Here is a 128844-nt window from a genome sequence, read left to right on the forward strand (position 1 = left end):
TGGTTGATGCAATACGGGCTAACATCAGCACTCAGATTGCCTTTGTCCTAGGTATTTCAATGAAGCAGCTCTTCTAGAAGCAGAAAAAGCCTCTGAAGTGCCACCTTGGAAGAACAGCAGGTCCCTTGGAATGTTTTTCTTCTCTTCTCCCTCTTCCTCCTGTTCCCCAAAGCACTTCCAAGTATTGCTTTTAGGGCCAAAGCACTTGCTGCACAATAATGTAGCCAGACACATCTTTAAACTCTTTCTTTTTGTCTTTATAGAGGTTAGTTGGAGTGAACTTTTTTTGTTTTCTGGTGTTTTTAAAACTTCTCCCTGTGGAGCCTAACTGTATGGGCACTGGCTAAGGTTGAAAAAGTTATCCTGAGTCTATCACTATGTATTTCATCTCTTTGCCACTGAAATTCAGTCTTTGTATCTCTTGCTGAGGCCTGAGAGAGTTGTAGTCATTGTGTCTCTTCAGGATGCGTGCAGCTCGCACGTACAGCTCTCCATGGCTGGCAAATGGCATTCCATAACCAAACGCCTCCGTCTCAAAGACACTGGCAGCACAATCGTGCTAGATACTTACTTATATCAGATATTCTCTAGCAAATTAGACCCACTTTTGACAGCATGGTGCCTAGATTTTGGAGCCTATAAAGTTGAAAGAGAAAAAATTCATCTGCTGATTGGTTAAATAAATGTATGCATTTACTGAAATATGCATGAAATGGAAAAAGCTGGTAAAACAATATTTCTTATACATGCATGCAATTTGGTTTACAAGTCCTCTAGGCTTTTGAAATCCCAGTGTGATGCAGAACTGTGGGTTGAAAACATGAAACAGTATTGCAGAATTATCAAGAGGAGATAGAGCTGGAATGAGGACAGCTGCTTCTTTAAGCAGCTGTGAAGGAATGGGAGGCAGTATCAGGTGAGGATAATAAACAACTTGGTTCTTTTTCCTAAAAACTGCAAATATTTCATTGTCATCACAAGGCACTGACACTCATATTCTGTTAAGGTGAGTGGCACAGTTTTATGTGCTATTTTTCAGCTAGCAAATACCACTGCATCAGCTTGTGTTTGTTTTCTTGTAGTCACAGTGGTTGGAAAGCTAATTTTGTAATAAATGAAAGCAAATTTCTGGAACATAATTTGCTGTTCTCTGGAATAGCTGGAGTTTCATTTTATCGTCCTAAAGAAGCTCAGGAGAGTTCAACTAGATTCTAAGTTACAACTGACCTAAAAATGTGATGTCATCTGTCATATATTAAAGTGTGTTAAATATTATGTGAATCATCAAGAACCACAGTGGCTCTGGTTCTAAGTTTGGATTTCAGTGGCTGCAAAAATAAGAGTAAACTAAGGCCTTGAAACTATACTAAGACCTTGATATATTTTCAGGGTACATTGAAAGGGAAGAGGAGAAGAAAGAAAGAAATGCATTAGTTGATTACAGAATGAACAGGAACGAGCAATACAATATGTTTTTCCTTGGTGAATTTCTTGTAGAGAAAAGGGAGGTTTTATTTGATAAGGCTATGGCGAGATTTAATCTGTAAAAAGCATCTCTTAATTCTAGCTACTCATTTTCACACGGGGGTGAGACAGAGAAAGGCAAACAGGCCAGTTTAGGAGAAGATAAAGGACCTCAGTTTGTTTAGTCTAGCAAAATAAGGACAAATATAGTTAGTGAAGAGAGGATACAACCACTGCCAGTAAATACAACAGGAAAGGAAGAGAATACTTAAGCTAAAGGACAACAGAGTAAAAATAGGTAAGAACTAGTCAAGAATAAATTTATGCTGGAAATGAGAAGGTTTCCAAGCCATAGAGAAATGAGAATCCGGAACAGCGTTCCTATAAGGGTAATAGGGCAAAATCTCTAACTAATTTTAAATAGGAACTGGGTCTATTTGTAGAAAAGGTACCTGAGACACCCAGGCAATGTGCCTGATTGCCCAAGAGGTAGTCTCTGCTCTCACATTTTTATTTTCAGCCCCTCCTTTTGGATGCAGAATGAAAAAATCTCAGAAGGTACATAGGTCAGAAATACACCTTGCGATGTCACCACCATACAATTACAGGGCAGTATGCATACATCACTTGCACATCTGTCAGTGTTCTTTAAGCACGGTCTTTGGCAAGCTCAGAGGGCTGAAGCCATTTTTCTGCATTTTCAGTGCACTGAGTGTTAGTTCAGATGTGGCATCAATAGCCTCTCCTTTCTGGATGTTCTCATTCAAACTAAGCAAAACCAAATCTCCGGCAAGTGAAAAAAGTTGCTGGTTTCCCTCCATGCTGTATTTTGTCCCAAAAGAGAGGAATCAGGAATGCACTCCCACAGTAGGAAGGATAAAGGGACGAACCTTTATCACTTTGAAAAATGACCTTGCTGAGTTCCTCCAGGACAGCATTGTTTTACACCTATCAGTTGGAAAGATTAAGTTGCTAATGCATGTTTATAGCAGCAGAAGCTATCCTCCCTAGCGTGCCTGGGCAGCAACAAGAGAGAGGAAGCAAAATATATAATTTAATGGGAAGTAGTGAATCTGAAGGGCAAAAGAGTTGACTAGGAATGAGGCCTGCCAAACGTTTGCTACATCTGACTATTGAGGAAAACTCCCTCTTGCGTTTTTCTGCTACTAATGTGATTTCTCAGGCATCAGCTCCAGTGAGATCACAAGCCTGAGCAAGGTACCACTCTCAGCGGGATTAAGTCACAGTCTCCAAACATTCAGAAGTCATGAGTCAGGCCTCATTTCTCTCTGCAAGGCCTGAGATTTGTTAAGTACGTGTGTGTCTAATCTGATAAAACTTTAAATGCTAGTTTGCCACTTTTGCATGAAAGAACAGAATAGATTAGGCTATGTCTAATTCTTAGCATGAAATTCTGACAGTGCTGCAGACAGTGGGAGTTCTGCTAGTGACTTCAATAGACCAGATGCCTCCCTTGCTTTCCTCTTGGTGACTCTTGCTACTGGTGAATAAAAGCCTAGTTTACGAATTATAAAGGAAAAATAATTCTCTTCCTTTGTTAATTGAAGAAAGTGGTGACTAAAGGGCTACATTTAGGACATTTGAAATAAATTGTTGCTTTATGCAAAACATAAAAAAAGAACTTTGCAGTTTTCCCAGACATTATTAAAATTAAATTCAATTACCTAAGACATCATTTGTTAGATCTTATGGAGGCAGGATACATTCAGACCTTATGACAGACAAGCAAACTAGCAATCCTGGAGATGTTTCTTTGATAAATATGATAACATTTTGATTTATATGTCTAGTGGACTACCTCACTATGTAATTCTTTGGCCAGCAGGCTACCTATCCCCTTAAGGCTTTGGCAATTAATTCAAGCTCGCCAAAAGCCCTAGATCTTTCCTGCAGTGAAGCATCATGGTAACATGAACATCCACATCCCAAAAGAAGAGTTTCTCCACTGCTTTGTCAGTGCTGCAGAGGAACCACTAACAAAGAAATATCCTGATGCAGTAGGTTCTTGAGAGACCCATCTTTGAAAAGGGTTGGAGACTACAAGCTGGAGATAGTGATCAAGGTGAAGAGGTTTTTTTTAAGTAGCTGATCACTATTGGCCCATGGTGGTAGGGAGTGTGTGTCCCTTTCTCAGTGTTCCTGAAGGTCTGCATAAGTAAGAGGAAGACATGGTCTTTTGAGTGACTGGCTCAAGTGTCAGATACTAATATTTTTAGTTCAGAGGGACAATCACTTCTACAGGGCACAAGGACTGTAATGGGTTGATTTTGGTACTTGTTCAGTTCCATACATTCCTTATGATCTGGAGATGGAAAACCAATGACAGAAAAGAAACAGCTTTTGAAGCTGATGCCAAGGTGTGAGCTCTTGAGGTATATGGTCTTCCTTTGAGCCACCAGGGCATTACAGAGTTCAGGGACAAAGTCACATAGGAATGGTGTCTGTGATGCAAAGTTAAACATTATGGCTCTGGCAAAGCATGTCTGAAAGACCAATATCTGTCACTGTAAGGATTTCTGAAGTTTCAGAGGAAGGCGAGGGAATGCAGCAGATTTGCACTAAGTGCCAGTAAGATGAGGTGAAGTTCTGGCCACCTCTCTCACCATGAATTTGGGTCACAGTCTGAAAGATGGAAAGGGTTGGTGAGTCCAGTGTTACTGCACTATCAGAGGCTAATGGATCAGATCGTTTCCATATAAGTGCTTGTACTGCAGTTAAAAGCAATAGTAGCCTTAAGTAGGACAAAGACATCCTCCCAAGCCAAGAAGAGAAACAAGAAGTTGATTTAGTGCTGGGACAGGATCAAATGGCACCTTTGAGTCTCTCGCTCTCTGGCTCAGGATGATATAGGCCGGAATAGTGGCTTCTGCTAGCAAAAGCTAAAGCTGAAAGCTCCTTGTACAGATCCTGCTACCTCTGTGATGTTGAGAGGTTTGAAGATACTCTTGAGCTTTGGAGATCGGCTTGTTGTTGCAAAAAAAGCAGAAGTAGCAGAGAAGAGTGGGAGGGGAAGTTCATCCTAAGTGCGAAGCATGGTCCAAATGGGTTGCAGGAAAACACACTAGTAGCTGCCCGAGCAAAACTGAGGAATGGAGAGTTTGCACTATATCTTGTCTGTTTTCAGGGCATAAAGAGGATATAGCACCAATGGCACTTCCATACAGATACTGTTAAGACAAAAAATCTGAGCTTGGCATATGGTATACCTATGCATCTACAATAATGTGCACATTGACAATGTCTCAAAGACTAATCCAGGTTTTTGACTTGCTACTTTAAGCTGCGATTGAAATCAGTTGTTTTCATAGCTTTGATTTAAACATATGTAGCTAAAGTGTATAACTGGCTTCAAAAATTTTGATCTATAGCTGCCACTTGAACATTTCTTTTAAGATAAAACAATTGCTGTTCTCTGTTTAAGCAAGTTGTGCCATTACTGGAGATGTCCTTCCTTAGTTATTATTGACATGCAGACAGAGGGACAAGAACCATGACAAACATTTTCTAAAAATTATTACTCATACGTAATTCTGTATTTAATTCTGATACAATATTTTAAAAATTAAAAAAAAATATGGTCACTAACAGTGGCTTACTTAGAATTATCTGCCTAACTGCTGCAAACTACTTTATATTAACAAACTCTCCTGTGAGTCTTTTCATAGATAGACCTGATATAAAAGATCCTTCCAAACCTTGCAAGGCAGGAATAGATCAGTCCAAACATCAAAACTGTGATCTAGATTTTCAGAAGTGTTGGTGTGCTGACTCCATTTATCCAGTAGTCTGCTGCCAAGCTAAAGTGTCTACATATTTTCAAGATGCGCTTTCCACTTTGACCCAAATGTCTACATACCATTAATCAGCTGCTGCATCCCACCCTAAAGCAAGCTTTCTATCCAGTTTCGATGCAAAGCTTTGATGCAATGTTTCAATGCAAGCCCGTACTCTGTCCAAGCACCATGTGGTCCTTCAGGATGAAATGTGCCATCTAATTGTCAGTAGATCAGCAGATTATCAGTCTGCTCTCACATCCATGCTAACCATTCAGGTCATTTTCCCAGACCACTCTTGCTTTTATTCACCCAGCTGGCAAACAAGGAGGGGTGCAGTGCACACAGAGACAAAAGAAAGAAAGAGCATGAACAATAACTGGCAGAACTGCTTCGCACTTGGTACATTGATGTGGTCATAAATAACCTGAAATCAGGCTAGTCCAAAAGAATGACAGATTTTTTTCCTTGCAAACATCCGGATGGAGCAGGGCAAGGGGGTGCTGTGCCTGGTGCCAGACCAGGCCGCTTTGGCTTGTGGAGCTGGTGGAGGCTTTTGTGCGAGGTTGCTGTTGCCACCCAAAAGCATGCCCAGCCACTGCACACATGCAGGCCGGCTGTGTCCCCTCTTCCTGCTGGCGGTTTGACAGCTGAAGGGATGGAGCCACCGCCTGAGGTGCTCCTGTATTTCTACAGGGTGCCGGTAGAGGGCAAAGAGGACTGTGGGCCTGGGAGAAACCAGGCAAGTTGCCCTGCAGAGCAGAAACATTTCACGAGAGAGGGGAAAAAATGCGAAAATGAGGGGGAGTTTGGGAAAAAAGAGCTGTCCCAGGACCACTTCCGTAATGCTTTCTCCTGCCTTTACCCACAAGTTTCCACATGTCGCCAGGAAGTGCCCCAGTGCCTGGGCTCAAGCGTTGTTGGTGGATCATGGCGGGCCATCGCAGTATCATGAGCTACCTGCAAGGATTTAAGGACCCAAGGCGGGGTCTGAGTCTTGTCCGTGCTTGGTGGGCCCAGGCGGACATGGCCCCTGCCTGCCTGAGGTGCTCTCGGGCAGGGGCTGCCTGCGAAGGGCACTCGCTGGGCTGCTGCCTCTGCTGGAGGCAGTGGTGGTCCCATGCACCGGCCCAAGCCTCACCTCTTCATCAGCTTCCCATCTGCTTTTCCTGAACTGGCTGCTTAAAATGGGCTACAAGCAGGGCTCTTCCATCACTTTTTTGGTAGTTTGTGGCAGCTGAATACAATACTCCTTTTTTTTTTTTTAATGGGAAGACTTAAAGGCAAGAGTAAAAAAGCTTTTTGGCTCTAGTCTGGGCAAATGTAATTTGCTGTAATATAAATAATCTTTAAAGGCATTGTAATCCAAGTAACCCAAGAAATTAAGACTCAGGAATGTAGAAGCTATTTGACTGCTGATCTTAGATTTAACTCTTTTCCCTGAGCTGAATAAAAGATAATTTAAGTCAGTAAGTATTTCAGGTTGTCTCTAATATACCTTGGTAAAGTAATTTTTTCTCTCTTTTCATTGCAATTTGGACTCACATGTCTGGCTGCTTTATCAGTTCTAAGATGCAGAAAAGCTTCTATTATATACAAGCAAAACCTAGGTCTCTGAGACCTGAGATCTCTGTTTATTCTTCTACTCCAGAAACAGAAATAGCTTAACATTTTGTTAAATTGTAGGAGGCTGTCTCAGGAGCTGATGTAAAACCTTTCACACAAAAATTCAGGGGTAAAATTGGATGTGAATTGGAAATAAGCTTCTTGTTCCATTTCCTGAGAAAACTGTTTTTATAAAACTTCCCAATAGTCAGAGGTTTTGCCAGTTCTCTCACCCACAAAGAGAATGAGATTCATTTGAGAAGCCAGTGGCTGTGTTTTAGCTGTGGCTGTACAAGGCATCCATGCTCCTCGAGAAGGCAGAGCCTTCTGCAAGGTTTCTTTCCTCTCTTTCAGCTCCTTTTATTAAACAGTGGGGTAAATGAGCAGGGGCCTGCTACATGGCAGCAAAAGGCTACCAAATTCAGAATCCAGAGGACTATAATCTAGAGATAAATTTCATAACTGGTACATAAAAGCCAATGTATAGTACAGCCACTTCAAGTCACTAAAATACATAGAAAATACATAGGTTGAGAAGCAGTGGAAGGTGACTAAGGAGTGGGAGGAAGAGTTAGACGGGGAAGACATTGCTCAAGGAGAAGCTGCTTGAAAAGAGAAAAATCTGTTTCTCTCCAAGAAGAAAAGCAGCTGGAATACACTGCCTCAGCATAGCACAAACTTTTACCTCAACGCTATCATATCCAAACACCCAGCAGTGGAAAGGAGAGCCAGACAAGAACCAGAAAATCCCATACATCATCATTTTCCAATGGCCTCAACAACAAAGGAAGCTCAGGAACAAGACTTGTAATCATATGAAGTTTCCTCATCTTTTTATTACTTGTGAGATTTCTTTTTCTTTTTTTTTTTTAAGTTAGCACATTTGAACCACGTTAGGGCAGCCAGGTAATCCTAGTTAGTAGAAGAGAGTATTTTACTTGCACATGAAATACTGCATCTGATTTCTAGCAAACACTCAGTATACTGTGTAACCCCAATTATGCAATATAGTAATTAATATTACAAAGAGATAAAAGTATATCAGCCCTCTTAGAAATGGATGCAAAACACAGAAATGATGGATATGTAAAATTGAAAGGGGCCTCAAGAGTTTACTGAATCTGTCCTGCTGTTTTGGGGCTCAGTAAATACAGCAAGACCATCCCTGACAGATGCTTGCCTGAACTGCTCACAGATCCTCCAGTAATTTGAATTCTACATCTAGAAAAATTTATTTATAAATTTTTCTCTTACAGTTAGAGAGCATTTTGTAGTACCCAGCCTCTCTTTGTTGCAATGTGAACTGATTTCCTTTTTGATCTTCCCTAGGGTCTAGAAGAAACAACGTAGCTCCCCCTTAGCATGCTTCAGCAGTCTTTTGTCTGTCAGAAAACTTATGTATACTGACAATATTTCTCTTTGCTAGTCTAAAAAAACGCTGAAAAACAGGGTTTATTTGATAGTTTTCTCAAAGCACATGCTTTCTTAAAACACTGTTCTTGTTGTCACATGAACTTCTCTCAGTTCATCTACACCTCCCTTAAAATGTGGTGGTCTGAACCCATAGCAGGTCCTCCCTGTCCTAGAAAGTGGAACAGTTACCTCCCCGTCCCTTCATGTGCCTTTTTTGCTTATGCATCCCAGGATAATCCTCATACTTACTGCAAGCCATCACACTTGGCTAGTGTGGGAGCTCATATCCCCAGATCTCTCCTGCAGTAGTACTTCCTAGCCAGTTATTCTTTTATTTGATTTTAATTATCTTTAAAGACTTTGAGATGACTTGTCTGAGGTGGAAGGATGAAGGATGGGATTTTAAGGATTCCTGATCTGGGTTCTATAATGATTCATGCTGTTTTTTTCTAATGAATTCTGTTTTTAGTTTCTTCCTATTGTGCTGCCCAGAGGCCTCCACACCCAAGATAGCCAAAAATTAAAGTTACGATGAGAACAGGAACTAATTATTTCTGCTTGCTAATGAGAATAGAAAATTATCATGAAATTAAACTTCAGAGAGTTGCATATTACACATGAGAATAATTAAGCTATCTGAAAAAGATCTGCCAAGGGAGGTGGTGGAAACATCAGTAGGAGATGTCTTCAAGGCTAAGGCTAGCTGGCAACTCATTGTCGGCCCACAGTTGTACAGGACCACATCCTGAAAAGAATCATAAGTTAGGGAGAAAAGAGGTTTGCCCATGTGCTCTGGCCCTCCAGAGCTACAAGCGATCTCGAATGGGTGAGAGAAAATTCAACGCGAGGTAGGGACCTTACTGAGGAGACCTGCCTGGGTTCTGGTCTGACCCCAGGGGAACCTGTACCCCTGCCTCCCCTGTGAGAAGGTGGGTTAATGAAGAAGCAGCAACAAGCCATGAGACTCCTGATAGTTTGGTGTGGGGAGCAATGAGGAACAAGGTTATCACCTTGGTAATTCTCAGCTGCCCTCCGGGGGGGGGGGGGGGGGCGGGGGGGCGGGGGGGTTCTTCTCCACAACTAAGGATTGCTCACTCTTATGAAGAATACACACATCAGCTTTTATTTAAAGCTTGTGCAGTGCAGACCTTCAGTACAAAGGTGTAGGTTTAGCTCCATTTTACCCTTGAAGAACACAGTGCTGATTCAGTGGGAGAAAGTGAACGCCTTGCGCTACTGTCTGCTCCTTATGGGTGGATGCTGATTTTTGCTTCCCCAAAATCCTTCCCTGCCAGCTAGCATATGGCAGCACAAGCTCTGCCCTCCTCCCTTACAGAGTAGTTCTTAGGGAACATGCAATATCCTAGAGCCACAGTGCAGTGATGTCTGAAGATATGGCCCTCAGCTCCACTGCTTCCAGAAAGACAAAGCTTCCTAGAGCTGTTATATTCACCCTAACTCCTGTTCTTCCTCTTCTCCCTTCAAGCACCGACCAGGCCTAAACGTAAGTCAAAGAAAAGGTTTATTTAGCAGGACAGGTAGGTCTCTGGTAGGCATATAAAAACTGAATATGAAAAACAACCTTCTTCATCTGCAGTTAACAAGGCTTCTTCAAGTACCCCTCATGTAGAATACCTACAGGGTGCAGATGCCCATAGGCAGCTCTGGAGTGAGGGGGATCCTGAGGTCACCCCACAATTCCCCTCCCTCCCAGAGGTCTACATGACCATCTAGCCCTGCTTCTAGGTCCCAGGGTTAGGTTTTTGTGTACAAATACAAATGACTGATGATGCTAGATGTTCCCTATGCTAAAAGATGATGCCTCTTCCTCAGTTCGTGGCTAGCCAGCCAAGAAGTATGCAGACTGTGCAAATGCCATCGATACCTCTTCCTGCAGCCTGATCCCCTAGCTATTTTGGGTCTACTCTTCCGTATCTGTAGTCGGTCTACCGGCCCCATTTGGAATGTGCTGCATATGCTCTCTCGCATGACAGTACACTCAAGTTAAACTGTGGTGGAAGATATCAGCTACAGCCATGCTATAAGCCCATGCTATCACACGTTACTAGCTTTCCGTAGACTCCTCAGTAACACAAATGACAAATCTAGTGAGGAGAGGTCCTGCTTGGATGGTGGTGCAAGGGCAGGCTCCTGCTCTTTCTCTCCCTGCCAGGGTCCTCTGTCAGCTGCATTTATGTGCTATGAATTACATAAGCAGTTCCTGACATTGATCTATGACATTTCTGCAGTCACAATCACTTTAACATTTATTCGGGAATAAATGTAATTGGAAAAGTAGCACGTATGGATTTCACTGCTGTTTAAAAAAATCCTACCGTGGGAGTTTTCTGTAGCCTAAAGACTCGATGTGTAGGCTGTCTGGATTATATTGGTTGCCATCTGGCTCTCAGTCCTACTCTTTGTTTTCAGTCTCTAGGCCATTATGTCTTTAGTAAATAATCAAACATATTTTGTTCTATTCAGTTTCTTTTCTTCTGTTGAATTGTTGATTAGGAGCCAAAGTTTTATTTAAACAGGTGATAACTTTGCTGCTTACTGGGTGCTGTTGGAACATAGTTTTAGGTCACATCTCCATGACAAATGCAGTCATGTCAAGCAATCTGAACACACAGCAACAAAGTATAGTGTTTCTAAGGTTTGGAGGTGTTCTGGAGAGCTCTAGAGAACAGAGAGCTCTGCACGAGCCGTGCGCAGGCTCCCCAGTCAGAGGGCTGAAGCGGTTGGGACAACTGCTGTCTCAAAGAGGGGCTGGGGAGTTTAGGTGTAGTGGGGAAAGGGACCTGGGGTGGGAAGAAGGGGGGATATGGTCCTGAAGAGGGTGCAACTACAACAACTCACAGTAGGCATAACCTTTTCAAAGACTGTTTTGAATCCCAGCATCATTACAAGTCTCTACAAGGCTTCAGACAGGCTTCCCTAGTTCCCCCCATGGCCTGTTGGGGTCCCCGTAGCGAAGCCCTGTCCTTGCTCATGTTGAACCACTTCACTGCAAGATCAAATCCACAGCGGATATAAACAGCGCATGGCTGAAAATGTGCAAAAGCGTGAACGTTCACCTTGAACCAGGCCATGAGCACTCAGCTAGGTGCTGTGGCTGCTCGGTCGCTAACCGCCTCCTTCAGCTGAGGCAGTAGGGGCCAGGCTGGCGCTGGAGAGCAGGGGAAGTGATATCTGTCCTGCGTTTGTCCACCTGAAATGCCAAGTGGCCATCGTGGTGTCCTGGCTGCCGGCAGCTGTGACATGCCTAGGGGGCCACAGGAATCGCCACCGGACAGATGCAACACAGCAGAGGAAAGGGAAAATTAAGGCACATAAGCAAGGAGAAAAGCAGCGGGAGCCAGAAGAGCCAGACAAAAGGGGTGGAAGTTGGATTCTTCCGTAAAAATGAGTTGGGCGACTGCTGTATAGGTCCGAGTAGAATAGTGTTTGAAATCAGTCATTGCTCTCCTCATCCTGAATCTTGTTGTTGTTGCTTTAAAGAACGGTCATTTTACAGTAAATAAACTGTGATAACCCCAAAACCTTTTCCTCCCTCTCTGTGCCAGAAGAAGCTAAGTTTATCCCAAGCATTTCCAAAACCATTTGCATTTGAAGACACAGTAACATATGGGGTCAGAAGCTTATAAATAAAAGCCAGTTTAAGCTTCAATCCATTTCCACCTTATTTTTTATTTTTAATTGCATACTCTGAAAGAAAAAGCCTCTCTCAAGCCTACGCATTTTAACAGGCTGCCAGTTCTTTCCTGCAGCTTTTGCAGCTTTCAACTATTCATGCCCCCAAAACTTTATCCTTTTTAGTTACTGATAAACATTGCAGAATTAAACTCCCTCAGAAAAGTCAACGCCATTTGGCCAGACAACATCTTCAGAAGACTGCTATAAATTATTTATCAGAAAACTTACATCCTGGTGTTTTGGATCGAATTTCCCCACAGATAATGGGTGCCTCAACTACTATAGTTTTGGGTCTCTGATTTCTTCCTGTAATTGATGCAAATTGTGTCTCTCGCCCTAAAACAAACAAACAAACAAAAAAACAGTTCCCAGTTCAGCAAGAACCCCCCACACTTACTTTATTTTTGCTTGGATGACATGTGGTGGGGTTGTCAGAGTGATACTAGACGTCAGACTCTCTCCTCAGTTTAAGCTGTTATAAAAGAGTGAAGAACTTGCACCACCAAACTTTAGAGAACTTTGAGCTTGAAGTTTAAATATAGGTATTCATGCTATCTTCTTGCCTTTAGCTGATTCCTATCGTACATCTCGGATTCTAGTTTGATATTTTAAAATTAAAGACACAGGAGCCTCACTTTCTGAAGAAACAGCACAGAGGAAAAAGAATCTTACAACCTGCATCTTCTTCCTTGTGCAGAAGTCCTCCTTATAAGTCTTTCTCATTTCGAGTTAAGTCACCGATTTTCTATCATTTATTAAAAATTGACAGTCAAAGAAGGCAGCATCCCCCCCTCGAATGTCTGAGGCATACTGCTTATTTCTGCTTTTAAATTCATTTCCCATTCTAATCAGCAATTAAAATACAGACCAATTAGCTGACTATTTTTCCTTCCTTTCCAGCCGTGCCAGAGATGGAGTTGGCAAAAGTCCCAGGCTGAGAGGAATAGAAAATATCAAAAGAGTTTGCCTGTGCCTCAAGTCTTGATTTGCTCCTTTACTTTGCACTAACCGCCAATGTACAACAGATAAGCAGCAAAGATGAAGCTTGCCAGAGAGGGACAGCACAGCTTTATGAAAAAATGTTTATCCTCTAGCTTGTGACTTCTATTTCAACCTGACTATAGATTTACTTCACATTTGTGGACACAGACATTTTTAAGCTGTGCCCAGCAGCTAGGATTGTGAAGGAATGGTTGCTTCTCTGCACCCAGTTTATGTTGACCAGTGTAAGCAGGAGCCAACCCACAAATAAGCACACAAGAGGAATTTTGTCTCTGATCTTAATGACATTAGGAATTAATTATGATACTTCCTTATACACCCAGAAACTTAACTAGATAAACAAATATGTGATCAACAACTGCCCTAAGCTGTAAGTCCACAGAAAGTACAAAGCTGTTGACAGGCCTCAAGCAGGATCTTTTCTACTCAGAGTAGGACTATGTTCATTCATAATTCTTCTTACAATTAAAAAGTATACCATGGTGCCACCCACTACTCTTGTATTTAGAGAAGATGACAAATGAGCAGAAATACTTGTTTTTTTCTTGAATACATAATGCGTAGAACTAACTTGAAAACGCAAGTTTTTCTGTTTAGGATATTTGAGAAGGTATCCAAAAGAATTTTCTTAAAGTTTAATGTTGAAAATTAAAAAAAAAAGTAAATGGGAAAAAGGTTAACTTTAACTTCAGATATCTTTTATTTTAGTGCCCCCCCAATTCAGAATACATATTTTCAGATTTTTTGTTTCACTTTCTCTGTCATTCACAGTTCTATGCAAACAAGGAGAAAAGGGGGGAAACATCATATTTTCCACAGCTTCCTCCATTAAGAAAACTCTGCAGCCAGCAAAATATGACAAGTGAGTTGTCATCATCTTTCTATTCTTCTTTATGAGCAGCAAGGAGAGACAGTAGGGAGGTAACTTCTGGTTACCCCACAAAAAGAAATTCTAAAACCAAGAAACAAATTGTTTTATTTGCAATTGTTTTGGTTCAACTTGTAAATTCAAAGTGATTTTTTAAATAGTCCCATCAGAATATTTCTCATATATCAAAACTGGCTGTTTTTCCAACAGCTATTCTGGCCACAGTCTCTATCTGGAAACTTGGACATCAGAGAAGCGCTCTAACTGGAATATGTTAGCTGCCTTTCAAAGACACTTTTTGCGGGATAATGCCTCTAGCCTCCCATGCCACCTCAACTCTCCTTTTTCAGATTATCCCCTCTGATTTGAAATGGCAGATTTCTTTGGGCAGTGAGCCCAGTCTTTGTAAACATTCCTTTCTGGACCTCTGTGCTCACACCAGTCCCAGTGCTGCTCCCTACATTAGGATGGCTGCATAAGCCAAGATAATCACTGCATGACTTTGTTTTCATTCCGTGTCATAGAACACCTGCTTATGACACCTGTCTGTGTTCCCATGAAACATCAAAAAAAAAAAAAAAAGAAAAAAGAAAAAAAAAATCAACCTCCATGCTTTCTTCAGGGAACCCATCAGTTCGATTTCCCTGGGAGCCAGGGCAGAACTCAAGGCAAGGGTGGTGTGCAGCGGTGCAGGAGCACAGCCCTTTCACCTGGGACTGTACCTGCGTGTGAGTCAGAAGAAATCTCATGAGCTGCCTCATGAAAGAAGGCGCCTGCCAACATGAAAGTGAAAAGTAATCGCTAAGCAAGCCCTTTAAATTCACCGAGCTGCGTAAGAGCTATAGGTGCTAAATACCTCCAAGCAGAGAGGCAAACACCACAAAAGCCTGCCAGGAAAAGGCACGGCCGAGCGCTGGCTAGCCATGCCATGGCGAGGTGTGAATCCTCCCAGCCACCTGCATGGTCGCAGCCCGGGCAGCGAGGGCAAGCCTCGCTCTGACAGCTCCAGAGCCAGCCTGGTGGGAGGCATGGGGACACCAGCCCTAGCAGAAGCTGCAGCTGAGCCCCCCTGCCTGCTGCAGCCCCCCTTCCTCCACTTATCTCCACTCTGCTCTCTTTTTCCCCACCCTGGGGAGGGACAACAAGTAATAGGGTTCTCCCTTCCTAGGGTGGGGAAAGAGTGTAGCAGAAAGTTTGCGCTGATGCTACCTTCCCACCCAACCCTCCTGGCTGGGATTTGGGGCAGCAAACAGCCCTGGGTGAGCTGGGGAGTCCATGGGGCCATGCGATCTGACAGAGCCAGGGCTGCCCAGGGGCGTGCGCGCAGACCAGCTGCGCAGCCCTGGGCAGGCTTTGCAGCCTTGGGCAGGCTGTGGCTGCGTGCGCTAAAGGCAGGGCTGGGTATGCTTCCACCCACCACTCCCTCCTGTTCCTCGGGCATAGAGTCAGAAGAAAACCACAACCCGCAATAGCGCTATGAAGCCAGGCGTGGTATGCGGATAAGGAAGCTGTAGTCTGTGTGCAGTGCAGGAACTCCCTGTGTGTTTTAAGGAGACAAAAGAGGCCAAAGTCTAATGAACACTGTACTCAGCCCAACATTTTATTCCTTGGTATTACAGTATTAGCTATCTTACGAGTGCGAAGTTGAGGCAAACCGTGCTGAAATGCACAATGTACAAGCCATGAATTTAAAACAAAAACAATGAAAAAGTCCTCCTTCCTGTTCTAACCATAGAGCAAAGTCCTCCACCCCGCTGGCAGAGCCTCACATAAGAGTTATTTTGCTGCTTCTTTAGGATACACATCTAACTACAGAAAAACGCACTGAAGAGACTCAGTCTCTTCATTTTTCTGTCTAAAACCATCCTGAACAGCACCTTAGCCTCCTATTTCACTATTTTCATCTACCAGAATTGAAACTTTGTGTTCTACATTCCCATGAGCTGCAGGTTGCTAGTATCATGTAGCTCTTTGTAACATGTGGTGCAACAATAAGTGTTCTGTGAAAAGACTTCAGTTTTCGTAAAGGTTGGCTGGTCTGTGATTTTATCTGTTAGGCTATTGTGTTCAGAGAGGAACACACAGCCAGGCATGGACCATAAGAACAGATGCTTAACAGATACAGGTTTATCCTGTTTTTCTACTTCTTACTACCATACCGCTCAAAATTACTAAGTCTCTAGTGAAATACTGAGGGCAATAGGTGAACAGTAGTCTGTGGGGTCTAACCTGCTGGGAGCTGATAGAAACGTTATCAGGTGCTTACCAGACTCAGCATTACATCTTGCTCTTGGCTCTGTCAGAGGGTCAGAGGAGGACCTCCCTCTCCTTGGGCTGGTTCGGCATCAGTCACCAGTCCGGCACCTCTTCCTCCTCCACTACTCTGTCCAGGTGACTTCTTGTGCAGCTTGGCTACATTAACCTTACTCAAATCATGATAGCATTCCCTCTCCCTCCTGTGCCTGCCCAGGTCCCCACTTTCCTAGCTCACACGTCAATGACTTCCCCTAGTTGCCAAAAATCTCTTCTCCCTCAGGATGAGGTTGTCCTCATTTCTACAGATGCCTATCATGGGTATCACTCAGTCACATTTTGCTACTCATTAAGGCAGGCAGTTACCTATTTCACAAGGTATTTTAAGGAAATAGTTGGAGATGAAAGAGACTGTAAATGCTGCTAGACCACCTGATATAGTTACACTGTTGCTAGAAGTCTTGTGAAAAATTCATTAACACCTACTCAGATATTTGAGTGTCTCTGGCATTCAGACAGCAACCTTAAAAGCACATTTTATTTTATTGTAGTACTAATCGGTTCTAACACTTCCTGTCTCAGTGCATTCTTTTAATACCCCCCCCAAACTACAACCCCTAGAATAAACTTTCGTTCCTCTTTCAACAGCTGTCCCTAATCCTTGTTGCATAATTCACTATGCTGTAGCCAACTGAAGACCAGATGCTACTGAACTGAAGTCACTGATATTCCATATCGGTGCGGGCATCTGCTTGCATAAAACAACATGCTTTCAGTTCCTTACCTTCAAGCTCTTCAGAACAGAATCAGTGTCATCTGTGAGGTGAATTACAAGTATAGGGAGTTGTAAAAAGAAATATCATTTCTTGATTGTCAATGTCCTCATGACAGACAGGATAAATTGTAATTTTTTATTGCAAAATATTAAAATAAATTACATTTTACAAAGACTTAGCAAATATTTACATACAGTGTGACTCCACTGACAATCAGCAACAAAGAACAAACAGACAGGCATATTATGGAGTGATAGAGTCAGGGTTGTACAAACTTCAAAAGCCATATGAAAGACAAGCAAAGTTTTTAAAAGGTAAATGTATCACAAGTGGAACGAAGCCCACGAGGCACAAAAGTCACAAGTCTACAACAGAGTTCTTAGGTTTCTGTTTAAGTCAACAGACTTGTATATTGCTTTTTGCTCTCCTTATCAGCAAAGCTTGTCTGTCTTTACCTGTGCTCTCCCAGATCAACTGGAGAAAAGATATCTCAACATATACAACTGTGTCACCTTGGACGTGTTATCAGTCTATCATTTTATTTCTGCATGTTTTGTGACATCCATTGCCAGCAACAGATTCACAAATCACTAGCGGAGAAAAACATAAAACAACACTTCTTGTATTTCCTCAGTGATTTCGTACCAGTGTATCAGGTGTGTTAAGACTGCCTGCCATGAGATATGTATCTGCTACTGATGCCCTTCTGGTTACCCTAAAACAGGTTTCAATAGCACAAGACACAAAAGCAAGAAGTGTCACAATGATGTCATGAAGGATAGGGCCACCTAATTTATACCATTTAATTGTAAAAGGGCCTTTGTAGGAACACATTTTTAAAAAAAATTTCAAGATTTTTTTTTGAATTATTGGCTCATCTTGGCAAAATTAAGTTAATATTGTGCAAGTGGACCTATGCTTAATATAATGGCCTAGAAGTGACTAGAAATCAATTTATTTGCATACAATAGCTAGAAAGAAGAATTTTCACTTTTATTCCATCCCTTCTTCATACATCCTTATAGGCTTGCTTTTAAAAAGAAAACAAAAAAACCTCCCTTCTCTCTCTTCCCAGCAAGAGATGTTTCACCTATAAAAATTAATTACATAGAATTAAAAGTTATTCACATTGCTGTTTAGCCAAATGAAATCTTAAATGGCATCCAAAGAAAATGTTTCCACATTGCCCAAATAACTGAAATAATTATGTGACCTTACCAAACAGCATTGGGGAATTCCCCCAAATTAACCACAAGTACTTCTAAGGCTGAATAGCTTAAAACCCAGTCTGGACACTCTTCTAACTCACTACATGTAAATCTGAAGGCAGAAAGAGAGTATTAATTTAGGTTCCCCAGGCAGCTGGCAGCTTCTTTTCTCAAGACGTGGAAGACAAGCAGGCAAAAAGCTGTCTTGCTTAGCACTTCAGCAGTTCAGAGATGGCACCGTAATTCTAAAAACCCTGGGAAATGGTTCGACTTTTTGTAGAGAGCCAGTATGAAAGCTGTGTGCCAACTAAACTCCTCCAAAATACAGAGAACAAGCATGGCTTAACTTGAACATAGCACTTGTGCTGGCCCCTGTGCAAAGAGGTGAATTTTTTCCCCCAGTGTTAAAATTGCATTAAGGCACATGGTGGGTTGTCTTGAAAACAGTTTTGTGAGGTGTAATCATGTTTCCCCCCAAAAGTGGGAATTTTGTACTTTGTTTTAATAAATTTAAACCACTACTTTAAATCCCATGATGCTTGTTATGCAGACTTATAGTCTATGCTGACTGCACTGGGAAAGGCCAAAGAGCCTCATCTAACTTGATAATATGAAACAGATCCCATCCGTCCTCAGCTCTGCCATACAAGTGCACTCCACTATGGAGAGTCTGGGTTCCAGTGTTCAACATCCCCTCCCAATCAAAAAGCCCAGCCAAGTGTCTGGGTTGTATTATTTCTGTATTAAAGAAGATGCCTTTTTGTTAAAAAAAAAAAAAAAAAAAAGATGATGATGAAGATCACACTCTGGCTATGCTTTTCCCAGCTGGCAAGCCTTTTCCGTCCTCACCATCCTGTAGCTTACTAACTGTTGCTAAAACTTTGATCTTTGCATCAATAATGGAAGACAAGTTGGAGGACAACAGAAGCTGTATGGAGTGCTTTTTCATTGTCTTGTAAGCTAATATACTTTTTTTTTTTTTTTTTTTTTTTTAAGAGAAGGTTAGACTTGCTACACAAGCATCCTTTATATCAGGTACATTGTCTTGCTTTACCATTTCCTACAGCTATAAGGTAGAGTTGTCACCCACAACCCTTCATATACAACAAAATAGTTGAAGGGCTGGGAGTCCTTTTAAAATAATGGGGGGGAAATCTAACAGAATTAAATCAGAACCTTCTCAATAGGGCCTCTCCCTCTTTCCTGTCAGCTGGAACTCAAATTAATCCAGCCACCCCCACTCCAAATGGCAATAGTGTAATGCCACTGGACTTCAGATTAGAATCTCCTTTCAGCAATATTATCAAATATGAATTAACTACTGCATCCAGTGATGTTGATTCCACATTTCTGCCAGTGTTACAGAGTTGGCCCTCGCCTTGTGTTAACTTTCAGTTTGAACATCTCATATATGTGGAAGCTTCTAAAAAGAAATTTAAATAAAGACATTCCCTTGTTTCACAGTAGGTGACTTCAAAACTTCTTGTCAACAGGATATCCAGCCAGAGAGCTGGGCTCCCTTGTGGCCTCTTCCTCACATGGAAAGAGAGGCCAACAATTCAAGCAGCAGTCAGTATTTGCAGTTATTAGAAAATTTAGTAATTCAAGATTAGCATTGCAAGATTTCATAAACCCTTCTTACAAAGCTAATGAGTCTGCCAGCACTACACTGAAAATGAGACAACTTTAACTGTTCACTGAACTTTGGAAACTTTAGGGTATACTGGAATGACTTAAGTACTGTAAAACTAAACAAAACAACAGAACTTGCCATGTTAAAGTTCAAAGGTCTTGACAATTTTCTGTTCCAAGAATATCTGATACCACTGAAATCAGTACCTTTTGCCAGCATGTGATCAAGAGCCTCATTTGAAAGAGTTGTCGGGATTAATGCACAGGTATAGAAAAAAGGAAGAAAAATAAAACCCATGCTATAATTTTTTTTTGTAGGCAAAATGATTTGGGCTTAAATGTCATTAAATGATATACTTCCTTATATCAATGAGAAGCCCATCTCCAAGTCAAGTGATAATACTTTGTAGAGCTCAGAGCTGAAGTCTGCTTAAAAAAAGTGCCTTATGGTCTTAAGTCACAAAACCACATCTCAGTTTTATACAAGATCTGACATTACCCAGCCTTCTTGAAGGTGGTACAGAATAACCATTGTGTACCCACACAAGTCAGGCTTAAAAAAAAAAAAAAAAAAAAAAAAAACAAACAAACAAAGTATAACCAACTGTTTCAGAAATCATCTCATTCAAGTCTAGTCTGAAGTACCAAGGCAGGGAGGAACAGCAAACAACAATACTGACAAACACACTGCACAGAGCAGCAGTGCTAAAGGTCCCTTCTGACAGGCTTCAGGGCATTTGGAGAGTATCTGCTCCTCCAAAGCTGATTTTTCTCAGAAGAACAGAGTCACTAAAGCTTCACCTGTACACAGATACTGTATAAGGTCCATTCAAGTATTTCCTCTAGGAAATGGACAGTGGAAGGACACTTTCAACATTAAAAAAAAAAAAAAAAGTTGCAACCTGCTTGTGCTCGTATATGCTTTGATCAATAGTTCTTCCAGTCACCTTCCCCCTAACAGTTCTGGGGCTGATAGGCAGTTTAGCAGCCCGATAGGTGAGCTTCATTCCAGATGAGTTGTTCTTTGTTAGAGGGCTCCTTCTCAATCCATTCCTTTGGAATTTTTAATTTTAATATTTTATTCACAAAAATATTATTTACTATCTTTTGACCAATACTGATTTATTCTAGGCAGATATTTTAGAAGCTTCCTCCCCAGTCTGCCAATGCACCTCAGCTCAGATCTGTGTGTCCTGGTATTCCATCTCAAGTTTCTCCTTAGAACAACTAGCAGTTGTACCATTTTTTTGTGGTAGCAACTTAACAATGGACAGCTAAAAAACCTCACACTCCTTTTTTCCATCTGTCATCAAAGCAGAATTCAAATCCAGGTTTTCAGAGGTGAAGGGCTAGTGGAGTAACCGGACACATTTGATGCCCAAAACAGTCTGTACGCAACAGTATAGTTTCACTCCCAAACTAATTTCTCCATGAAATGCACAAATGCAGAGCAGGTCCAGTGTAATAACTAGTCTTTTCTTTTCTAGTTTGTTGAAGAACTATAAAATACCAGGAAGGAGAAGGACTCCAAATTCAACTGTTATTTTAAAAGCTTTCTTAAAAAACAGAAAAGCAAATCAGATGGGCTCAGAAACCAACTTAGGATGGCAAAAAGACACTGGAGTTTATTAGTTTGGGGCTTGCTTTTGTTTTCAGAGAGATAGAAGAAACTGCAGAGACATGCTCTTCTCCTTGCTCCATTAATTTGTTCAATATGCACTGACCATTTTCAGAAAACCGTCAAACGTGCTTCACGTTGCAGCCTTCACATTGCTTACTGTATTATATTCATTCATCAGTTGTTCATAAGGCACAGAAAGTTCCAGCTCATTGTTAGTAAAGGTAGAGTCATCAGAAGATGGGAATTTTACCAGTTTTTTTGCAGTTTCAGGTTCCTCTACAAGATTATCATCCATGGAGGATTTTGAAGTTTCCTCATCATCTGTGAGATCCTCCTCTTCATCATCATCTTCATTTACAAATGTTATGTTGGCATTCTCAAAGATTAGGGGTCGATAGTCTCTCGAGTCCCACACTTCCCCTTCTTCTTCACTGATCCTGTCTAGCTGGTTTACAAACATTGTTCCTTCTAGAGAGCTGTCTCCAACACGTTTATCATGCAGATGTCTCAGCACATGACCATTCTGAATGTCTAGGGAAGCCTCATCATACTCAAATGACTTGGTCTTTGTGTAAGTCACCTGAGCATCTTTACTGGCATTCTGCATATTTTGCTTGGCATTTTCTACTTTAATCATTTTGTCATTATTTGTCTTCAGGGCCTTCTTCCCAATCTGCTTAATAAGATCATTGTAGGTCTCTTCCTTCTTTGAAAGGAAGCTGAAAATGTTCACATCCTTTGAGGTACCCATTTGAAGGGGTTTTTTAGACCGAGGATGATTGTCAAATGATTCTTTTCTTTTTTTCCTCCGCTTCTTGATTGCTTTGTGGACTTCCACAAACATACTAACCTTCCAGTTGACAAAGAGTGAAAGCCAGGCCAGGCCCAGATAGATCCATAACTCCACAAAGTATCTGTAAAGGGCATGATAATCTGCATCTGGATTTACACCTACAAAGAATTCAAAACAAGAACATTATTCAAAGAGGACTCACAGCTGAAAAGCCTTCAAAGTTATTACCCAGAGAAGTACTCCCTCCCACATTAACAGAGCCTTATTGTTTGGACACTGCTCTGAGAAGTGGTAAGTGGGGACCTGAAACCTCCTGACAGAAGCAGTTGATCCCAGGTCTTCTACTTCTTGCCTGTTTGTGTTCTAACCACTGGACTACAACATAAAATGGCAGCATGTTTGTCCTCCCCTTGTAAGCTCTAAAGTGAACTTCGTTCTCTTTGAAAAATACAAGCACTCTCCCTGCCCCTAACTTTCCCTTGAGAGAGGGTTCAGCCAGATAGCCCTTGCAATTGGAATTATCTCCAAAGCCCTGAACAAGGCAGATTTTAGAGAAAAACAGGATTTAGAAGGGAGAACTACTATGTTCAGCATTTCCTGTAGGCTAGTTCTAGCTGCACAGAGAGCACCACTCCATCTAATGTTCCCTGCTCAGCGTACAGGATCCCATTCCAAGGTGCTTAACTATTAGGGTGGATAGGAAAGTTCCTTGCCTTAAACAGGGACCTGATGCACCTGAGAGTGTTATGAACTCCAGAACTTTCCTCCAGGCTAATGCCGAGGGCTTAGGTATCTAAACCAAGGTAAAAAAGCCAAATCTAGTCCATCAGAGCAGTATTCAGCTTTTGTCAAATCTTTTATTAAGCAAAATACTTTGGAAACACTTAGAAATCACATTTTAGAATTAGAGTTTAAAAATACAATTGCCACACTATCCACGTAGTGTAATAATACGAAAAATACAATTACTGACCAGCAACAAAATCTCCAAATCCTATGGTGGTGATAGTGATGAATGAGAAATAGAGACCTTCAATGTAATCCCAGCCTTCAGTCACCATAAAGACAAAGGGAGGAATAACCAGATGGACCAAGACACCCCAAACAATGAAAATAGCTGTGCATGTAATTTGTGCTTTCCTCTGTGAAGAAAGAAGAAGAAAAATTCAGGGAAAGAACTCTTAATTTGCTGTAACTAAAAGTCACTGAAGTAAAGGTTTTTCCTTTATGCAGAACAGACTATTCTTGCAACTATTTACTCAAAAACGATTATTTGTTTTCAGGGCATTTCCTAATATTTCTCTTTCACACACTCTAAAAGTTTAAGAGTTCCTGATATTTTATAAATAGGCTGGTATACAGACATAGCACTCTGGTCTAAAAAGCACAGTTAGTATCTCTGATTTTTACTTTATTCATTTCAGTACAGAGGATCAGGAGCTGGGTTAGGCACTTCTCTCTTATTTGTCCTCCCTCCCCTATACCACTTTTCTAACCTCTGCACAATTTGCATGCACATGTGCATTTCACCATCATTTTCTGTACTTTCTCAGGTGCTGAACCAAGAAGATTTTTGTTGCATTAACACTTAGGCTCTTCAGGTCTTCAGCTCTATTTGTGAAATTAGAGCCTAAACCAATCCCACCCTCTTCCAGGCCCCTGCATTGCCTCCCATCTCTGTGCACTGAGCTAGAACTGAAATAAACTCACCCAGCAAGGAGGGGAAAGAAAAAAAAAAAACAAAAAACCAAAAAAACACAGAACAAAACATCTTTTCTCCTCTGGTTCACTACATTGCAGGAAATGCTCATGCTGGCATAAAGGCAGTTGGGAACAAAGCAGGACAGCTTATTTCAGTACCAGAGACACTTGAAGGGAATGTTCATGAAACTAGAGCCTCATCTACATTCAACCAACAGTTTCTACTATAGGAAAAATGTATGTCTCCATAGAGCCTACGGTATTTATATTTAGTATCATTCAAAGGTTTCTTCAAGACCTCAATTTGCTAAGATTTCTGGCAGAACTTACCTACAGGACCTAGTGCTGCTGTCAGTTTTATCTATGCAACACCATCTGGGAAATTAATACTTGTGTATGTGTTTGTTTGCTACCAAGCTTAGCAGGTAAGTGAAGAAGTCTAAGCTTAATTTATGCATCAAAAATACACAGCAGGCAGATAAGCAAGCAGAGGACCTTACCAGGCTTACTCCTCTTTTCGTCAGAAACTGGCCCAGCCTCTTGGCACGTCCTCCAAAGAACTTCCCCAGAGCACTGATCCACGTCAAACAGAGAGGAACTCCAAAGAGCCCATAAAATATGCAGAAGAGACGCCCAGAGGGTGTCTTTGGAGAAACATTTCCATAACCTAAAAGAGGTAAGCATGTACATGGTCCACTCCTGTTACAGAGCATTCAATGCAATTCTACCTATACATAAAACAACACTGCGTGGGCTTCTGCTGTATCAGACGCTCCTAATTTCACCATCCATAAGAGCTTTAGTCTACTCCAGCTGCTGATCATCTGAATCTGGATGCCTCCCAAACCTACTCCAGCAAATGTGTATTCCATTAATGCAGACTGAGAGGAATGCTACATTTTGAATGTTTCCTGAATTGTGTGCACCTTTTTCTTTATTAGATAAATACAAGATAAAACTCATCTCAAGGCCTCTGACATGATTTCACTCCCTCCAGCAGCAATGTGAAAAGCCTGAGTTTTAATGTGAACCAAATTTACACAGTAAAAGTTCAAAACTGCCCCCAAAGTTAGCTTCCACTTGCAAGACTCATTACACACATTTACCTCGTGACCTGGTGCCTATCCAGGGAGACAGCTTGTGGGTGAAGGGGAAGATAAGTTGTGACAAAACAAGGTATTTTGACTGAATTTAGCTTTTTGCTGGCCACCGAACCCAATAGGGCATTACAAACACTGGCTCTAAAATCAGTCTACTTTCTAACCTTCTGCCATGGTTTTGTTGTTTAGGTCAGTTCCTAATTTCTTCAACTTTTTGTAATAAGTTATATTATAAGCTGGGTATTATGAATTTCAAATCATACATGAAAAATATGATGCTGTATATGGTTTAATAGTAAGACTTCCATTTCTGCATACCTCAAACTTTCTCTAGTGAGTTTGCCCTCCTGTTTCTCACACAATAGGTGTTGAAAGGGTGTAACAATCTTATAGCAAAGATTTTTCTGTAAAAGCAGAATACAGATGATTTGGAGCTCTTTTGAACGTCAAAGGAAGAAGTCTTTCAGTGCAGAGCGTATTAAATCTCACTGCTGATTTGTGCTTATAAGAGCACACCTGTTCTTTGCTTTCTTAAGGACGGAGGAAAAAAAGTCTAGTCTGTTCTGCAATTGAAGAACACTGCTAATTCAGTAGGTTAAGAGGATGCATGTGAGTGGTAGGACAGCCACATAAAAACGTCATATAAACATGCTTCAAGCATTAGCTTAATGAAATATTTTGTAATAGTTTTTTTCTGGGATTTTATGATCTGGAAATTTAAGCGCACGATTCATTGGAATTGGAATGACACCAGTCATCCCAGACACCAACACCTTGAACCAGTTACTCATCAGAACAGGCAGCATTTCTCTCATGTACATCCATTAACAGAGTGCCAAAGTTTTTCTCTATGAACCTGCCCTTAAAGATAGGTATTCTATGCAGCTCCAGCGACTGGGACTTTATTCAGCAGATATCTTCACACAGAAACAGAAGAGTACAAACCCACCAGAGTGTTACAGCTAGGAAAGTTGTTATAGTAAATACTTACCAATTGTAGTGATTACAGTAGCAGCAAAGATCACAGCATTAGGCCAATTCCAGTTGTTGAAAGTGTTGTTCCCAGTGATGGCAACCCCTTGTCCAGCAGCATTTGACACAACCTGTAAGGAAGCAGTTTACAGTCATTCTTGGAAAATTTCAGCAGCCTGAAAGAGGAATGTGCATGTCCCTCTCAGGTTTTCTGCATTTTGTTCATACTTGCAAAATAATCACACAAGTTTTTTGTGAAGGCTAGCCTTGTATATTCACTGACAATAATTTTATGAAACAATAAAAATTTGCCTCAGCTAGTAAGTAGCAGGACAGGTGCTCTGACATTTAAATAGGGATTTTTAATTAGATAAGCTCTTACTTGATTTACCAGTTTTACCCAAATGGATCTCTTCCAGAGATCAAATGCTGTCTTCCAGGCCCAGCTGGCATTTAATTTCCAGCATAGTTCCTAAATTTGGTTCAATACTAGACAGGGACATCTTCAGAATTACCACCCATTTCAAAACACTGTTATAAGCCTCAGCTTGACTTGGGTATGAACAGGACATCACAGAATCCTTGACAAAGCTAGCGTGATTAATGTTAATTCACCTGCTGTCCCTGGCAAAGCCAGACTATCTAGAAGTCAGCATAAAACTACTTTTAAGCAAAGAAAGACAAACTACACTTTTCCAAGCTAACTAAGCTGTTTCCATGCAACAGGACTCTAATCACTGACCTTGAATTAGGCCCCTTTCTCATCCCCTGCCTTTGAATCTAGTAAGCTATAATGAATGCAAAACGTTTGTTCACAGTGTTGGGGGAGGGGGGAGGGGAAAGTATAGTTATTGGGTGTTTCCACAGATTCAGCAAGTCAATTTTTTGACATCTGTTCAGGTCTTCAGGAACTGAAGAATTATTAACCATTTTCACCTTTTGTAGGAAGGGATTTGGACCCAGCCTACTGTGACTTTCAAAAACTAGACTGTAGAAACTGCAGTTTCTACAAAGCCAATGCCTATTTTGCCAAAACTCGAAGTTTCAAATCAAAATCATGCATCTTACAATTCTGACATGTATTTCTATCTCCCTAAAGTGAAAGAAAAAAGCAGTTTACAATATTCTGTCCTAGAAATTTCTAGTTACTTTAATATTTGCTCTGCTATGTCATGCTGCAGTTAAAGCCTTCTCAAGCTGCATCTGCATTTTCCGCTTCAATGTAAAGTGTGCTGGTCTAAACAAAACTCTAAAGCTACATCCACATACGGAGAGGGACAGGTATCTTCAAAAGGAGACTCATCCCATTATCCCACCTTCTATGCCTCTTCCTCAGAGAATGCTGAACACAAACAGCTAGTTGAGCTAAATGTCTAAAATTACAGATGATACACTTTTTACCTTTTAACACAACAGGTAAGGTTTATCTTAAACTGGTATGAATTAATATAGGAACCTGCAACTGACTCTTCCTTCCTTCATCCCCTCCCTCCTTTCTTCTGTCCTACTTGATTAACATCTGATCTTACACCCAACAGAGACTCAGCATAAAGTTCAATCACCACTAAAAAGGTATACATGTTAACACAGGTTTTAATTATTCTTGAGACTTATTATGTATCACCACCCTCCCACTGTAATAAATTGCCCTCAAAGTGAGTGTATTGTGCATATACAAGATGCAAACGATTTAATTAAAAATGCACTTTCAATGCAGAAGCTATTATAGAAGATAAAAGAAGTAGCACACTGAGTGAATGAAGGTACGGAACTAGACCTTTCTCCTGAGAAGCTCGGTGTGTGTGCAAAGCGGCATGCAGTGTCTTTCCATAGCTTAAGCTCTCTGGATTAAAAAAAAAAAAAAAAAAAAAAAAAAAAAAAAAAAAGATGAAGAGAATGCTCTCACCAAGGCAGTCATTTGTCATAAGAAAGCAGTGTTGAAATCAGAAGTAGCCCTAAAATGGGCAGGCAGATAAACACACACAGTACTACCCCCTTTCAAAAAAGGAGCCTGTTAATATATAAGATAGCTACACTGGATGACAAAAGTTCATCTGAGCAAAGACCAGAGTAACTCCATTCATTTCTGCTATGGTCTGTAAATGAATTGCCTACAGTCTCAAAGAACATCCAAAGCACCTGACAGATACAATCAGTGATCTATGCACTTCTTCCACTGCCTAGCAAAACCGCACAAAACGTTATATCAAACACCAGTTCTCCAGTTACTTTCCATGCTTTAAGCTGACTTAGATTTTCTTCTTTTCCTCACAGAGCAACCGAACTCATAAGAGAGGCACTGAAGTATCTGTTTCCATTGTCACTGGGCCATTATCTCATTGCCTGACTCCACCTTCAGTCTGAGTTAATGAGCTCAGTTTCCCAGAGTGCAGAGGCAATTACTTGCCAGTGGTTGAGGTCTGGAGGTGTGAAGGGGGCCCTGACTCAAGGGGGAGAGAAGCAGCTGGAATGAGTAGCAGCTGCCCTTCACACCCAGTGCATTAACATTTTGGGAGAGGGATGGCCAGCTCTTCCAGAGTTGCATAAACACTTGAAATTCAAAAATCACAGCTACTCTCCAGCCAAAGCTGCGCCACCCTTTTCTTGTCCCTATTAGCACAGTTATCTGCTATTAGCGCATGATTATCTACAAGCTACAGCCTAACCTTTAAGTTACTTTATGCCTGTAATAGGCCTGAATGTGTATTGCTGCACCCAACATATACAATGCAGCTGCCGGAACACAGTCACAAAACAAGCTTAGTTAGCTTTGGTGCGGTGGGAAATACATAGCTGCTTTCCAAGCAGAGTAAGCTTTGACCATATTGAAATAATTAAGTCTTTTGGCTGCAACAAACAAATGGACACTATACAACTGAACAGCAAATATTTTTTGCTTGGTAAATCTGTTAAGCAATGTCAAAGATACCTTTATTTTCATATGCTAGGATACAGAATGCACCAGTTTGCCTGTGTCAGATTTCTCAAACTACAGAAAATTTGCTCTAAAAAGCCTTTGGCTGGGATTATTGGGGGTGAGGAGGTAGAGGTAGAAGAGGTAAGATTTTGTACCTGCTCTTAATTTCCCAAAAGATGCTGTTTCAAAAGTGTCTTTTAAAGTAAGTCCAAATCAACAAGTTGAAAATAGTTAACCTGGAGCACACACGTTGCTTTAGATTCTATCTCATGACTGTCTGTATTGATAAAGTGAAAACTTTTAGGTCAAATGACTTCTGCCTCACAGCAATGAAACCTCTCCTCCCTTTCCTGCCCCACCAACTCTGCACTTTAGCAAGTGAAACAAGCAAAATAAAGTCTCTAGCTCCTGAAGTTACTGCTGAAAGTAAATAGATATTGCAATTGTAGAGGGAAATTTAAAACACATAAAATTAATACACCTTTTGATGACATTAACAGAAGTAGAAACTTTGAGGTAAAGAGGCTGTTTGAACATAATCAAGCATACCACTTGTTCCACTTGCAGGTACTTCCCCACAGACAAACCAACCGCAGCACTGCTCCAATACAGCCCTGTTTTCTGGTTTCAGTGACATCTTTCCTTAATTCTCTGATGATCAGGTTTATGATTTACCAGAGATCAGAAGAACTAGCTGTTAACCTCCATTATGTGTTGTCTTGGGCAAAGAAGAGTTTATCTTAGACAGGATTTGAGATGCTTTTGGGAACATGACAGTTGCATCCTCTATACAAGTAAGGATATGACTGAAGAATTGGGGGGGGGGGGGGGGTCAAAAATGGGAGAAGCCTTGAGCCACATTGGTATTATGGATATTTTCCTACCTCTATTTATTCATCTTCTTCCTCCCCCCACAAGAAGGAAAAGAAGTTCCAGAACAACAGCAATGTCCTCCCAAACTCCCTCCCAAACATACTAGTGTACTTCTTCAAATTGCTATGAATTACAAAACACATTGGCCTGTCAAGGTTTGCTCAGGTGGCTTAAAAGCTTTCAACAGTCAGCAGACCCATCTCAGCTGTTCTTGTCTTCAGAGTAGCAGGACGAATGGTTAAGTCTGACAAATACAAGTACACAGTAAAATGGGACAGAACAGAATTACATTTAAACCCTGTAAAAGTAATGTGAAGGTATAAAACTAAAGGAACAAGCAAACCTGATTCTGTCTACATGACTAGGAGTGAGAAGGATCATAACTAAGTATGCATAATATGCTATTTTACTTTGTATTTTTAGCCTTCAGAAGAAAAAAAAAATGTACAGGACAACCACCTTACATTTCCATAAATATGAACAAGTGAAAGCCATGTCTTTATTTTCTTTTTTCTAGGAAATACGTAATATGAAATAAGTAGCTTCTGTTCAGTAAAAAGTACCTCGTAAAAAGGTGCACCTTTGTTAAAGAGCTGGTTTTACAACTTCATTGCAAAATATTAATTGCAAGCAAATTCGCATTAGAAAAAGTGAATTTGAAATCTCTTTACAGTTGTACGCTTATGAAAAGATGTTCACATATGACAACAAAAGGTTTGAAACAAGGTACTGCATACACTGTTACCTTGTTTAGACACCTGTGATTATTTTTGAACTAGTTCATCATTATCCAAACCCAGGCATGTTTCATAACAGCTGTAATCAAGTTGTTACAGCTATAGCTAGCACAGAATTATCTGAAGATAAGAAGTTTGAATGCATTTGACTTATGTGCCTTGATAAGAGAGAAGAATATGATCAACCATAAGACTACCTTTGCTACAGCAGAAACAGACTTCCCTGGGTAATGGCAGTTACTGCTGCACGCTTTGGCACACAAGCAATTGTGTACCAGTGCAACAATACACACACGGATAGTAATATTATTCTAGGAGTTAAGGGCTGCAAGAAAGTTGTGATCCAGGCTTTGTATATCAAGTAGGAATAATTTCATATTTGGAATGAAATCTGAGGCACTTTAGTAAGGATTGGCTGTGTCTGATAACAATAAGCATTAGGAAGAAGGAGGCCTTCCAAGGTATTGATGGCCAAATGAACTAAAGACACAGGACAACAAACAAGTTATGTAACCAGAGCAACAGATCCTTCCCCACAGGCACCCTATTACCTACAAAAAGAACAATCAGATACCACCCAATCTTAGGTGTCCATTTGAAGACGCTAAAGCCTCCCATCTGTTCTTCAAAGCATTCCCTGGAGATTTGACATAATTTGACAAGTCTAATTGTAGTTTTAAAGTTCTCCCACTGGTATGGACAATTCTCTTTTGCAAATGCAAGTGTTTCTGTTTGATCAGAAAGAACTGAACTTTTAAGCTTGAAATCAGACCCACTGGCTTTAATTCTACACTCCTCAACAGTATTACCATGTATCCCCTGTATAAAGTGCAGCTGCAAGGAGCTGATGCATCCAAAAGCAGAGTCTGTTCGTTAAAGCAATAACTGATGCAACGTTTCAGGACTCCTGAGCTTTGTCCCCACTTCTGACTTCAAAGGAACATGAAATGGCTTTACTTCTTTCCTCAAGATTTTATGCCTACGCTGTAAAACATTTAATGCGCAGAGGAGCATTTAAAATTACAAATTTACACAGTACTTTAGAGACCTTCCCACAAGGCATAAATCCTTTAATCCATCATACTTTGTAAATGGAAATCAATGCAGTACTGTTTTGAGTAAGCAATTGCATCTTGGGACTGCATTGTAATCCTCCTTAAATTAGCTGTGTTTTTTGTTTTTTCTCCTTTCTCTGGATTCTCTGAAACACCAGGATGCAAGGTACACATCTAAAAATTTTTACAAAATCCTCCAATTCCATTTCAAAATAGTCCATTGCTGTTCCACCTTCCATTTCATACATACCGAGAATGTGTCTTTTCTGTGCTGATAGATGACATTTAGAAACCCACATGACCCAAGGAAGATTTTTTTCTTCTCCCAATAGCCTACTTATACTTTTCCCCATTGCTTGCATTACTGAACATTTTATCCAACTGAGATCATTTTTCACATTGACATCCAAATTTTTTCTATAATTTGAAGAAACTAGAAAAGTGTGGAGTAATTATCTAATCACGAGTACGTAGAATACTGACAATTTAGCCAACCATAATATAACTATCCGGGGTCATAGGGCTTGCATTTATAAATATCAGATGAAACTTTACACTGCTGTTCATCTTTCAGCAGTTTTAACTTTAACTGAATCCAGCAGCAACAGGATAAAATAGCAGGAGACAACAGGCCCACAAGCAGTCAGCACTGCAGTCTTGTCTTTGATTTCACCACAAGGCATTTTAGGAGAAGAGAGGCCAAGTCAATAGATATGGAAGAAGATCCAGAGATACAGCTACACGTGCTCATACACAGATGTCACAGCTTCCCCCAGGGATAGAGAGGCTTCTCTACCTGTGGCTCCCAATGCAGAATCCTTAGCATCACTTTTCTTTTTGTAGTTCTTTGCTGGTGAAGTCTCCAGAGAAAAAGCTTTGGGCAGAAAACCTGAAATGTGCAATGCAGAGGAGAGCATAGGCATGGCAAAGCTATCTCTGACAAACAAACGAGAATTTGGAAGAACATCAGCCACCATCCTCCAGATAGCATAGTTGCTACATAACATAGATGGAGATGTTTGCATTCTCAAAAATACATGTGACTCATTCTCATCATGCACAAAGAAGGATGCAACATATGTTGAGATTGCCTCCAGTCACCTGGAGACAAATAGGTCCAGTGGTGCAAGAACTTGCATGGACGTTTTTCATGGCTTATAGAATCAAAAAAGGTAGTCTAAAGGTAGTTTAGGTAGCCTTTGGACTATCTAAACTACTTCAAAGAAAATGCAACTGCATATCTTCTATTTGTCCTCCTTGGTTTTTGCAGTTACTCAGCTTATCTGGCTACAACCTTACAGTTATAGTAGCAATTGAATGTTTACAACAATCCAATTTTAAATGCAATTAGAACATATTCAATTGTTAATGTTTATCTTGGCAATAAGAAAAAAAAATGGACTCAGATATGTTAAGGCTCCCAGGCCAGAGCAGCATTACAGGGTTCTGCTCATCTAGATAACACCGACCCAGGATTACAGGCAAGCAAAGAGAAAAGACACCCTCTCAGTCAGTATCCCTTCTCAAGAAAAAATAATCCTCGTGTGGTCACAGCTATACTGACAGTTATTGTTCCTCAGACTTATCATGCAGGCAAGCAACACAGTCACCATGGCCAGAAATTTCCTGCCCTGTTGGCATATGGCACTTGGACATCTGCTGGCTTATTGACAGCAATAGAAACTGTTCCACAGACACAGCCTGAATTTGTACATCCTTTACAGCCAGATCAAAAGCGATCAAGCTAGGAATATTAGTCCTGGCTGACAGCTGACATTAATTGTCTATAGTAGAAGTTTGTGGCTCTAGTGTTTAAGCAAAGATATTTTTATAATAAAATCTCATAATCTATTGTTTTGAGTTGTAGTAGTTACAAAATAAAGTTTAAAACTGACTGTCTTTTTTCCCTTCTTCGACCTGACTGAATAGAGGATACTGCATATCACAGAAAATATTTTCCTTACTGGAGTGTCTTGGCAGCATGGGGTTTGAGTAAGGAGGAGGAAAGAGAAGCCAACTATGCAACTAATGATCTTACCAATGAGTAAAACTCAGAGAAACTTTTCTCCCCCAATCACTTTTCCTGTCTGGATGGAAGACATGTATATATACACACACGATTCATGAAAATTTTCTGAGTTCTCTGAAAATTTCATATTAACCTATATATGCTTGAGACTAAAATAGTTTGCTTCTCTCCCCAACCTTCACTTCCAAAGACAGCTGCACTACTGCTAAAAAAATCTTCCTATGCCACAATGCTTACTTGGGTAGCCAAAGACTCAAGGTGGCAGAACTGCAGAAAGACAAGTCAGTACAACACAAGGTTAAATTATTTGATCTAAGTAGGAAAAATGGCAGCTATTCTAAAGTCATCTTTAGGAGTGCTGCTGTACATGTGTCTGTGTACAGGGAGATCAAAGCTCACTGCTTCTGGGATACAGAAAAATCCTTCAAGGAAACCAAAACACACGGCCTAGAATACAAATGGCAGCATCCATTTTGGACATGCATATTTTTGCCAGCCTTTTGGCATCTGGCAAATTCTGTAAGTAATCTGCTCAGACCAAGAGTTCTCAGGAAACGAGGGTAGTAACTACACCCCCCCCCCCCCCGAGAACAGCACTAGCTCCCCAGAAAAACACAGACTTGTGGTTCCTGCCCATACTTTTTTCCCCTATCTCCAGTGTAACAACAGCCTTACCCTGATTGCTTACTTAGACTCCTAGTTCCCAGCTGACTGAAACACGCTGGCACATGACCAGGACCAGCACGCAAGGCCAACTGATCAAGCCTTTCAGGCTGCCTCAGGCACTTGACTGTCTCTGTGGGACTATGCTAATCAACAGGACTTAGGATGATTGACCTTTCATTTCCCTCTCTCTCTCAGCATTATCTGAGTTTGGAATATGAATTTGATGTTCGTCAGGACAAGATCCATGCCAGATGTAAAAAAGAAGTCTTTTAGCTGAGTCCTGGATTTCCTACTCCACTTTTGTGGAGAATGGTTTGCGACCTTTTTTGTAGAAAGAAAAATAAGACAAGTGAACCACATTGTCTCAGTGTAACAGGCAACACCCTTGTGTCTTGCTAACCTGTGAAAGTTTTACTGTCCGTTGCTGACCTATGTAGAGAGTAGAGTTAGAAGGTGGTTGGGGCAAGAGATGCAGGATATGAGTCAGCAGCACCTGCATTAGAAAAGGATGGTGGGGATGAATCAAACAAAAAAAATTCCACATTTATTAAAGAGGACACCATATGACTGCGCAAGTCTGATTCCTGATCAACTAAATATATACAAATGGATCCTCAGTTAAGTCAAGTGTTGTGCAAGGCAGTTCTTCCCAGCTGTCTACTAAAAGTTGCTAGGCTCTCCAAAACTCTTGCAACTCCTAGAACTTGTACACACCATTTAAATGAATGTCAGTAGGATTTCAGGCAGAAATAGCATATGTTTCTAGTATATAGTGGGATTAAGGACAGCAGCCACCTATCACAAGTCAGAAGTAGAAACTGAGTCTCAAGAAAATAGGAAGTAGTCATTGAGGGAATAATGTTAACTTTTACTTTTAAAAGAATAATAAAAATACCCCTTACATTTGGTGTTGACAGAAGAAAATGGTAAACCTAACCACAAGCATATATTAACATTGTGTGAAAAGCCAAAGAGATCAATAATATTATACAGGATTCCTCCCCTCTTGCTCATGAATAGAGCTAAAACAAAAATAAAATGAAACCCCAAAGAGCAAGTGTTAGTCCCATTGTTTACATTCCTACATAGAGCATCTACAAATAGCAGGGGATACAATTTTTCCCTTTGCTGTCATACGCTGCATTTATAAAAGGGTTGATTAAGTGTTACTGCAAATAAAAACATATTTGCATTTTTTAATCAATAGTTTTATCTTAAAATAAAGTTCCTATCAAAGGGCAAAATTTTGAAAGTTCCCACTTAGAGGAAAAAAAATATATATATTGCTGGCAACACACAGGTTTATGTACTTTAAGAGAGGCTTTTCTTTCCAGTAACGGCAAGATTTAATCCTGAATGAGAGATATTTTCACATTCCCACTGACCGATCAGATAGAATGTTATTTTCTCAGTTTTCCAAGGTCTTCGGAGAAAGGAGAACTTCTTTAAAAGAAGTCAACACACCAGTGGATTTAAATAAAAAGTTAAAGTTGCTAAAAGGGATTATAAGTGATCCACCAAAATGTTAACATACAAAACAGAAAGGTTAAATGCACATATTATAGGTCAAGCACACTGCAGATAGCAGATTTTGTCCAAAAAGAGGATAAAACAAGACTGAACTTACTCTACAGTAAGTTTAGCCAATCTAGTTGATTTTTCATTTACCCCGACAATTTCTGTGTCTCATGCTATTCAATACTGCTGCTCAATGCACAACTGTATTGCAGATCCAAGCCATTCTACAGTTCTTACTGCTTTCCCTTCATTACACTTAACTTTGGCCTGTCAGCAACTTGGACTTCCATGTAAGCATACCTTTTTTTAACCTAATAGAGCCCCTACTGCATGCCACTTCATAGAAAGCTGTCCCTACATCCAAGCCTAATATTTAAAGCATGCATGTAAATACATGCCTGGTTTTCATTTTGCATATTTTCATTATAACAGGAAAGCAAAGCAGATATTGTTGTGTCTGTTAATTTAGCATTTAGCATGCTGAGAGGTAGGCGGGTTTTTTTTGGTGTACCTTGATCTTGATTTACTAATTGTTCAGTTTTGCCACAATTCAGTGATTTTTATGGAAAAGAAAACCACTGGGGGACTTTTGTTCCTAGATTTCACCAATGTTTTTAGCAGACTCACTAGTTTTATTTGATGAAGAAAGTACAGAGTGGGCTAGTTTGTCCTGCAAAGGACTTTGAAAACAGTCAGATTCCAAGAAAAGTAATTAAGCACATGCCATAAGGAAGGCCAAAAACAGAGCTGCAGATTCCTTAAAATTTACTGATTAGTCAAGAAAGCAGAACAGGCTGTCTAGTAAGAACACCTGAAGACTGGGGTGCTAAACACAGGCATAAAAGATACAACACACAGAAATGGTCTGTAGCAGAGCAAAAATACTCTTGACTAAGTGACTGCATCACTCTGCTGTAAAGATAGCCTGTGTATGTCCACCAAAGAACAAAAATGAGCTAGAAGAGGGACTAGAAACCCCCCAAATCTAATTCCTACATACATACTTTTATGGTGGAAAATGTTCTCTCTTTTCTTTTTCTTTTTTTTTTTTAAGTGTCATTCTGAGGAAGCTTCATCTGAGGTTTATTTAGGTGCACAGAACTGAGGAAGAACACAGAAATATCACAAGACAAACTGGACCTGCTGAACAATGAACTCTTCTAGATCTCTCTGAGAAAGACAGGTTCATCAGATAAGCCAATTTATACCTATTTGCATTTGAAGTTAGGTTAGGTGTTCTGTTTAAAATTCACACTATCTGATCCCAGAATAACCCTTATGTATAGAGAGGATTTAAACATGAGCATCCTCCCAATAGGTTAGTACACTTCTGCACTTTCTTTTTTTAAACCTGGGGTTTGTTTTATATTTTTGTAGAAGGAGGGTGGGAGGTGGGGGTGGGGAAAAATACTTAAACAGCTAAAGTTTGTAACAGGGACCAAGCATCAAGCTTGCTTAATCTTTAACTGCTGGCAACCCAGGTAAGAGTCATTTGTTTAACCTGCAAAGAATATTCTTGCTGAAGGTATTACTACAGGCCCAGCATCTTAAACTGTTCTTTTACTCTATGCACTACCTAATTGGCAGGAAGAACCAGGGTAGAGAACGCACATTTGTAACAAATAGGAACACTTATTATTTCATTCTTTCAACTGTTCATTTATTTCATTGTTCCCAGTTTATAATTTAACCACATTAAGTGATCCCTAAAAAGGTGATCTGTTAATCAACTCATATCGGGCAGAACAAGTCATGCTCTTCAAGCACAACCCTCAACTAATTAACCAGAAATATCTCTAATCATTCAGAGACAAAAAGGGGGGCCAGGTTTTCACCAAATACAATCATGCAGAATTAGAAAATGCACACTTTGCCTTGCTTTTAGCTTGTTGTCTGAAGGCCATGCAATAAATCAAGAATTCAGAGATGTAAAGAACCATCTCCATATAGGCTTGAACCTGAAAGACTCATAAAAATTAATTGTGGCTACTATTTGTAAGTCCAGAGGCCTCAGGACACAGCCCAGTGGAAACAATTTGTGAGCCTACAGCCAATTTAATTCTGTATTATTACCTGGGAATAGAGAATGTAAATAACCATGCCAGCTAGTCTATGCCCTGAAAAATGATCAAAATTAAACTCAAAGCATGACCAGGATGAAACACTCAGAATACATAAGAAGTGAGGATTAATATCTTTGGCACTTTTATAGTGCCAGCATTAGGTACATTGAATATTCCCACTCCCCCACTCCCCAATTAAAGCCAGATATTCACATGCTGACCATTTTAGTAGTTCATATAGATGTGTAATTGATGATCACCTCAATAAGGCCTGCACTAGCTAGAACATGTCCTTAGGGATGCTTCCATTTTGAGGAACAGTCTTAGCATTGCTATAGTGTGTTCCAAGACTACCTGCTCAACAAGCTTTATTCACTGGTCAAACAGCTCCTTTCACTCCCACCCCTGTAACTAGCAATGTATCACCTCTTTGTTCCCACTATGTTGAACATAAGCTTCCCAGAATTTATTGATATTTCTGACTTTTGTATGGAAAGTTACAGCAGAATAATCAACCTAATCAAAAAAGACAGCCTGCCTGAGGACATGATACTTCACCAGATGCAAGTGCACTCTTCTTTTTGTTTTAACTTTTGTCCCTTGGCATGAAGAATGAGGGCTGAGAGTTTTAAAGGAAATGGAAAATATCCTGGGAAATAATCACCATTGACATGACAAGGGAATTCTTTCCTGTGGGACAAACAAGTGGGTGGGGAGTGAATGCATCTCACTCTACCACTCAACCCTACTAGTACTCTCTTCCCAACTTCTGCAGTATCTGAAAATGAATAAAAAAGTCATTCCAGGAAAAGATGCTGATTTAACAACAGATACGTGTATGGTATGATCACCTGCCTGTAGAAGAAAACCACTGCAAACCCATCTGACTTGGCTGAATTATATCCTCTCACAAGAGACAGGAGACTGGCAATATACAGCTTAAAATTAATCTATCTTGTGCAATTTCCTTTTCCAGTCTATGCTATGAACTAAGTCTCTCCTTTGACCAGCCTGAAGTGAGAAAGAGTTCCAGAACTTCTGTATCTTGAAATCAAACCTTATTGCTCTTGAAAGCAATAGAAGTTTTGTCATCAATTTGAAGATAAAGGTCTTAAACAGGTAGCACATGGGTTGTGATAAGCCCCAGCAGTCCTGAAAGCATAAAAGTAATCACACAGCAGTCAGCTGACACACTGACTACATCTTTCAGGGTTATTTACTGGCATTATTTCAATAATTAACAAGGATGGCATTGGACATTTCATTTGTATTACCCATGCATCTGGGCATCCTATAAATCAGGCGACATTGTAGACTTTGACATAACTCCAACATATAAGCACTTTTTTCAAACATTTATTCCTCAGTTGATTTTATCAGCCTACAAACGAGTCATGACTAACAGTACACATGTGAATAGTACGATTGAAAATGGGATATTTTCAAAGCCAGCTTTGAGACATTCTAGTCACCCATGACAACTTATTCTGCCTCTCCTTTCCTGCAACAGGTAAAGTGCTATCACAAACAGCAGCAGTAAATGGAATTTTTTCATTACATTTCATTAGTCCAGTCATACATTTTAGGCATCTCAACAACAGAAGCACATCAATAAAAATGAAGGGGAAGAATTTCAAGGAACAACATCTAGGACACTTGAAATCCCTTTCCTGATGTATTACTGTCATTCTGCAAAGCACTGGTGAAATTCAGCTGTCATAATCCGTACAATTCTAGTAATCTCCATTCAAAAAAAAAAAGAAAAAAAGAAAAAGAAAAGCAGACAAGGGCTAGCAGAACAAGGGGACACTCTTATGGGTACGCCGATGCAGTTTGGACTACCTAATAACAGAGGGAAGGAGTTCTTCAGACAGAAATATCAAAAAATTTCACCCTTTTGTGTGGCACCAAAGACCTGCAGGAATTCTTCCTGAAGGATTGACATGATGCAGAGTAGTCAGGGAGAAAATAAAGGCTGAAGAGTAAAATTAATTACCTAGAAAGAAACAACTATACTAATAAATAGACAACAATAGCACTTTAGCAGCACCAGCCTGAATTATGTTTTTTCTGGGAGACTTCTAACAAGAGTTTTAAAAGTTCTTTCGATAAGGCTTGCGCATCACAAAATACATGTCATTTCCTTTGTTGGGTATACCAGTGGTTCTACAAAATGGACACACTGCCCTACTGATTTTTCAAAGTCTCATCTTAAGACCATATTTAGTGAGAAGTAAAAGTCAAGATTACTGATTCTGTAGCAGTTATTTCCACACTCATTATTTGCATGAAGTGCTGCTTTACTGAAAGCTTATAGACAGCTGTTATGTCTGCAGCTATCAGACACAACACAGGAGCTGTCCTCTTCAGATTAAGCAAGGTTTGCATGAAAATATTCCAGCTGATAATGGAAACAGAACCCTAATCAAGGATTGCAGCGAGAACACCACACAACCTAAGGGGGGGTGGGGAGTGAAGAAGGCAGGTTCTTTGACTATTTGCTTTGGTGAAAAGCAAAGCAAGAATTTCATTTACCTTTGCATCTTCCACTCATAAACCATGGTTTTGTAAAAGTTATTTCAAAATACAGTTTGAGAAATTCAGTCAACACATAGGCATTTTCTAAAAAGTCTTCACATTCACATACATTGGTGTTTGTGGAAACCCGTTCCACAAACGGTGCTTATTGATTTTATTGTCTGCAATAAGTTTTCTAGCTTCCATGTTTCCCATCCTCATGGAAACCCTTGTCGTATTCCCAGACTCCCTGTACTGAAAGGAATGCCAAGTCTGAGACTTTAGTTCTCGCACTGTTAATTCAAGAATGATGCCACAAAATGACATTCAACCCAAACAAGGTTGGGCCTAAGCACATATCCCTTCTGTCTTTCAAAGGCAAGGAAGGCCAAACCAGCATTGCTCATATGCCCTTAGGGAAAAGATAATGGCTTAACAAGGAATTAGCGATCATTACTGCTTTGTTCAGTTTTTTAATAATCTTTTTACAGACCTACAACTCAAAGGAGATACAGGCTGTGAGTAGTCAGGTCTTTGGAAGTATTTGTTGCTATTTCTGCAGCTTAGCGTGTAATAGTGAACTCTTCTTGTGGCTACTGCTGCAGTTTTCATTCTCATTTTACATCATGCATTCAAACCCCTAAGAGAAAGGGCAGAAGAACTGACAGCTACTGTACAATCAGAAATCAGGCAGTCTTAATCCGCTACAAGGTGAGTTCTGAGTTTTTTTTTTTAACAAACTGAACCATTACAGTTGAACAGTTTTTCTAAGTTTCTCCTCACTACCAACTACCCCCTGTCCCCACCCCAGCATAGTAGAAACTCAAGACAGAGTCACATGACTTTTTAAAGATTTAAATGATCCAAATGTCTTCATTTGTCACTCCAATGGAATTGGTAGAGAGGTCAATGTTCATATCTAGAAGTCAGCTGACAGATCTTGGTGGTCTAACACTGAAGCCCTGCTCCTAATATTTTCCTTGCCACAACAACTAGATAGCAGCATGCTTCCCTAGCAACCTCCCAGCCCAGATGTGTAAAAAAGAAGACAAAGAGCAAACTATTGTGACAGAAGAAGTAATGAATTCCCCTGCAATAAGTGCTTAAGTTTTGGAATATTTTCTATTCGTAAGATGAAACATGAAGTCAAGTCATTTTGATACTTAGGTGGTAAGAGTCTATCAAAGAAAAAAAATGATGTGAACAAATTGAGTTCTACTTCCATCTGCAGTACAAATAGGTGTTACTGTTTCCTCTGGAAAAAACTTCTAATTTGTATGGATATTAACCTCTCGGAGGCATGTCAATATTTTTACAGCATGTGCTCTTTAAGACCTGTTTATGTATGATGTATAGCATGAACAGTTAATTTTCCTATAAGTCATAACTCATAGGACAAACAATGTGAGAGATATTAATGGAAAGAGATCAACAAGGTTATTTCCTTTTGCAGCTTTCTGCAGAGTTAAATAATAAGTGAAACTCATAATTCAGCAAGTTAGTTAACTGGAACTATTTTGTCATTGCAGAATCGAGACCTGAAGCTTACCCATTTGTGATACTTGCAAATTCCATGGTTGAGTGAACTAAATGCTGCTTAACTTTATTTCTCCTTTCCATTTACGTGCGATGGACTTGAATACTAATGGTTTTGAAAAGGCAGCTAGCTTCTTTGTTAGATGGTGACTACAAAATTGAACAGTTGATAAAGATTTTTTTTCCCCTATTAATTTCAGGACTAGATTCCAGTTTAATGAACTAGTTAATAAAGTATTTTGATGAAAAGCATATTCACTGCTTTACCAGCATTGCCTTGCTTTTGTGATTAATACAATTATGGAACTGTTTCCTCTTCACTTTCCCAAGTTCCACATAGACATGTTTTGAAGACAAATTAACTAAAGGTTACTGCTGCATGAGAACTGCAGCTGTTCTGCAGATGCTAAGTGCCCCAACTTTTCTTCCTCAGAAGAAAGATTACTCTTATTCAGAAATAAAACATGTCAGAGGATTTCATGGATTCATTAATACAGCTTAATATTGAGAGCTCCTGTGCAGATATGCTTATAATATACCATTTCGTTGAAAAGGAAAGTATTTTAACAACCCTTACGTTGCATCAGCTGAATTAAGAAGTTAGAAAGCAGTAATAGCTGATTCTGTTTCCTTCCTATCTGAATACATACATGGTGACTAACATAGCCAACTCCCCTTTCAAATAGCTTTGGTAAATGCTGTTGTCCCCATTTTACAGATAAGAAAGTGGAAGCAGAAGGGTCAAGTAGTTTAATCAAGCCCTGACACCAGTCGGTGACCTATGTTAGGCAGGGTTAGAACCAGACCATGTTTACATGAGACTACACAACAGTTTACTATAGAGCTGGTACCGACTGCATAAGCAGACGCTAGCCCAAACAGCAGCCCAAGTTTTCAGAATAATAGTTTAGTTTAGCCGAAGTTGATTTCAAGTAGATTTAAATTAAACCAAAACAATCTTAGAGTCAATAGAAACAGTTTACTGAGATTAATTTACTAAATGGGGATGGGCTAGGTCACATCTTTGAAGCACTGTACTTTTTTTTCCCCCTTCCACAACACAAACAAGGCCTCAAGACCTGAAGCAGCAACCCAGCAATCCAGTTCATCTTAGTAGACTTTCACCCACCTATAAAATGCAACTGGAATATAAACAGAAAAGTGTTGATAACACACAAGAGAAGTGAAAGGGTCAGTTGAATATAAAATTAATCCCCCCCCTCAAGCTTTCAGTGTATACAAATAGTTCATTAGGACAAGTCAAAACACAGGAGATCCAAGTTTGACAGCTTTGCTTAGAGAGGCCTAAGAAGCTTTTCCACTCATTGAGTGAATTGTAGCATAAAGTATTATTGCATTGAGAAGTTTATTATGCTCCCTCCCATACATAGCCATGCATAAAAAGATACATTTCAGATTAAAAGAGTTACAGAAAGTCACTTGAAGAGTTAGAAACAAACAAACAATAAACTCCAAACAATTTTTATGGATGTTTGTAGTAGCTAGGACTAAAAATTCCATAGGCTTCTGTTTTGAAAAGTGTTTTTGGATTGCACTCCCAAATCTCAACACAACATTAGAAATCTTGCTTCTCTGAAAACAGACTAGAAGATGCTGCCTGAGGTAGCATCACACCTCTCATCTCCTACTTAACATCCTAGAAATATAGCAAAGGTAGGAGGTACTAGTGCAGCAGCCTGCATTAAACTTACTCTATTTACAAATCTCAAGATGACTTTTTTTTCCTAGCAGCTGGCTGAAAAAAAACTGAGTCAGGATGATCAAGAACATTTTTTCAAGGATTTGGAAACTGAAGATAGGTTGAAAGGAATTTACATCTCTGATAACAATATCTTAAGGAAAAACAAGACAAAACAAAAAAGCTTCTGGACACCTGTTACTTTCTTGAGAATTTATGAGCTTGCACGTGATAGAATAAAAATTCTATGTCTTTCAACTGCACCAAAGCAATGAAATAAAGCTTCAATCAAACAGACTTGAGTGGAGAAGAGTGCTGAGAACAACGGCAGTATTTTTAATCAAGCAGACTTCTGAACCGCAAAACAGGAACAAGGACTACACTGTAGGCTATTAACTCCCCAGGGGTAGAACCTTTACTAACTCACCTTGTTAAGCCAAACAAACAAAAAATTTCCAGTGTAGTTTAAATCAAGTGAAAATTTTATGTAACTTCAACCACACTAGTCTTCTGCCCTGTAGCGTTCCATTAGAGAAGAGGCAGCAGCAAGGCAAGGCAGGCTTCCAATGTCAAGAAGGACAGGATGCTTTGCAAGAATAGCAAGGTGATGGTTTTATGTTAACAGCAGCCTCAAGGAAAAGCCCACCACCACAGAAACACTGCTTACTTTGAGGCTTTTGTTACTGTGCATTTAGCTTTATCCACAGCTTAACTTAAAATTATGTTATCATTCACCATGATCCTCTGATGTACTACAAATCCCTTCAACACAGATCTTGGGGTGGGGACAGCAGGCAAGGAGGGGAGGTTGCTTGGGACAAATATATTCACATACAAATGCAGAGATCTGCCAGCACCGTTAAGGCCCGATATGAAGAAGTGCAATCAGTGATTAAGATAAGCATGCTGGGAAATGATCTGATCTAGATGCTGTCAGATCAGTAACAGCATAACTCGGCTAGTGTGTCTTGTTTCTTGTGGTGCAGGAGTGAATTGACTAGTAATAACATTACTGCTACTAAGAGCTACATATGCATTAAAAGATCTCTTAAACACAGTTAGAGCAGCATAATCAACATATGCACAAAATCCATTTTTGCTGGACTAGTATAACCTTAAAACTCATTCCCCTGCCACACGCACACTGGAACACAATCTTCTGCTACTTTATTATGTTCAACACTATATTACTAAGTACACACACTGTGTTTTATTTTCCAGAGGATTTCCAGTCAATAACTTAGACAAAAACAAAATACCTCCCCCCAAATAACAGAGTTGATATTACATTGAAAAAAAATATTGAAATATCTTTTCAATTCTGTGTCCTATGTAGTTCCTGGGCAGAAACCCATGGTAAACAAGTCATCGCATTTAACTGGGATATATCCTGTAGAAAATGTTCTGAACAAACAAACAAAAAGCAATTTTATCAACTGAAAAACCTTTAAACAAACTTGTTTCACAGCTTGAGTTTAGCTTTAAAGTTCATCCTGGAATTGTTTTTGCTGCAATATTAAACCAGCAGATCTCAGTTTTTAGATTACAGTCTTTAAGTTCAGCTTTATCAGTTCAAAATTTTTTCCAGCTGGTTTTACTATGTTTTTCACTCCCACCCACCTGAATGTCAAAAAAGCTTTGTTCAGACTTCAGAATGGCAGCATCACACAAACTAGTTCATAACTACGATAAGGAAGTTGCCATGCCTGGTGTCTTTATGGTGATGTTTTGCATCTTACTACTGAAATCAAGAGGAAGAAGGTAAATATTCTAATGACTACCAAAGTGGGATAGTTTCCCCACAGACAACATTGACAGGAGAGGAGAAAAATGATTTCATATGATGCAGAAGAATCAAGAAGTTATGATAGCCAAAAAAATCCCAGTTTCAATCCACTGTAGTTACACAAGACAAATATATTTAACCAGTGACTTTGGAATGAATGAGGACAACTACTTTAGCTACTGCATTTCACATCATAGCAAGCCATATTCATCAATGACTCAGTTTCAACAGAATTACTGCACCAGAAAAGTTCAGCTATTTGGCACAAATCCAACCCCTCCCTGGTGCACCGCACCCCCACCCCCACCCCCACCCCCCCCTCATTTTGAGACTATCAAATTGTGCACACTTCCAGATTGGTAAAGTTTTGCATATATTTCCAGTTCACTCCTAAACATCTACCATGAGTTGAATTGAAGGCAAAAAGTAACACGGAGCATTGGTATGGGGCAGGTAGAGTCTGTGCTCTGCCACTTCTCTCAATTGCCCCATCCCTGAGCATATAAAAAAGCCAAATCATCTTGCTGCTGTATTATGGGAAGAGGGATCAACTGGCAGCAGCAGCACTATCATTGCTGCCTTCTGTTTATTACACTCTTTCCTTCCTACCCTTGATTTCCTGCAACTGTCATCTCTAACTGTTCAGCAAGCATCTACTTCCTTCTCCTTAGAAGCTGGAGGCAGAGGAAGCACTTGCACTTTGCTAGGTAGAGACACCTCCATCCAGCTTAAGACCTGCTTGGCATCAGAGATGCACAGAAAGTCAAATTCACTGAAAAGCTGCAGTTACTTCAAATGAGTACGAATTTTCTTCAGAAAGATGAACAAAATTCAGCTGTAAGCACCTAGACAACACCCAGTGTTAAACTACTTTATCTCAGTGTTTCTCTGTCATGAAAAAAAGAAAAAAACCCAGCTGTTGGGACATCTGTCCAAATGACCAGCTGTCTATATTGTAGCAGAGCTGCGCATGCATTCTTAAAACGCATGCAAATAAAGCCAAGACTCTCCCAAAATGTGAACTGTATCTCACATTTAAGCAAAATAAACATCTACTTTCATTTCACTAAGTAGGCTGACAGGTTTAGGACTTTGCAGAGACTACATAGCAACTTCATTAAATTGCTTAATGTCTACTGCAGTCGCCCTACTGTCACCCTACTGTCCCCCAGAAGGAACTATCAAGCAACACAGTCCGGCCAGAGAGTCTACCTTGAAAATCCAGTGCTACTGTAACAAATTACATAGGGACAGAACAAACTTTGCTACTGTTTTTGCTGCTCTAAGGGAAGCAACTCTGAAGTTTCACATCCTCCCTTTCCCTTCTCTTGCCCCCCTCCCCCCCCAAGCCCTAAAACAAATGAAAGCGGAAACATGCAAATCTTATTTTAGAAGGGCAAACTGATAGTGATCACTTGACACGAGTGTAAAGCTTTCAGTGTACACTGATACCAATAAGAAAGAGTAATTTTCTAAGCATGAACTCCAATGCCACTTAAAAACCCTTGTGCCAACAAGGCAAACGCTGATTACAGAACTGCCCTCTATCATTCTGCAGTCACGTACGCACCATTTACACAAGCTTGAAGGTTGAAATTCTAACTTAACCGACAGGTTATCATGGGCCAACTATTTAATTTGATTTTAACGTATTTTCATAGCAGTCTGTGGAGCTAGTTAGCAGCAACTATTACAGCTGTGTGTGTAGTAGGGTGAGGGCTCCAGCCAGACTGATGCAATAGAAGTCTGTGGAAGAAGTCAGTACCGCGAGCAACTTTGGTTAGACCCCTTCCCTCTATGCAGCTGCTTGGCTCCAATCACCTCCCCTGTTCCTCTGGTGCCTGGAAGAGACTCATCAGCCTTGCTCCCCTCAAAGGCCAGAGCAGACACACTTACAGCTGCTGCTTCTCTGCCAAAGAACCACACATGATTCTTATGCAACTTTCCCTCCACAGCTTTTTTTGGGTTGGGAGTATAAGAGAGGAGCAGCAGTATGAGCTCTTAGAGGTCACACACGCAAAAGTCATCACCGATAAACTTGATCTTTCAAGCACAAGCCACAAAAATACTGTATCATAGATGACTATACTTTCCACCTCAGGACCTTCATAATCATTTGCAGGATTATTTTCAGGCTCCATTAGCTATCACTTGTTAGCTGCCATCATCTGACAATCTCATGCCTTACTTTAGGGTCCAAATTTACATTAAATAACTGATACCTTTGCTGTTAAAAAGGAACAGAGTTCAGAGACCTGTGACAGGTCTAGAGACTACTCAGAGACTTTTTTTTGCACCTGCTGCAGTCTCAGAGGCACGCAGGTCTAAGTTTTGTTTCTCAGCAGCTGGAAGCTGCTTATGCAATATTTGGAAGATATCGTTACAGAACAAAGTCAATTTACTATTTGTCAGTTTGCTCAATCATGTCCAGCTTCTGTCTTTTCTCTGAAGCAGAAATACAGTCCTACAGATGGGCGCAGCACTAACCAGTCCCACAACAAGGGTTAAAATCAGGTCATGTCAAGGGTCAAAATCAGGAGAAATGCTACAGATGCGCATGTTGGTAGAAAGGGAATGTTTCATGATGCAGTGATTTCAGACTTTCAGCAGAGGCTATGATATACAACCTATTGATGTTAGCTTCCTACTTCCTTTACATCAGGCATGTTTCTTCCTCTTCAGAAAACAGGGCAAGAAATTTGAACTTAAAGCACTTCTAAAGCTACTTAGCACCCAACAGTGCCTTTGAACCCCGGGAATACACAGAGCACAATGCAAAAAAAGAAAAGTTAGCTTCTGTTCCAATTTGACTATAAATAGACCTGCTAGGGTAAGGCATGCCTAGAAGGCATCTCTCCTGCCTATAATTAAAATGTTGATTAGTATGTGATTAATACAGTGATATCTGAGTCTTCTAATATAAAAAGACAAGACAAAATAACATGCATGGAAACAGGAAAAAAAATGCCTGGCTAGAGTTTTCTGTTAAAGAACTACTTAGTGTTTTAGTGCAAAGCTCTAAACACTAGATCTTGCTGTTCTTGCTTGAGGAATATGAATCAGAAAGACAACAGGAAATAAAGGAGTACAAAGTTATGCTTTCAAACCTATGCCATCCCTTCAACAAAAAGGGTAGTAGAAATGAGGAGTGCTTATTGCGTGCCATGTTTTAGGGGTTCATTCAGCCTAGAAGTACAGTTCTGAGGAGGGTTGTAACGGCATGAACAGCTTTGTGTATGACCACAGTGGTATATCAGTTCAGAGCAGGAGTGCACCGCTGAAGTTATTCTCCCTATTGTCCCCAATTATCATGCTTTGATTGACACTGCAGAGCAGACTCAGAGCATATGAGCCGAACTCCTCTCAGACTAAAGCAAACTACAAGATGTATTCCAGGAAGAAATCTAATGCACATGAACTGCTCACGGGCATTCAATCCATAGGATCATAGTACAGTCAGTCAAAAGCAAATCCCTGCAAATGCAGGCACTGGGGGCTTCAGGTCCTTAGCACCAATTGTTTTGCTCTACACATCTACTCCCATTGGGCTGCACTAACTGCTAATATAGACATAGCTTTAGAGCACTTGGCTTCCAGTTTTGACAAAGTATTAAACACATAGGGCATGATGCGAACAAAAGGATTATCCCAGCAGCATAAAAAGGATATAGATTTTAACCTTTCAAGAGTCCCCATAAGACTGTAACCCAGTTTAATACTAGAAAAATATACACATGAAAATTACGACAAACTTGCCTCAAATCATTTTTTTCTGTTCAGGTTAATATTATTAAGAGATCCTGAAAAAGTAAAAAGGTATACTCCCTTTAGAAAACTGTATCACAATATTAACTTCTTCTTTCAAAATAGCTACCATAGGATTTAAGCACAGCACAGAGTTAAGATAAAAACAAACCATGAATTTTCACCTTTTTAAATATGGCTGGTCCATCTGGATTATACATATATATTTATAAGCAATAGTTTTCTCAAAAGCATTCTCACTTGCTTCCTTGCTAATCAAGCTATTGACTGCCATTTGCAATCCAGCTTGTTTCTGGTTGTATGTTACTATGTTGACATCTACTTGCAGTATCAGTGCGTAAAGTGATTGCTCTGAAGGTCAACAGCATTGGGAGAAAAACAAAACAACAATTCATTTTGTTTAATTAGATTAAGAGCAAAAGCAACAATTTATTCCAAAAAGGAAATCTATACAAACTCATCATTACACTGTATTCTCACTGGCTACAGCAGGTATCTTGCAATAATGATACATACAGCATGAAGCTAAACAGTGGTTCCAAGACCTTTTAGGACAACAGGCAGTTGATAGCCTGCAAAGCTTCTTGCATGGCATCATCTCCAGAGCAGAGCTCATCAGAAAACACACCTGACAGAGGAAGGTAACATGTCAGGTAATACTAACATGCTGCCCTAAAATAACCAAAGGACAACATGCTACAAGCACTCAAGGACAAGTCCATAGCAGGAAAAATTAGAACCTCTGATCGATCGCTATTGCTTCATCAGCAGAGAGTTGCAGCATACGCACTATCAGTTTTGTTTAACTATGTTCCAAGAAAGTTTAAACAATATAATGGTTAAACAGAAAAAAACAGAAAAGCATTCCTGCTTACATATGCTTTTGCATGTAGGCACACAGAGAAAAGCTATGAAGCGGGGTAGTACTCCCCATCCCCCTAAGATTTGCTCTTACAGATATTGCCACTGCAGCATTATAACTGATAGGCTGGGGGTTCATCCCTGCTGAACTTTGAAGGTGCAGAACTAAAGATACATACTTGAAAACAATGTAATTGTAGCTGGCAATAGCTATTTCTTAGGCATAAGCCTTAAATGACACTGTAAAGTTTTTAGGTGAGCGGTATTAGATGGTTTTGTCAACAACTTTGCAGTTAAAGGTTTTGCATTGGCAACCACTTGTCTCTCTCATAGCTGCTGAACTTTATTTTGTTCAGACTATGCAAAACTCTTTGTCTTGAAAAGGACAGCTCATCTGGCAGTTCAAACTAAGGAATTCAGTCTCCAATTAGTCTCTTCCCCCCACCCCCCAACGCCAATACCTTAGATGGAAGGGATCAAGGAGTTAAAACAAATAAACAAACAAATCCACCCGAGTACCCAGTAGCTGAGGGAACTTTCATACCTTATTTATGCACCTCCTGAAGGGCATAGGGGAAGGGAAAGATTATCAAAACATGTCCATATTGACTTTACATCAGCAAACATATCAAGTTTTAGGGTCACTCTGCAAACCATAAGGAACAGCCATGTTCTCTTTATTGACTGTTGAGCTAACAAGAGATTTAAACTTAATTCTGGTTTTTAGAAAGTTTGCAGATTATAGTTTTCTAAAAGGTATGGTATGTAGATTTGAACCTTGATGTATCAGCTTGGAAGTAAGGGAAGTACAGTGCTCAGAATCAGAGTATACTTACGAAGTTTCATACTAAAATTAAAAAACTCCAAGAAACAAGTCTAGACTGAAACTCCATTGCCCTCACTTTCCCCCCACCCCCAAACACAAAACAAAACTCGGCAAATGCACCTGTCAGTATTTGGGGGTGGGGAAGACAGCCTTGCTTTAGAAAATATATAATAATAATGAAGGAGGGAAACTACTGTCAAGCCACTTACAATTATTTCCTCTCTCTGTGTGCCACGTATACCCTAGCAGAAGCTCTCCTTAGAAGTTTTCTAAATGTTTGTTCACAGCACTGAGCTCCAAGTCTAAACATTTAAGTTTCTAAAGCTGTCTTTCAGGCCTTCTGTTTATGGTCTTGTATGTTTTTCAAATAAAGACCTCAATTATTTGTTCTTATGCTTAGTATGTCTGTCTGCTTCTCCTAAATGGAGTTGGCAGTTTCTCTTTTTGTTTTATTATTCTGTTTTGAAAGTCATCATTTTCACTTATCTTCAAATTCTTTCCTTTCTTTTCACCAGCCTTGAGGTTTATCAATGGGAAGTATTTAATTTAATGACTGTGGTGGGCCAGTAAAAGAGATTTCCCAGTAAACAAGATGTGGGCCCAGTGTTGCAAACCTTTGCTCATGCGAATAGTGACACGAGGGTCAAGAGGGCTCCTCCTTGCATGAATAGCTCCTTTATCATTACGCTGATATTTCACAATCAGGATGGAGCAATAAAGAGTAAAAGTAAGGAACTGGAGAAGAGGGAAGTTACTGCATTGCCTTCCATTTGCTTCTGTCTCCAAAACTCAGTTCTACAACAGGGTAGGCAAAGGTGTGATCACTGTGGATTTCACAGCCTTCTCCCTCCTCCTTCTCAAGAATCCGCAGGGCTTTGGGCCACAGCGGCAAGTTGCAAGGACAAATTGTAGACTTTTATCAGCACACACAAGTGTTTACAATTAAGATTCTACAATATCAATAAATATGGTGCAGTTACACCAATATTAAAAATTCTTATTTTTACAGCTGTTCCACAGTGTTATGAGACATTTCTATCCCAAGATAATCGTATCAACACCAGGAATTGTGCAACCTCCCCTCTCCACATACACAGTTGTGGCTGAGCCTCTTCGGAGGTCTAGATAAATTGTCATGTGAAGCATCTTAGCCATGTTTTCATTTGAGCAATCCGCTTCACACAGAAGAACATGGCAGCAACCATATAGGCAGCAACCAGCCTTATACACAGTCCAGAATCAGTCACCTTTAACATCCAGGTCGAAGTAGAATTATTCCAATAAGAATGTAAGTACTTCTTTCTTTAAGCCTTATTGTTCTGATAACTAATGTGGTACTTAAAATAATGAGAAGAAAATGGATTCTTCACATAAAAGACTTCTAAATGCTGTTTTTAAACTAGCTTTTTTTAAGCATTTCTCTCCATTTAGGATTTTTAGCATATCCCACAATACTCAGCCTGTGAGTTTTGTGAAAGTGCCTGTTAAACACATTGCAATAAACATTTATTGCAGTGTATTTCTACTGTAATCAGATGTTATGAAACCTTCTCTTACAGAATATAAACTTTAGATTATATTTGACCTAATGCAGGCCCCTTAATAAATAATCAGTTAAACTGTCAGTATAGACATAGCAGCCTGTATGTGACTTGAGAGCCTGTGCCGATAAGCTACTTGTCTTTTTAAGTAGTTAAGATCACACTACAGCTCTAACTTTGTAGCCACTCCACACAAAAAATTTCCATTGCACTTACAGCTAACATTAGGCTCAGTTAAGCTCAGAGCTACGCTGGGTGGCAACAAGGGCAGCAGAGAGATCTGTGTCCGAATAAGCCAATCCTTGTCACCTTTCAACCTGCTTCTGGAAAAAAAATTGGTATTATTAGTTCAATTTGAACATTTCTTTGCATATTTGCATTCTATTAACAACTATTTTAAATTCACGCTTGGTGATGATTTTTTAATAGCTTCACCCAGTGCATGTTTTAAATGGGAATGTTGAAGAGGTATCAGTGAATGGATGGAAAATCTCAAAGTGGCTCTGTAGAGTCACGCAAGTGTCAATGACAATGACAGCAGGCAGAGGGAGAGAAAAAGCTCTGAGATGAACTGAAGGCCAGGCAAGAAGAGACAAGAGCTGAGAAATGAGACAAGTCAGGCAAAATCGCAAGAACAAGTCCAGGGATTCCATGGAAGAGGCTCAAAATAGGAGCAAAACAAAGGTGAGGACTAGGAAAAAAATACACTTTTTAATCAACAACATTCTGGATGTACTGCAAAAGAATAAATTTGTAGTTTTAATGTGAAAGCAGGATGACCAGGATTTGCCAAAAGAGAGCAAATATTAGTAATGTTTTAAAGAATCAGCAGAACACAACAGAAAAAAAAAAAGCATGCACTGCGGTTGAGAAAGGACAACTTTGAAGATTGTTTCCTATATCCTCTACAGTTTACTCAAGATGAAACCCTGATGTCCTTACATGATTTTTTTTTCCTATTAAATTCAACTGGGATGGATTTCACCCTGTCTTCCTCCTCTGTAGGAAATGCCACCCCCTTCCTCCCATCACTCCTCATGTAAAAGGTTAATAAGAGCAGCTACAGAAGCACAAATCTGGAAGAAAGCAAGCAGTAAAGTTTCCAGTCACCAATAAGAGTGAAAAAAGAGCAAATGAAGCCTTATATTTATCTCAGCTTGAGCTGACAAAAGAATATCCATGAGGAATCATCACTCCACCAAGATCGGATATGGAAAGTAAGGTATGATTGGAAGTAGCACAGAGGCAAAACTGAAAGTCACAGGGCTATGGGATGCCATCAGGAACTAACACACACTGAGGAGAGAAGTCCTTCCATGTTGTGGTGTGCAGAGATACTCAGATCAGATATTCTGGTCTGTCTATAGTTTGAGCTATATTACTTTTTTCTTCTCACTGCTTCTGCACCCATCCCCACAGTATATGGAGCTATACTATACAGTCCATTCTAGTGAACTGCCCTAGAATTTTTTCCTAGCTGTTTTACCTGTTTTAGGGAAATCTTTCTGTCCCTTCAGGATTGTGGTTCTTCTTGTGGAAAAAACACTAGTTAAATGATCCCCTCACACCAATATGGATTTCATCCTAAATTGAGCCAGAATCCAAACTCTGAATTATATTTGCAGCATGCTAGGCTTAAATGCATACCCCAACCCTGGTAATGGTTTTCCTTGAGGATGTTAGAGATGTTTGGGAGAAATTCTAAGTCAGATTTCAGTAAGTTTCCAGCACAGCAAAGGCATACCCCACAAGCATGGCTTGTCTTTCATTTCCCCACATCCCTCTACAGTTTCAAGCCTCCATCCACCCTTTCTACTGCACACCAGAGTCATATTTAATAGGGCACTAAGATGGTAACAGTAAGGACACTACCACATAGCAACACAAAACTCTGCTATCTGAAGCAGACAGAAAGCAGTCACCAAGAAGAAAGAGAATTTAAACCACAAACTTTTAGAAGCAAGAACCACATTCTCTTCTAAGTATTGATTACATCAATAGAACTAATGAGTCATTATCCCAGTCTGCCGTATTTTAGCATTTTACTAGGCTTTTAGTGAATTAAAAAACAAACAATGACCAGAAGATCTGGTCAATATAAGCATATCTGAATTAAAGAAAGAGGTCCCAAATGACTCATTTTCACCACTGGAGTCCCAGCCTATTTTCATACTTCACCATTGCTTGCCACCATATTTTAATGAATACCACATCTGTAAAAAGGCACTAAGCAAGTTTACATTGCTCCAGGATTTACTACACACTATTGATTAATAATTAGTTTTGAAGAGGCATTCTACCAGATAAGAGAGATAGGAGGATTATCATCTCCTTATGGCCTGGAAAGAAATAATTCTCCTAAAATAGAAATACAGCCAGTGTAAGAGTTGCCCTCTGTGCAAGGCATTCATTTTTGACCAATTTCCCCAGCCCTTCCTTCAGTTATCCTGACTGACCTCTCAGACCCCCCCAGAGACCGCAGACACGTTCTTCCTCATAACGGGAGTATTCAGGACAAAAAAAAAAAGAAAAGAAAAACAAGTCAGAGAGAAGAGGACCAAGCAGCCTGGCTTCACCTTCTCTCCCTCACACACAACACCCATTGAGGCAGCAGAAACCGCCCTGGATGCTGAGACAAGAGCTGTATTCAACGCAGCTCCAGGCGGGCTCGCAGAAGCACACTCGGAGAGACTCCTGAAATCCCAAGAACCAGACACCACCACCACCACAAAAAAAAACAAAAAAACAAAAAAATCCCCCAAAACTCGCTCTTTTATCGCTGCGGGGGAGGGGGGGGGACCCGCCCGGGTATGATGGGGGCTCCCCCCACGCGGCAGGGGCAGGCCGGGGGGCTGCGAGGCGCTTTCGCGGGCAGCCGTCTCTCCCCGCCGCCGCGGCAGCGCCCCGCTCCCCGCCCAAGGGCGCCCCGCTTCCCGCCCGGCGGCGGCGTCGGGCAGCACCTGCCGCCGCCCCCGCCGCTGCGGCCGGCGGCGATGGCGGTGCGTGGCCCCCCGCTCTACCTGCAGGATCTTGTCCAGCCCCTCCTGGCCCAGACAGGGGAACTGCTTGAGCAGCTCTGTCTTCTGCCGCTTGTAGTCGTCGGTGGCCGAGCGCCAGTGCGGCTCCTCCAGCACCTCGAAGATCGCCGCGCCGATGGACAGGTAGAAGATGATGGCCGAGGTCAGCAAGGGGCCCCTGTCCACCATGGTGCCGCCGGGCGGGCGGGCGAGCGGGCCCGGCAGCGGCGCGGAGCGGGGCGCGGCGGGGGCCGGGCCGGGGAGGGAGCCCCGCGCTGCGGCCGGTGGGTGCCTGGAGCCGCCCTGTCCTTCCCGTGACACCTCTGCCTTCCCCGGCCGTGCGCCTCGCCGCTCTCCCGGCCGCCGCCGCGCTCTCACCCTTAGAGTCTTCCACGCTCCCCTCCCACTCGCCTCCTCCCTCCTTTGCGCCCTCTCTCCTCCTCCGCTCCGCTCCTCTCCCCCGCTTGCCTCCTTCCCCCGGTCTTTTTTTTTTCCCCTCCCTTCGCAGCGGCGATTTGAATTTGGTGCCCTCCCGCTTCCTCCGCAGCCCGCCCCGACGCGCGCATGCGGGGCGGTCGTCTGGGGGCAAGGCCGGCGGGGCGCCCAGGGGCGCGGCGGCCCCGGTGAGGGGCGGCAGGCGACGCGCGGCGGGGGGCGGCGGTTGGCACTGGCGCGCGCGGGGCCGCGTGTGGGGGAGGGGGCGCGGGCGGCCGTTGAGGGCGGGCGCTGAGGTGAAGCGAGTCCGCCCGCGCCCGGGACGGGGGGTGCGAGCCCTGCCTGTGCCCCGAGGGGGTTGTGGAGCGGGGCCCCGCTCTCCTCCTCCCGCGGCTAAGTGCTGGAGGGAGGGTGAGCAGGGCGGTTCAAAGGGGGGTGGGGGGGCTACAGGCAAGTCTCGCCCCTTCCTTGAAGTGCTGCCTGTTTGCGTTAGAGACCCGTTAAAGCAGGGACTGTACCTCCCTTTCTTCGTGCGCTGTGCACATTCAATAAGTAATACGTTTCTTTGCGTGTGTGTGTCCGTGGGTGCGGGAGCTACAGGCACAGAGACCCCTGCCAGTGATTTTCCGTGAGATGCTCAAAACCCTCCGGGCTGAAGCTCTCCAGCTTGTCCTACTCACAAAGCCCTAACCAGGCACGGTTTGCAGCTGCACACAAGTGCACGCTCTTCAGTCTTCGTACGTTGAGGCAGAAGGAAGGCAACGCGGCTGTTTTGAATGAATGGGCCTGGAAACGGGGTTAAACGGGTCAGGGCAGGAGTAAGGTAGCGAGAGGATGTAACTGTGCGCTAGGCTACGCGACAAAGGGCTCTTGGTGTGCGCACAGTTCGTGTTAGGAGTACCTGTGTCATGGGGAATTATAATTTACTCCTTGCCTCCTCCGACCCCCTAGCAAAAAAAAGTCTGTCAAAAATACAGAGTTGTCCACATCACCTGCGTCAATGCTAGGGTTTTGGGGTGCTCAGGTAGAGTCGATGCACCGAAGGGCTGAGGAAAGCCAGCTCAACTTTCTTGGGCAGACCTAGCTGAAAGGGGAGGAGGGAGAATGGAGAAAAGGAGAAGGAGGAAGAAGAAGGAAACAAGCAGAAAATACACAGGAGAGAAAGAGAAGAAAGAAAGGAGAATATATAGAAGGCAAGGGAACTGCTTTTGTTAGGAGGCACCCAGAGACACCTTTCTGTAAAACTTTGAACCATGCCAAATGGATGCTTTTGTGAGATTGCCCACAAAAAATTATGTGGCCCTTAAGCAGTCCTTCCTACTAGCTCACATAGCGCTCACTGAAAATACATCTGCAAGAGGTTCCTCACAGCTTAAAAGCAGGACTGGAGAAACCACAAAATTCGCAAGCATGTTACGTGATCAGCATCACTGTCTTCACATGGGAATCCCCAGTTATGTAAAGACAGCATTAAAAAAAGGAAAGGAGTGCCATACTGCAGGAGTTGGAAAATGGCATTTATATATGCTAGAGAAGAGATCAAGGAGGAGGGGACATAAACATTTAAAAAATAATGAATGACACAGAGAACCTGCAGTAACTGCTGTTTGTTGGTTGTTTTTAAGCAAAAATGGGAGATGTTTCATGAAGCTGTAAGACAGAACATTTAAAATTAAGTAAAAGGAAAAGAAGAATTTCATGATGCATAATTACCACGTGGAATTTATTCTCAAATGTTATCACCTGGCCCAAGACCTTAGCAGAACCCAAAAAGCCATCAGCCGTACAAGCAAGTAACATTAACGTCCATCATTGTCTTACTTTAGGATTTAAAAATAAAGTTAAAAATTGGAAGGTATATAAATGTATACAAGTGACAAGTGACTGAGAGACACTTGAGGAAGAACTCTCCCATAGGTGACCTCTGATATAATTCTCCTTTTGATACTCTCTTCTTGCACCTTCTTCTGAGTCACCTGCAACTGGTTAGGATATTCCAATAGTGGGATCAGTAGTCCAACATGTTACAGCAGTATTATATTGGTGTGTTCCTGATCCTGAACATCTGTGCTTCTTAACGGGAAGGTATTCGATTGCATCTTTGAAACTGTACTCTTCTTCCATCTGTCTCTGACTCTCTAAAGGCCCATTTATACCAGTGAAACACTATCTTAAAGGAACAAGGAATGACACAAATGACCATAACCTACTGCAATTATATAGTTGCGGATAAGAACAAATACACTTTCAGGCATTTTATAGAACGTTTGTTTGTAATTTTGATGGAACATTCTACTTTCCATTCTAAACTCTTAACCACTGATTGCTTAATTAGTGCTTTCAGTAACTGACTCAGTCCGTGTTTAAAAACAAACAAACCTGTAAATCATATACCTTTTTTTCCTATGTTGAAATGCTATTGCACTTGTTAGACTGTCTCTCTATGTTTCTCTGAGTTTCAAAGAGATAAGCCTGGTAAGGAATAGCATGTAGGGTAACAGTTTATTCCCCAGTGAACCATAGGTCACTGCTCCTAGAAGTAGAAGTGATCCTCTGAATATCAACAAACTTCTGATATTTAGGTATTTTACTTTGATTTCTTTTGTCTCTTGCAGAACAAATTACAGGGCATATTTTCATGCTGCTGTCCAAGTGAGTATGGCAAGAAAGAATTTGTTTTCTACAGCTGGCCTCTCTTTGCACCTCCTGATTTAAAGTGCCTCTCCTGACCTCATAAAAGTTCCCATATCCTTTCATTCATGGCCCTTTTCTACCCTCTGTTTCCCTTGGATTAAACAGTACCCCTATTGTTAACCCACAGCACCTGCCACATAGGCCCCTCAGCTTTTCATGCTAGCTGAATTAATGAAAAAGCTGGGGTTATTCACTCAAAGGCTTTAAAATCCCATTAAAAAATCAGGAGAGAAACAGCAGATAGCACTGTGATGAGCAATACCACAAGTATCAATCATTTGTATTATTTGCATAGGTCATTATTTCAGGCTTTCCAGTCCAAAAGGAAATCTCTTTCAGCCAAGCCGTATGCCTAAGACACATTTGCTGTACAGATGTTTCCTAGAACAGTCTGAAATGAATGAATAAATGTCAGAAAATGTTTTAGATGGAGCAAATAGAAGACATTATTTGTCCAAAGGAAACCTGTCATGTAGTGGCAAAGGGTGCATATTGTACTGAGTGTGAGCTATGAGAAACAATTAGATCTCTTCAAGCCTGTGCCATTTTTCACTTGGAAGTCTATTTTTGGCTGGCTGATGGTTGTGATCTAGATGATGCCTGTCAACTCTGCATCTTCCACTTTTCTTTATCTATCCAAATTCTGGCCTCTCCAACATTCCTTTCAAATGTTATTATATATCTAGCCATAGTTTTGAGTAAGCTGATGGGTGTATTAGCGTGATTAGCATTTTTCCTTCTTTAGTATAGTGCAGTGTGTATAGCAAGGATAAGGCTGGTCTGCACAGGGTACAGAATTTTCTCTGAGCTATTTGTTGAAAGTTCAAGAATTTTCCATACGATCATTCACACCTCTTGGCCTAAGTATTTACACATGGCACATTTTGTGCCCTTGCGTTTTCTACCATCAATCTATGATAACATATGTACTAAAGAAAAAAACCCAACAAGAATAAAACCCCTACCAAATCAACCTACACACCACTGCAACATGCTTCTTCACCCATGGGCAAATAATGAGTGAACAAACACCACATGACAGATGTTAGTCATGCTGCTTAATGAATAACTGGTGATGAGTACAATACCTGCATGGAATGGCTGTAATCTGTTCATGGAGAAATATGCATTTGGACCATCTGTTTTTCATTGGGATGTTTGCAGTGTTCAAGAGAAATGTCTCCATCAGAGAGTCCAGATATGTCAACGTTTGTGTGTGTATTTCCTTGACTTCCTTGTTCCTCAGCCACCCACAGCAGTCACTGGATCTTCAGAATCGGATGGTGAGGTCCTGTTTCCTTCAAAATAATTCACAGAGAAAGACTCTGGCCTTCTCTTTCTGCTTCACCATGGCCTGAATCTTGCAGGCGAACATGGTTGGTACCAAATATTTATTATGGTCCTTGTTATTGACATTCACCTGGGCAGCCCAGAGTAGTGCTGCGCAACACTCCCCCAGACTGGGCAGTATCAGTCCTGGAGTGAATTTCACCATCACAATACCTGGAGCATGTTACTATTCTAGATAGGACGATCAAGGCCAGCTGAGCACCACGGAAACAGAATCAGTGAATAATGAAAAAAATCTGCCATTTTGTTATGTGAAACATCATTGCCAAATCTTATTTTTGTGTAATTAAGAAGGAATGATATTCTATTTGTTTATAATAATATGAATGAGTGTCTGCACATTCCTCTGAGACTTGTTTCCCAAACCAGTTTACATTAACATGTATTATTCTTGTGTCACAGTGCAAAAAGGATCTCCAGTGTTATGGCATCTGCCTGAATATGCCAGAGGCAGGGAGAGGCAGGCTTCCCCCTCTCCTAGCTAGGCTGGGCAGTTGGATGCCAGTGTGCCAGGCTGTGCACCAGAGGGCCTGGTTGTGCTGGGCAGCTCCCACATCCCCAAGTAGCTCTCACATCCCTGTTGGGCTCCAGGCCTGCAGTGCAGTGCTCATGTTTTGTTAGTCAGCTTTATCACCTGCCACAGGAGGTGTTGCCACCTACCTCTTCCCTTTATAGAAGCAAAGTCATCACACTGATTCTACCAGAGGAAAGGCAGAGAGAAGATTGATGGCTTTTCTTTCTTTCCCTTTTGAGTGAATACATTCTTCTGGGTAACAAATGAGGATAGCCATACACCCAAAAAAACATCAGAAAGGATCACATTCTCATCATCTCTTCTCTCATCCCAAATCCTGCAGCAATGGTTTGTGACGTTATCTTGGGTCTTAGCTGGGCGTAAAAAATAAAAGATGGAGAGTTGGCTACATACAGCTAATGGGATATGATTTTTTAAGAATTTTTTTGTATGGACATCAGTTGCGTCTCTGCATGGTGTCCTGAAGTGAAAGATGGCTCATGGCCCATGCTGTCATCAGGCATAAGCTTCTTCCCCCTTAAAGGAATTTTGTAAGAAGACAAGAGTTCCTGGCACAGCCTACTTCCACAGCCCCTTTGCCTGCCACGTGGTCCTTTGTGGTTCCTCCTGTATCATGTGTTTTATCAAGAAAGAAGACAGCAGAGCCTGGGATGTAACACCCACAGCTGTGCTGCATGTGAGGTACTTACAAGCTCTTTGTGGCTCTTGACTTATGCTTTGTACCCTCCTGGACCGTAACGAGATGGGAAATTAAGAGGGTTTGGAGGGAACTTAGATTTTAGTGTTCATTGCCTTCCAATGGTTCCTCACACAAGCCAAGACCCAGGGCAGAAGTAGTAAGCAAATCCTGGTCACTAGCAAATAGGCCTCTAGGGAGGCAACCTGGCACAAAATTAACATAGTTAAAACACAAGGAAAAAATCCACCTAATCTAGTGCTTCAATCAACAGCTAGGCTGTTGTCGCTGCTGTAAGAAGCAAAGCTGCCTGTAAGTTATAACTTACACTGGGCCCAGCATCACTGTCAGCACCATGCTCTTGGCTCTCAATGACTTTGCAGAGATTTTTGTGGGGGTGGGGATGTCATAGTCAATTACAAGATAACTCATGATTGAGGTGTAAGGGCAACTCGGATGCTGGAGGTTTTCCTCATTTTGTGTAGTACCTTAGCACTGCTGCATTATTCATACTGCCCAGTAGCCTCTCTGTCTCAGGTGTGGGACAAAGTCTGGGAAAACTGCAGAAGCAGTGAGTCAATGGGAGCAGATTCACATTGTCCACGTTGGTGCTGTGTGACAGTGGCGTTCCCTTCGGGAGCTCATGGAGAAACTCTGGTCACCCAGATCACAGTAATAATGGTGCCAGCAATGAGATCTGGGAGATGCCTGACCAGACTCTGAGCTGAAGGAAGGCAGAGGGCATATGAATAGACAGCCCCTAACTATGCCTGGGGATCTGCTGAATTTGCAAAAATCTCTGGAGTGGTTGGGGAGGAGGGAGAGAAGACGGATGGGGAAGGGCATGCTGACTCTGTCAATAAGGGTGAGGTGGTGCTCTATAAGGGCATCCTAACAGAGATGAACTCCCTTCGTGTCTTCTTTCACTCAAGAGGACCATCTGAGCCAGCCAGCGATCCCCAGTGTATATTGCATTACGAGCACGGGTTATAGAAGCTAATGGTTAGCAGGCTGTTAGAGGTTTCATAACTCATTTCCTCTAAATATTAGCTATTTCTTTTGCCAAAGAGAGAAGGAGAGAGAGAGGGAGAGGGAGGAGGAGGAAATAAAAACTACACAGGTAGTTTGTCTATGTGAAAGGTTGAGTCAGTAAAGTTGCACAGAAAATTCAGTGATTTCTTTGCACGTGTTTAAGCTTGGAACAAGGAAGCCTATGTAAATAGTAGGATCAATCTGCAAACACCCCAGTTAGCAGCCTCTACTCAGGAACTCTCGCTGATTGGGGATACTCACAACAATAAAGATTTCCTAGGCCGGAGAGCCTGGCCCTTATGTCTGCCTCATCTTTTGCCTTTGCTTCGCTCCCTACTCTCACCCCCAATCTTTTGCAATTCAGTGACAATCAGAGTTAATAAAAGGTGTGTCTGTGATCCTGTACAGCAATTTGCATCATCATCTTTTGTGATGAAATTTTCACAGGGGAAGGAGGAGCAGCAACATTTTGCCCAACTTAAGGTTGCACTGGCAGCATACCAAGAAGCCTGAAGCACTTAATTTTCATAAGAGAGATCTGATTACAGAAGCCCATATCTGAGTACAGAAATGTGTCCTGCAGAAACTGTAGCCCCCCCACTCCCGTTTCCAATGTAAGTCTAAATGGAGTCTGGAGCTTATGCTCTTGCATTACTGCCACTGTGTCGCAAGCACATGGACAGGCTTGGGCTGCTGGCTGAGGTTATTGTACTACATGTACAACAGACCACCCAACAGCTGCCTCTGCCCTTCCTAAAACATCATTTTCCTTAGCTGGGTTGAAAGAACTGCACTGCTTTCATTAAACAGAAGTGGCCAGGACTTGACAGTTGACGTTAACTGTGTTGTATGTTATTTCAATTTGTTCCTATTATAAACAGATGACAATGCAACTTTCATTTTGACAAAAGGTGACACAGGTAAGTGTCACAGAGCTATTAAAACATAACAAATAAGCAATATCTATGCCAGTCGAATAAAAGAACTGTCAGAAATGTCTGTCTTCTGCTGTTCTGTCTAGTGCAAATACAGCAGCCTTGCTTAATAAACAAGGCCTCATTTAATTTTGGGCTTGTCTCAACACTAATCTTTTACAGGCATTTGGGACAAGATCATTAAACCTGCATATATCAGCTGAAGACCTGCCTCTCAAATTTCCTTCTAATGCTGGGAAAGGCCCTAGTTACACAATTACACATTAACTAACAAATAATTATTCTCAGCAGTGGGAAGTGAGTTATTTTGCAGTTCTCTGTTAGAGCGTTCAGATGCCTTATATGAAATCTAGAGAGATTAAATTCCTTTGCCCTCCTTTATAGTTGGACTGTTTGCCGGGCATGCTGCAATGCTGGCATCTGAATCTGCTTGGAGAGCAATGTGGAAAGCTTAACATTGGAATATCCATTATCATGTGTGGAAATGTGGCACCCATCAACAGAGTGGTGTGGGAAGGATATTACTGGGGCTCATTGGTAAAACAGGAGATTTTGATACCTAACCTCACTAATTTGGAAGAGTGGGAGAAACTGGTACTGTCGTGCATTGGCAGGACACTGTGGGGAGATGGTTCTTGCAGCGAGCAGTCAGACACTGTAAGCAAGGATGACACTGAAGCCTGCAGAAGGGTTGCGCAGGTTGGCTGCCGTTGCAGGGCATTTGCTGAACATGTGTAGGCAATGAAGACCAAGGGATAAATGGGTACTACAGCTACCACTTTTATTTTCCAAAAACAAGTTGGCTTTTATATCCAGAGTGACTAAACTAAATTGCCTTTCCTCCATTTAATCTAGATTCAAACTGGTATCTGGTTCTGAACAGAAATCTCATGTTCTATGATCCTGTTCAAATCTGAACCTTCTCTTTCCTTCTGTTCTCTATTTCATGGGGAATGCCTCAGAGTCCAGGAGATTTTCATGTCAGAAAACTACTGCTAGGCTGATCATGATTTAGAGATAAAGCCTAAATTCATTCCTGTGTAGATAGCAGAATTGAATACCTTCAGACAGTGGCAGATAGAAAGGGAAAGAGAATAACAAACCCTTGAATAATAGAAGGAGTGCAATCTGGCACTGCTAAGAAGATGGATCAAATAACCTCTTAGTCTTTTCCATGCATGACTTCTGCACTTCCACGCAATCTTTTCAGAATAGTTGAGTTCACCACAGCAGAACCATTGTGCAGGGATAAGGAAGAGCTCACACTACAAGCTTGATAATTTTTCAGTGCATACAGAAGCAATACACACCCTTCAGTTAGTCACTGCAATGAATTGTTTTCAGTTGTACCTTGTGGAGTGAATAGCAAATAACTTTAGACTATAACACTGTCCAATCTGTTCCCCCCGTATGCACTCCTCTTCTTTTCCAAAGAATACACCGTACCATGCAGCTAATGCGAGTGCTCAAATAACAATGGAAAGAATGACTGTGATAGTCTGCTGAGCTAACTTTAAAGCTGCATATCCAGTTCTCTGCCTTTTTTGGTCAGTCTCTTTACACCATTTATGCCTGTTTTTAAACAGACTGGATAGAATGAGAGATTCCAACACACCTGATCCATTTTTTAAACTGAGCTCCACAAAAAAGGCAGACATTACGCAGTTTTAGAGGAAAAATAACAGAACTTCCCCTGCTCCCAGCACAGTTGTATTTCTTAAGACCGTTCAAATGATATGTTGGTAAAGTAGGTAAAAATGGAATGCACGACACAAAAGGTCACATCGTTCTGCAACACTAAGTATTATCTCACAGATGGGAGGCCACTTCCGGGCAATATATAAGAACTCACAAATAGTCTTTTAGGCACCTGTGAAAAACCACTGAAACCGACACAGGCAACCTGCGAAGTGCAAAGCAATCAGCTCAGTCACATCCATGAAGCTGAAATATAAAGTCTTCAGGTTTATTGTTCTCGTGGGGTGAGTTTCAGGCACATGACTTATTCCCATTGAGCTCTAAAAGTTTCACATATTTGATTTCTTCTCACTGCAACTTGCTATGGCCAGCCCTGCAGCCAGTTGGTCTTCTAGCTTGATATGCTGCCTCTGTTGTAATGGGCTGCCCCTGCTGTTGGGCCGACAGAGACAATGATGGGACCAGATACATATGTAGGATAAAAATGGTAACACTAGGCCAATGGAAAGCTTATTCCCTATTCTTTGTACTGACATCTCATTTACGAATTATGCATAGTGCACACTGAGTGAATTTCATTTCTGTGTGCGGGGCTAGAATATGGTTTATACAACACTGGAGTTCCACTTAATCCTCAGGGTGGCTGTGAGTAGCACACGCCTCTTGTGTTACACTTCCGCATGGGGAGAATTTTGATTCAAGGGAACTAAAGATTATTTTGGGGGAGCAGGGGCTTTGTTTTTTCTTCTTTTTCTCAGTCTAGAAAGCCCCTTATTGAGCTATTTAATGACAAAGAATGATATTTGCAAATACTATAGCAGGAGAAAGGTTTTAACATCACCCCTCTGTCCTGTTTGAGTGGCTCACCTCCATACACTGTTTGTGGTTGGGCAGTGCAGTTTCTATTCAGAAATGTTCCTGCTTGAGTGTGTGCTACATTCGGTGATAATTAACTGACCATTGTGTCAAATCAGTGCCTGGCACAGAATATTGTTCTGCCTTTCCTACCTGCTGCTAAGGCTCAACTGAGGACAGTGGCTGTGATGACACAGGTCAAGGCTCTCGAGTGCACTTGCTGAAGCAGATATATTTCTCCCAGAACAGTGCCCCAGAATAGGAGGACAAGCAAAAACCAAGAAGTATCTCACTGAAAAAATAAACAACACATAATTCTTTCAGGCTTCTCCTTTCCTGTTGATTCACACGAGGACATATTTTAACTATTGGGATAAATAACGTTTATGCAGAGGACGGACACAAGCCTTCCCCACCTCTAAAACCCTCTGAGACTTACAGATAGACAAGTCCTACAATAACTGTCTTCCCACAGACACATTTTATCCTTACTGCAAAACAAATTCGGCTCAGCCCTTTGCAGACCTCTGAACTGTCAGAAGTCTGGAAGTGCAAGACTCCCAGGTAATTGCATCCCATGAAAGGGGTGGAGGTCGAAGGGAATCATCATTTGAGAATGCATGCCCACATGTCAGCTCGCATATGTGATTTGACACGGGACGTGTCAGATCATGCACTGAGGAGGTGCACAGGGCATGCCACTGCTGGCAGACGTGTGCTGCTTGATGGGGTTGCTTTGAATGCCAGCCCCTGTGGGGTCTCTCCACCTGCCCCAGCTCCTGGCTGCAGCACCTCTGCTCTGCAGCCACAGCGCTGGCTACAGGTCTTACTTAGGCGAGTGCCATCGGGAGGGGGATGAGCACGGTGGAGGCTGTCAGACTGAGTCCCACCCAAAATGCCTCAGGGTCTGCAGGCTCCTGCTGGCATCTTCCAGTGGATCATGCTGCTGCCATTACAACCACAGAAATAATGACCAAGGCTAACTTTTCTTTTAAAAAAAATGCAGAAGTTTCATTTCATGACAAGATATGCTGAACCACACATTTCTTGGATGTTATTTTGGTTCCCAAATAGTTGTAACCTCTCAGCACTCAGTTTCTTTTTACAAGATCAGCTCAAGGCCTTCTGTAATCCCCAAGAAATACTATGTCTAGTATCTTATTGCTGAAAGATTACTTTGTTCATGCTAGGCTAGAGATGCTCTTATCATGAAGATCTGTTATCATGCAGGTTACTGAGTTCCTTGCAGCTTTCTCACAGAGCAAATATTGTTCCCTTTTGCCTAGGAAAAACATTGCAATTATCAAGGGATTAGTGTACATTAAAAAAGAAAAAAAAGTAGTGAGCAGGTCAGAGAATACACGGGTTCTTTGGGTTCCTGTGTTTCAGAGATAAAATGCTGAAAAGAACTTCTGTTCAGCTTCAGACACACACAGTGTGGCTCTCTGTGTGCTCCAGAGGGTGTCAGTAATTACAGAAGTGTCCCAGAGAAAAGGAAATCTTATGGCACCGGCTGAGGGCAGGGGAGGCTATGAGATGAACAGTGCCTCTTTAAACCAGCAAGAAAAAGTGGAACCACCAGCTCTGTTTTCTCTGCTAGCAGGATGCTCCTCCCAGCCCCAGCTTCAATTTAAACTTGCATTTCAGAGAAGTAGATGCAAATGCCCAAGGTGAAGGCTAATTTGTGTCACAGAAAATGATGGTAACAAGAGCTGCCTAGATAACCAAAGTCGGGAGAAGAAAGACTTGAGAACGGGCTAACTGTCATAGCCTGACACTTTGCTTTGAACTTGCTTAAGTTCAGATATATTCAGAGCTGGAGTTGTGGAGCAGACCCATCTCTGTTTTCAGCTTACTTAACCTCTGTTGTCATGGATTGTTTATTAAAGAGCAGCATAAGCAAGATATCACTCAAGGCAAAAATGCAGAAAAACAAGTTGTGAATGCAGTGGTCATAACATTTTCATTGTTTAAAATGCTTTAAATAATTTGGTTATGAAGGCTGCAGACAAGTGCCTATGAAGATAAGCTGTTTAAAACAGTGAACTTTAGCCACATAGGTCTGCACCTTTGTACAGATAACCACATCATAAACTCAAGCACTCTTTGGTTAAAGAGTTTAAAACAGGCTGGATTCATTAGAAAATTTTAGTTGCGGATCGAACATATTTCAGCTAGTGAAAAGGAGTACAAAGTAATCATGGTCTGAAAAAGCTTTTATCCTGCTCTAAGCTGCAAACAGAGCAGGATTTGGCCCAAAAATATACTGTTAGAAACTCTTTGAATGAACATTATAATAGAAATACATTGTTTTTATATTTTCTATCTAATGGTCTCAAATTATTTTATACACATTATTTAGCACTAACTGCAGCTTTGTGTTGTGGGAATGTATTTTCATAGGCAGCTCTGAGATGGTCGTGTGAGTTATCCTAGGCCACAAAACTGAAAACAAAATAAGTAAAAGGAAGAAAGGAAAAAAAAGAACAGTAAAACAAAAGCAGGCTGGAAAAGGGAAGCAAGAAAAGGGCCAGGGAATCAGTCAGGACTGGAGCACCAGCATTTTGCCTCCTATTCCTGCTGGACAGTCTTCTCTGCCACCATCATTCTCACCAACTTACCTCACCAGCATGATGTCAGGTTAGATATTGTCATGGCTCTACATGATATATGTTAGTTTTGAGATTATTATTTGCTTTGCCTTCTTTTTGAATACTTACTAGGTTCACTCAGGGGGATATTAATGTCTCCACTCAGAGAAGCCCAGACTGTATTGTCAGGATCTAGGAATAGTTTCTTAACTCAGTTTCGGTTGCTGCTTAGATATTAGAATAAGCTATATATGTCAAGCCATCCCTTTTTTAACTTTCCCAAGCACTAGTTGTTTGTGCAGTATTTTACATGCATATAATTACAGTCACGCATGATTGACATGCTTAAAAAGGTAGTTTTATCTATAAAATTTATTATAAAACAAGCTTTATTATAAAATAAGCCTCTGGAGAGGTTACTTCTGTTCATGATGTGTCACAAGAACTGGCCATATAGGAAATGTATGGTTTGGGGTTTTTTTTTTTTTCATATGGGAGAAAAATAAATATAGGGAACTTTGTAACTAAGAGGATGTTAAGAGATGTGCAACTGTTAAAGGCTCTGACCAACAAGGCAGGGAAATGCTAGCAGACCACTGGTTCCTACGAGAAAGATGCTCTTATAGTTTCCCCACTCAGTAAAGGCTAGGTCCAAATGTTTGTTTTTAGTTGCTAGAGAGCCTGTAACTTGACATAATCAGGCGCTGATGTCAGGGCTCTGTGGCTAATATTGAGCTACAATCTTGCCAGCATTTATAGTTAACATGTACTACAGACTGATAGCAGGAAGCAAACTTAAGTCAATGTTTACCTCTACTGTTAAAAGCGAGGAGAAGGAGAGAGGACAGTTGGTGGCTCCAAGGGGGCTTGATAGCCAAAGACTAGTGTCCTTGTAAAACTGATAAATAACAGACAGTCCAAATTTTTGTAAGAGCTCCAAGGTTTCCTGTGGGATTCCTTTAGATAAGAATTTGAAGGGCGCTGGTCACTTCTGAAGGTACATTCCCCTCTCAAGGTCCAGCATATGAGGAGAAACAACGCTCTTTTTAAAAAACAAACCGATTTGTTCCCCCTCCTCGGAGGGACGGACTCTGTACAGTCTCTTCAAAGAAGCGTGCAGTCAGTGGATGTGTGAAGCAAGAGAACAATTAGGCAAATTAGTGGTGAGGAATAGCAACATAAAAAGTAATGGAAGTGAAAAACAAACAAACCGTACCATATATAGCCTCCTCCATCAGGGTCATGCCCTAAGTACACAATACTGTCTGAAAGTAGTGCACATAGTATTTAAGTATCTAAACACACACTTACTGCATACTTCTAAAATATTTTCCAGATACAGCATAATATCCTTTTACTTGTACAATGTGTTCTTTTAAGAGGGAAGAGATGCCAATCCTGAGCCTGCAGTCAGAGCTCAGGGCACTTTTCTTAGAGAAGGTTCCCGGAACCACCTTGGCTCAGGTTCAAAGGCTGCTCAAATGTTTAGGCTCAAACTAATCAAGTTAAGCACATTCTTGACGGATTATTTTCTCCCTTTCATAGCTCTTCCCTGAGGTGTATTAGTCATATATTCAGCAGAATGCCTATACTGCATCGACACTATTTGAGGTAGATGTTAAAACAATCCCACACCTGAGCATGCAAGTCTGGTACCCATTCAATCAGTTATGCAATTTGCGTATGTAAATGAATTCTGCATTCACAGATGGAAGCAGATATGTATTATGGATAGTTCAGAGGGGAATCTGAAAACTGTTCTATAACATTCATTTAACATTACGGGACTTTTATCACATTTAAGTAGAACTCTATATGCTTATGTATATTTAAAGATGCACAGAACTTAATTGGCTGCATTGAGTTTACTTCTGGAGCTGCAACAGTACTTAACCAACTGAAAGTGGGGCAGTGGAGCTCTGCACAAGATAGTCTTTACTTGTCACACACTTTGAGAAAGTGAATGGGACGGCAACACTGGCAATTTGTTCAAACTCTATCAGCCAGTAAGAATGGCTGATTTCATACTCTGGGTGTCTGTATTTCAGTTTGCCCACCATTGCAACTTTTACTCTGCTTTTTTAAATATACATTTTCAGGTTGTGCAATGCACTATTTGAATTCTGTGTTGTCATTGCTTAGAAAGGAAGTGTGTCACCAGTCCCACTGGCCACTTGTTGGCACTGGGTTGTTAGCAAAGGGTTATGTGAGTGCTGGGTTTCTGACACCAATTTTTTTTTTTTTTTTAAGAAAACGGACAAATGCACAGTTCTGAGCTTTGCAACGAAATATAAGAAAACAGGGTGACTTAAGGTCTGAATCTATCAACGCTCTGTCAGTACTATCTATTTCTGTAGTATAGTCTCAAATGAAAGTTTTTCTGCATAATCAGGCCAGGAGAAAAACTAAGTGGTTACTATGACCAACACTTCACCTAGTCAGAGAGAATTCAGCTCCCAGCAATTTCTCAGTAGTATGGAAACAGAAACATCTTCCTAACTCAGGTGTTGAAATTACAGTACCTTGCACTCCCTCATTTACAAAACACTTTCCCACCAGGATTTTCGGTTTCTCTATGGCTGAGCATTCCAAGAGAGGTCTTTCGAGAAGTCATCCTCCATTTCATGTTTAGTGATCAGATTAAAGTTTGAGTAATGGTCATGGCACATCTAGGCTTTTCAAGTTCTTCTTAGGAACCACAAAGCTCCTACTAGGAGTCACAAATGTGGCTTTGTCCATATGCTTATAGGCATAAGCTCATAGCTTTTTAGATCTGAAAACTCCCTGTAAGACTAAAAAAAAAAAAAAAAAAAAAAAAAAAACTAGTGAATGTAAGATGTTGGGGATTGATCAAAGCACTTGACTAATTCTCCATGGGCATCTCCCCAGTATTTATCTGGTTTTCTGGTTTGGATTAACTGGAATGTATTTACCTCAAATTCTGTTACCACGTGACCTTTAAAATCTTAATCACAAAGATTCCCAGCAAATTTGGGGAAACCAAAAAAGACTCACAATATTCTACTTCAATCACAACCCAGAAGAGATTTTAGTACTTTTTCCTTTTAGGAAAAAGAGCGAAGAGAAACCCCCAAATTAACGTTCATGGCTTGCTTACCTTGCTGGTTTATTTTTTAGGAAAAAATAATAATAGCAATTTAGAAATAATAAAATTTTAGAAAAATTATGATACCGATGAGCAGAGACGTGGTATAGGACATTAGCCAACTAGAAAAACAAAACCTGATTAACTGAGGTGATGGTGATTCTTTTTTTCCTCTTTAAATCTGTTTTGGGTTTGCAAATTTCCAATTCTAATGCCTGAGAAACAGTTAGCAGGCAAGAAAGTCTTTGCTAAAGACTTTACATTCCCTTCCTTCCTATTCTTTCACATTATCTAATCAAAGACTGATGCCAGTAATTGAAATAAACAAAAATAAAAGGTTCACCATAAAACATCCAGGGTCCCCAAGGAGTACTGTAGGTAAACCAGTCTTAAAAAAAATAACGTTAACAACTCCACTCTATTCCAGAACCTCATAAGAAGGAAAAACATCAGAAAAACTATTGTTTTCCCTTCGTAGATCACTTTAAGGTCAGGGTATGTTACTTTATTTGAAAGTTTCAACCCTAAAAAAGAAAGTGTCAAAAGAATATTAATCCTGTCTACTGATTACTGCAGAAGACGTGCTGTTATGGGTACTCTCTGTCCTTTTGGCTGTTGCCAGCTGCCCTTGTTTTTACCTACTGCTAAAATATAGCTTTATTATATGAGCTTGCTGTGTTATAGTGCTGCTTCCTACTGGTGTGTTCTTGTTTCATTTCTTCCCTTATTGTCTAAAGTTTATGCAATTTGCAGTATGTGAATGGAGACAGAAACTGGGTTATGAGAGACATTGACTATCTAGGTACAGCTATAGATGTGTATCTTCTTTTAGTCCCCATGTACTCTTTTTACTGTCCTCATATTTATTTTATTTTCTTACAGCAATATAGTATATCTGTGTTTACACCCCAAACACCTATTTATTTCAGAACCATTTGGTTAACCAAGGCAGTAGGAATGTGTCTTGCAGGCAGAGCAAGTGTGTTTTCGATCCAGCACTATCTTCATGCTTTCATGATGTTTTTGACAGATCAGCTTATTCATTTCTGTGTCATTTCTGGTGTGGACTGTTTAGTATTGGTGTAATATTTTGGTCAGAGGCATGACCTTTACCAACACAACTACACATTTACAACCTATAGGAAGAATGCAGCTGAAAAACATATGCAGATATAGGATGTTCTGCTTTTCATAACGTAGTAAACTACTCTGATATAGACACTTTACTATCAATATAACTTCATCCACACTTCAGATGATTGTACATGCTAGTTGGAGTAGTACAATTTCTGAATAAAAACATGGCCCATATGACTTTTTCACGATTCCTTTTAAAACTTGCTGGCTGTCTGGCAGAATTGCAAAGCAGATCAATTACAATATCATTTAGTTTAAGTGTCTTTTGAAAAAGAGTGTATTTAAAACCCTGAGTTAATTTAAGATTAAGTGCTTTGCTGCACAGGGATTTAGGTAAGTGCTTAAGAGTTTTGCTGAATCAGGAACCAGTGAGTTAATGAATACTTACCTGCTTTTGTAAGTTCTTCTTCTTTTAGACTACTTATTCTCTGGCTCAGGAACTACTGATGATTCAGCACAATAATTATTATACTATTTTTTTTACCAGGAAATGCATGAAATAATACCACATGTTTAAAAATATTAGCTGTTTTAAAAGTTTTATTATATTAATTATGCTATTATTACAGTATCCTACACTATATGCTAGGTGGACAGACATTCAAAAAAGGAATACTCTTTCTTGGGAAGGTAATGGTCTGAAGACATATGGATAACTTAACAGAAATTATGGGAAGGGAAATAGTTTATATGAATTACCCATAAAATCTCTGGGAGGGGACCTGATACTCAAGCAAAGAATGACTGTAATACATAAAAGATAATTTTACCTACCCGGACTTCAAAGGCAGAGAAAGAAGGGAAAATTTGTGACCCTTAATTTTGGAGAATCCTTCCTTGCAAATGAATTTTTTGGTGATTTGCAAGCAGTAGCAGGGTCAAATGGAGTCAAATATGTTAGGACAAATTGTGTGAATATGACAAAAAGTAACTAGGAAAATCTAACTGTTGAGAGCAGTGAGAACTTTATAGTGTAAAAGGGTTTTATTGGAAAATGTGTATTCATAAAAACCAAATTGTTTCACCAAAATTGTTTTGATGAGCTTCTGATGAAATACAGGCTGGATCTACTGGACACATGCAGCTTGCTTAGAATCCAGCCAACTGCTCTGGAAAGTAACTGAAGAACGTGAGCCTCCTGGTCCGTAGCTCTGTGTCAGCACTGCAATGCTGCCTCTGCTGCTTGAACTTGGACCCCAAGTCTCCCAGGTCCCCTGCCATCAGCCCTGCCCTGACATGTGGATCGCTTCAAAACTGGTGGTCTAAGGGTTTCCTTGATCCTCATCTTCCAGGTAAAGCCCGGACAGCCAACTCGGGACTGGCTCTGAGGGCCACTGCAGGGAATGGGGGAGTCTGCTTACAATGAGGTCTCTCTGCTGGGAAGAACAGGAATTATATAGAAGATAATGGGGATTTATCTATGTTAAGGACTAAGAATTTAATCTTAGATACATAGAAACCACCTCAATTAAAACGAAAATGCGACCACTTCATCTCCAACACAGAAAGAGTGCCAGTGAGAATGAAGCATGTGGTTATTAGCAAGAACTGTTGCTGCCATTTCTCAGACAAGCTAAAACAGAAAGAACTCTTACAAAAGAAACCATCTAAGACCACTTAGCTGTAGATATAGCTGTAGGTGTAGGTGTAGATACCACTTTTATTCTGTTTCAGATGGGAAATGTTTCGTGTTTGTGGACAGTCTGATTGAATACACTGAGATTTGCAATTATCTAGACATAACCAAACTCTCAAAAATACTAAATGAGAAAGAGTTGAGGTCTGGCAGAAAAAACAAACACCTAAGTCTGAGCCTTCTCATTTCAACAGGCATTTAGTCATCTGCTTTCAGAAGACATTTTATTCTTTAGAAAGAATAATAATAATTTGGCAACTAATATTCACAAAAATCTGATTATCTGTGCTCCATTGTCCAATGTCTAACAGTTTCTCTGGTGTTTTATTTTTGCCTAAAAGGAACAGTTATACTGATTTAATTTAAGGTGCAGTTTGGCACTATAGCAAGGATGATCTAAGGTGTCATTGAAAAGGGCGTTCCCATTTCCCAGAAAGGTTCCATATGCAGTTACATTAGTGCAGTTATCGAGGTGTTAGGCTACTAGAATCTACATTCAGTTTCCATAGGTAGATAAGTCTCATACTGATTTAGAAACTGATGTTAAACTGATGTAATCTTAGTGGACATAGCATTCTCTGTCTTGTTTTAGCCTCAGGTAATTGCCCACTGACTTAAGCTAAATCCTTAACGCCACTCTTAACTTTCTATGTATCAGGGTGTATTCTATTTAATCTCTATGGTTTTCTTTTATGTAAACAGACGAAGTCTTCAAATGTACCTTAGTGATTCAGGACCCTAAGATATCTTTTAGAAATGACTTGCACGTCTAGGAGCCTCAGTCTGTTTGCAAGACACTAAAACTAAAGCTTATTTTGAGAATGTTATCCATCTTAAATGGATCTATCCGTCTTAAAATGGCAAGAGTCTGCACCTGCATTGTTCAGAATAAAGCCCTGGATTAGAAAACAAGTCCAAAGTACATATTTAGTTCAGGATAAGCAACTAACAGTTCAGAGAGATCAAAGAGAGAACTCGTGCTTCTGACTATGATTGTTCAAACCTGCCTGGCTGCAGGTTCTCAACAACAACCACTTTGAGTTTGTCTTCACAGCCAGAAGTGACAGAAACATTTAAGCAATCTCAGATCTCCAGGCATAAGATCTGTACTGAACTCCATGCTTGCCATACATTTTCCATTCCTGGGAATTTCTAATGTCTCTTTTAATAACAGTCTCCAATCATGAAAACCAGTGATGATCACAAATTCTTACAAAATTCTTAATAACTGTCAGTTATCTGGCATTTGTGTCTCTTGTTGAAACAAGCAGGGTGTGGAAGATGGAAAGATGGCATGCAAAGTGAAACTGAAGTCAAAGAGAGATTTGCAAACATGCAGGCTAAAAGGCCAGCTGCTAATCTACCCTTTAATACAGAGACTCAGGAAGTTAGAAATGGGGAGATATCTTCTGATGGTGTCAATACACTGAGAAAGAACAATGTTAACATGGCTTAAGACAGTTTAATGAGAATAAGCTTTCCTTCCCTGTTTTACACATTAATTAGATTAATCTAGTATAAACAAAGGGATTTAATACTTTCACCTTCCTCCCCATTTGGATAGGATGGTATCAGTCCAAAATCTGAGACACAAAGGTACATCAACATTGTTTGTTCTTGGGTTAACTTAAAGACCTCACCTTGTAATATGAGTGACAATTTCAGCAGTAATCATAGCTTTCTGAAAAGTAAGCATTTTCCACCAAGAATGAAGATGATTTGAATAGAAAAATATCTAAATATCTACAGAATAGACTTATAGGCTATCCCATTTGTTGCCTCCTGCTAGTGGACCATGGCCACATGTGTCAGGGTTTGGTGATGGACCTGGTAGCCTAACCACACTTGCTGTTTATATTGTGCTGTGAAGTTTTGGGGTTCTCTTCGGAGGCTGTGGGACCGCTGGGCAATGCTATCTCAGTCCGTTTTCCTCTCCTATAGGCTACCTTGAAAATATTAACAGCAACAAGCTACTTTTCTGTCAATAACGGGGCTATCACACAAGAAAATGACCAAGCTGAAGATACAGAAGAGCTTTAATTTAGTTAAAAGCAAAGACTATCCTGTGTGTGAAAGAGTGAAGTATAGAACAGAAATTTTTTTGGGTTCAGAATGGAAGAGTCAGGCCTCCGTAATCAGGCTAAAAACGTTTGTGTGTTTCTTTTGCACATTTTGAGTTTTTATACCCAACCTCATCACCCCTGCATGTGTGCCTGCATGAATGAGACAAGGTGGTAGATAGCTTCCTGGTTTCCCTAAGACTACAAAGCCTCACTAGAGCAGTCCCACGGTTCTACCCCACAGCCAGCATCTCTCTCTGTCCTGCTGCAACTGTTCTCATGGCTGCAGGTATTCTTTAGCTTTCCTTTTATCTTAGGGTAACATCAGTTACCCCAATGTTTAAAAAAGAAAAAAAAAGATAGAAAAAGCAGCTTTTAGCGCTGAAGACAAGCCCTAAGGAGATACTGAAAAGCAATCTGTTGCGGGGGTAATTTCCAGATGGATCCAGTACAGAAACCACATTCCTGAAATCAGCAGATGAAAGCATGGCAGCTGATACAGCTTAAGTTTGTGACTCAGGCAAATCTGTGTTTACCCAGGTAGGATTAATGCTGATACCAACCAGAGCTGCAGTCACTTAGTGCCAACAGTAATGGCTCTGGGACTGTCCATCTAAACTGACTACTTGCTCTGCTGACTGCTGTGAATATACCATTGATTTCTTCATTTATTTAAAAAATGACAAAACAAACACTCCCAATACAATTTGGGCTTTGATTTGAAGGAGGGCTGAGCTGGTTTAGGCAGGTTACAGTAATTTGTCCATCGACATTCTTCTGATGGATAGAACACCTATTATAAACAGTTTCGTTGCTTCTCTCACTCTAGTGGCGTCTTGCCAAAAGTATGGTCTGATTCTGGCTTTAAGAGTTTGCTCAGCAGATACAGTGCTCCCATACTCAGTGTAGCTCCAAACACCATCTAAGAGAAAATTAATTAGACATACCATTAAGTAGAACAGAGAATTTTAGAAGGCAAAATCTCTTCACAGCTGAGTAGGAAAGATGGGAGACACATATCCTTGGACTTTAGGGCTTATGCAGATTTTACATCCCATTTAAAACTGAAAGAGAATATAAATGGTCTATAGGCCTGGAAGTGGCCAACTACAGGAAAGGAAAGTGCAGTTCCATGGCAGCTTAAGCTGATCTAAGTCTAGGCTGATATAGCTGTATTCAGCCCTGCCAACTTGATCGTGTATTCCCGTCTTCTCCCCTGTTCCAGGACTGCCACATATGCAACTATTTGGAAATTGATTCAGAAGCTGATCTATCTTAAGACTAGCCTTTCCAAAAAATAATTTAAAAAATGACTATTTTAAAACCAGATTAACTCCCACACCAACTCACATTGCAGACATACAAATACTAGTTTTGGCACAAGGAAGGAGGTGGGAATATAAAGCTGGCAAGGAGTGAAAGGAAGAGTTAAGACTAAGGCAACTCAGACTTAAATCAGCTCAAGGTACCCAGAAGCCCAGCCAGAGATTCAGCACTTGCATTTTGAGGCCTCATGTGTGTTTCATTTGAGACCAATGCAAAAGGGACTGAAACTGTATGTGCTTGTTGTTCTGGTCTATCTGCAATTGTAATAATCACGTCAGAGAAGCCAGACCTCATCCACTTCTGAGGGTCTCAGTACAATTTGAATTACATCCGTTCTTAATGTATGCTTTACTCCGAGCTCCCCTGCCAGTTTAGCTAAAGTATGTTTTTAGGATCAAGGCTTGGAGCAATAAGGTGACACATGGTGACAAAAGGTCCTAGGGAAGTCCATCGCTCACTGACCCCACTGCTTACCAGTGGGAATCAGAAGTGGCGAGGTGCTCTGCTATGCTAAGCACCAAACAGGTTGTCCTGGAGCAGCCCTAAGCCTGTGGCCTGCAGCAAACCCCTTTGCAAAGGCTGCTGCAAATCCAGAAGGCAGAACAGAGAAGCATAACAGAAATGATCGAAACCTCTCACATGAAGAGGGATTGGAAAGATTATAATTTTTGTAGATGGGAGGCAAATAAAAGGCTCATAAGAAAAGTATGTAATACTGGAAGTGGTCTGGAAAAGGGAGACTAGGAACTTCTGTTCTCCTAGCACTTAATGAGCTAAAAGGCATTCAATAAATTGTCAGGAAATAAACTGATACAAATGGAATACTTCACTAGATATGTAGCTCAACTGAAGAACTCATTTCCAGAGGGCACGTGATCTCAGGATCCAGAACATGAAAAGCTTTCAAATGGGCCTGCATATTATGTGGATATCAAGAATATTGAGAGCTAACATAATTAATTATTAAAAGAACAGGAGAATATCTTTAATCTTATACTCCAATACTTAAACCACTCTGAGGCAGGTGGTTTTATATTTGCAACTGCAGGCTTTTTCTGCCTGCCTCTTAGACCTCTGGTATGACCACTCTCTTGGGTGGGCTCTGACTGGGTGGATGTTTGATCTGATCTCTCACAGAAATTCCTATATTCTTCTAATTGAACAAGAGTCTTCATTCAAGGTTCACATCTTCTTGACTGCAGTGATATTAAAGCATTCTTTTAAATATTTTGCTAAGCAAGAGCTGATGTTGGAACCTGTTTTGGCCACTGCAGAATTTGCATCATTCTTAAGAACAGTCCTTTGGCCACTCTGGATGGAAAAAAGATGCAGGCACATGACTGTTAACTCCACTGGTTTGATTAGCACATGCTAACCACTTGGGTGGATGTTTATTTAAAACCATCTGCTCAGTTAATCTGTGTAACTATCTGAAACAGCTCCTGAGGTCAGTCTTTTAAACAAAGGGGTTGGACAGATGGTCAGCTTTACAATGAAGGTGGAGCACTACAGGTTTGAGAAAGCAGATATAATCCCAATATAAACTTGAATTACCCACTTTCCTTGCAGTTGTTGGATTGTTAGAATGATTGCATCTGTTCCTAGCCAGTGCTTTTGCTAACACAACCGTGTTAACTCACACTGTGAGAAAAGTCTAGCATCTGACATCAGAAATCTGGGTACATGTGTTTGTGGAGTCATTGCACCACTAAGCTTCCAGCTACCACCCTACAACTACTACTTGCTGCCCCTTCAGCTGAAAAATCACTACTACTTGAGTATAGACAGCTCTTGACCAGTTCTGAAGGGCATTTAAACTCATCCACTTAGTTTGCATTGACAGGGGTGTTAATGTACCTATGGTCAGTTACTGTGTCTTAGCTGAAGTGGGGTGAAACTAGCCTCTGAAGGCTGCTAACTCCTTAAATTTCTTGAGGATAACAGAACATCTGCCTATATACTTGTTTCTTCTGCAGGCTCTGGCCTAGGTAGACTTAAGCCAGTCATCTACTTACCTATGTCTCATTTTCTGCATTCATAAAAGAAAGTGATACTACATATCTGGCTCACAGGTTTCATGCTATTATTTCATAAGTGATGCATGAAACAGAGTGATTAAATACACCCGCTCTTTTTAAACATCCAAAGAGACATAAATTGTTCTGCAGGTCTTGTCAGCATAATGGTAAAGGGCACTGAAATTCAAGCATGGAAATCCCAGCAGAATATGACAAGATATATTTACATATTTTGATTGTCCTTAAAACCTTACAGGACTTTGAAAGCCAAAGGGAAGTAAAATAGTTAAAAAGTATTCGTTTGGCACATGACTCTTTCTATTTACAAAAACACAGAAAAGCAGAGTGATTTTCAGGAAAAATTTGTTCTGAGCAGTTTCATCAGACACATCTACTAGATGACTGTCCAAATAATTGATTCTGTGGCTTGGCAGTCAAATGAAAATTTAGGGAAAAATTCAGCTGTGATCAAACAGAATTTGAATCTTCTTGCCAAACAAAAAAGTAAAAATTGATTCGACATGTCATGTTCCAGCTGACACAAAATATTTCGTTTGAAGGATCTGCACAGAAGCAGAAAAAAAAATATAGAGAGTGGTTCTCAGATCTGCTGCTGTGAGACAATTGCCCCTTTATCCAATATCTCAAGGGCTGTAGCACTTACATAGGACCTGAATTATGCAGATTCAGCTCTGTCCTCTGTCTCCATCGCTCACTGCCCAGAAAAGTGCCACAATCACCATGTGTGGTTAAAGAGCAGCTCTCCAGTTATCTGCTGACACACTTTCACTTTGGCTAAACATTTACAGGAGCAAAGATTGGAAATTCAGTCTTCCAGAGAGTTTATCACACAGCAGGTGGAGGGTCATTCCTGAACTCTTTTCTATGGTCTTTCTTTTGTAATAGTTAAATGTTTTATGCAAAGCAGAGTTGTGGTGCTAAGGCAGATTGAACTCACCAACCTCTGTCCACTCAAGGCACCCCTGAAGAAGATGTGGAGTTTGCTCCTCTCAGGCAGGAATGGGAATCTGGGTTTCCCACAGCCCAGAAGAGCACTGTGCTCCCAGGCTGTTAGATAAATGTGATAGCTATCACATCCTCCTTTGCCTCTGCAGTAAAAGAGGAGGAGACCAGTTCCAGCCAATGGTATCTAATATTTTCAAACTGAATTTCTAAATAACTTTGGGATAATTCAATTACACTTTGCTGAAAGATTGTCTAGCTCCAGTAATTTCTTTGCAAACTCTTGGGGAAGGAGTAGAGGTTGGATACATTGTCTGACACAGAAAAGCTCAAAGGATCCAAAGAGGTGGACTTTTGCAATGAAAAGTTTCATAATAACCTACCACTTATTTGAAGTACAAAAAGTTGTGGCAGAAACTCCCAGGTATAGAGTGCTCTGATAGAGTATGATACAGCCCACTCTGAAGCCCAGAGGGGAGCTCTTCACCCTCATCGTTCCCTCTTCTGCCAGGTGAAAGGACAGAGTGACGTGGAGAAGCTCCTACACCTCAAATCCAGTCAGGAGGAGTGCCCCCAGTTCAAGGATTGAATGTGTCAGCAAAGGCCCCTGTGCAAGGTCTTGCAAAAGTACTAGGAGCTACAGTACACATAAGAGGATAACATACTGCACTTCAGCTTTCCTTTGGATTAACTTTGGCTACTGCAACCAGGTCCCTTGGATGTGGTCAGGGGACACTGCAGTCCCCAGAGCTGCATGAAATGAGGCAGCTGTCTCACTTAAATTGGCTTAAGCCCATCTCCCTCTAAGCTATGTTGTCTGAGTGGAACCTTAACTGCAGCTCTTAGCATTTCACAAGCACTGGCACTAAACTAACTCCCATCCATCCATACATTAAGTTACATGGTGCTCCAAATAATTTTTAGCTGACTTTTCGGGAGCTGTAGTTTGAAGTTGGGCACTGCTGCTTCTAACACTGGCAATTGAAACAGGGAATCTAGCTTACAGTCCGGTCCTCTGTGAGAAGGACAGCATATATATTGTGGTTTCAGATTTGCTGCAACTGCTTATGAGGGAGACGTGACACTGTTCTCCAGCACCAATAGCTTTTTAGACCAAAAACACACTTTCTTCTTTTTACATGGAAAAATTAGAGATTTTCAGTTATGCTGATATCATTTTATAGCTGTGCTTACAACTACTTTAAGATACTTTTACATTGTGAAGGTGGTGGTATAAACTGGCCTTCCTGAAATGATAATCAGGCTTACAATAATATATGGGGATGCCTATAGAGAAAAATCTATTTTTGTTCTTGAGTCTATATGAATACATGACAGTTACATGAATTAGATATAAAATATATTCCTGGGCAAGGCTGGGAAAGACAGGTTGAACTTAAAATCTGGTATTAGACTGAGTGCCATTAAAGATATTTACACTTTAGATATACTGGGTCATAACACAGAATGTTATCTCCTGAAAAAAGCTGTTCTGGCAATTTCAGTGGGAATATACTGATCCTAGCCTCTAAAATCTGACATCTCTGTACTGCTTGCCAAACTAGTTGTCAGTTAGCTAAGTTTAAATTCAAGCAACTATGTACAGAAGACAAATGGAGGAAATGTTTAAGGGGTCACTTGAAAAAGGTCTAAGAAGGCATGCTGTCTTGTGTGTTGCTACTGATGCACAAGAACGCTGCCTGGAAGAAATCAAGACATTACCAAGACCGCTGGCATAAGTAGATGAATGACCAGTGCCTTTAGGGCACCGATGTTTCATTAAATAGACAAAAATAGACAAGACCATCACATGCATTCACATGTAGTGGGAATGAAGAAAAATCCTAGCACTTTCTTTGTGTCAAGAATCTAAGCCAGGAGACTTTTTAAAGTATATGGATAGAGCACAAGGAGGAAAAATGGGGACACAGACCTGCTTTGATCATCTTTTTTATTATTGCAAAAGTCAATCAATTAATAAAAATAAATCATATTTTAGACCATACCAAAAATGACTGCAATCTTACTGTCATTATCCTTGGGCAGAGATTGAAACACAAACTGTGGGCAAAAGTGATATCAGGATTTTTCTACTGCAACAGCTTTAGATCCAGGGCACAATTCAGTGCTGTCTATTCCAGGTGACTAGTGGTGGCAGGGAGAAAAAAAACAAAAGTAACCAAACCAAACCAATTTCTGCTTTGTGCAAAATTCTGGGTTGTTAACCCTGTACTGAGAACAAAACACAAGCACCCACAATTTTCAACAAATGGGAACAATCCAACCTATTGGCCAGCCAAAATACCAGCTCAGCTACAAGCAGGGAAGCCAGGCATTTTTGGCCAGTTCCCTAATAAGCCAGCCAGACTGTGAACCCATCAGGCAGTTAGACCTTCAGCCAGACCGCCAACTTGTCTGACTTCTGCCAAATACTTTCAAAGTACCAATATGTCTCCAGGAAAAAAAAAAAGTTAAAAAGTTTCCAGTGAAAAAAGAATTATTTTCTGGAAAATGAGTGCTGGTGGCAAAATTGCCACCACGTGAGGAGGCAATTCTATCTGTGGTGCTTAAATGTCCTCCTTAAATTGCCTGAGGCCTGGGATCACTATGCAATATTGCTTATGCCAGCAGGGAGGCACAACTGGAAATGGGGTGCATGAGGTTGAAGGAGGTAGTGGTAAGGTAGATGAGGCTGGTGAGGTAGATGATACTGGGACTCAAAACACTAGACAGAGATAATACACAGACACTGTTAAGCTTACCCTGCTTATGGCACTCCACTGGTAAGGAAATAGTGTCCTTCATATTCTCATTACTAGTTACTGGTTTTACCCATGGGACTGGAGCTCTTGGAAAAATTTGCCTCTAAATTTGCATTCTTGAAAATATACAAAAAAGAGTGAAGTTTTGCTAATATTTACAAACTTCCTGCAGTGTACATTTACTATGTACCAGAAGTCCACCAAGAATCATGAATGTCTGAGGTATATCTGACTCCAGCCACAGTCCAAAAGCTGGGCATTTTACTTCTGTAGAAGAAAACCTTTATTATTACTTATACTTGGCTTGTGCACCTTTATGTCCTAGGCTGACCCATGCTAGCGGTGAGTATTGAATATAAAGCTCTTCTTCTCATTTGCTTCGCTCAGCCTCTTCCTAAATGTTCTTTTTATGATGACTTTCATACCATGTCATAAAGATTTAATGGTTCTCAATAGAACTTTATGGGACTTGATAGTCAGAAATAAAAGGGGCCATTGAACTGTGAGAGACCACTTTTGGGCCCTTGAGTACCCTGGTGTACTTTCCACCAACAGAAGCCAGCAGGAATACATAGCAGATAGGAGACATGCTTTGCAGCACAGATCACACAACTGTAACAAGCTGGATAAGAAAGTGCTCAGTGTTGCTGAGATATAGAAGCTTTACATTTAAAGAAAACCTTTACAGTTTATTTTATTTTTATTTTTATAATTATTTTATAATTCCTGCCATATTCAGAATTCACAAATTTGGCCAGGTATCCAAAGCTCAGCCCGGTTTCCAGGTCACACAGGGACTGCAGTTGGTATTGGAGCCTTGGTTTATTTAGCCAAGGCAGACCTTGACAGTAATCCCCATATTCCTATTTGTATAGTCGAAATACTTTGGATTCCTCTAGCACCTTATATCAGAGGATTGATCTTCTTTACCAACACTCATGAATTAACACTCACAATGCCAATGTAAATTGGGATTTGTTTTCCTTGTTCTATAGATGGGAAAGAATGAAGCACAAATATTATGCAACGCATTTAAAGAAGGCTTGGCAGAGCCAGGGACAGACTCCAGATCTCCTGATACCTTAGCCATTGCCCTAACCTCGCTGCCATTGTCCTTTCACCTGCTTGCTATGCAATAGGCATTCAAGCTGGACATAAATATAAAAAAAAGTTTCACCTGCTTTTAAAAATCGATGCCTAAACTCATGGGTTCATAACTGGACACCAAGTCTGCTAAATTGCCAGGACAACTACAGGCACAAGATTTCACTGGTTCTGAAAAGCAGTGACTAAATAAAATTAAAACCCCTAACTATACCCATGCATTTTTAAAAAATCTTTCCCTTTTTTTTTTTTTTTTTAAGTAGGCACTGCTAAGTGGCCATGTTGAGTGTGAAGGTGTTGTAGAAAAGAAAAAGGTATTGTGAAAAGAAGAAGGAATTGCCATTTTGTTTCACTGGTATCAGTATGTCTGTCTAAGATAGCATTATAATCAAGGTTGATTTTATTTGTACACATTTGGCAAAGTTCCCAGGAAATATTTGCTTGGACTGGACCTGACAGTATGTGCTTTTGAATACAGAACCCCAGGCTTTTCATAGGTTGACTATATGTCAACAGAGCATCCTGTATCATATGTTTACCTCTTTTCTCTTGCCCAGTGACACTGTCTCATTCACTACTTACACCAACTTATATTCACATATCATGTCTATGTCAATGAGGTGAACTAGCAATATTAAAAAAAGAGATAGGAAACCATTAAGCATTGTGTAACACTCGAATCCTATGTGGAGGAATGACTTTGCTGGATACTGTGACTGAGTATATTTCTTGATGCAAGGAACACACCAAAACACAATTCCCTGAACGCAGTAGAAATAAATAAAAGTAGGTATAATTTTGAATGCATCCCCATGCCTGTCCCTTCAATTAGTTCTGGGCTCCTGAGCACTTCCTTTTCCCTCATAACAGGTCTGAGAGTGTTTCTACTGCTGTCTGCCTGTTCTTGTTCCTCCTCGCACACAAGGGAGAGGTGTAGCCTGCGTGAATCTGCTGATTAGAGGGGTTTAGCTTCAGATCAGGCCTGTAATGGGAACCAGTTTGGAGCAGAAAGTTATTGCTTTTCACCTCCTGTTGTTTCCTAGTATCTCACTTGGAGAAGAGTTCTCAAAACTTCAACTTGTTTCATCCAGAGCCCTGACTGGCTATAGTTAAAACAAAGGAAAGTGGCAATGATTTAAAACTTTCTAGCTTAAAAACAAGATAATTGGGAATAATACACCATCTTGCAACACAGGAAGCTTTATTTTGCTCTTGCAGACATCTTTTGAGAGGTCAGCATGGTTTTCCCTGTGATAACACTAAATAAAATGCCTCAATGCAACTGGCCAGGTTTTTAAAGCTGTGTTTGCCTCATCTGTTCTGCCATTACTTTCAGGCCACCTGGAGGCTACCTACAGAATGAGTTCATCCCTGTATTATCTCTAACTGTTTACTGAGATCTGAGGGAGGAAAAAAAATCCTGCCAGTATTGAAACACACTATGAAGACAAGTCACTCTAGCTTGAGGGTCTTGTCCTTGTTTTATAGAATCTGCTTTTTAACATTAACAGTTCCCTTGTGTTCCTGTCTGGATGGACTTTTTGTCATTAATATTACATTACATTTCTACTAAAAAGCCAGTTTCTCCAAGATTCAGTTTCTCTAATGTTATTTATGACAGAAAAATGATTGTCAATAGATATACTGGTAGATTACTGTCCCTAGTGAAACTCTACTGTGAGATCCAGGCATCAGATATTACAGCTGGTGGGTTCATTGCTATGCTATACATGCATACGTGCACACAGTCTGATCTGAAAGACATTCAGATATCTACGTCAGATTCAAGTTCAGAGCTCCCAGGGCCAAGAACAAAAGTCTGCATTCAGATGTTTGACTTTGATACACAACTACTTGATTGGTGTAAGTCCTAGCATTTATTAGTTGAAAAGAGTAGGCATGAAATTGCATACGGCCAATGCTGCCTGGTCTTTTGTGAAATCACTCTAATCCCAACATGTGCTCTCTCCTGGCTATTCCTGCATTGTTCGTTATGTTTTCATTAATAAAAACAGTACTGCACCATATATTTGTTAGCAAATTACCCCAACAGTCACTCTATTCATTACAGTCCTTTTCCAAGCCAGATGTCTGTTTTAGTCCACCCTGGACCCCTTAATTTACACTGCAAAGAAAATTTGAGCTTTTCAAGCTACAGCCATTCCTCATGCAACAGACATCCCCCATTACCTCCAGTTTGTACCTCAGTCCTTTTCCACAGATATTCTTGCCACTTATCTCTGTTTCCCTTCCTCTCCCAATCAACCTTTGCAACAACCAGCCCTGAAACAACCCCTGTGGACAAGGCAGAGTTACAGCCTCACAGCACACCTCTCCGGAGGGAGTAAATAACTAGCAGTCAGGTTACAATTATTCCACAGAGACCCAGACTCAGGCTGACTGCCATATTACACCACATAAAGAACTTATAATATAACAGGAATTGAGACTAGGTGACTCACAGCCCTTCCTTCAGGCAGAGATATTTTTCCAGTCTTTTGGTTTTCCTAACCTGCCACTGACCTCTGTTCTTCTCCTGTTCACACTGTCGCTCAGTCTCAGGGAAATCTGAAATGAGGCAAACCTGGATTAAAAACAAGTCCAATTCAGTCTTTTTTAGTTTAGGCCAAGCCAAGGATGCCTCAGCTGCTCTTTGCCGTCTGAAGCTTTCTGAAGGCAAGTCTCCCTGCAGAAACTTCTTTCTGCAGAGAGGACCTGTGTATGTAGCAGAGCTCAGGCAGTAAAAAATAGTCCATCTTCAGGACAGTGAGGTCAGGAAGGGAGATCAACTTTAGGTAATGAAACCTATGGCAGGGACTGTGGTATCTCTTTTTGGCTTGCGAAGCACCACACATGCTAATGATATAGTTCCTGGACAGAAGAAAGCAACAGGGGGAATAAGCACATATTCTTCTTTGGATACTTGACTTTATGGAGCACTTTAGCCAAGAATTCGCTTTTTCATCTTTCCTCATCTCCATTCTCTCCTTCAGGTTTCACTGTTTAGCTTTCAGAAAAATCTTTCCAAAATAATTACTATTCATCTCATTCTTGTTAATCAGTAATTTCAGGTGCTTTTGATTTTAAATCCTGAAGTATGTCCCCTAATGCTAAGTTTAAGGTTCTTAGTCATAGTATAGAAATATTTCCAGACACCGATAGTGACAGTATATATGCCTGAATTTAACCTTGTTACAGTGCAGCAATTTTCCTTCCATACTTTCACTCTGAAGTGCCATTCTGGCCTTTAGAAGCCCAGAAAAATATATGAGAATTTTAGAAGGTGAACTCCAGGCCATTCAGCGCAGCTGGGCACCCAGGGTGCATAGTTAGTTAATATAATTCCAGCTTCACTATTCCTAATGTCCAAAGGGGCAAGTAGAAATTTATCATCCCATTAGTTAACTGCATTAGTTAATCATAAACCTGAATTATGCATGCAGTAAAGGTATTTTCTTACCTCATACAGATGGTTTGAGGCTTGATGTTTGAGTTCCTTTTGTGGAAGATCACGAATACATTGATTTGAATGTGCCAGTGATTAATTGGCATCAAGATCCCTAGCTGCTGCAAATCAATGAGTAGAAGGCAGTACTGACACAAAATACATGGTTTCTGTCTTCCAAGGGAAGGTTGTGGAGCCTCACAGGGACTAAAGCAGTATGGACAGAATTTGTCAGGAAATGTACTTCATATAGATTGAGTTTCTTTCTAGCCAAAGTATACAGTAATATAGTAATACTGAGCAAAGACATTCTCATATAGTTATATGTAAACACACTTGTCTCCTCAGAATGATCGTTTAGGCTTTAGGTTCTGCAAGACACATCCTAATTTCACTTATCCAAGGGCAATTCTATACTAAACAATAGAAAGCGGTGCAGCGATTCCTAATTTAGCATATCCAGATGGCTCTGTGTGGAGGACAAACGCTCAGGGATACTTGCTCAGATTCAGAAGTAATACAGGTGCATGATATACAGGCTAATAAGCCTTGCCAGTCCACAGGGCTTATTATTAACTCTTGGGACTGTCTGGATTTCAATAGTCCTGTCTAATGTGCATTAAAGATCGATTCTGAACAATGATATGTTGGTAAATAACATTCCTGGGAACTGGGCCCTGGCCTGGGATGGAGCAAGATGCCACAAATCAGCTGTCCCACGCTGCTAAGCAATGCGTAGCCAGGCAGCCACTCCTGGGATTGCTCCACTGCCGCCTCCGCAGGCAAAGTCACAGTAGCAGGGCTGGGAGGCAGGGACAGAGGCTGCAGAGCTGAAGGTAGGGAAGTGGAAGAGCTGGAGTCTCACTGTGGAAGCTGAGTGTCACAGAGACATGGTGACACAGTGGAAGAGGTTGTTGCAGATAAGGACTGATGTTTGAGGAAGACCTGGTGTAAAGTGGGATAATTCCCATGTGCCTTTGTGTCCAGAATAGCAACCCTGCAAGTTCCTAGCTTGGCTCCAGCTCCAGAGCAGCCTTGAGCAATAACAGATCAGGTTCCTTTCACAGCTCTCCACCATGTGCCACTGACATGATACCAAGATAACTGCATGAAAACCAGTGGACATACTGCAGACATCTGAGACAAAATTTGATCCTGTGTGTCCAGTTCACCAGCCTTAAGGCACATATTTTTCATTTGTCTGCAGCCCTTCTGCATTCAGCTGGGTATTTGCTGGGTACATGCTGTTTACCTAGGAGGAATCCAAAGTATTTAGTGGCATGCCAGCACCAGGGCAATTACTGCCATGCTGGAACTGCCCCCGGCTCTCATGTGATATCCTGCCTTCATGGTTGACAGTGCTCTGGTCTTCACATCCTCTTGATGCATCTGAGTGCGTAATATTAACTCTGGGGTTAGCTGAGGGCACCTCATTCTGTCTGTATAAGAACTGCATGCATCCTATGCACTCTATGATTTTCTTAGTTTCACCCACCAAACAGTAATAATCTTTATGCGACAGAATAAAGTTAGCCTGAGAAAGTCATACTAGTTTAACTGGAGAAGTGAATATACATCAGTATAGGGAAAATGATATGGACACTGCCATCACAGTTTTGACAGATGAGCTCTGCCAAAAATCGCCACGGCAGTTCAAGACGGTTCTACTCCAGCCATTCCCTTTGCCCTTGGCTGCTTTGTTGGGTAGGAGGAAAGCACAAATCAATATAGTTAATACTGATAAAATCCCCCTTCAGACACTCTTATTCTGATATGTAATTCTTTTCTCCGGTTTAGCTTTGTGTGCTTTGAATAATTCAACTTAATATAAACTGAAAAGAGATACTTTTATTCTATAAAATAAGGTGCATGGGGATATATATTCTAGTTTAGGGAGGGCTTCCTTTTTCCTTTATGGGAGTTCCCTAATGTTTGTGTGTACCAGGAAGTGCACGAGCATCCCATGCACTGCAGCACTAATTGCATGGATGCAACACCATGCATGTGTGCATCCAATGCAGTAAGAATCACAGTACTCACTATGCATGCACTGTAGACTTGATCGCTACAAAACTGGTAGCAATTTCTTTTGAGATATCTTCTTGTCAGACAGCCCAGGCAGAGCGGTACCATTGCAGCAACTGGAGTACTGGACATCTCGACACAATTTCTGGGCAGAAGGAGAGGACACATCTGGGAAAACATGGAAGCACGGTACTCCTAAACTTACATATCTAACTTAGGTGCATATTTAAATATTCTTGGGGGGCTTTCAGAGCATAATTTAGTATACGAATATTACTTCTCTGCATCAGCTACATAGGTGTTTAGCTATATACCTGCAGCCAGACAGTATTCTCTCTGGGTACCTACACAAAGAAACTGTATCAAGTTTTTTATTAGTTAATTATATGAAGATAATGTGAATAATATATACCATGTAGGCAAACACAGGCAAATCTTTATCTACACTAATATTGTGAAATAGGGGTAGCTACATAACCTTTTATGTTGGCTTAAAATGTCTTCAAGTTACACTGAGAGCCGCTTTCCCTTGCAGACAAACCATGAGTTTCAGGTTGCAATGCAGATGAACTGCTTTGCACAGTCTTTTTATTGTCACTGGTTCAATACTTTTCTAAGCCCTGAAAACTGCTCTTATTTTCTGATTTAGATTTTAAGCTCTTTGGGGCAGGAATCAAGTTTGTGTTTGTTTGTACAGCATAATCAGGTCTTGCTGTATGACTGTGGTTTGTAAACATTACCACAATATAAACAATACATTAATCATTAATTATATTGTTGATACATTGCTATGTCCTAAACGATGACACCGCCTATTACTCTTTGTCTCCTCACAGAGATGGGGTCAAGATATTTCCATTATCAAAAGATTTGTCTGAAGTCATAGTTGCCCCAGATCGTCATGGAACAGATCATAAACAGAGGCAGACTTTGCACTGTGAACTTTGGTTGCCTGAGGTAGCATCCATATCACAGATCGGTAGATTTTGTGAAGTAAAAATACTAATTATTAGCTAAGGTATGTGTATCAGCTCATGTACATACAAAATTAATATTGCACAAAATACAAAATTTGATGCATCTCAGAATCTCAAAAGTGCTTTGCAAACAGCACGTGGCTGCCTATGATGTACAAAAATGTTATATCAGTTTAATACCAGGGTAAACTAGCAAGTTTGGTAAGCACTGTCATGATTAATAAGAAAGTGGGTAAACTTGTCTGCATGATGTATATGAGAAATGAGTAAATGCTGGATTGCACAAGTTAGGTGCAGATATATTCCAATTTCTTGTGATAGCCAGTGACGACAACATTGAGTTCCCTGTTATTTGTGCTGAATTGATTTGATTTCCAAGGTCATGCTGGAAATTTGTGGCAAAACAAAAAAAGAAATCAAATCTAACTCTCACTAAATTATGATTTCTGAATTACAGCAACTGGTTTGGTGCAATCCATGACAGCATTTAACCACATAAAGAGCAATTTAAGACAATTTTCCACCAACTTGGAGGCAAACAACTCAAAGCTCATCTAGACTGCCTAGGGATTAAGACATTCAGCTTGCATGAGAAGCCCTGAGTTCCACTCTTCTATCAATGGGAGACATTAGTAATACACTGTATATATGTACACATATATACAACCACAGCCTAGGAGACACAGATCCTCCCCTTCTTCCTGTGCACCCAAGCACTACAGTACATATCAAGGGTCCCTCTTGCCCTGTCTCTCCTGACCACATGAGCCTTGTAGTTGTGGCTGCTTCTCATCAGCAAGAGGGTAGAAGGTGTCACCAGGAATCACCAGTGCCTGGTGAGTGGCTTTTCTGCAGAGAGGGAACTCTGGGTTCAATGCCCCTGAGACTGAGGAGTGCCAGAAAGTGACTGTGCAGGAAGTAGCCACTGGAATTTTCTGTCCTTCCGCCTCATTTTTCTGTATTCGAATGCATGACTTAGCTGTCTAAGTTCAAGAGCCAGTTTCAGGTTGTGCCTAGCTCACAAAAGCACTAACTCTACAGCGGTGTTAAACTACTAAATTTAGGCAAGACACAGAACTTCAGACACATCCCTTTCTTCGGCATTTCCTTTTGCCTGGCTTAATACTCTCAACACCAGCAGGCCTGTTGTCAGCCTCAACCTTAAACATCTGCCTCTGCTTGTTTGTTGTGTGGGACACCTAACTCAGTGCCAGGGATTCCCTTGCTGGAGGTGGGCACACACGTTTTATATGCAACAGTACTGAGCATCACACCTCCCAACGCCTTCTAGGGAGAGCCTTCTGAGATTCCTCTGTAGCTAGGCACCTAGGCATATTTCAGGTGCCAACAATCCTGCTTTGATATAGGCTATTTACAAAGGGCCTTCACTGTGCAAAGATGCAGCTCTTCATGGGGAAGCAGAAAGTAGTAGCTGTGGAAGAAATGGTTGGATCAGCAATTAGGGACTCAGAAGACCTTGAGTCATGTTATTACTTGTAAAGTAAAGCTTGGGCAAATCATGTCTCAGTGTCTCGGTTCCTCCTCTCTAAAAGGAAGAAGAGTACTGGTTTATCTCACAGGGGTGCTGCAAGGACAAGTTGCGAAGCATGGATATGTGATGGGAACAGGGGTCAAAGACAGTAGTAATAGTCTAAGTGATTATAATTCAAGTTACGAGAACTGCTCACATGCTTAGGGAGAAATTATTGTGAACAAGCCCTGTCTTGCATGAGGCTTCTTGATTTGTGTGGGATTGTTATGTTGCAGCACTTTATCTGCTTTATCATTCTGGGGACACATTTAGCAAAAACATGACTAACTTCTTGAGCTTTATAGGGAGTAAGAATCCTCCTTCTCAAGCTGAGCCTGAACCTCTCCTTCCTGAATGTCAAGATAGCCTGTGGCTATTTGTGTCCCAGTAACGTCTTTATATGTAAACCACATAGTTGCGACCTGCATCACCCTCAGGTTACCTCCATGCCAGGTGTGTCTAGAGCACAGAGGTCCAGGCTTTCTCAGGTATAGCCTTTCCACAGGTGATATGAAATTGTGGGTCAGCAGAACATTAGGATCTTCATGAACATTTATTTTCTTGTACAGCCTTATCAAGCATATGATTCCAAGCCTCTTTTAATCAAAGTGTAGGAGTAATTTCATTGTTTGTTCATTGCTAGAAATAATGCATCATCATTCAGCAGATGTGTTGATGTTTCTCAGGACAAATCAAGTGGGTCTGTGTGCCCTGAAAGGCTTATAGCCTAAATGTTAGATATCAAGAAACCAGTGAAAGCAACAAAGTAAATGGAGAGAGAGGAGAGGTAGAACAAAGTTGAAAATTTTGAGCTCATGTGACTAGACTGTCAGATAACATGAGTATTTAAGTCATCTTCTTCCACTTTAAAAGTTTGCATTTGGTAGATAACATTGCAGAAACAATATTCTGGGAGAGGTCTGAAAGGAGAGACTACAGTCTTAGTAAGCAGAGAGAAGGAGAGGTGTTTCATGCAAGGGGTGGAAAAGAAAACATGGAGGTGAGATCAGCACACAAAGACTATAGTCACAACATGTAAACTACAGGCTGGCCCTTGCTGTTCATTTAGCGGAAAACATAGAACTTTTCTTCCATAGCAGTAATCCAGTTTATAGGGGGTGCTTGAATTTACATGCTTATCATATGCTACAAATGTACTAGAAGATAATTAACCAACTCTAATGAATCTTGGCACAGTCAAGTCCTCTTTCCCAAGATTCTGCTGGCTAAAGGTCTGAAAAATTAACTGCTTAATCTAATAAGATGCTGCATCACCTCTCATTTTAAAGTTGAACTTCAGTGAACTTCAGATATGGTAACATTTATCTAACATCAATTTCATCCTGTCCTTTCTAGTGCTCTGTTTCATTTAAGCACCTTTACAGCACCATTTTCACCACAGTATCCACTTTAGTCTTAAGGATAAATCTTACAGATATTCTTCCTTTCTGCCGCCATAAAGTTGGAACATTTAGCATTGAAATCATGGAGGAATGTGGTGCTCATTCCTGTTACTATTGGAAATTGCAGCAGTAGTAGAACAGCAGCAGCACACTGGCTGCCTAACAGAAAGTGCCTAAGAGACAGTTCCTTCCCCTGTGGAGAATGCAACACTCCCCAAAGCAGTGTGCTCTGCTGTGCAATGGTAATTTCACATGCAATCTCACTCTACAGTCGGTACCGAGAGATGGAATCGCATGGGAAAAGTCTATGGCTTTAAGATATGTATGTGTATATGGTACGAGAAGATTATAGGTCACTTGAAAGAAGTGTAAGATATAAGCACAGACCAGAAGAAAAGGGATGAAGCATGTGATTACTAGATTATTGGGAAGAAATTGAAAGACCAGAACAGGACAGGCACTCAAGAGATGCATGAAGAAAGGGAGAACTAGGATTAGGTGCATGGGTATACCATGGGTTAGCCTATTCTTAGAGATGTTAAGACTTGAATACTGATATGTATCCAAATGGAAACCCTGATTAGTTCTGCCTGTCCCTGACAAGAGCCCTGACCTTGTTATAAACTCCCCCCACACACAGAGAACAGATCTGAGAGGCCCACAGTCTTCAGCATAACCCTACTTGAATTAGGGGCACACTTGCGTGAGCTCAGGTGCAGAACATAGCTCCAAGTTTCCAAGTCACACAACAGTTATCCCAGCTAATGCATACCACCAGCCCTTTAAGGGAAGCAAGATCGGCAGCCCCAAGTATTTCACTCCTCCCTCTTATAAATAACAGAAGGATTACTTGGATATCATGTAGCTTCCTTTATATTTAACTAGTTGCCATAGCATCTCTACTATCAAACTATGTGATAGCTAGAGCTACTCAATGTATCACTAACTTCTATAAACTGTTTCTCCTTCCGCTTAGAAAAAAAAAAAGAGGTAGGAAATTAAGTTTCAAACAATTTTCTGGAAGCATAGAGACCATCTGGTGATGTCTTGTGCCTCTTTAGAAAGTCTAAGTCAGAAAAATTCCAACTTATGAAAATGGGGAATGAAGAATTAAAGTACCTGTTGAGGCAATCTTCACTCTGCCTGACTTGTGCAGCCCCCACTACTTGAATAGCTCACATACTCTCAGGTTGTCTTTGAACTGCGCAGAATGGGAGGTGGCTATACTTGCCCTGCAGCCAAATACCTGGTGCACTCCACAGACCAGATCTCTTAAATTTGATAAGCCCTTTGCCTCTTTCTATAGTCTCTCTGTCTTTACACATGATGCAAACTAACTCTACATTCCTCATTAAATTTGTCATGCACAGACAGCTACCAGCTAACTGTTGACATCGTTTGCCCTCCTTATTTATGCAAACTATGCAATACAGTGCTTTGGTGAGGGGTTTAGGATTTCTCAAAGATACATGAACACCTCTTTTGATCAGATGAGAGTCCTGTCAAGGAATTTACTAGCCCACCCGCAGATGGCTAAGGTCCACTCCGATCACCTTTTAACACAAATAATAGCTCTGTTGAACTGCTGTGACTAATCCCTGTAGCTAATCACACCTCAAACGGTGAAGGTGGTTAGAAGATTTGCACGTAATCCCACTGCTATTGACAGAGAAGGGTGAGTGTCAAAGTTTTATGGATATATCCTTTAATCCTTTATTTCCTATTATTCAGAGATATAGAAGGGCATGAAATACCATTGGACAGCTTCAACTCTGCATTAGTGATGTCTGCTGTCACTGAATATAAGATCTGTCACTGAATTTATGAACCTTCCAGATGTGAGAATTGGCCAAGGATCATGCCTCCCACTCTGCAAGTACAAAAATGAAGCAGAAAGCTGAGCTATGAGCTGCTGGATCAGCAAAGCTTCCTCCTTGTGTGTAAGGGTTAGAACGTCAGGAGAACTCAGCCAATGTAACGCCTTTTGAATTAGATGTATACATTAATTCGTATTAACATGGTTTGAGGAGAGAAAGATTCTTTTTCTGCTACAATTTTTTTGATGAGAAGATCGAATCTCCAGTTAGTCTCTGACAAGCCATTTCTCAGCACTGTTGTCTGAAAAGGAGTGTTTAAGCATTTGTTTCTTAAAAGAATGCAGCATTTTTTATATAAAAATACATTTTTGACATGTTTCATGACATATAAATCCAGTAAACACAAAAGAGGGTGAAAGGACCCCTCCTTATGACAGTCTTTCACTAATTTAGACTTCATTCTGTTTTAGAAGTAATGGCTTTTGAACCGTATGAATGGTAGTTTGGGTTTCCTCTGTAGTACGGAAGCTCTGTGGGCTAAAGAAATCAATAAAAATAACAATAAAAATAACCTCTTAGTCTGTTGTGTTTCTGTCACCTGGCTGCTTGCTGTAGGCCTCCTTTTTATGAGTCACTGTGATCACAACAGTTTGCTCAGCTGAACTATCTACCATAGCTCAGACTGTTTCATGAGCAATGTGTGTTATAAGTGATGTTATAGGCAATGCGATACAATCAAATATTTGCATACCACTGAGGTGTGTGCTCTATAAATACATAAAAGCAAACAACCATGATGTTTTCCTTGTGGTCACATTGGTTATTTACTATAGTAGGTGTCAGTCTCTTGAACAATTAAGATATCAGCTAAGCTTAGAGAAGGCTCGTATTTATTTATATGTCAGGTATGTAGATAATATTGGGAAGTGTCTACCAGTAAAGGGCATTAATGAGCACTGGCTTTTGAAAGCTAAGTCTGTTATATGACAGCAATACCCCCCCTGAGCCGTCCTTCTGTCTTTTCAATTTTTCATCAGTGCATAAGAGACCATTTAGGAGCTGTTTTCCAGGTTTGTAGGCACATAAGGAAAAGCAAGGGGAAGGATGATCAAATGGGAATAGCTAATGCTGTAATATAAATGTCTTTTCCATAAATACATAGGCTTGAGGTCAGAGCACAAGACCAAGAGTCAGGGCTCCTGGGCTTTGCTCTGTGATCTGCTTCTAAGATAATCCTTGGATAAACCACCCTGCCAAGTTCCTAGGGTGAGATCTTGAAAGCAGAGCCTGGCATTTATATCGTCCTCTCTTCAGCTATTAAGGGTTCATTTCAAACAGGACCATTTAGCTGAGGTGGGCCCATGGTTGCATGTTCAGCTTCTTTGCTCACTCCACCTTAATCACATCAAAGAAGCAACAAACACAACAGAACCAATGCTAAAGTCATCTGAGGCGACTCTGAATACACACAGGATTTTTGGCCTGACGATTTCTTTCCTGTTTATCATGTTTTAGAGTAGAATCATATTTTAAGGAACTCCATGGAGTTAGTAATCAGCTGAAGGTACTTTAGATGATTAAGTTCTAATTGCATATTGATTATTCAAAACATACATTTTAATATCATAAAAGCTGATTACGGACTTGATTTTACTGATTCTTCAGCTAGTGCCAGAACACAAAGTATGGTTGCTTTTGTGGCACTCTTCATGGTAACTGGAACATAATAAGAGCCTGTTTCGCTGCTGTAAACTTTTTATCTGAGATTTTGGTGTGTATCTGGATGACAGGAAGAGATGTAGGAGTTCTTACTTTTTCAAAACTAGACTGGTTCAAGTTTTATTCAGTCAGACAAAAAAAAACGAAGTGAAATGAAATCTGTCAGTTTGCCTGTTTCTATATCTATATATATTAAAATAGTACCCTTAACATCATGACACAAATAAATAATGCATATTTCTTAGTGTTTTCCTGGTGCTTATCAAAGAAATAAGGTCTACCAACTAATTGGAAAGACATTTCTAAAAGAAAGTCATGCTTGCATGTATGTTTTTTGGAAGTGGTTCTCTTTTCCCACCACAACACATATGTTGTTTACATCTTCATTTTTAAGATGTTACCACATGGAAAAATATTATTCACAGCCCAAACTCTCATATAACCTTCCAGGAACGACCTGTGTGACCATTCATCTTTGAATAGGCCTTGCTCTTTACAGTATATTTATTAACTGGTGAATTAAAAATATGCCATGATTTCTTTGTTTGGGGGGGAGACTCTGCGATTTTTTCTAACCTCGAGGATACCTATTCTTCTACAGTTGGGTTTTGGGAGTCTATGAATTATAAAGCCTAGTTTACCCTTTGCTCCTGAGTTAAGCTGCAAAAGAAATGTCCTGCAGAAATAATACACTAACTGTTTGGATCTGCCCTGGATAAGATTTAAACCTGTCTTTCCAGAAGATGTGTGCCAGCATCTTCATTTATTACAGTATAAGAACAGCACAGGCTTAAACAGGGGATAAATTGATTCAGTTAAGATGAAATTCTTTCACTAAATTTTACAGAAGGTTAAAGAAGGGGATCATTACAGTCTGTTCTGCCATCGTTATTTATTTATTTATAAACAAGGATTCCTAAAAACATGTTGTCTAACACCTTCCAGCAGCAAAGATTTAAATCCAAAGGAAGACGAGCCCTTTTACGGGCAAAATGGGTAAAATAAGATTCAGGCAGCAGAAAGTCCACAGAAATAACTTTCCAGTCTACTAGCTGGAGCACAGAAACCTCATGAATGGGTCAAAATGGAATAAATTTAGGTTTCTTAACATCTCACAGTGGTATCTGCTCACAAACTCTGTTGTGGCTGATGTGTCCCTCCGCCCTCAGGTCTTCTCCTGCAGCACCATTTCATTATGCCATATGCTGATTTCCCAGACATGATCTATCAAGTATCAAGTACGACACTTTGATCACCACTTTCTCTATGGATTATCAGATATAACTTAAATGATATAGAAATTAATTACATTTATTTTGTGTGCTCAAGAAAGGGGCATGCCTTAAAAAAAGAAAAGACTGTGCCTTCTCCAATAATAGTACGTTTGGTCAAAGCACAGAACCTTTACGATAAACTAAGTTTAGTGTCTGTTCATTCCTAGTGAGTTAAAGTTCAAAAGCAATCAAAAGCAGTCCATCAAAAGCAATAAAATTTGTAGGTTTGCCTTAGGTTCTGCAGTGGATTCTCTCTCTGACTGTGGCTTCCCTTGCTGACAAATTTTAACTATCTCACAAAGCACAGTGACTTGCTAGTTGCAGTGTAAATGCCACATGGCTGTTTCAGAAAGCCTTACAGAGTAGGTTTCACTTTTAGATAACTTTAAGATCCTTCTTCTACAGCATAGGGGGGGAAGCCTTCTCCTTCAAAGTGAGAAAAGAGAGCAATTTTATCTTCTTCTTTGACTAGATATGAGGTAGATCCTGTGATTAAACTAGGCATTCGCTGGTGGATAGAAAAAGTTGAGAAAGGCAGGTCCTTGTTCCCCAGCAAGGCTAACCTGATAACCAAAGTGAGGTGGTATACGGAGAAGAGGACTGCTAAGAAGTCTGCGGTGGCTGAGGTGGTGTTTGCAAGGTAGGAATCTGGGGACACAGTGGAAACTTTGGAGTAACTTTGGATTTTTTTACTAAAGATGTGCAGTTTCCAAATAAGAATACCATCAGTATCTAAATATTGGTGTATTGCCTGCATTTCAGTTTCAAAACACCTATAAAGCTTTTTTTTTTTCTTTTTTTTCTTCTTTTCTGTTTCAAAATACACGTAAAACCTTTCTCAGCTCCTCTCTATTTACGCTGGGCTGGAGCAGTACGCTCCCATCCCTGCAGCACAGAGCTGTGGCCGTGCCGGAGATAGTGCTGGAGCTGCCAGACCTGCTTCGCAGTTCCAGGACGCGGAGCCAGCAAAGAAGTGTCTGGCAGCAACAGCTCAGCATTCAGCTGTGCAACACTCCCATCCTCCTAATGCATTTCACACTCAGCAGATTGAATTGCTTTGGTCTTCTCATTTATTTTTCTTCCAGCAAACAAAACAACTTTTTCCCTCCTTTTCTTTGACAAAGAGTTTTGCCATATGCTCCAAATCAATTGCAACCTTTCTGATGCTTTGTTACCGCCCACATCTTGGGCTGCACTCAAAAAAATGGCAGCTTCAGTGTTTCTGTTTCTCCTCCAACCAAACTAAAATTGAAACATTCTGTTCTTTATTTCAAGGGTTAATCAGTGTCTTATCACTCCTCTCTTACTTTATATATGAGCAACTTCTTAACTAGAATTGAACCGCATCTTGTTGTAGATAACATATCTGACACATTTTTGCCTTTCTGCTTGGGCGTGCTCCATGAACAGACAGGAATTTGCTCACATTCATTCATTGATCAGCATTATTTATTGACTGAAGGTATGCTTCCCCAATTGCCTTAATTTGATTTAATGCTGTACTTCATGCATTTCCATCCCTTCCTATGTGCTGCCACAAGTCCTTGTGTACCCATCCAGTCAGCTGGGCCGGGGGGCTGATCTAAAAGGAAATAAACTACTTTTTTTGGTAGAACTCATTCTGAGCAAGGGCTGTTCCCATGTATGCCTAGTGAGCATTGCCATGGCATCAGGGACATGGCACAGAGGTAGGGATGCCCTTTACTTGCAGTAGCGGTGTGGACTTAGATGAACTTCACCTTTAGCTTTTGTCTGATTCTGGCAAATTATTTGCTTTTTGTCTTTTTGCTTTTTTAAACTCCATAGGCAGTCATCATTCTGGGAATGGAGTGTTACATTTTCAAGTTTTATAGGCATTTTTTCTTTATCTGATATTTGTCGCAAATTGAATTGTTTCTATTAACCCACTTGAATGTGCTGGTGAGAATCTTCATGGAAAGCAAAACAAGAACGGATGCAAGTGCAGAAGAAAGAATGAAAGATAAAACCATATCCCTACTGATAAAGATGTAATCAGAAGAAGAAAAAGGAGAAAAGAACAAGGAAAATAAGTCCTTTGGGAGGTCTGTTTTATATAATTCAAATAATTGGTTAATTCAATTAATTGGTAATTCAATGAAATAAGGACCCATAAGGTATGTCTCCATTAGGAAGACTTTCAGCACAACTATCCTGGTATAATTATACTCTAAAAAAGGTCATGGGCAAAATGAATTTACAATTTGAAATGAATACCCAAAGAACATTTTTTCTGTACTATTCTAGGTCTGCTTTTTGCAGCATAAGAGCATAGGCAGCCAAAGGAATCTAACTTTGTTCAATTTACATCATGTGATAGAAAATCTGTTTCTGTCACCTTTCACATTGTAGAAGTATTCCAATAGCCTTAATAGTTGTGTTAGCTAAAATACGTTAAATACTTTCCTTATATTAGTCCTCAAAGTTACGCTATGGGACTGCTATATGATTGCAAACACAAGAAAGCAGTTCTTTTGGAACTAAAGGAAAAGGTGGGCTATTTAGTGGAAAATCTGAGAACAGCTTAATTTGCCAGATAAAACTTCAGTAGGAGATGAAAGTTCACCGCACCTCTTCTCTTCAACTCAACACCCACCTTATCCCAGGCCATCCTGTGGAGTTAGAGCCTATGATACAGGTTCTGATTATCTCTCCCTTGCTATCAGGAGTGCTATGAGTTACGTTATTGAGGTTTGGATAGTACTTTGGCTTCTGGAGGCACAGGCCCCACAGAAGTATTACCACTTTAAAGAGGTCAGCGGCTCAAAACCATGCTGAGCTGAACTGACATGAGATAATGGGGTGAATCTGCACTCATATGGGTGAGCAAAGGCAGAGATGACTGAGATTCACTTCAGATTATAACATTTATAAGGAAGCATTTATTTCAAAGCTCTAAGTACCCATTCCCTGTTCTTCTAGTTCTGTGTTTGTTTCCAATAGACATTTCCATAAATTTGCCATTTATAGAAGGTGAAGACTAAATATTCAAAGCAAGAAAATGTGATTGCACAGCTTGAGGTTTAACCCAGTCCTAGAGCTCAGCCTCCTCAGGGCTTTGTGCCACAGAAGTCTCAAGAATTCGATACATCCTTCAGGCAGTTTACATGTTACCATTACAGATGCACTGCACAAGTATAAAGAGGGAACTATACCAGCATGGATCATGCTAGCAATGTACTAGATCCAGATTTACAAATTCTGGTCTATGCTAGACAGGTTATAAATATGTTGCTCAGAGGTGCAAAATCTTTGCTTTTGTTTTTAACAGACAAATGCTTATATCAGTAAAAACCCTAGACACAGAAGCCTGACACTAGTATAACACATATTGCTTCTCCAGATGGAATGAACTGTGCAACAGTTCAGTGAGCACTTTTGTTGCATATTATTATATTTGTGATAAAGTGTGGAGAAAGGTTGCTTGCTTTGACTATGCAAATACAGTAAAAGCAGCGAAACTTCCTAGTGTGGAGAAGTCTTTGCTCATTGAACCTACTTTTCCTCAATGCAGTGCTGGTTATGCTGCTGTGACTTTTTTTTCTAGTGTAGATAAGGTTTTATCATCCTTCTTTTGAGTGCTAAGTGGAGGGTCAATTGCAATTACCCTTTGGTTGGTTGAAGGCAACTGCAGAGAATTTCCCTATAATTTCCAGTTTTCATAAGCATTGATGCTGGAGAAAGAAATGGGTTTCTTTGTCTGCTCTCTAAGCAGTAACAAACATGGAAGAGGAATGCTGTTTATTTGGTGCAGCTGGAAAGAATGAAGATGATCTTCTTCCTTTATCCCTTTCAGGAATCCAGACTGCTGTTAGGTAACAAGAAAACTATGCTAATAATTTCCCCCTAAGTAAGCAAGCATTTCACCACTGATGCTCCAACTGGCTTCTCTGCTGCTGCCAAGTTGCACAGGTGATGGATGAAGCTTGTATAGTGTTCCCAAATCCACAGAGAAACTTGTCTGCTTAACTTCACTGTAGTGGTAAAAACATTCATTTGATAATACTGAGCATAGGAACATTCAATTGCCTTTTTAATTTTTTCTTTTTGACAGGGCTATTGTAATTTAGGTATTTACCTTTAGGACAGGATCCATTGCCAGATGATTTTCCTTCCCTGGCTTAAACTATATTCTTCTTTACACCATTTAGGTGTAAAACTCATGCTTCTGCTCTTCTGGATGTGGCTTCTGGAAATAATGTTTTACATTCTTTACTCAACTCTCCCTTTGCATTGGATTCAGGGACCTGAGCATCTCCCTTGGGGCTGGGAGTTGCTCTTGGTGCCAGGACAGCTGGACAGGAGACGCTGCAGTGTGAAGACACATTCTGCTTTGTAGATTTAGCCCTTCCTTGATAGCACTGACAAGGGTGTCTCTACACAGAGGGGTGCAGGCAGTCCCAGGGCTGTTCTGCTCCCTCTCCCAGCGGCCTGGACGGGAGCCCGCACTGATACAGAAGTAACGGCCTTAGCGTGGCACTGCGTCTGAGCTCACATCTCCTGCCTCGCAGCAAGGCTTATGTGCTCAGGCGCAAGACCACACTAACATGACTGCATGGTTTCTTGCTTGGATCTGGCAGCCAGCAGAGACCGTGGGGATAGCAGATGTGTGGATGCTTACACCGAACTGAAGCTGTGCTTCAGTTTCGTCATTAATACTAAGGGGTTCAGTTTCAGTCCTGGAAAGATGGGCAGTGATATTTTTATTTCTGGGCAACCCATAAGCTAGTCATGTGGGTAGCACTATCAGAAGACTGAGGCAGGGAAGAACAAGTCTAACAGTGAGTTATGAGTACTTGTGGAATTTCCAAGGGGATTTTAATGCAGTCCCTGAAGAAAAGGATCATTGTAGGCAGGAAATAGTATTAATCATGAAAGGTTCTTTGTCACTCAGAAAGATAAAGCAGCAATAAAGCTTCAGGAACCCAAGATACTCCTTATAGCTGTCTGTGAAGGGGTAAGAATGGAAGAGAGAAACTGCAAGAGGAAATGTTGAGGTACTCTGCCATTCCCTTTAAAATGCAGAAAAAATTTGTGATGGCCAGCCTTAGTTTAGTACCTCTGCAGCTGCAGGTGACACTGTAAGACACCCCTAGTCCAAAAGGCTCCACACAACATCTGCTCCACACTCAACCACAGAACACAGATCTCTCTGTCAGACTCTACAGCAAACTTCTGTATGGAAGGCCATAACACAAACTGTGCCATAGGAAGACATCAGCATATCAAAAGTGTTACTAGTGACCTTCATTGTTGACCTAGAAAGGAATAGATTAGGTGAAAATATTCCGATGATTTAGGAATGTGGTTCTATTTTGCAGTAGAAGACAAAATAAAATAAATAAATAAAACTGGAGAACTTTTTTTGGCAGGTTGAACTAAGGGAAAGTTTCTTCCAGACCCCACATTTGGTAACTGATAGACCTTGCTCACATACCGATGCTACTTGGGTTTTCTATCACCAGCACCGCTGGAACTAACAGCTCATGCCACTGGCCATCTGGCCAATCTCTGAGTTTTCAGCAGAAGGCAAACATCTCCATCCGCCAAGTGAGAGAAATGGGAAAAATTCTGAAATGAGAAAGCTGAGCTATTATGTTTCTTCCTTCAGGAGCTGGTTCACGCCTCTGGCGTACGTGGAGAACTAAGGGAAAACACAGTATTTCCCTTCATCTCCTGCCAACCTTTGACACATTTGAAACAGAGCTTATCTTACCCTATGTTTATAGCTGTTTGGCAAAATGACATTCTGCTGTTAGTGCTACTGTAACCCAACTCTATAGCATGGCACAGCCTTGAAGCAGAAGTTTTTTTCCCTGCTCAGGACCTTTGTCTTATAGACTGTGTTGCTATCACAAGAAAAGCCCATGTCTTCTCCTTATCTCTCTTGAGTCAGCATGGCCAGCAAGTAATTCAGCACTGATTGCCAAACCTTGCCTTCAGCTGGGACAGGGTGTTGGTTCATCACACTGTCTGCGGAGGCTGCACTGCCATAATATGGGGATTTCAGCAATGAACCCATTTCGGGAGGTCCTATCCCCATTCCATCCATCTCGAGCTGCTCACCCATAACAGCCCCTCAGCTGCATCAATACAGCTGTTCATGGGGCTGTGCGGTGAGCCACAACATTGAAATGAACCTCATTAAAAATAGCTCTTTTGGGAAGGGGAAGGCAGAGAAGCATCTATTTGCAGTTCATCTTGATTCGATGGTCTAGATCATGGCATGGCCCCACAAGTAGGTGTATCAGCGGGAGTGAGGGAACAGTTTGCAGAGCAGGGACGGGGCTCAGCAAACCACAACAGGGCAGGGCCCACTTCACCTGGCACTGTTGCCAGAGCTCTTACCCTGCTGAATGACTGCCTCTGTTTGTGCTTCTGCTTCTTCCAAATACAAGAGGAAGAAGAGGAAGGAAACCGCTTATGACCATCTTGTCAGCATGTGCAAAATTGTAAGAAAGAGACAAAGAAAGAGTTATCACAGAAATGTTACGTACTGTTAATTGCTTCTTTTTATGTAACTATAAATAGCTTGAACTCCCATTACCAAGTTGTGAATAATCTCACACTTCATTATAAGAGGAATTTCTTTGCTCATAGTTTTGTTATGTGGAGGGTTTTATTAAACATGGGGCTGAAGTAGAAAGCAAGAAAAATTAATTTAAGCACACCGGGGTGTAAGAATGGGAAGGGAATAGCCAGATCAAAATATGAAGGTGTATCAGTTTAACAAATGCTACATGATGTTGCACAGATTTAGTTAAATTACAATTCTGCATGAGGACATTCTGACATTGGCATACATCTTGTTTACACTGGGTGTACACCATAGAAGTCAGATATAAACTAAAACTGTATGTGCCAGCACAGGGGGTTGGAATGGTCTTAATCACACCAACACCATAACTTCAATTTAAATAGAACAAACCATTTGAAAGATATGTTTTAATTCTCATGTACATCACGAAACTATATCTTCTTGTAGAATCTGATTAGTTCTTGATATAGCTAGACCATAGCTTGATCTTGCATGAAATACACTTCTGAAGTACATTTTAGCCACGTACTTACTTATGCCTTGGTGCAGCCACCGTAAAATCTGCATCTACAGCACAGTTTGTGAACTTAATTAAAATAAATCTGAAATCTGAATTGTCTTATAATCATGTTTGGTGCAGCATGAGCAGAATTGCAAGTCAGTCAACTTAAAAGTGCCAAAAAACGATCCTACAGTACTGCAGATTTCTATGGTCTGTAACTAAACACAAGGAAAATGTAGATGAGCAAAGGAAAGAAGGAAAGTCATAGCATGTTATTTAGTGGTCAGTTAACAAGCAAATTCATTTTGCTTGGTTGAAGGCTGCTGACAGCTCTGCAGTCACAATAGCTGGGTGGCCCTTTTTCAGCTTATATGAATAAACACCATATGTTTTGATATAGGTGGACCAGAGTGTCTGTGAGTATGGATCCCATCCTTATAAGAGGAAATATAGGATGCTTGCTTTGCTTGCAGACATTTCTCAGGCCAGGATTCCCTGAGATGGTAATTCCACTTTCAGGTTACATAGGAATGGATCAAAACCATTGTAGTCTCAGGCCGCAATGCTCTGAACTAATATCTACTTTCTTTGCTGGCTCAAAGGTGTTCAAAATGTTTTGAAGAAGTAGCTCAGCAGGTATCATCTGTTCCCCTGCAACTAATTTGCCAGAAATGGGATCCTGTCCTCATGACTTGTCCATATCAAATGTGCATTACCACATGATCCTGCAGAGCACAGAAACTGGTATTGATGCACGTGGAACTGCAGCCTCATTGTTCCAGCTGATTTAGAAGATGTATAGTGCAGCACTTCCCCTCCTTTTTAGCCTGCACTCCCATAAATTAACGAAGGACCATTTTGGAGCAGTGCTCAGGATGAAGCAGGAGCTGGGTAAGCAACCCATTGCTTGAAACACTTTGGAGGTGAAATATGCCTCATAGACTAAGAAAAGCTCACCAAAATAAAAAGAAAAAAAAAAAAAGTCAAGGAAAAAATCCTGTCAAGACAGACTTTAAAGGATTGTCTGCAGTAGGTAGGTATGGGGATATCCCCTGTCTTAAATACTGTATAATTTCTGAAACTAAGAAAACCTGGAGATGAGGACTGTCAGTTGTAGTTAGTATTCACATTCCTCTTGGTTGTCTGAGCAGAACTACAAAAATGTTGTACATTCAAGAGTGTGGTTCTGCTATTTTGGCAGGCCCTTGGCACAAGAATGAAAGTTATTTCCTTAATATGAGGACAGCATGAGGACAAATGCCTGAGATGGTGGAGGTCTGGCTTCAAGTCACTACTTGCTCTGGGGGTATTTGTATCAAGTAACATCACACACATTGCTAGCCGGAGTCCCTCTATAATCAATGAAGTGAGATAAGCAGTCCTGTTCTCTATCACTCTGAAGGACTTATCTCTCCCTAGTGACCACAGAGGAAGACCAAGAACATGAGCTAACTGGCTTAGGCTGTAGTTTTACATTACAAAGAGTTTCACAGTTATTCTGGTTTAAAGTATCATCTTCCTCAGATGATCCCCACAGATCCCTTCTCTCATTTACACCCCATCCAGTGGCACGCTAATCCTTCAGTTGTGCAGCCCTGTTGTAAATAGCCTCAGGAAACTGATCCAGTGTGAAAATAATAATATGAAAATTATTTTTTAGATGGAGTCTTCCAATCTGGTTCACAGAGTGGCCACACAAGCAGGTCTGTCAGCACAATGGGTGCACCCTTGTCGGGGATGGGGAAAAGCAGCAGAGGGAAGGAGGAAGAGTACTGGCTTAGAGGATTCATAAGGTCACACAAAGCCTCTGCCTCTGTGCTCCTGGAAAACATATCCATACACCTGGGGCTGGGGCATGTCCCAGCAACGTTCAAGCCCCTCAACAGGGTAAGCTTGAGTGTGCATCAGCCCCCTCCTCTCTCTCTTTTCCCTTTTTCCCTGTGTTCATGGGAAAGAAACCCATAAGCATGGGCCAGAAGGTATCTGTTGTGAGCTAAATCAAGTGCCTAAAAATTTAGGTGACCAATTTCAGTCCTTGCACTGATGTGTAGCTTTGGGCAGTCATTTGACTCAGAGCCTCCCCTTCTTGCATGAAATGGGAGCAACAGCACATTTCCAGCTTAAAGAGTGGCAATGAGGAGAAAGGCCACCAACTCAGTGATGAAGTTCAGACAAATTCAGAAAATCCAGAAGACTGTAGTGTCTTCAGTGCCAAATTTGTTGATAACAGAATTCAGTGTAAGTGGGAGCCAGATCCTCCTGGCTGCCTATCAAAGGCAGCCTCATGACAGAACTTCCCTGTGATGTGGCTTTGCTGTGCAACTGCTGATTGTCAGCCTCTATTGTAACATCATTCTGCAATAAGGCGTCTGTTGCTTGGGGGCAAAAGAAAATGGATGCTTCGTACTAGTAATGAAAGTGCCATTGATTTTGGTGAGAGTTGTTATTACAATTATGAAAAGGTCCCTTCAGTCTTGCACATGGGCACATGAGGCAATGAAAGTCAAAATCACACTCTCAACTGCAAACAAGCAAGGCACTGAAATGCCAGTCAGAGTGGTGGGAGGCAAACATCCAACTATGCCGTCATATTCTGAGATTTTGCTAGACAATGTTTGTAGGGGCTTTCAGGAAAAGAAGGGGAGAGATGGCCTGAGATTGCTGATAGTCTCAAAGTGTATCATAACAAAAGCAACAGTATACACCAGGATGCTTAATTCCCTGAATGGAAAGGAGCACAAACAGTATTCAGAGGCAAAGTTTTGAACAGCAATAACAAAATCCCTTGCCTTGAAATCAGTCTGCAATTCCATAGCCAGCAAATATGGGTATAAAGTTACATGGTGGTAGGAAAACTGTGGCAATAGACCTTCAAAAATGACACTGTCGTGGGTATCTTCTCTGTTGCTTAAGACAGCCACAGCATAAAGATGCATGTAGCAGTGTCAGTTCTCAAGACAGCTTTATCCAGAGATGTGGTCAGATGCACGTTGAGAGTGGAAGGAAAGCCAGCTGCACAGCTACCTTGATTCTTCCGTCTCATTTGACCAGCAACTTGCACACCAGACTGGACTATCCTGGAAAGACTTCAGCCTCCCATAGCTGAACAGCTCCCCTCCACCAGCAGATATAAAAGCAGAGAAAACCTCCTGAAGTGAGTGGTCTCTGTTCAATAGCTGGATTTCTATTTCCTTAAGCTGAAGGGTGAGCAAGTGCCAATGCATCCAGCATCACTAGCATTGCAGACAAATTGGCAGAGAACAGATTGTCAAAGGACATTGGTTTAAACTCAGAAGAAGCAGTTCACACTCCTTGGGAATCCTTCCTGTAGCAATGTAAAATTGTGCCCCAGCATTGGTTGGCCTTCTTTTACATATGAGTGGGAAATGGAAGACAGATCTAGTCACACAAGCATCAGCACTGAAACAACCACCAGTGATCACCTCTTTTTACTTAGTTCTGTAATACATCTGATTTACCCCAGGGACACAAGTCATTGCCACTGTGCAGCGCTCTTGCAGACTTGCATCACCCATCAGAAAGTGAGCCACCAGAGTCCAGAGGACTGGAAAAACTATTGCATCCCTGTTGATTTCTCTTCTCCTTTTCAAACTGAACTTCTGCTTCTGATGTCCATCTGCCATTTTAACCTTATTTAATTTTAACTAATATCTTGGATCTTTTGCCTTACTTTCTTACAGGTTGAATCTGTGTTTTACAGCTTCTCATAAATATCTCCATCTACACAGCTGAAGTTCTCCACTAGGCTATTGTCATCTCACACATTGATGACTACCACTTTTCCTTCCTCCTTTTCTCTATAAGTAATTTCTATTGAGCCCTGCTTAATTATATACAGGACTACTGGCTTCATCCCTATTAAATGCTACAAGGGCTTCCTACAGCATGGTACTTCAGAATGAATATGTCTTAGGGTGGAGGTGCTCAAAGGACCTATCTCTTACAAGCACTCCAGTCCTGAGAGAGCACCTTTACATATCATCACAGAATCACAAAATAGTTGAGATTGGAAGAGACGGCAGAGATCATGCAGTCCACCCCTGCTGCTCAAAGCAGGGGCAACTACTACAGCAGGTGGCTCAGGGTTCTGAATATCTCCAAGGATGGAGACTCCACAACCTGTCTGGGCAATCTGTTCTAGTGTTCGACCACCCTCACAGTAAAAAATGTTTTTCTTATGTTTAAATGGAATTTCCTGGGTTTCAGTTTGTGCCCATTGCCTTTCATCCTTTCAACGATCACCACTGAGAAGACTCTGGTTCTGGCTTCTTTACCCTCCTCCCATCAGGTATTTATACACATGGATAAGATCCCCCTCAGACTTCTCTTCTCCAGGCTCAACAGTCCCAGCTCTCTCAGCCTCTCCTTATATGTCACATGCTTCTGTCCCTTAGTCATCTTTGTGGCCCTTTGCTGGATTTGTTCCAGTACATCCATGTCTCCCTTGTACTGGGGAGCTCAGAACTGGACACAGCGCTCCAGATACGGTCTCACCAGTGCTGAGCAGAGGGGAAGGGTCAACTCCCTTGACTCTACCTAATACAGCCTGGGATACCATTGGCCTTCTTTGCTGCGAGGGCTCGTTGCTGACTCATGTTCACCTTGTCCACCAGGGCCTACAGGTCCCTTTCTACACAGCTGGTTTCCTGCCAGTCAACCCCAGACCATACTGGTGCATGGTGTTATTCCTTCCCAGGGGCAATGCTTGGCATTCCCCTGTGTTGAACTTCATGAGGTTCCTCTCTGCCCATTTCTCCAGCCTGTCAAGGTCCCTCTGAATGGCAGCACAACCATCTGGTGTATCAGCCCCTTCTTCCAGTTTTGTATCACCTGCAGACTTGCTGAGGGTGCACTCTGCCCCATCATCCAGGCTATTAATGATGTTAAATAGTATTAGCTCCAGCATCGAACCCTGGAGGACACCACCAGTGACTGGCCTCCAGCTGGACTTCGTGCCTTTGATCACAACCCTCTGAGCCCAGCAGCTCAGCCAGATTTCAGTCCACCTCACTGACCACTTATTTAGCCTGTACTCTATCAGCTTGTCTATGAGGATGTGATGGAAGACAGTGTCAAACACTTTAGCAAATTTGAAAAAAACAACATCCATTGCTCTCCCCTCCTCCACCGAGACAGTCATTTCCTTGTAGAAGGCTATTGGACTTGTTAAACCTGATTTTCCCTCCGTAAATTCATGCTGACTACTTCCAATCACCTTCTTGTCTCTCATATGTCTGGAAATGGTTTCCAGGATTATTTGCTTCATCACCTTCCCAGAGATCGAGGTGAAGCCAACTGGCCTGTAGTAGGGCCTTCTTGCCCTTTTTGAAGACAGGAATGACATTTGCCTTCTTCCAGTGCTCAGCAACTTCTCCCAGTCACCACGACCTTTCAAAGATAATTGAGAGTAGCCTCACAGTGATATTGGCCAGCTCCCTCCATGCTTGCGGGTCCATCCTGTCAGGTCCCAGATCCATCTAAGTTTTTGAAGCTGTCTAAGCCTGTGAAGCTCTGCTTGATGAATGGGCTTGCTGTCACCATTAGAGTATGGAATCAGTGCTTAAGAATTACAAAGCCTGCTCACAGTGGTATCAAGGACTACAGATAATGATAAGAAAATAGGAGAGGGTTTAGAAGGAAGATTCATAAGATCTAGTACATTGAACAGCTTTCCCTTCTTTGAAAATAATCTGAAGATAGTTTCAAAACACAAAAGCTCACTGTGAGCTCTTGAGCTCACACATGTATAAAGAGAATACAAGGACGTACTGTCTAACACAGCTCTCTTTGCTTATGGTCTTGTTACAGCACAAGAATGTCCACACGGAACATTAGTAGTGTGACTGCAATTGCAAAATTATGTTGATAAAAAAATAGCAGTAAATTTTTGCGTATAGACAACTCCTACAATAATTAAATAACAAATGGTCAATCTGTAAAGAACCCCAGAGTGCAAATTCCATTGAACACAAGAAACTACTGCATGTATTATCGACTATCGCTTGCACTTAACACATACAATGTTTGTCTTTAACTTTGCTCTCTACATCTGTGTTCTCAGCTATGTAGGCTGATGTCCTACATTTTTTTTTTATTATTATTAAATTCTGTAAGGCAACGTAGAATACAGAATCATCCAGTCTTTTGATTGAGAGAGAAGCGAAGGCAGGAGAGGCTGCCTGTGTGCAATGCATGGCAGGCTGTCAGCTGAAATTCCAAGGCGCAATAACAGGAGTAGGCCTTGCACTCACCCTTCCAAGTAATGAAGCTGTTGTCTAGTAAGGCACAGGCTGATGAGGGTTTGATATTACAGGCTGGTTAGAAAATGCCAAGAAGTAGTCTGGAGCATTAAAGATATGTGGGAGAGGAGAGGGAAGAAGAAACAGACAGCGTATTTTCTATATACCAGAGCCCAGAGGAAAAAAAAAGCTTGCAAAGAATGCATCTTGTAAACCAACAGTCATGCACTCTCCAACATATATAAAGGCAACCATCCAAGATGCTGAGAACATGACAAGTGAACCGATAGCTCTTGTTTGTAGTGCAAAGTTAATTACAGAAAGCATCCTCTTCCCTAACACCGGGGACACCATCTCGCAGATGTACCATATCAAAGGTTTGCCATTGAATGGCTGTCTTGTCAGGGCTGCAGAAAATCCTCAGATCATGTGCATGGCAATGACATCACCAAAAGTTTGATGACACAACTGGAGTCAAAGCAGAGAGTTCGCTGTAGTGTGCGAACTTGCAGGTTTGAGGGTTTGTGTAATCGAAACTGTGCCGCAGCCAGGAGGGGACGAAACTGGGATCTGTTCTAGCATTGCACTGCCAGCCAGCTAAGGACAAAGTCCTAAGCAGCTGCTCTTGTGTAAGATGTCTGGGTTTCAGCAGCTTTATATGCAAAAAATGTAGCTTGTTTCTGGTCCAAGAGATAAAATGAACTAGAGAAAATGGAATTAACCTTTTATTAGAGAGATGAATCATTACTAATCCATGAGGCTGCCGAAGGGACTTCTCTGGACTCAAAGCCTGCATATTATATAAGGTGGAGTAAATGGTGTCATAGCATCAGGTACTCTGCCTAAACAGGATGAACCTACAGATGAGTTGGGGTGTGCATAAAACAAGGCTCTCATGGAGGTGCATGGGAATGGCCCTTTATGTGATCGAAAGACTGACCTAACATTTCAGAAGCCCTTTCTTCATGGGAAGGTGTGGAAACTGAAGTTGCTCAGGGAGGACTGAATGTGGATTTGGCCAAAAGGAAGAAGTGTGGAGTTGGGAAAAATCAGCCTTGCAAGCAGGGAGGTGTTTGAACACCACTGAGGAACTCAGGCAAGCTGGCTGCTGCAAGGCTTCCGTGTGGCACACCTTCGCAGGAGCAGAAGACAGTGCACAGATTTGCCCATTCCTAAAGAGGAGGGCCTAAGGCCATTAGCGTGCTTTGCAGAGTGCTAGCTAAGAGTGACTGGGCATCCCTGCCACTGGGGATATGCCTGCTCCCCTTCATTTCTCCATTTCCTCCTAGTCTGGAACATAAGCCCAAACACAGGCAAGACTTACCTAGACACATGAAGGAGTCCGGCCCCTTTTAACCTTCAGGAGACAACAGATAATTAGCTTTACCTCCGGATGCTCAGGCTGTTCCTACAGAGGTACCTTCTCACTTTTGCATGATGCAAAATGTCTATGCGGCTGAGAATCGGAGTGGAGAAACCCTGTGTGGATGCACTTTATGCTGTCACTGTGTTAGCTAGGCTGGCCGTCTCAGCTGGAAAACCTCTGACAGTAAATGTGAGACCTAATATTACATGAATAACGACCATTAATGGGCCATTTTACACTCTGTATGTGTATGCACGTTTGTGTGGGCAGTGGGTGCATACAAGATGTTCTTACAGATTCTTGCAGAATGGAAATTTGAAAGTGGAATTGAAAGTGGTGAAATTACTGAGTGCTGCAGGAAAGTAACAGAAATGTCGTGCAACCAGATGATTTTTCCATAAGTTTTTGCTGTACACTGGTGTTGGCCTCACTCTGTTAGTAGGATTATGTTTGCTGGCAAATGTCCATACTGAACTGATGGTGCATTAAGGAGCAGTATTTTTAATCAATAAGTGTTTGTCTGTCTATCATGTTGATTTTATCCCCCCCAAAATATTCCCTTTCATAATGGAAAGATTGTAAGATGAATGAGCTCCAGCATCAAAAGATGTCAGAAAAATCTTTGAAGGTTAGTATCTTTTTATGTGGATTTGGAAGCTTTAGACACTTGTTAAATTTGAAAGTTAAAAGAGAACAGCTTTGATGATGCAATGTAATGTTGGGATTGCAGGAAAAGAAGATCCCAGCAGAAAGCCAGCACACAGATGTGTCAGATGATATTGCATTCCACATATAAATCAGTCTCCTCACTGAGCCCTCACTCCCTATTTAACCTGAGTGTATTCATTTGTATAATTGTGGCCTCATTTGTAAAGAACATTGAGATTTACTTTTCAATAACTAAGATTTATAGAGGAAGAAGCATGTATTTTAGCACCTATTAATAATAATAATCATAAGGTCAAAATTGTATAGGTTGTATGGGGAGATATGTATAGGTATGTATGGGGACATAATGCAAATCCTAGAGGAAGGCAACACAGTGGGAGGCCTGGTTCTGGCATAATTTCAATAAAAAAGGTTTTGTGAGCAAAAAAGAAAGCAGAATGCTGTGAAGATGAACATTTATGGAAAAAGAGAGCTTGGACCCAAGCAGACATCTCTTGCTGGACCGATATTGGTCAGATTTTTCCTCACATAACAGCAAATATTTCCCATTTTTGAAATTCAGTTCATAAAAAAAAATCATTGTACAGAAAAAAAACCCCTCTTAACTCATTCCCCAGACTGTAGCTCAACACATAAGGAAAACGCAGATGTTTCACAACACTGCTGTCGAGCAAGCTTTTGAATGAATGTGGCACCCTGCTGCCCCTTTGGGACCCAAAGTAATGGCTCAGGGCGGCCGGCCCCCTCTGGATGCGGCAGGAAGGTTCCCAGCACAGCCCTGGCAGTGCCGGCACAACACCCTGGGGACTGGGATGTGATGATGACACCCATCAGCACAAGTACTTAGGATTCAATGGGGATGGAACCAGAGATATTTTGTCCCCTGGTTTCAATTTTTAAGTTATCCCATAAAATCATGTCATTTGTGCCTACATAGGTGATAGACATTCACTTCACAGCCCTGTGCAGGCTACCCAGATTAGAAGTCTGACACAGGGGACTACGGATGTAGGGCTTTTCACAAATTTAATCCATTTGCAGAACAGTTCTTTGTGCACTGGTTGCAGTTGTAATCCAGTTGCCTGCGGGCTGCAGTGACCTGTTGTTGGTATAGCTGTAAATTATGACCTGTTTGAAATAAAGAGAAGGCAGGAAGGGGACTGTTATTCAAATGGCTGCTCCTGAGGCAAATTGTCTTGATAGCTCCTTATGGGGCACTGCTGTTAGCATGTACTTGCTGGAGGCAGGTGTATTTAGTCACAGTGTACCTGCTCAGCTTAAGGCTGCTACATGTATGAATTCAATGACTAGTAACTGAGAAAATCACTGCTGTACAAAGCATTAGCTTCCAAATCCCTGCCACTCTACAGCCACATGTAACTTCATGTAACCTCATTCACTTCCCTTATTCCTGCAGCCAGTGCCTTCTGGATGCAAAACCTGCTAACCCCTTCCCATCTCTCCCCATCCACATATGGAAGGAAACATCTCACTTCACCTGAATTTAAATACACTTAATGACAGCTAAAAAAGACTATAATTCTATGGTTAATAAAAAAAATTTTTTTTAAAGCTTGCTGTTGAGGGGAAACAAATTGAACGGTTAGGGTGAATTCTCTTCAGTCTGATCCTCCAAAGTTATCAAGATTATCAGTTCCCATTGTCCCCAGTGAGAATGAAGGATCAGCAGTGTCTCACAGAGTCAAATATACTACATTACAGAACCAAAGTACTAACAAGATTACTTGTTGGACTACTGAACAAAGATTTCCTATGTGAAGAAATAAGACAAATAAGATTAATCATTTGTAGAAATGGAGAAATTCTGGGTAACAGCCAGATCCCCCATTCTGTAGTCACTACAGTTTACACAAGGAGGCACAGCAATGCACTAAGCTTTCTCCCTTTGGGATCAAGGAAATGGATCAGTCTTATCTTTTTGATGTGCTTTATCCATATTTGTTTAGCACATCAGCAAGCGGATACTTATTGATTTCTTCTGAGCTTACAGTTCCGTCATAATAGGGTTAGATTTTTCACAGGGGGTTACTTAGTCTCAAGGGACAGAAGGGGACAGGAAAAAGAAAAACAACACAACATGTTTAGGAATTGGACATCACTGTTCTGCTAACAGAGGGTGAAATGAAAGCATGTTTGATTTACTTCTAGAAAAAAGATTCAAGAATTTAGAAACGCGAAGAAAAAAAAGTTTGGATGAAGCAGAAAAGAATGGGCTCCACGGTAGCAAATAGACAGCATTTTTTACCTCCTAAAATAACTAACATGCTATTTGAAGAACATACGATAATTATGAGCACTGTGTCAGTCAGTGCCCAGAGATATAGAAGAAAGGAGATTACTGTCTCTTACTGGATAATTAACCTTCCGTTACCATCCAAGAGGGTGGGAGGAGGTAAGCTCTATATGTGGCAGGTGGGAGGTGCACTGCAGACCAAAGAGGATCAGAGTTGTGTGAAGAAATGAACTAGTATGAGAAAACAAGATGTAAGGATCTGGTAAAATGAAATGCTTCTACTCACCGCCTCCTCTTTTCCCTATGGCAAGGGACACAAAATCAGAAACTAGGGTGTTCTCAGCTCTCTCAGCTCTACTTAATCTTCTTTAGCAATGCTAATTCTCTGGACCTCTTTCTATCCTAGTGAAATCGTGCCACAGTCCCCAAGGAAATAGGCAGTTCTGATAACTTTTATTTCACTTATAGGGTAACAGAGGCCAAGATTGTAAATGTATTTAGTTACAGAAATCTACTTTCTACAGTTTTTTCAAGCACTTAACCATCTGACTCGGATTCAATAGAATTTAGATGTGAAAGCACTTTTGAAATACTCACTAACATAATCTAACAGTTACCTGCATTTTTAGGCACCTACATACCTTTAAGAATGAGACCTGGGTGACCGATTTTTAAAAGTGACATAGAAACCTAAAGCTATGCCTTACTGTACGTCTCTAGGGAGAAAGGTCATGGGAGTTAGGCTTTAAGTATCCCTAGGTATCTGGGTGTTTGCAAAACCTTCATGGATCTCCACTTGCTTTCAGCTTGCTCGGTAGGTCAAGGTAGTGCTCAGCAAGAAACCTGAACTCGACTGTTCATATTTGTAAAGAAAACATGTCTGACTGGTTTAAAAGATGATAGCCCAGCCTCCCCAACTACAGTGCCCAGGGCTCCTATTTGTCTAGAGAACAGCTGTGCCACCCATGCCATGGAGTGCTCCACCTTCCTAAACTGCATAAAGACTTATCAAGTGCACAATAAGAGGACCAAATGCTGTGACAAAGCCCAGCTTAGGAGATGCTACAGGCAGGAAAGCTTTTGTCTGGCTATCTCTGTGGATGAGGGAGGGTTTTCGCAAGGACTTGCTTGGCTTGGCCTTGTGTCTTCAGTTTGCTTGGTCTGGTTTATAACAATAAATTCAGGTCCTATAAAATAACTCTTGTGAGTTCAATATATTAATCCTGCTGAAAGTGCAGATGTCCATTTCTTCAATGGAATAATAATAATAATAGCTAGTCTTCCTTAGAAACTGGAGTGGTGCGAATAAAAGAGCTCTGTTAGACAGCAAACTATGCCAAATGGGCATATTTTACTAGATGAGAAAACAGCTTGTCACTTCTAATTGTTCAAATTATGTGTGATTCAGTTCTTCCTGTAGTTATTTTTAAAATGTTGTTAAGAGGGTATAATAAGTAGCTAGGAATAAAAAGGGTGTGAAATTGTTAGCTCTCCTGGTAGGTAGGTAGTGCTAATGAACATTTCATAAAGTTCTTGTTAACAGACAAATCCCTCTAATGCTCAGGAAATCTCTCATAGCAATTACAGTCTCTAAGCAAAGTAATGGTTCCTGTACACACAGGTTTTGATCTACTGCTTTTTTTGCTTAATTATGGTTTATAGAACAGAGCTAAAATCAGAGTGAGGGATCAGAACTCCAGGATACTGTTATATAGCTGTCCCAAACTAACATTCCAAACTGCTGATGTTGGCCATGGCAAGGTGCTTGCAGCCAGCTCACAAGTCACTCTGTGTGCTCAGCACCTCTCACCGCGAGACTTGCTGCAGCAGACAATTCTCTAGTTGCATGGCAGACCTTGTAGGAGGACTCATTTCTATAGTGTGGCCCACAAGGCCAATACATGGGAAATGAAGACATTGGGCAAGATTATTTATATCATTGTACCACCGACAACTGAATCTGGGCACTAGACTTCTGCCTAGTGTGGCAGATACGGCCTGGAAAGCAGCAATCTCCAAACAAAATGGCCATGCCAGCAGAAGTCTCTTGTGTTGGTGCAGTTTTAGCAGAAGAGCTGTGCTTCACCAGCAGAGCTCAGCTTGTCCCTGTGATTTCCCCAGCTCTTTTCTTGTTGGTATAGCTATAGCCATATTAAGACCATGTCTGTGCTTAGAATATCTGCTTAACTCCTGGCAGTGCTCTCAGCATATGCCCGGGCTATAGCTGCTGAAGCTTATGCAGCAGTGCTTCAGCTAACTTCAGACTTGCTAGCATGTGTACTGGCAGCTATTAGCTATTATCCAGCTTCACAATAAGTGTTACAACCATTGCTGTCTCAAGACTACTGTGACTACACATGGGGGTTGCTCTGTTCCCCAGTGCCAGAGCTTCCTCTTAGCTAAAATATTTGCTACCCGTCAGTGCCTTTGGGAACACAGAGATTGACACCTGGAGTATGGAGGAGATGGAGAGATGGAAATGGCAGTCTGGAGGGGAAGAATCAAAGGGAACCTCAAATCCCCTCCAGGCCGTCCCCGCATCCTTGGAATAAAACTAACCCATTGTGTGGACAGGGACAAACCTGCCAGTGCCACAGGGAACATGGCATCCTCCCATGTGTGGGCAATCGTGGTGCTTTTGCCGTACCTCTGATGCAGAGGCATTGACAGATTAGGTGTATCAAGGACAGCCCATCAGTCTCATGAACACACCCCAGCCTGCCTGAAGGGCTTTGTTTGCTTGAGCTCCTGCATGGCCTTGTCCTGCTGACCTTTGCTCTTTTCAATTAACCAACTCAGTGGAAAACTACAGCCTCCGCAGCCTATGTCATACTTGCTTTTCTGGCAGGTATCTTGCAAATCTTGTTATCAGCATTTTGAGTCCGAGCTTCCCGCAGGCATCAGATCTGACGGTGGGTCATGCAAGTAGTGGCTTCTCCAGCATCATGCAAGCAGCATTTCTTCCAGATTGTGGGCTTGTAAGAGCTGAAGGCTCTGCACTAGAGTTCACTTCACAGAGTGATCTCCACATTTGTACTCATCTTTTGTGTAGGATCTCATTCTGAAGGGGAGCTTATCTCATTCAGCTTTACATGTTTATGATGCAAATCTCTATCTGAGGTAGTCATGTTAAGCTCATTTTATAGCTTATGGAAACAGGTACTTTTATAGTGAGGTTTATCTGCTGTCTGTTCATCATCAATTTAAGAATGAAATGAATCATGCCTTAGCCATGTCTTTTTTTCTCTCCATTAATTATCAGGGGAGCTTAGTATCTTATTCAGATGTGAATCTCTACATTTAGCCAGACGAATCCCACTGCATGCGACTTCCTCAGCCAGATGTTTGTAACATCACCTGATTCTAATTTAGCTCTCATTGACATAACCATAAGTAAGAATCTCATTGGCTAGGTCTAGTTTGAGGTTAGTGAAGGCTTTCCTTCCCATGACCAGCTTGTCTGGGTATTGGAAATGATCTGACTTACAAAGCAGAATGAAAAGGGTTCTCAAGGCATGCGGCTAGACACAAGGAATAAGTTCTTCAAAGACACCATAATGTGTCTCTTCAAAGTAATGTGGATCACATGTTTGAAAACGTTTGCCTTACTTTTTCACTACAGCACAAAAAATGAAGGTGCAATATACATGGCTGAACTACAACAAGGAAGGAATCATACAGCAAAATATTTTAAGACTAGAAGAACTGAGGGCCAGGACTTCTGAGTCTTACGCCTACCTGGGACATTAACTTTGTGGCCTTTTCCAGGTAACTTATTGCTAGTCTCTCAGGACATAAGGTGTACTTGCAGCAGAGCCAATAATGAAATAAAATGAATTCTCAGCACCTTGAAAATTAGTTTAACAAAAGTCTCAGGCTCAGTGCATAATTCAGATGAAAACCAGTTCAGAGAACTGATCTAAGGCTTCATTACTACAACCATAAAGGGCTCTGTGACCTAGACTAAGACAAGAAATAGCAACCTCAGTCATAACCTCAATGATGTCAACAGAATTACAGCTAATCTGATTTGAGTCTACAGACTTTGTTTTTAATCATTATTTTTTCCAAGCATCTATAATATGCAAAGTACATTCTGGACAGTTGGATAGACATATGCCTTCCTTGGAAGAACTTAGCAGCCCGATCTGTGTGCAACCTGCCATGATCTGAGAATGCACCATTCAAGAATCAACTATTGGTAAATCACAGGATTTTTAGCTCTCCATCCCTTTCTGTAGAAGTAGTCCTTCTTGGCCTCTCTAATTTTTGATGGTGTCAGTGGTACCACACAAAAATTGGCGCTAAACACATGCGGGGAACAGGAAAGAGAGAAGGGGAAGCATAAAAGAATACAAGCTGAACAAAAGCTACATTATCAATTTTCTGCACAGCGACTCAGGAGGAATGAGGAAGCAACACTTACTTTCCTTAACTCTCTGGTCATCGTTCAGGTTCCTGGTTCACTCTCCAGATAAGGGTTAAATTATAATCCAGGGACAAATGACTTTGAAAAAAGTGATTCATTTACTATGCTGAATAACAGATGTTTGCTTCATGGACAGAACACATCATTGGTCAGATTTGCATCTTGACTTGTGAGGCCCCTGCTTAATGAAGCTAGGAAACAAAAGGTTTGGTTACAGATAAAGGGATTCAGGTGGGTGTTCCTACTTCTTGACTCATCAGCAAAACTGGCATTGACAGGGCCACCTTTGAGGCAGACAAAGTGAGTGACTGCTTGCAGCTGAGAAACTAGGGGCAACAAAAATGTCAATTTGCAGACATGAAATACTTAGTATTTGCCAGCAATAATTGTTTATTGACAAAAACAGCATAATAGTGAGTGATAAATCTTTTTCTTTTAAAATTTTATTAGAATGTTAAGAAATTAATGGAAACAGTAAAACATGCTCCTGCCCTGTCTTTTCTAGAAAAGAGCCTCAAACCAGCACCAATCTTGGATTAGACAGGGTGTGAAAGATATAACCTTTGCAGCACTCAGCAATACATCTCAGAGGTTGAGAGCTAAGAGGCCATTATATGTGCCCAACCCCTCCAGAACATAACTAAGCACAAAGTGAAAAGTATAAAAGAAAGCATTGATCCAGTGATGCGATGGAAAAAACACAAAGTGTATCAAAACATCAAAAATCTTTTGCTAATGGTTGAAGCAATTCAAATTAGATAACATACATGGGCTGACAACTAGGAAAGATGCACCACAGAGTGTGTCCTGTTTTGATGGAAGGGTCCCCAAATGACTCTCTTTTACACATTTCCAGCCCTAAGGCAGCACCTCCAGTGTTCCTGCAAATGTCAAGGTGGGAGAAGGGAGGAGGAAAGGGGGACAGCTTGGAAATCCCTGGAATAAATTTCACCAGGATTCATCACTTTGGTACACGACTGATGAACACTGGCCAGTAATTGGATGACCAAGGTTGTACTGCTTGCAGGGAAATTGGAGATTTTCTGTTATAAATCGTTTTGGTTCCTGATGTACTTACTCAGCCCCTGTTTGGATGCCACCAGCAGCTATTGTTAACCCCTCCAGGATACAAATAACTTAAGTCAACGGTTCTTGTCAACCTAAGAATGCATAACAAAAGGCATTTTCAGGAATCCACCCAATCTAAAGAAGAGCTTGAACTTTATCACCTAATCCAAGCCATGAGCCATGCAAGCAAGATTTTTATGCACACACAGTAGGGGATTTAGGCAAATGTACAGGCACAGCTTAAGACTGAAGTGTAGACATACCCTGAAAAGCTGATTCCATTGACTCGCATACTTACAGAGAAACTGTGAATGAAACCCATCAGTCTGAATAGACAAGGTGATTAAGGAGAGGTCCAGGGTCAAGCAGCAGGTCAAAAGAAAAAGAGCGAACAGGATCTCTAAACTACCAGCTAAGCAGTCAGTTCACTGGTTTGCACTTGTCCTCCTACAACTCGCATCTGAGGTTAACAGGAGACAAGTTCTATCTCAAGTACTGCAAGAAAAGAAAAAGCTGGGATTTGGTTTCTAGAGGCAGATCTTTTGGGCTTAGGTTTACACACAGACATGCGTGCTTTTGCAATAGAGCATATGATCCAAATTCATACCTGATTTGTGTGTGCATTTGTGTGAGCAGTCCTTGCCCTCATGAGTGAGCCAGGAATAATAAAACAACCTGTGGGTGATTTGATGTTTATGAGCAGCACTACAAGAACAAACTTTGTGCAGGCCAGTCCTTGCGGGCAATCTTGTAGTAACAAAAGGAGAGGCATCGCCCAGCATTCACAAATCACCTTGAGAGATCATCTGGATACCTAGTATGTATGACTTTTCTAACAAGAGCAAGGCAGCTTGTGCAGCTCCTGACTCAAAAGCACCCCTCTCATCCCAGAGCAACAAGAAATTCCCACCAAAGACAGGATAAAGTAACATTTTGGTTACAAGGTTGCAAAGATTATTCATAAAGAGAAGGGAAAGAAAGTGATACCGAAGGTAATGGAAAATCCCTTCCCACATGCCTGCTCCAGTGAACAATGTGTTTTGTCCTTTCATTCCTCATGTTTCAGAACCTCTGAGACCATTAACAAAAAGCAGTGGGATAAGAGCAGGCCTGAGCCTGACATCAGTAAATGGAGCAGTGAAGAAGGAGAGGTATGTTTATGGCTGTTGTATGGAAGCCATTCAAAAGAAAACTAAGAATTTTACTGCCTGGATAATTTACGTCATTTGAAGCTGGCTAATGCTGCCACGCACTCTCCTTTCATCCTCACTTCATAAACACTGCAAGAAGTCAGAGCGAATTAGATTTCATCACTGCCTCATCCACTTCAGTGCACTTTGCCACAGGCATTACATCACCTTGCCTCTGACTAGCTGCTGTGCCATTAACAGCCTCTGGTTAAGCAAAGCGTGCTCAGCCCCTGGGAGCAATGGACCTGGCATGGCTTTCAGGATGCCATCTGCCCAACAGGCTCTGCAGTGTCTGGACTACCCAGAGGGAAAGGCCTGTCCTGGTAGAGGGAACCACATGTCAGGCACAAGAGCTTTTAACAGTTCTAATAGTCAAAGTCTTAGGAGAGAATTGGCCCCAGGGATATCTTTTATCTTTTGGTGGGTTCATCAAGAGAAGAGGGATGCATCTAAGCTCATCCTGGTTTAATTTATATCCCTGCATTTTGCTACAGATTTTCAGTGTCCCCAGCACAATGATGTAAGCCATTTAATAATACCTTCACTAAATGCAGTGCAACCAGGGTACACTCATTCCAGCAGCTCACTCATTTGTGCCCTCTGCTGTTCAGGTAACCATCACTTCTCCACTGTGCTAGGGTCTCACGTGTTAACCTGCCCGTCCATCAATCTGTTGGCCTCCTGATCTATCCACCTCAAAAATCACCCAGAAACTGAAATAACAGCATTCACTCAGATATTGATGTTAATTTAAATGAATCAGTCTATCTGGATCATTCCCATAGGTCTGATGCCCATTAATATTTAATATCACATTTCACAGATCCAGGAAATGGAAAATTAGATTCTTCCAATTAAATTGACATTTTCCGTTAATACCATAGTTCTGGTGCTGACAGTTTAGTGCAGCAGCAATTAAACAAGCCCCACATGTTGATTTCTGCATTCTCCAACACTATTGCTATGAAGAAAATGATTTTTTAAAAAGGATTGAAAACATTTTAGCTGAAGAAAGAGAAGAGGCTAAACCATTTAATGCATCTATTATAAAAATATGTTGGTCTCTGCAGATGAGATATTTGCTTTTGTCATACGATGTTTTCTTTGAATTGATTCTTTCTCACCTGCTTTTTTTCTTCTTTGGAGGAGTTAAAATTGCTGTATCTTTCTTTATGATCCATAGAGAGACATCTGAAGAGCCCTATTCTCCTTGCTCTTGATTATCCTATACAGGAGAAGCCCATGTTCAAAAGATGCTTCGTAGTAAAACCTTTCAGCCACCTCTATATGGAACATAGAAACCCAAGAAAGAACCAAAACAGATTTATTCCTGCAACTTGTATGTCAGCCTTCAAAAAGACTGGAGAAACCAAAATTACAAATCAGGTTTGTCCAGCTTCTTAACAGCTGGGTACTGGATTATATGGTCAGATAAATGCATATTTTAAGACCTTCTGACTGAAAAAAAAGGAAACTGTTCGGGATTCAGATGGACTCATACATGGGTTGGAACTGGCTTTTGAGCTGCCTACAAGCACCCCTATAATTTAGGTTATACCATGCAAATGAGACTCCCACATCCCATGTGACACATTTCTTGAAGAACAACAGCACAGAGCTATTGAACTATTTCAAACAGACAAGTGGTCTTATCCAGGTCCAGCACCTGCCTTGGGTCACAGGGAGCCTCCTTTGTTTCAAGGATGCTGCAGCTGCTGCATCCACAAAGGAGAAGGAAAACTGGGAGTGGAAATCAGAGATGTCCCTCTCACACCAGGAGCATAGTGCCACGGGCCCCCACTATTCCTGACTCAGGGCTTACTGGGAAGAAGCCCAGAGCTGGTACCTGGCCTCCAGTACAAGAAAAGCTAGACAACCCTGACTGCCATGCTATCTACATCTCTTCTGCTTATGACTTGACCTCTAATTCAGATGAAAATGTGACTGTGGGCCTACATTCTTGGCCGAGATAAGTCTGTAAAAATCTACATCATTTGCAGATATGGTCCATTGCATCTAATCACAATATACTGATTTAGCCCATCAGGAATCTGGCATATATCTAGTGCCTTTCCATTATCTTAATCTCTAGATTTTATGAGGAGGGAGAAAACATGCAAACTGAATCTGTGAACAGTCTCCCAGGTAGCTGCAGTTTAACTGGGAACTTTTAAATGGAAAAATGGTTAAAGTGACATTTGACTTTTTTTTTTTTTAATAAGGAATTATTTATAGGCAGTGCTGGCTTTTCAAGAACTGCAGGCACACAGAAGAACAGCACTCTCTATGACATGGCAATGAAGAGGGGCAACAGCAACATCCAGTGATGATGCCTACTGGAATGTCTACATCATACAGTGGAGCATGGGTACAGAGACACCTAATCTAGCAATATTGCAACTGCTAGCACAGCATGATAGCCACCATGTAGCATGGCATCTGGGAGGCAGGGCCTTTCCGAGGACTGCTATTGCTTTTGAACCAAAGCTAGTTTCTCCAAAGACGGCTGCTGCGAATCATACAGACAAACCAGCTTGGGCAGCAATAGGTCATGTGTCCACATGTCTGTGTTGCATGGTGCAGACATGTCCACACCTTTTCCAGCTCCCCCAAAATGACTAGGTTGCTAGAAAATGGTTGAAAAAAAATCCACCTCCACCAAAACCAAGCACAAAAATCCTCACAAAAGTCCTGGGTTAAATGTGGAAAGAGGAGATTTTAAAAAGATGAAGGGTACAGGAATAAGTAGTTTGAGCCTGGAGTTTACATTTTAGAGTAGTATAACAGAAAATGTTTTACAAGACATAACAGTAAAGAAAAATGATTGAGTTTTTATCACTTCATAAAGAAAATAATTGGCTTGGATTGAGCCCTTCCCTAGGAGTGTTTGGAAACCAAACATTACACAGCTGCCAAGTGCCTGAAAACCAAAAAGTGAAACTGACCTAAAATAAAAGCAGAAGTGATTGCTTTATGATTGCTTCATTTCCATCAACACAGAAGAATAATAATCAGAGGCCTAGACACAAGGCATTTAAAGACCTCTAGGATGCGATTCATCTGACATGGTAATGTGCACAATGCCTAGGCCGCCTATATAAGCAATAAAAAGATATACACTGCTAAAGTGTATCTCATCCTAAAAGTGGGTCAGATGAGTCACGCCCTTAAAGTGCCTATGATTACATTATATACAGAAGGCTATGGTCAGATGAGATGAATTCTTTGCCTAATCTTTAACATAAATCAATCCGCAACATCATAGTGCCCTTTTCAGTTAAACTAGGCATTTTAAATAAAAGTAGAATCAGAAACAATAAGATTTCAGAGATGGACAAGACAAGGGAAGACTGGAACTGTCCTGTGATATCTGTGCAGTGATGGCAATTTCCCAGGTTTCTGCTATGCTACAGATTTTACTGAAGTTATGTTTCACTTGCCTTTAGGACTCTATACCTATATCCGCATATGTTGGCTAAAGCTTGACATGAAATGCCTGATGAAGATTCAGGTGCGCTCAGATGTCTTTCCCACAGAAATAAAAAAGATGGGAACTAGATTACCTCTGAGAAACTGGCAGCCATGCAAACAACTTCTCACTTTCCTCAACAGCTGCTCGGATGCTGTAACCAGCTAGAGACAACACCTACTTTAACTGACTGTGTGGGTGCTCCCAGAATGCTAACAATGCTCAGCCCCATTCGGGGAGTGCGTGAGAGAGCATGTTTTTCAAAATGTCATACAAATATTAAGTAATGACTTCTCTCAGTGTTTCTGGGAGCTACAGATTAAGGAATGTTAATTCCATTTTGTGATTGGCAAAGTTGAAACGTAGAGAAGTGAAAGCCTAAACAGAGGCCTTATCCCTCCTTCCATGTTTTGCCAACCTAACTAACTGTGTTGGTCTGGAGAGTGAATTTAGCAACTTTATCTACTCCACCTTTATTTCCTTCGGAAAGTAACATGAGCTTTATACTCATTAGCAGGGTTTCCTGACATAGCAATACCAATTTAAGTTAACTGGCAAATACTTTCTTGTACAGATGAAATTTTAATCAGTGCAGAAACACATGTTCGTCCCACTGGACTTCACCATTTCTCATACACATCATGTGCTGCATTTAAAGTCCTGCTCCTGCCTCATCGTGTATCCCTGCATATGTGTGTGTGTGTGTGTCTATGTAGATGCAGAATTTAAGCAACATCCCTCATTTGTCAGGTTAGAAATGCCCTGACCCACATGAAGGTTAACTCACTGTACAGTGAGTTAACAGACTTCTAAACCAAGACCTAAATTAACCATCCAGTTCCTGTCTGACAGTGAAGGGATCTAGGGTTACACACTTCAAAGTTAGTATCTGTGTTTAGCAGTGAGTGTGAATCAACGGATGATCCCATGCTGAGCAAATCTCAAACCAGATATGAGGTCAGTCATGCCGAGCCCTGCTTAATCATCTGGCTTTGCTCAGAAATACAATAAGAGGGAGTAAGGCTAGGAAACGCAGCTCCTATTGGCGGCCTCTGGCTGCTCCCTCACACTGCAAAGCAAATGGTATGGAAGATTATAGGTGAGATACCTATAGTCACATTGGACTCACCCACCCAGAGACTGCATACTTTGAGTTTTTTCTGCAAGTCATTGATTTGTGATACATAATAGCATAGCACAGTTGTCCTAGCTGTACACTAGAGTTCCATCCTGTGAAACAGCTCATTCAGGTCTGATGCAGCTTAACTGGGCTCAGCTGGGTTTAGCTGTGTGCAGCCACACTGCTGCAGCCTCGCTGAAGCCTCAGGGTCCTCCAAAGGCAACCGCTCTGCAGGGGCCTCAGCCACCCCGTTTAGAGGCTAGTCACCTTCTCAAAATTGCTACTCAGCTGCCACCAGCTACACAGCAAGTACTCACCTGGGGTTTGGGGTCAGGGCTTCAAGCCTCTGCCCCTCCTGAACTAGAGCAAATGTAGCTCCCCTCCACAGCTGCCGGCTGTCCTGGGGTGTGTCTTTCTCATGCTCTCCCGGTGCACTTGTCCCTCTTGGTATAGCTATCTAGCACTTGCTGGAAGGGATCCTAAACATCACATGCTCACATCCCCGTACCTTCACACGTGAGCTATAGAGTCAACCACTGCACCTCTCCCATCTATGCCTGCAATGAATATTTGGCTCAGGAAACTGAGAAAGATGCATCCCTGTTTAGCCTGGGGCCTTAGCTGTGACATAGATTTAAATTCCTTGATTTTAATCACACTGAGATATGAACCTAAGTCCCTCAAACCTAGGTGACTTCCCTAATTATTAGCCTGCTGGCTATTTTGAGGTGGCTCTGTTTGGTTTTCACAGACAGAAAAGTCACATACAGGTATCTCTCTTTGGTGAAGGACTCATGGCCAAGTGCTGTGTGAAAACAGATGCCTGTCTCTGAGCAAGTCAGCTGTTTTGCATGTGTTCTCTGGTCTTTTCACCTATGTTTTCTTGCCAGCCAGCATGGATAATCTCTTGCTAAAAGAGCAAGGGAGGATCTCTCCTTAATGTGTCTAAGCATTTGTGTGCATTATACAGGGAACATGCTTACCTTTCTCAGGGTTAAGGGCTTCACTGTGTGACAAGCCTACCAAATACTGAGGTGTTCCAGTGCCTGAGAACCAAACAAGGATCTAGTCCCAAGAGACATACTCAAGGATATCTATGATAGAAATTTTTTACACTGCCAGCTCTGAGCAAAACTGTTCACACTGCCAGCTACTGCTGTCCAAGCACTGGACTATTTTTTCTCTATCTATTCTGATTGTTCCCTAAGGGCTAAATCCACAAAAGGATTTAGGCACATAGTGATTCATTAGGCAAGAGAGGGTAGTAGGGCTAGATAATAATTCCCTGCCTCACCGCAAAGATAATAATTTAAGTGTTGTGAAACAACTTCAAGCTTGGCTGAGAAGGCCTGCCCACCAAAACTTTGGCCAAGTGGCATTGCTGTCTCACTGCTGGCCTGCACCAGCTGAGGCAGCACGGAGACTTGAAAATGGGCCTCACCTTCCTAGATATGAACCCCAAGCAGTTTCTCTCATTCTTTCAAGAGAAAACACTGACTTTGCAACTAACTTCTGGAGATGGCTCAGACAAAGGCACCTCACTATGCTTGAGT

At 41.1% G+C, this 128844-nt stretch overlaps 1 protein-coding gene and 2 long non-coding RNA genes across 4 annotated transcripts; 1 reads left to right on the plus strand and 2 right to left on the minus strand.

The window, feature by feature from the left end:
- Window positions 1-16992: 16992 nt before the first annotated feature.
- Window positions 16993-55765, minus strand: KCNK5 (potassium two pore domain channel subfamily K member 5). Of its 2 annotated transcripts, none has more exons than XM_026122991.2 (5): window positions 55308-55765; window positions 25918-26029; window positions 24327-24493; window positions 23099-23267; window positions 16993-22283 (listed from the first exon to the last, which is right to left on the minus strand). In XM_026122991.2, the coding sequence occupies exons 1-5, from the start codon at window positions 55491-55493 to the stop codon at window positions 21463-21465; spliced, it is 1455 nt and encodes a 484-aa protein (XP_025978776.1). In that variant the 5' UTR covers window positions 55494-55765; the 3' UTR covers window positions 16993-21462. The 2 variants fall into 2 exon arrangements, with proteins under 2 accessions (XP_025978776.1, XP_025978777.1); XM_026122992.2 differs by lacking the exon at window positions 55308-55765 and adding an exon at window positions 52504-52597.
- On the plus strand, window positions 55345-60122 carry LOC112997136 (uncharacterized). Its single transcript, XR_003262627.2, has 2 exons — window positions 55345-55467; window positions 58355-60122. It is a non-coding gene; the product is annotated as an uncharacterized LOC112997136 (long non-coding RNA).
- A 16561-nt stretch (window positions 60123-76683) lies between these two features.
- Window positions 76684-80433, minus strand: LOC135327916 (uncharacterized). Its single transcript, XR_010388526.1, has 2 exons — window positions 80351-80433; window positions 76684-76966 (listed from the first exon to the last, which is right to left on the minus strand). It is a non-coding gene; the product is annotated as an uncharacterized LOC135327916 (long non-coding RNA).
- Between the last annotated feature and the right edge of the window lie 48411 nt (window positions 80434-128844).

This window comes from Dromaius novaehollandiae, chromosome 3, assembly GCF_036370855.1.
Source record: "Dromaius novaehollandiae isolate bDroNov1 chromosome 3, bDroNov1.hap1, whole genome shotgun sequence".
In the NCBI taxonomy this organism is placed as follows: domain Eukaryota; kingdom Metazoa; phylum Chordata; class Aves; order Casuariiformes; family Dromaiidae; genus Dromaius; species Dromaius novaehollandiae.

Coding starts and splice junctions, on each gene's coding strand:
- KCNK5 (XM_026122991.2), bottom strand. CDS start 55,493: ATGGTGGACAGGGGCCCCTTGCTGACCTCGGCCATCATCTTCTACCTG. Junction 26,030..55,307: donor GGCTGGACAAGATCCTGCAG/GTAGAGCGGGGG, acceptor GCTTCCTTACAG/GTTGTGTCAAATGCTGCTGG. Junction 24,494..25,917: donor TACTGTAATCACTACAATTG/GTAAGTATTTAC, acceptor TACCTCTTTTAG/GTTATGGAAATGTTTCTCCA.